The sequence below is a fragment of the Triticum aestivum genome, chromosome 5B, assembly GCF_018294505.1.
Source record: "Triticum aestivum cultivar Chinese Spring chromosome 5B, IWGSC CS RefSeq v2.1, whole genome shotgun sequence".
NCBI classification, from domain to species: domain Eukaryota; kingdom Viridiplantae; phylum Streptophyta; class Magnoliopsida; order Poales; family Poaceae; genus Triticum; species Triticum aestivum.
The window spans coordinates 141,138,209-141,282,387 of record NC_057807.1 but is presented as its reverse complement, the minus strand read 5'-3'; positions in this window follow the sequence as shown (position 1 = coordinate 141,282,387).

Here is a 144,179-nt window from a genome sequence, read left to right as displayed (position 1 = left end):
CAAGGGATCCTATTCCTCCGCCTCATCGCGCCGAGGGTGGGACAGACTTCGACCTCTCCGTGCTCAGCTCCGACGAGGAAGAAGACGAGTAAGAAACCTTGTAGTACTCGTTGTTCTTCAATTTTTGCTGTTTCTGTCTTGTATCTGATCTGCTTTACTCTGAACCTTGTTCCCTTTCAGGACCCTGTCCCAGAGAGCGGCGAAGAGAGCCAAGGTTCCGGTGGTTATCATCGAGGATGAGCCCACCGTGACGGCTGGGGGTGCGCCCGAGACCACCTTGCTGGACCCGGCAACTACTCCCCGAGGCAGCCCCCAGCGCAGCCCCCAGCGTAAGTATACAACTTATTTCTCGCTGTTGGGCGCGTATGGGTGTTCTTTTCTTTGCTGAGATCCGACGGTTGGTTTGCTTGTGTAGGAGCAGAACAGCTTCACCAGGAGGGCTCGGAAACCGCCTCCGACGTGCCATCTGCTTCCACAACACCGCCAAGGGAGGATTCCCCGGCAAGGGAGCAATCTCCGGCAAGGGAGAAATCTCCGGCAAGGGAGGAGTCTCCGGCATGGGGCAGCACCAGCGACCCCCCGGTGTTGGAGCCCATGACCATGGATCCCAGCACAGGTAACCCCTTGCTTGAACTTCCCTTGTGTTCTTCTTCTGACTTTTCTTTTTGAATATTTGCTTGACTTCTCCTCCTTCTCCGGTCGTCAGATCCACCTTCCACGGAGTCGATGGAAACCGAGGCGGGCGGCGAGGAGAACGTGCGCGGCGATACTGATGATGCCGTGGCCACCGAAGAAGGAACCGGTGCTGACGAGCCCGCCGACGAAGAGGCTGCCAAGGCTGCCGCCGCAGAAGCTGGCGAGGGATCCGGCGATCACACTGACGGCCCTGAGGCCGCAGGAGCGCCAGGCGCTACATCGACCGCCGATCCCTCTGCCGCTGCTGCAGCGCCAGGCTCCGAGGAGCCCCAGCCCGGCGCCTATCTGAAGGCCGGCGACGGTGTCTTCATCAAGCTCCCCTGGGCTTCAAGCTCCAGGGCGCCGGTTGAAGGAGAAGCTTTTGACAGGGAGGTGCTCGCCTCCGCTGGGCTGACGCTGGTTCACGCGCCAAGCAGCAGCAGCGGCGAGTCTGAGGAGGAGCAGCTGCTCCAGAAGCTGGTGTCGCTCTACCGTGCTCGACAAGCCAAGGTGGAGTCCCGGGAACCGCTTGTCGCGCAGGCGGGAGCAGACATTGAGAAGCGCGCGGAGGAGCTCCGGGAGCGCAATGAGGAAGCTCTCCGGTCCATTGCAGAGGAGCGGGCGCAGCTCGTCGAGGCACGGAAGGCAGTAATTCTTGAGAAGGCCGAAGCCGAAGAGAAACAGCGGCTTGCCGCCGAGGAGCTGTTTGCGCGGGAGGGTGAGCTGGCGTAGCGGAAAGTCAACCTTGACAGCCACGAGGAGGAGCTCGTCGCGCGCGAGCAAGCACTTGGCAGGGCTCTCAAGGAAGCAAAGGACGCGGCCGCAGCTGCCGAGGCCGCCAAGAAGGAATTGGAGACAAAGGTGGCGCAGCTGGAGGCCGCTCTCAAGGCGAGCGGCGAGGAGCTTGCCGCGCTCAAGTGTGAGCGCGAGAAGGACGCCCTCGCCCATGGTGAGCTGCAGGGTCAACTCGTCGAGAAGGGCAAGGAGCTGAGCACCGCCAAGGACTCCAACGCTGATCTTGAGCTGAAGCTGGCCACTTTGACTCAGACGCTGGACGGTGCCAAGGAGCGGGAGGTGGCCTTGAAGGAGGAGATCAAGGGCAACGAAGCGCTGCTGACGAGGGTCGCCAAAACCCAGAACACCTTCAAGGAGACGGTGGAGCTCTGGACGGAGGGCCTCGTGAACATCGCTGCAGTCATTGACGGGGAGGTGGCGCAGCTGGGAGTGGAGGACTTTGGGTACTCCTCCGATGAGAACCTCCAACCCAGCGCCAAGCTCACCCTGTTCTTTAAAGGCGTGGCGACAGCCCTCCAGCAGCTCCGAGAGAAGATCCGAAAGCAGCTGGCCGACGAGTCGCGCACGATCTGCGCCAGAGTTCTGGAGAAGGTGTTGGTCAAAGTGGCCTTCCGCAATCCAGGCCTCAACTTCACCAACGACCTCAAGAAGCTGCCGGCAAATGCTGATCTGGAAGCGCTCAAAGCCCTTGTCGCACCCATTGTGGACAAGGTGAATGAGGTCAAGAGGGTCGATGGTGGCCGCGTGGATTAGGCCGCCCGTTTTCTTCTTTTCTTGCCGCTGCTAGTCATGTTACGATAACAACCCGTTAGAGCTGCGGCAAGCTATCTTGTAATATAACTTTATTTTGGGTATTGACTGCTATGTTATTTCCTTTAATTGATTCCTTCCTTTGTATGTTTTTACCCTACGCTTTTTAGGGAACTTGCCGGCGCAGGCACCCTTGCCGCGAGCGCTGAGTGCGGGACGTCAGCAGCTTGCTGGCGGTGCCGCTACCGACAAGCAACCTTGTCGCAACTAGTTGCAGCTCACTTAAGTTGTTGAGCGGACTCGAAACAAAGTAAGGGCGCAACTAGCTACGAGTTGGTTCCTCCGCGCACAGGTTTTCCATACAAAGTACGGTCGTTCGAGGAAGATAACTTAAAAATTTAAAATTTGATTGCTCAAACTTTGGCAACTTAGCTTTTCTGTCGTACGCCTGGTCCACACCATTATCTTCTCCTTTTCCCCCGGCAAACTTGTGTGCGTGGGAACCTTTCCTTCTTTTAAGAAAGAGAAAGAAGAGAAAATAACGATATGGAGCCTTACGGCTCGTTATTGCTTACCGGAGGCAGGTGCTGCACAAAGTGTCAGATAATACATGCAAAAAGGAAGAAAGCATGAAATTGACAAGATGTGCGTAGCACATGAACTTTATTTATGCACGGGGTCTGCGACCGGCTTTGTACGAAGGATTACATGCAACAGCGGCAAGACTTGTACAAAAGGTGGTTGCCGGAACAGCTTCCGGCAACCGCGCCCTATGGGTAAAACTTACGAAGATGTTCAATGTTCCAGGAGTTGCTCACCGGAATGCCATCTTCGGTCTCAAGGTGGACAGCGCCAGGCCTAGTGACTCGTTTCACCCGATAAGGGCCTTCTAACTTTGGCGTCAGCTTGTTGAAATTCTTGGCGGACTGAACGCGCCGAAGAACAAGGTCACCTTCCTCGAAACTTCTGGCACTAACTTTGTGGCTATGGTAGTGGCGCAAAGCTTGCTGATATCGAGCAGCTTGTACAGCGGCCTGAAGATGGTCCTCCTCAAGGAGCAGCGCATCATCTTGTCGCAGCTGCTCTTGCTCAAGCTCATCATAAGCGAGCACTCGAGGCGACCCGTATATGAGTTCCGTGGGGAGAACTGCCTCTGCTCCATAGACTAGAGCGAAAGGTGTTGTCAGGACCCCGACTCGATGTCACATCGATCTAGCTGGTAACACCTCATATCACTTTGCGGCCTCACGCACGGTATCCCCACGGGTGTCGTCTTACCTTTTCCCGGGACCGTTTGCGCCTTTTGGCTCACGTATATGATAGTGTCGCTAGCATCCATATGATAAAGAGCCCGGGCTGACATGACTAGTCGTAAACCCAAAGTGGCACAGACTTACAGGGACAGGCATCCATGACCCAGCTTCGAACGTGTCGGTCATCAGCAAGTGGGTCCGGGCTGTAGCACTGGGCTAGCAGGACTCCGGTAAACCGGGCTGTAGCGGGCTAACAGGACTCCGGTACTCAAAGCGTGACATTTCCCCGAAGGGACAGACACAGGAACGAAGAAGGACACATGCCGGCCAGCCTAAGTGTTCCAGAGCAGTAGCAAGCTACCATGGCTCAGCGGTAACACTAGGAGACATTTCCCGGTAAGAGAGGCTACTAAAGATAAACAACTAGATAGTCAGATCCCACACATACCAAGCATTTCAATCATACACACAATATGCTCGATATGTGCAAATACAACGAAGCATCACAACATGACTCTATGACACAAGTACTTTATTTAAGGCTCAGGGAGCCATACATATCATACACACAGGTACGGGTCTCACGACCCAACATACAAATCATACAGTCATACAAGCCAACAGCGGAAGTACTTTGTCTGGGTACAGACAACTAGTAAAATAAAAGAGGCTTGGAAAGCCTAGCTATACTACGTGGTCCATCACAAGCTCAGGGTCACCACCTGGGTCTTTAGCCTACTCGTTGATGTCAACGTCTACATAGAACCCATCAGAAGGGGTTGCAGCGTCTTCTGTAAAAATGTAGATCATAGCAACATGAGTACAAAGGTACTCAGCAAGACTTACATCAGATCCTACATACATGCATAGTATCAAGAAGGGTTGGTGGAGTTATTGCAGCAAGCCAGCTTTGACTCTTGGCTAGGCTATCCTACGATACTCCAACTTGAAATAGTTTTGCGCACACGAGTCCACTACTCACCACTTCAATACACTACCGAGGATCCACCTCCGTCTTCCTACGGAAGAGCCATCCTCGCCACTCACACTTATCTTGAGGCTTTTAGTAGTTTCCATTTACTTGTCTATGAACTGTATAGGCAACCAAGTAGTCCTTTACCGCGGACGCGGCTATTCGAATAGATCATGTTAACCCTGCAGGGGTGTACTTCTTCATACATGTTTCCACCACTTAGCGTCTGCACACGACATGTGCTCGGCAGACTTCAAGCGAAAGCCGACGTGGGTGTAGACCACGACCTACCTAAACACTTAAGCCTCTAGTCCAGGTTTATTGCCTATTCAGGTTCCATCCGCAGGGAGTCCGGCCGAGGTTTCCCATACGGCCCCGAACGATGTGAACAGGGTTCCCGAGATACCTAACGGGTATTCGGTACACCGTGCCACGTACCTACCGCATCACAGCCCACCCCTACGGTCAGCGCTGTCCACGGCCTCCAGTAGGCTACAAACACCAGAAACTACTTGCAACTCCTGGACAGAGAGCTAGGGTGAATAAGAAGTCGAGCGGGGTCATATTTCAGGGCCCAATGTATGGTAGTAGCTGATTCTTAAATCACACATACAGATCTCAGTGCTTAAGGTCGGCTTCAATGAAACAACCCACCATGTACTCCTACATGGCCTCTCATCGATACCTTTACCAAATCGTGTTCACCACACCACTCTCATTACCGACATAATCATTTCACTCTAGCCCATCACCCAGATGAACCAGACCTGACACGACTCTAAGCATAGCAGGCATAGCAAGGTAGGAACAACACATACATATGGCTCAATCAACTCCTACACATGCTAGTGGGTTTCATCTAGTTACTGTGGCAATGACAGGTCATGCAGAGGAAATGGGTTCAACTACTGTAGCACACAGCAGTTTGAATCGCGTTGTCTTAATGCAGTAAAAGAGAGCAGGAGCGAGAACATGGGATTGTATTGATATGATCAAATGGTTGGTTGCTTGCCTGATGGTTCGTTGCACGGATACGGTTCTTCGTTAGGGTAATCACGGTACTCCTCGGGGACAGATCCTGTCGCAAAGGACATCGATACACAAACATCACCAAACAATATGCAACAATATGATGCATGCATGAAACATGGCAATATGAGTGTGTTGGGCTAATGCAACTAAAACCAGAAGGGTTTGAACAAATTTGAATCAAAGATTCAGATTTCAAATTCAAATATGGCCTTTTAAAGTGCCTTTTCTTGTTCTGATTAAAACATCAAGTTAACTTGTTTGATCATGCATGAAAATAGTACAGATGGATAGATTGGATTTTTCTGATCATTTTTCATATATAATTTGTCCAATTTGGAGTTACAGAATAAAAGTTATGAATTTTTGAAGTTTAAATAATATTCTGGAATTTCCTGATTTAATTTAAATCCAGAAATTCAATTACTGCGTCAGCCTGACGTCAGTGTGACGTCAGCAGGTCAACGGAACTGGTCCAGGTCAAACCTGACAGTGGGTCCCGCATGTCAGGGTGATTATTTTAATTAAAACTTAATTAAAACTAATCCTGTTTAATTAACAGGGCTGGGCCCCACCTGTCATTGACTCAGGGGAGTCAACCAGGGCCCACCCGTGGTCAAAGTCAGTGTCGGCTGCCGGCGTTTAGTCGCCGGCGAGCCCGACGCGGCGGCGGAAGTGATTTTGGTCGTTTCGGCCACCAAATGGATCGCGGAGGCCACCGGAGTGGAGCTGAGGACAACCCGCAGCTCTTGGCGGAGCCCGTTGGGGTCGGGGTGGCCGGAGTCGACGGCGGCGAGCTCGGCTGCGGCCGCCGGGGTTCGGTCGTGCACGGGAACGGTGCTGGAGCTCGAAGTCGAGCAAGGCGAGGCGCTAGGGATGCTCTACGGGGTTCTGTGAACCCGTTGGACTCGCCGGGGTGACCAAATGGTCACCGGAGCTGCGTCGACGGCGAGCTCGGCGACGGCGGAGGTTCGGCCGTGGTGGGGAGGAAGCTACGGTGAGGGAACGAGGGGAAGGAGAGGGGGAAACGGTGGCGTAGCTCACCGCGGTTGCAGTGGGCGTCGAAGCGGGCTCGGGGACGCGCTGGAGACGGCGAATTCGACGGCGGCGGTGGTCGGAGCCCGAAGAGGGGAACGGCGACGTGGCGGCGATGCAGGGCTTCCGGGGAGCTGTGGAGCGGTGGGGAGGAAGAGGGAGTTGTGGCGGAGCTTCTGAGCTAGTCGGGAGCGAGGGGTGGTCGGAGACGGTGGCTATGGCGAACGGCGGCGACGGTGGTGTTCGGTCGGGCGGGGGAGAGAGCGAGGGAGAGCCGGGGGAGAGTGAATGGGGTGTCGGCGAGGTCGGGGCGACGACCAGAAGACGATCCACGCGGCGCAACGGCGACCAAGGCGATGCAGAGAGGCTGGGTGGTGTGTGGCGAGCTCGGGCGCGCCATGCTCACCTCCCTGCCTGCTCTGGCAAGGGGAAGCAGCTGGCTGGCATGGGCCAGCACAGTGCTGGGCCGGCTGGGCTGGGCAGGTAGGTCCAGGTAAGTCTACTCCTTTTATTTATTTTTCTGTTTTCTGTTTTTATTTAATATATCTGCAACTTTGTTGAATTAAATAAAATACCTAGGCAACTCCAAAAATCACCAAACTACTCCTGGTCCATAGTTGGATTATTTCCAACATGAAACATTTTAGTTTGGAGATATTTGAGCATTTAAATATTTTATATAATTTTAAATGCCCAAATTCAAATACTTATGACTTAATTCAAAAACCCTAGGATGGCCTAGGAAAATGTGCACCACTTTTGGCAGAGGTTCTGAACCAAGGCAAAAATGATGGGCATTTTAGAAGGGCATTTCAGGTTCATTGAAAAATTATTTTAGTAACCCTAGTTGGTTTCAGAGGGGACTGGGGGTTCTGTCATCCCCATTTCAAGTTTCTGATGAAAGAGTAAACATGATGCAACACTCTAATGCATGACTAGCTAGGGTGTGACAACTCACCCCCACTCAAAAGAATCTCGTCCCGAGATTTGGGTTCCTTCGAGAAGAAGGCGGGATACTCGAGTCGAAGACGATCCTCCCTTTCCCAAGTTGCTTCATCCTCAGAATGGTGCGACCATTGAACCTTGAGAAACTTGATATTATGACGTCGCGTGGTACGTTCGGCTTGATCGAGGATACGAATGGGGTACTCTCGATATGTAAGATTATCTTGGAGATCAAGCGTTTCGTGGTCCACTTCACGGATAGGATCCGAGAAGCAACGCCTGAGTTGAGAAACGTGGAAGACATCGTGAACTCTGGAGAGATGCGGAGGTAGTTCCAACTGGTAGGCAACTTCTCCTCGTTTGGCAAGAATGCGAAAAGGTCCAATGTAACGAGGAGCCAATTTGCCTTTGATACCGAAACGATGGGTTCCCTTCAGAGGGGTGACCCGAAGATAAGCCTTCTCGTCAACCTCGAAAGTCATAGCCTTATGTTTTCGGTCATATTGACTCTTTTGACGAGATTGGGCTGTTTTCAACTTTTCACGAACGATACGAACTTGTTCTTCTGCTTCCTGAATCATATCCGGGCCAAAGAATTGTCTTCCCCGGTCTCTGACCAGTTAAGGGGTGTTCGACATCGTCGTCCATAGAGAACTTCAAAAGGGGCTTTACCCAAGCTAGATTGATAGCTGTTGTTGTAAGCGAATTCGGCAAATGGAAGGCACTTCTCCCAGTCCATTCCGAAAGAGATAACGGAGGCTCGAAGCATGTCTTCTAGAATCTGATTGACGCGTTCCACTTGACCACTCGACTGAGGGTGGAAAGCGGTGCTAAAGGAGAGACGGGTTCCCATAGCATTTTGGAAACTTTCCCAAAATCGAGAGGTGAAAAGACTTCCTCGATCCGAGTTAATTTCCAAAGGAACACCATGGAGAGACACTATTCGGGAGATGTATAAGTCTGCCAGCTGACTAGCGGTTATACTCTCACGAACAGGTAAGAAATGAGCTACTTTGGAAAGACGATCGACCACGACGAAGATAGCATTATTCCCTCTCTTGGTCCTGGGAAAACCGGTAATGAAATCCATACTAATTTTATCCCATTTCCATTCAGGGATAGCTAAGGGTTGAAGGGTGCCAGCAGGCCGTTGATGCTCTACTTTTACACGACGACAGACGTTGCAATTTGCAATAAACTGAGCAATTTCTCTCTTCATCCTAGTCCACCAGAACCTCTGGCGTAGGTCCTGATACATCTTAGTACTACCGGGATGAATGGTGAGAGGAGATTCATGAGCCTCCTTAAGGATCAACTGCCGTAGATGCTGGTTCTTGGGAACCACTAGACGGTTCTCAAAGTACACAACACCATGATCATTTGTGGAGAAGCAACTAGCACCTCCGCTAGCAATGTTCTCTTTGATTTCAGATATTCCCTTATCTCGCTTTTGGGCAGCGATAATTTGATCCGTAAGAGTAGGTTTTGCTACCAAGGTGGAGAGAAAACCTTGGGGTACAATGTGAAGGTTAAGCTTCCGAAATTCATCATGGAGAAGCGGTTGACTTTGTTGTAACATCAGGTTGCTACAATAAGATTTACGACTTAACGCATCAGCCATGACGTTGGCTTTCCCTGGGGTATAGGTTATTCCTAAGTCGAAGTCTGTGATCAATTCAACCCAACGTCTTTGCCTGAGATTCAGATCCGGTTGGGTGAAGATGTACTTCAGGCTTTGGTGATCAGTGAATATTTCGCAACGATTACCGAGGAGGTAATGTCGCCAGGTCTTAAGTGCATAGACTACGGCTGCAAGCTCTAGATCATGAGTAGGATAATTTTCCTCATGTGGGTGCAATTGCCGTGAAGCGTAAGCAATTACGTGTCGATCTTGCATGAGAATGCAACCTAGTCCTTGTCGCGAGGCGTCGCAGTAGATAACGAAGTCCTTGGAGAAGTCTGGCGGTACCAGTACGGGAGCAGAAGTCAGGCGTCTTTTCAGTTCCTGAAAGCTGTGCTCACATTGTGGAGTCCATTCGAACTTCTTATCTTTCTTGAGGAGTTCGGTTAGAGGTTTAGCAACTTTGGAGAAGTTCTCGACAAAGCGACGGCAATAGCTCGCTAAGCCTAGAAAACTCCGAACTTGCTTGACCGATTCGGGTGGAGTCCAATCAAGGATGGCTTGAACTCGCTCAGGGTTAACAGCAATACCTTTACCAGATATTACATGACCCAGATAGGTCACTTCTGATAACCAGAATTCACATTTAGAAAATTTGGCATAAAGGCGATGCTCTCGAAGTTTCTTCAACACTAGCCTTAAATGTTCGGCATGTTCTTCCTCGTTCTTGGAGTAGATGAGTATATCATCGAGATAAACTACGACAAATTTGTCCAAATACTCCATGAAGATTGAGTTCATTAACCGAGAAAAGGTGGCTGGAGCGTTGGTTAAACCGAAGGACATGACGGTGTACTCGTATTGGCCATAACGAGTAACAAAGGCCGTTTTAGGAATGTCCCCGTTTCTGATTTTGATTTGATGGTATCCCAACCTCAAATCCATCTTGGAGAAGACTGAGGATCCAGCGAGCTGATCATACAGATCGTTGATCCTGGGAAGCGGGTATTTGTTCTTGATTGTGACCAAGTTGACAGGTCGGTAATCTACAACCATTCGGTCCGTACCATCCTTCTTCTTGACGAATAGGACGGGGCAAGCCCACGGAGATGAACTAGGGCGGATGAAACCCTTTTTCAAGGATTCATCGAGTTGTTTCTTAAGCTCGGCTAGTTCTAGGGGTGCCATCTTATAAGGTCTTCTAGCAATCGGAACGGTTCCGGGGATGAGGTCGATTACGAACTCAACATCCCTGTCAGGTGGAACACCTGGCAATTCCTCTGGAAAGACATCCGGGAAGTCACGGACTACCGGAACGTCCTCAAGGTCTGGCAAGGGGCTGGCGTTAAGAGAATATAATTGTCGCTTGGCTATTCGGGTCAAGACATTGACTATCTTCCCCGCAGGATGGGTGAGTTGAACAGTCCTAGAGAAGCAATCAATTTTGGCTTGATGAGCTGACATCCAGTCCATACCCAAAATGATATTAATATCTGAAGATTTAAGGGCTATCAAAGATGCGAGAAAAACAAGTCTGTCGACTTGGATTTCATTTCCATGGCTTACTCTAGAAGTTTGCCATTTGGATCCCGGAGTTTGAATTACCATAGAGGATGGCAAGTCACAGAATGCAACGTTATGCAAACGAGCATAATTTTCAGATATAAAAGAATGAGAGGCTCCTGTATCGAAAAGAACAGATGCCGGGTGGCAATTAACAAGAAGCGTACCGAGAACGACGTTGGGGTCCTCTTGAGCTTCTTCGGCAGAGATACAGTTGACATGGCCATGTGAAGCGGTGACCGGTTTAGCATGAAACACCTTCCCTGTCGGCTTGCCACGGCCAACAGCTTTAGCAGATTGATTGGGGTTGGTCTGGGGACACTCACGCATATAATGACCAGATTCCCCACACTTGAAACAAGTCACGGAACTGGTACGTGGAGGAACATTATTGGTTGGACCCCCATAAGGCTTGGCTGGGGCAGACTGTTGAACGGGGCGAGGCGCCTGGAAAGATGGCCTCGGTGTGAACCTGGGTGGCAGGGCGGTGTTGGGTACCCACACGCGGCGCTTCTGAGGACCAGCACCGGACGAGGAACCCATGTCACGACCATGCTTGCGTGTTGCGTCATAGTCAGTCTGACCAGTTTCAGCACTGATGGCTTTGTTGACAAGTTTCGAAAAGGATGTGCACTCATGCAGACGGAGGTCGCGGCAAAGCTCAGGACTAAGGCCCTTACGGAACCTTGCTTGCTTCTTGGCGTCAGTAGACACTTCCTCGGTTGCATATCGGGCGAGATTACCAAACTCCCTGCTATAGACATCCACAGAAAGTCGGCCTTGGGTGAAACTGCAAAATTCTTCACGCTTACGGTCCATGAGACCCTCCGGAATGTGATGTTCACGGAAAGCCTCGCTGAACTCAGCCCAAGTAGTGACATGGCCCGCTGGGCGCATAGCTCCATAATTTTCCCACCATAGACTGGCGGGGCCTTCAAGATGATATGCAGCAAAGGTGACCTTGTCAGCCTCCGCTACCAGCGCGGAACGCAGCTTGTGAGAGATACTGCGAAGCCAGTCATCAGCGTCGAGAGGCTCGACGGAGTGGTGGAACGTGGGTGGATGCAATTTGATAAAATCACTGAGTGACACCACGTTAGCCCTCTGATGGTGTGCTGTATTCTGTTCAATACGCTCCAACAAACGGTTTGTCTCCCGCTTGTTTCTCTCAGCTTCCATCATAACTTCGGCTAGTGAAGGAGGATGAGGCAGATTTTCATTCCTGGCTTCACTGCCTTCGGCCTGCTCTTGAGAAGCAGGGTTAGCGCGCGTGTTGACCATCCTAGGTAGACAAGACAATGATTTAGTCAGAATGATGAAATTCCGACATGGGATACATAATGTAAGAAATAACTCGGAATGCAAGATGATCATCCGTATGACATGGTAGATACAGAAACTGCTTCTTTATTCCATCGTCATACACACCATACAGGGTTTAGTACAAGACCAAACAAGTACTATTACGGTGAAAAGAGGATTACATCTCATCGGAGGCATTCCAAGCTCCTATACATTATTTTTCTACATCTCCGGAAAGAGTACAAACTAGGTCATATCCCACGAGTCACGCAGGACGATAGACGACACGGCTAGTGCGAACTAGTGATACTACCTACTACTCAGACCGATCCGTAGTAGTCCTCATAGAAGTCACCTCCATAGCCTGGAAGCTCAACATGTTCATCCGGAAACAGACGATCTCGCGGAGCTTGTGGACCATAGGGGCTAGGATGAGGTCTTGGACCAACAAACGGTGGCCTGCGGGGACCGCGAGGTGGGGTGATGCCTCCTACATCACGCCAAACCATCACGTCTGGCAGAGCAGATCTCACAGGATAGAGATCGCGCATATCTGAGAATCCAGCTTGCACCGCCGGTGCGAACCGAGTCAAAGTGGCCCAGTGGTCAGCACGGGTATTGAAGAGCTCTAACCTTAAGGCCCGATTTTCACGGTCCTTATCCTCGAGCATCTCAGCAGTGGTGCGAGTCCGTGAATCCTCCTGAGTGGAGTCAGCATAGATAGCCTGGAGATATCCTTGTGCTCCCGGAAGTGATCCTGGCATATACCGGAAATCAGAGTCCCGAAATAACCCAGATCTGACTCGCATAATGGTCATCATGGAGTAGGCGGCGTCCTGCACAGCCATCTCAATAGTAACCCCGAGTCCATAGGAACAGTGAAGAGGCTCGGTGGATCCAGGATAAGATGGAAATATCCTGACAGTGCAGAGATACTGGCTTTGATTGAAGTCTCGGAATTGCTCTTCGACCGTGTACTCAGGATACCAGCGGTATCCAGCCTCAGTCATTACCCTGACCAACTTAGCAGTATGGCCGGGTACATCTAGGCATCGAGTCAGGCGAACCACTTGATTAAGGTCGCGAGTGGCCATCTGAAAGCACAATCATAATGCAAAGGCATTAGAATTTCTAGCAAAATTTCGGCAGCATAACAGCTGTAAATGCTCAAAAAGGATTTTGAGACATTTGACAAAGGATTTCGTACACACTCAGCATCATCATATCAAAGTTCTGAAACCATTCTAGCAACATAATGTGGTAGTAGAACTGAACTAGGCTTGTATCCATCAAACTTATAAGGTACTACTGATTAGAAACACGTGATCCTGATAGAGAGAATAGATCCTAATTCCTTAACCCCCGGTGGAAGAATGGACTGACTCAGATCAGAATGTCATAAGATATAAGGAGTAAAAAGAGCCTTACGTTCCATCCCACAAACAATTCCCCTACATATAACTAAAGAATTTCTAGACTCAACATCGACCAGTTTGGCTTGGAGAACCTACAGGCAGTCCGGCTCTGATGCCAACGCTGTCAGGACCCCGACTCGATGTCACATCGATCTAGCTGGTAACACCTCATATCACTTTGCGGCCTCACGCACGGTATCCCCACGGGTGTCGTCTTACCTTTTCCCGGGACCGTTTGCGCCTTTTGGCTCACGTATATGATAGTGTCGCTAGCATCCATATGATAAAGAGCCCGGGCTGACATGACTAGTCGTAAACCCAAAGTGGCACAGACTTACAGGGACAGGCATCCATGACCCAGCTTCGAACGTGTCGGTCATCAGCAAGTGGGTCCGGGCTGTAGCACTGGGCTAGCAGGACTCCGGTAAACCGGGCTGTAGCGGGCTAACAGGACTCCGGTACTCAAAGCGTGACATTTCCCCGAAGGGACAGACACAGGAACGAAGAAGGACACATGCCGGCCAGCCTAAGTGTTCCAGAGCAGTAGCAAGCTACCATGGCTCAGCGGTAACACTAGGAGACATTTCCCGGTAAGAGAGGCTACTAAAGATAAACAACTAGATAGTCAGATCCCACACATACCAAGCATTTCAATCATACACACAATATGCTCGATATGTGCAAATACAACGAAGCATCACAACATGACTCTATGACACAAGTACTTTATTTAAGGCTCAGGGAGCCATACATATCATACACACAGGTACGGGTCTCACGACCCAACATACAAATCATACAGTCATACAAGCCAACAGCGGAAGTACTTTGTCTGGGTACAGACAACTAGTAAAATAAAAGAGGCTTGGAAAGCCTAGCTATACTACGTGGTCCATCACAAGCTCAGGGTCACCACCTGGGTCTTTAGCCTACTCGTTGATGTCAACGTCTACATAGAACCCATCAGAAGGGGTTGCAGCGTCTTCTGTAAAAATGTAGATCATAGCAACATGAGTACAAAGGTACTCAGCAAGACTTACATCAGATCCTACATACATGCATAGTATCAAGAAGGGTTGGTGGAGTTATTGCAGCAAGCCAGCTTTGACTCTTGGCTAGGCTATCCTACGATACTCCAACTTGAAATAGTTTTGCGCACACGAGTCCACTACTCACCACTTCAATACACTACCGAGGATCCACCTCCGTCTTCCTACGGAAGAGCCATCCTCGGCACTCACACTTATCTTGAGGCTTTTAGTAGTTTCCATTTACTTGTCTATGAACTGTATAGGCAACCAAGTAGTCCTTTACCGCGGACGCGGCTATTCGAATAGATCATGTTAACCCTGCAGGGGTGTACTTCTTCATACATGTTTCCACCACTTAGCGTCTGCACACGACATGTGCTCGGCAGACTTCAAGCAAAAGCCGACGTGGGTGTAGACCATGACCTACCTAAACACTTAAGCCTCTAGTCCAGGTTTATCGCCTATTCAGGTTCCATCCGCAGGGAGTCCGGCCGAGGTTTCCCATACGGCCCCGAACGATGTGAACAGGGTTCCCGAGATACCTAACGGGTATTCGGTACACCGTGCCACGTACCTACCGCATCACAGCCCACCCCTACGGTCAGCGCTGTCCACGGCCTCCAGTAGGCTACAAACACCAGAAACTACTTGCAACTCCTGGACAGAGAGCTAGGGTGAATAAGAAGTCGAGCGGGGTCATATTTCAGGGCCCAATGTATGGTAGTAGCTGATTCTTAAATCACACATACAGATCTCAGTGCTTAAGGTCGGCTTCAATGAAACAACCCACCATGTACTCCTACATGGCCTCTCATCGATACCTTTACCAAATCGTGTTCACCACACCACTCTCATTACCGACATAATCATTTCACTCTAGCCCATCACCCAGATGAACCAGACCTGACACGACTCTAAGCATAGCAGGCATAGCAAGGTAGGAACAACACATACATATGGCTCAATCAACTCCTACACATGCTAGTGGGTTTCATCTAGTTACTGTGGCAATGACAGGTCATGCAGAGGAAATGGGTTCAACTACCGTAGCACACAGCAGTTTGAATCGCGTTGTCTTAATGCAGTAAAAGAGAGCAGGAGCGAGAACATGGGATTGTATTGATATGTTCAAATGGTTGGTTGCTTGCCTGATGGTTCGTTGCACGGATACGGTTCTTCGTTAGGGTAATCACGGTACTCCTCGGGGACAGATCCTGTCGCAAAGGACATCGATACACAAACATCACCAAACAATATGCAACAATATGATGCATGCATGAAACATGGCAATATGAGTGTGTTGGGCTAATGCAACTAAAACCAGAAGGGTTTGAACAAATTTGAATCAAAGATTCAGATTTCAAATTCAAACATGGCCTTTTAAAGTGCCTTTTCTTGTTCTGATTAAAACATCAAGTTAACTTGTTTGATCATGCATGAAAATAGTACAGATGGATAGATTGGATTTTTCTGATCATTTTTCATATATAATTTGTCCAATTTGGAGTTACAGAATAAAAGTTATGAATTTTTGAAGTTTAAATAATATTCTGGAATTTCCTGATTTAATTTAAATCCAGAAATTCAATTACTGCGTCAGCCTGACGTCAGTGTGACGTCAGCAGGTCAACGGAACTGGTCCAGGTCAAACCTGACAGTGGGTCCCGCATGTCAGGGTGATTATTTTAATTAAAACTTAATTAAAACTAATCCTGTTTAATTAACAGGGCTGGGCCCCACCTGTCATTGACTCAGGGGAGTCAACCAGGGCCCACCCGTGGTCAAAGTCAGTGTCGGCTGCCGGCGTTTAGTCGCCGGCGAGCCCGACGCGGCGGCGGAAGTGATTTTGGTCGTTTCGGCCACCAAATGGATCGCGGAGGCCACCGGAGTGGAGCTGAGGACAACCCGCAGCTCTTGGCGGAGCCCGTTGGGGTCGGGGTGGCCGGAGTCGACGGCGGCGAGCTCGGCTGCGGCCGCCGGGGTTCGGTCGTGCACGGGAACGGTGCTGGAGCTCGAAGTCGAGCAAGGCGAGGCGCTAGGGATGCTCTACGGGGTTCTGTGAACCCGTTGGACTCGCCGGGGTGACCAAATGGTCACCGGAGCTGCGTCGACGGCGAGCTCGGCGACGGCGGAGGTTCGGCCGTGGTGGGGAGGAAGCTACGGTGAGGGAACGAGGGGAAGGAGAGGGGGAAACGGTGGCGTAGCTCACCGCGGTTGCAGTGGGCGTCGAAGCGGGCTTGGGGACGCGCTGGAGACGGCGAATTCGACGGCGGCGGTGGTCGGAGCCCGAAGAGGGGAACGGCGACGTGGCGGCGATGCAGGGCTTCCGGGGAGCTGTGGAGCGGTGGGGAGGAAGAGGGAGTTGTGGCGGAGCTTCTGAGCTAGTCGGGAGCGAGGGGTGGTCGGAGACGGTGGCTATGGCGAACGGCGGCGACGGTGGTGTTCGGTCGGGCGGGGGAGAGAGCGAGGGAGAGCCGGGGGAGAGTGAATGGGGTGTCGGCGAGGTCGGGGCGACGACCAGAAGACGATCCACGCGGCGCAACGGCGACCAAGGCGATGCAGAGAGGCTGGGTGGTGCGTGGCGAGCTCGGGCGCGCCATGCTCACCTCCCTGCCTGCTCTGGCAAGGGGAAGCAGCTGGCTGGCACGGGCCAGCACAATGCTGGGCCGGCTGGGCTGGGCAGGTAGGTCCAGGTAAGTCTACTCCTTTTATTTATTTTTCTGTTTTCTGTTTTTATTTAATATATCTGTAACTTTGTTGAATTAAATAAAATACCTAGGCAACTCCAAAAATCACCAAACTACTCCTGGTCCATAGTTGGATTATTTCCAACATGAAACATTTTAGTTTGGAGATATTTGAGCATTTAAATATTTTATATAATTTTAAATGCCCAAATTCAAATACTTATGACTTAATTCAAAAACCCTAGGATGGCCTAGGAAAATGTGCACCACTTTTGGCAGAGGTTCTGAACCAAGGCAAAAATGATGGGCATTTTAGAAGGGCATTTTAGGTTCATTGAAAAATTATTTTAGTAACCCTAGTTGGTTTCAGAGGGGACTGGGGGTTCTGTCATCCCCATTTCAAGTTTCTGATGAAAGAGTAAACATGATGCAACACTCTAATGCATGACTAGCTAGGGTGTGACAGGTGTCTGGCCAGTGGCTCCATTTGGCGTCGTCCTGATCGACCAAAGAACCACCGGAAGCTCCTCGATCCAGTTTCTTCCGCACTAGCGCAGCCTGTCGAAAGTTCTGGTCTTGAGTCCTCACAGCACTTCAGCATTTGCCCTCTCCGCTTGACCGGTGCTTCTCGGATGAGCAACAGAAGCGAAGCAGACCTTGGCGCCAAGATCTTGGACGTACTGCATGAAGGTGCGGCCCGTGAATTGCGTGCCGTTGTCGGTGATGATCCTGTTAGGGATCCCGAAACGGCAAACAATCAACCTGAGGAACTTGACTGCTGACTGTGCTGTCAACTTCCTCACTGGTTCCACTTCCGGCCACTTTGTGAACTTGTCGATTGCAACATACAAGTACTCAAAGCCCCCGACAGCTCGGGAGAAGGGGCCGAGGATGTCGAGCCCCCAGACCGAAAATGGCCAGGATAAAGGGATCGTCTGGAGAGCTTGAGCTAGCTGGTGTATCTGCTTGGAATGGAACTGGCACGCTTCACACTTGGTTACTTGTGCAGTTGCATCCTGGAGGGCTGTCGGCCAAAAGAAACCTTGCCGGAATGCTTTGCCGGCAAGTGCTCTTGCGCCAATGTGGTGACCACATATGCCTCCATGTATCTCTACCAACAGCTGTTGTCCATCTTCCCGGCGAATACACTTCAATTTCACACCGTTGAGTCTTATTCTGTACAGTGTGTTGTCAACAAACTTGTACATACTTGACTGCTGGGCTACTCTTTCCGCTTCTTCTTGCTCTTCGGGAAGTTCTCCTGTTTGAAGGAAATGGACAATCTGCTGCGCCCATGCTGGAGCTTGCGGCTCGACAACAAGGACTAAAGGCACATCTGCTGCTGCGGGAACATCCGCTTCGACGGCAAGGGCCTGCAGCCCAGCCGGAGCTTGATGTTCCCCGGCAAGCTTGCCGGAGCAAAACTTGTCGGGAGCGTCTGCTTGGAACAAACCCTAATGTTTGTCGGAGCAGACTGCTCCTCAGCACCGTTGGCGTTGATCTTGGGGATCTTCTTGGCGGCGGCTTCGGGGAGCTCTGCCGGAAAGTAGTCACCAGAAACCAACTTCCTCTTCTTGCTCTGTCCAGTTGATGGTATCACAGATGGTTGAGTCAGCTTGAGCACAAAGATCCCTGGTTCCACAGGTAACTTTAGTGCGGCGCACTTTGACAGGCCATCAGCAATGTCGTTCTGAGCTCTTGGAACATGTTCCATCTGTAGGCCGTCAAAGTGCTCTTCTAGCTTTCTCACTTCATCAACGTAAGCTTCCATCAATGGACTCTGATAGTTCTTGTTCACTTGGCGGACAACAAGCTGTGAGTCACCCCTGACAATGAGCTTCTTGATCCCAAGGTCTGCTGCGATTCTGAGGCCAGCAAGCAAACCTTCATACTCTGCAGTATTGTTTGTTGCTTGCTCCTTGGGGAAGTGCATCTGGATTGCGTACTTGAGGTGCTCTCCGGTGGGTGCGACAAGTAGCACGCCCGCACCGGCACCTTGCAGTGAGAAGGCACCATCAAAGTACATCAGCCACTCTTTGCTTGCCTCCTTGACGGGGATGCTCGTTTCTGGAATTTCTTCATCTGGTGTTGGCGTCCACTCTGCTATGAACTCTGCCAATGCTCTGCTTTGGATAGTTGAAGTGCTCTCAAACTTGAGGCCAAAGCTTGACAGTTCCAGTGCCCACTCGACGATCCTGCCTGTTGCTTCTGGATTCTGCAGTATCCTCTTCAGCGGAAAATGAGTGACAACTGTGATCTCATGTGCCTGAAAGTAATGGCGCAGCTTTCTCGAGGCCATGAGAAGGCTGAAAAGCAACTTCTGCACACCAGAGTACCTTGACCTAGCCCCCTACAGAAGGGAGCTGACAAAGTAAACTGGGCGCTGCACCATTTTCTTCTGCACCTCCTCGCGCACCTGCGCAGATCCATCCTTGTCGGGACCAGAGTTTGTCAGCGAAGCCCCCTGCTTGTCGCTGGATGCGTCTGCCGTGGTTGCCGGCTCATCATCCGCCTCCCTCTCCGCCACTAACGCAGCACTAACCACTCGATTGGTTGCCGCTAAATACAGCAGCAACTTCTCTTGTGGCTTAGGTGCGACAAGTATTGGAGTGGAGGACAGGTACCTCTTCAAGTCCTGCAGCGCAGCCTCCGCTTCCGGAGTCCATTTCATTGGACCTGCCTTTTTCAATATTTTGAAAAACAGCAGGGCGCGCTCAGCAGACTTAGAGATAAACCTGCTGAGAGCAGCCACGCAACCGGCAAGCCTTCGTACATCCTTGACGCGCTTTGGTGCTTCAATCTGCTCGATGGCCTTGATCTTGTCGGGATTGGCTTCAATTCCCCGCTGAGACACGAAGAACCCGAGAAGCTTGCTGGAAGGGACTCCAAGCACGCACTTCTCGGGGTTAAGCTTGAGGTTGATCTTGCGCATATTTGCAAAGGTTTCGTCTAAATCTTGAATCAGAGTAGCGTTGTCCTTGCTCTTGACCACTATATCATCCATGTAGGCTTCCACATTTCTATGTATCTGGGGCTCAAAAGCGACCTGGACTACTCTTGCAAATGTTGAACCAGCATTCTTTAAACCAAAAGGCATCCGTACAAAACAGTATGTGCCACATGGGGTGATGAATGCAGTTTTCTCCTCATCCTCTTCTGCCATGAAGATCTGATGGTATCCTGAGTATGCATCAAGAAATGAAAGCAAATCACATCCAGGCGTGGAGTCAACAATCTGGTCTATGCGCGGCAAGGGAAATGGGTCCTTGGGACAAGCTTTATTGACATCGGTAAATTCTATACAAAGCCTCCATTTTCCGTTGGCCTTGCGCACGACTACAGGATTGGCCAACCACGTGGGATGGAGCACTCCTCTGACAAGGCCTGCTACTTCCAACTTCTTGATTTCTTCTGCGATGAATTCTTGGCGCTCCACTGCTTGCTTCCTGACTTTCAGCTTGACGGGCCGCGCATGAGGACAAACAGCTAGGTGGTGCTCAATTACCTTCCTGGGAACACCGGGGATGTCAGATGGTTGCCGCGCAAACACGTCGACAATCGCCCGCAGGAAAGCAACAAGCGCGCTTTCCTATTTAGGGTCGAGAGTGGCACTGATGGTGAAGGTACCACCAGTGCCGTCCTCCTTGGCGGACACCTTCTTGGTCTCTGGTGGAGCTGCCATCGTCTTCTTACACTTGCCGGTGGAGCTCGATGGTGCGTCCTCGACGGTAGCGCAGCACTCCGAAGAGGTGCGCTTGCCGGAGTGGGCATCAGAGCTCTTGTTGGACTTGGTCTTCTTCTTCCCCCCGGGAGCTTCAGCGGCAAGTGACTTGCGATCAGCTGCGGCTGCTGCTTCCCGGTAGATCTTGTCGGCGCAAATGAGGGCATCCTTCTTGTTGCCAGGGACAGAGATGACACTTATCGGGCCTGGCATCTTGAGCATGTTGTATGCATAGTGAGAGGCTGCCATGAACTTGGCGAGTGCTAGACGGCCGAGAATCCCATTGTAGGGCAATGGAAAGTCGGCAACGTCAAAAGTGACCCTCTCAGTTCTGAAGTTCAGCTCGCTGCCAAATGTCACCGACAGCGTGATCTTTCCCTTCGGCTTGCTCCTTCCCGGGTTGATTCCTTGGAACGTGCCGGTCTCTTCGAGCTCGCTGTCAGGGATCTGGAGTTTCTGGAGGACCGCGGAGGAGATCAGGTTCAAGCCGGCCCCGCCGTCAACTAGCATCTTTGTGACCTTGAGGTTGCGGATAGTTGGTGAAACCAACATCAGCAAGCACCCGACCGCAGTTATGCGATCAGGGTGGTCCTCAATATCAAAGATGATAGGCGTGCTGGACCATTTCAGAGGCCTGCGTGACTCCATGGATGGTTCTGCTGCATTGACTTCTCGCATCCATTGCTTGAGTTGACGGTGTGAAGTATGCAGGGAAGCACCACCGTCAACGCACAGGACCTCTGTGGCTTTCGGGAACTCCTGCTCATCAGTCTCATCATCGTCCATATCTTCATTGTCGTCTTCATCTTCATCCTTCTCGCGGCCGCGAGGAGGTCTGTCTCCTTGCCGCTGCTTGGCCTTGCCGCGGCGTCCTCCCCGGCCGGGGCGTTTCTTGCTAGCTCCTCCAGCACCTTCCTGGGCCTTCTCCTTGTCGCGTCGCTCGTACTCAGCTTTCTGCTGCTCGACAAGCTGCTTGACTTTCTTGCAGCTCTGAAGATCATGGCCCTTGGTGCGGTGGATCTTGCAGTACTGCTTGCCGGAGCCGTCCTGCTTGTCGGCGGCCGCCACAGCCTGGATCTCCTTGCCGGAGTTACAGCTTTAGCTTTCTTGGCGCCACCTCCGTTGCTGGACTGCTCAACAACTAGCACTTATTTGCCCTTTTTCTTCCTGTTGTTCCGTCGCCGGCCTTTCTTTGCCAAGGCAGCATCCTCACTGTCAGACCCTCCTGCTCATGTATTCTCTCCGGGGAGTTTCCTCCCCTCTTCAGCACGTGCACACTTGTCGGCCAGGGCATATAGCTCACCGACGTCTCTGATCTTGCACATCGCCATCTCCTCCCGCATCCTGCGGTTTCGCACATTCTGATGGAACGCGCTGATTACCGCGGCAGGGTGGACATCTGGGATGTTGTGCTGCACGCGGCTGAATCCCTGAATATACTTGCGCAGGGGCTCTCCTTCCTTCTGGGCGAGCAGATGAAGGTCACTCTCTTGGCCATGGGGCTTGTGGCCACCTGTAAAGGCGCCGACAAACTGATGGCATAGATCTGCCCAGGAAGATATGGAGTTGTCCGGCAAGTGCATGAGCCAGGATCTGACGTTAGGCTTGAGCACCAGCTAGAAGTAGTTGGCAAGGATCTTGTCGTCTCGTCCCCCGGCAGCTTGCACCGCGATGGTGTAGATGCTGAGGAACTCCGACAGATGCGACTTGCCGTCGTACTTCTCTGGTACGTCTAGTTTGAAATTCTTCTTGCTAGGCCACTGGACTTGCCGCAGCTCACGAGTGAACGCAGGGCAACCTACCGCGTACGGCAAGTCTCCTGGTTCCCCTGGCGCATGCACGTCAATAGAGGGCCCAGCGCGCTGGTCTGATTGACGCCGCGCTTCTCTTCGGCACTTGATACGAGTGCGAGCGTCTTCTTGTTGTCGTTCGTGAAGAACTTGGCGCTGATCGCGACGAGCTCGTGGATCTGATGACGCGATGGAGTCGCTGTCGGGGTGGATCTGGCGAGTCGGCGATCTTGGCCTTTGGGGTGGAGAGTGCATGGTGGTTGCACCTCCATTGCTCTTGTCGCCATCGGTTCGCGTCCGGCAGTCTTGCCGCGGCAGCGAGGTCCTTGGTTGTCGCGCAGTGTCACCATTGGCGAAGCCGATGAGACTCTCAATAGTGGCCCTCCATTCGTCGGTCTTGTCCGCCGTTGGAGGGTAATCTAGGAGCAGTTGAGCTCGCGCCAAGGCTTCTGCTGGAGTGGTGGGCGGCAGAGGTGAACGGTGCAAGGAGCGGGATATGCTCAGACTCCTAACCACGTTAGAAGGAGAAGTATCCCGTCCAGGCGACCGTACCTCGCTCGGGCCAGCATGTTGGCGTGCATGCTGGTCTTGGGCATCCCGAGATCCACTAGCTTGATCTTGGCCCAACGAGCGCATGGTACTGCGAATACCATGACGCTGTTGGTCTCGCGCCTCCTGAGATGGGCGCGGTGCGCGTACGGACGCCGAGGTCTACGCGGCCTTGTCCTTGGACTTGGCAGCACTGTGAGCACCCTCGTCTGCGCCCGTTCTTCCGCCAGCGTCTACCCCACCGCCCGTTTGCTCCGGTGGTGGTGGGATCGACGCGGACGGAACTGCTGCCTCCGAAGCCTTCTTCTTCGATGGCATGTTGATGAAGAAAATGGAGATCTAGCTCGTGTGAACGCCGGATCAGGTTCACACAATCTCGACGCCCCCTACCTGGCGCGCCAAAGATGTCGGGGAAACTGATCCACGAACACCTATGGGACCGCCGGACCGAGCCCCTTTCGGTTTGGCGGGGGGCGGAGGTCGCACGAAGAGCAGATCGAGGCGAAGCACACGAGCAGTTTACCCAGCTTCGGAGCTCTCCGGAGAGATAATACTCCTACTGCTGCATCTATGTGTATATTGAGTTCTTGCTCATGAGCGATCAGCGCTACGAAACCGAGCGTGAGAGTGTTCCTAGCTTCGAATGGGTCGAACCCCCTCTACGTTGCGCATGGGCCTCCTTTTATATGCTCAAGGGGTCACCGACAGGTGGCAACGCAGAAAAAGGGCAAAAACGGAAAAAGAGATGCGGTAGGTACAACTACCTATACTGTAGATACAGTGTATCACACCTAACTCTGACGGCAGGGGACAAAGGCATTAAATGCCCGTCTGTGTCGCCCAAACAGTGCAGAAAGAGACTGTCAGGGACGCCACCGATCGCCATGATGGCCATCTTGTCAGCGCCGCTTGCCACCGTGCACCCCTGGCTGCACAGCCTCTCGCCACGCGCGCTTGGAAGGGTCCCAGGGCGACACGTGGGTGGATGTGCTGGAGCATGGGTGCGGAGTGGCCGCTTGCCGCTGCAAGTGCCTTGCCGCGGTCGTTGTCTTGTCGGGCTCGGGAGCTTGTCGTTCACCGAGCCTTGCCGGGACGCATGGCGCGTCGCGGCAAGCTTTCTTGAGACGCCTTGGCTGGCCTTCCCGGCAAGCTCCTCTTGCCAGGGCCTTGTCTTCTTGGCTTGAATACTTTGTTCTTGAATGGCTTCCCGGCAAGCTCCTCTTGCCGGGGTCTTGTCTCCTAAGGAGCCACAGAGGATCTTGGCGGTCGCCTGGCAAGCCTTGCCGCGGGGTGCTGCGACTGCCCGTGCACGAGTTTGGGATACTAGGGTACCCCTACTCTAGTACACCGACAATTTTCATGCCAATATTGTTCTAACGGATCAGTATGAGGTACCGCAATAGAAGCAAGACTAATAATTTCATCTTTACTAGGCAATTCTTCATCATGAGATTGTCTACAAAACTTAGAGAAATTAAACTCATGAGATATATCACCAAAGTTAACACTGACAGGTTCTTTAGCACAATCAATCTTAGAATTGACAGTGTTCAAGGAAGGTCTACCAAATATAATGGGACAGCAATCATCTTATGGAGAACCGAGAACTAGAAAATCAGTATGGTATTTTATCCTTCCACACAAGACTTCAACATATCTAACAACCCCAAGCGGTGAAATAGTACCTCTATTCCCAAGCTTAATAGTAACATCAATATCTTCTATTTGAGCAGGTGCAATATCATTCATAATTTCTTGATATAAGGTAAACGGAATAGCACTCACACTAGCACCCAAATCACATAAGCCATGATAACAATGATCTCCTATTTTAACACAGACAACAAGCATGCCAACAATGGGCTTATTCATATCTTTAGTATCGGGTTTGGCAATTATAGCAGCTTCATCACAGAAATAAATAACAAGCCCATCTATATTATCGACCAAAGATCTTTAACCATAGCAATATTAGGTTCAACTTTAATTTGTTCAGAGGGTCTAGGTGTTATAATATTACTTTTGTTAACCATGTTTGAAACCTTAGCATGTTCCTTTATCCTAACAGGGAAAGGTGGTTTCTCAACATAAGCAGTACGCACAACTGCATCCACATTGTAAATGATAGTTTCATCTTGAACTATAACGGGCTACTCAATCTTTTCTTTAATAGGGGGTGATATTTAAACCACTTCTCCTTAGGTAGATCAACATGAGTAGCAAACGATTCACAAAAAGAGGCTACTATCTCAGAGTCAAGTCCATATTTAGTGCTAAACTTGAAAAGCATTGATATCCATAAAAGATTTAACACAATCGAACTCAAGTATTATACCTAACTCATAATATTTCTCAAGTTCCCAATCTTCGGAGTTGCGTTTAATTCTTTCTAGAAGATCACATCTGAATTCAATAGTTTTCTTCATAAAGGAGCCAGACAAAGAAGAATCGAGCATGGTTTCATCATCATGAGAAAGTCGAGCATAATTTTTTTGTAAGTTAATTTCTTTTGAGAGCTCATGATTGGGGCATGTGTACATCATGTAATTAAGCCTCCCCCAAGCTTGAGCGATGTTTTCTCCTTCATGAGGCCAAAAATTATATATATAATTCCGATCACGATGAACCAGATGAATAGGATAAAACTTTTGATTAAATTCCAATTTCAATAGATTGCAATCCCATGTTCCAATATCATCACATAGCCTATACCATGTCAATGCCTTTCCCTTCAAATATAAATGGAAACCCTTCTTCTTAACTTCATCTATGGGTAAACCTGCTATCTTAAATAATCCACAAACCTCATCCACATAGATTAGGGGCAAACCAGGACACTAGTGTTCCATCTCCTACATAAGGATTAGCTAGCAGTTTCTCTATCATAGCCAAAGGAATCTCATAATAAATATTTTTAGTAGGCGCAGTGGGTTGAGGAGTGTCGGCATGGAAGCATCATCACCTATGGGGCAGGGGTGCCCCTTTGTGGTTCGGTGAGGGTACAGTCACATTGCACAAAGAGCAGAAGCAGCAGGGGCAGCACGGCGATGAGCTCTCTTTTACCCAGGTTCAGGCCGCTTTGCAGCATAAAACCCTACTCCTGCTGTGGTGGATTGATCTGGAGGAACACGATGGCACAACGTGCTCTAGCCTGGTAGGGTTCCTGATGTCACTTGAACTACGTCAGTATTTCCCCAAAGAGAAAGGGGTGATGCAGTACAGCTACGGTAGGTATTTCCCTCAGTTATGAAACCACGGTATCAATCTAGTAGGAGAACCAAGCAACACTATGTAAATGGTACCCGCACACAAAGAACAAATACTTGCAACCCGACGCGTAAGAGGGGTTGTCAATCCCTCTCGGGTAAGCGATTGGTAAATAGATAGATTCATAGATGCAAATAGAATAACGACAAATAAAATTTGGTGAGATATTTTTGGGTTTTTGATGATATAGATTTGAAAATAAAATATGCAAATAAAAAAGGCAAATAGCAACGTAGATCTAAAAGTATATGATGGGAAAATAGACCTGGGGGTTGTAGATTTCACTAGTGGCTTCTCTGAAGAAATAGCACATGGCGGGTAAACAAATTACTGTTGGGCAATTGATAGAAGATCAAATAATCATGACGATATCCAAGGCAATGATCATTATGTAGGTATCACATTGAAGATTAGTAGACCGACTCCTGCCTGCATCTACTACTATTACTCCACACATCGACTGCTATTGAGTATGCATCTAGTGTATTAAGTTCATGGAGAAATAGACTAATACAATAAGAATGATGAAATGATGTAGACAAGAACTATTCATGTAGTAATAGCCCCCATCTTGTTATCCTTAATAGCAACGATACATGCATGTCTTTCTGCCCCTTCTGTCATTGGGAAAGAACATCGAAGATCGAACCCATCACAAAGCACCTCTTCCCATGGCAAGAAAAAATGATCTAGTTGGCCTAACTAAACCAAAGATTCAAATAAGAAATACGAGGCTATACGCAATCATGCATATAAGATATCAAAAGAAGACTCAGACAATATTCATGGATAGAAACTGATCATTAACTCGATCTTCACTGGATCCCAACAAACCCACCGCAAAAAGAGTTACATCAAATAGATCTCTCCAAGAGACCATTCTACTGAGAATCAAAAAGAGAGAAGAAGCCATCTAGCTACTAACTACGGACCCGTAGATCTATGGTGAACTACTCACGCATCATCGGAGAGGCAACAATGAGGATGATGAACCCCTCCGCTATGGTGTCTAGATTGGATCTCGTGGTTCTGGAACTTGCGGCGGTTGGAATTGTGTTTTGTCGACTCCCCTAGGGTTTCTGTGATATTTGGGAATTTATGGGGCGAAGAGGTAGTCTAGGGGATCTCCAAGGTGGGCACAAGCCACCTGGGCGCACCTGGGCTCCTAGGCGCGCCCTGGTGGGTTGTGCTCCCCTCGGGCCTCCCCTCTGCCTATCATGTTCATCACATATTCTTTTCTTTTGTGGCATGGACATTTGGACTTTTATATGGTTCAAAGCAATAGTCTTGTTTTGACATGAATATTTCAATACTCAAGCATATTAACAAGCAACCATGTCTTTCAAAATATCAACACTAAAGAAAGTTATCCCTAGCCCATCATGCTCAATCATTGATCCATTCATGAAATACACTCGCATATTAGCTACATCCAGTGCTCAAGTACGATCATAGTGCCCCTTGATGACCCACAAGTGTAGGGGATCTATCGTAGTCCTTTTGATAAGTAAGAGTGTCGAACCCAACGAGGAGCAGAAGGAAATGACAAGCGGTTTTCAGTAAGGTATTCTCTGCAAGCACTGAAATTATCGGTAACAAATAGTTTTGTGATAAGGAAATTTGTAACGAGCAACAAGCAATGAAAGTAAATAAGGTGCAGCAAGGTGGCCCAATCCTTTTTGTAGCAAAGAACATGCCTGGACAAATTCTTTTATGGAGAAAAATGCTCCCGAGGACACATGGGAATTATCGTCAAGCTAGTTATCATCACGCTCATATGATTCGCGTTCGTTACTTTGATAATTTGATACATGGGTGGACCGGTGCTTGGGTACTTCCCTTTCTTGGACAAGAATCCCACTTATGATTAATCCCTATTGCAAGCATCCGCAACTACAAAAGAAGTATTAAGGTAAACCTAAACATAGCATGAAACATATGGATCCAAATCAGCCCCTTATGAAGCAACACATAAACTAGGGTTTAAGCTCCTGTCACTCTAGCAACCCATCATCTACTTATTACTTCCCAATGCCTTCCTCTAGGCCCAAATAATGGTGAAGTGTCATGTAGTCTACATTCACATAACACCACTAGAGGAGAGACAACATACATCTCATCAAAATATCAAACGAATACAAAATTCACATGACTACTAATAGCAATTCTTCTCCCATGTCCTCAGGAACAAATGTAACTACTCACAAAAGCATATTCATGTTCATAATCAGAGGGGTATTAATATGCATTAAGGATCTGAACATATGATCTTCCACCAAATAAACCAACTAGCATCAACTACAAGGAGTAATCAACACTACTAGCAACCCACAGGTACCAATTTGATGTTTTGGTACAAAGATTTGATACAAGAGATGAACTAGGGTTTGAGAGGAGATGGTGCTGGTGAAGATGTTGATGGAGATTGACCCCCTTCTGATGAGAGGATCGATGGTGACGATGATGGTGATGATTTCCCCCTCCCAGAGGGAAGTTTTGCCCGGCAGAACAGCTCCGCCGGAGCGCTAGATTGGTTCCGCCAAGGTTCCGCCTCGTGGCGGCGGTGTTTCATCCCAAAATCTTGCTTATGATTTTTTTCAGGGTAAAAGACTTCATATAGCAGAAGCTGGTCACCGAAAGGCTGCCAGGGGGCCCACGAGGCAGGGGGCGCGCCCAGGGGGGTAGGGCGTGCCCCCACCCTCGTGGCCAGGGTGTGGGCCCCCTCTGGTACTTTCTTCACTCAATATTTTTTAATAAATCCAAAAATAACTTTCGTGGAGTTTCAGGACTTTTGGAGTTGTGCAGAATAGATCTCTAATATTTGCTCCTTTTCCAGCCCAGAATCCCAGCTGCCGGCATTCTCCCTCTTCATGTAAACCTTGTAAAATAAGAGAGAATAGGCATAAGTATTGGGCATAACGTGTAATAACAGCCCTTAATGCAATAAATATCAATATAAAAGCATGATGCAAAATGGACGTATCAACTCCCCCAAGCTTAGACCTCGCTTGTCCTCAAGCGGAAGCCGATATCAAAAAATATGTCCACATGTTTAGAGATAGAGGTGTCGATAAAACAAAATATGGACATGAGGGCATCATGATCATTATTATAATAGCAACATATATATATATATATTGTCATATGATTTCTTATGCTAAAGTAACAATCTATTCACAATGTCAAGTATGAATCAGAAACTTCATTAAAAACTAACAAACTATAATCTCGGTCATTGAAGCAATTGCAATTTATCATAACATCAGAAAGAGTCAATATAAGAGCTTTTCAGCAAGTCCGCATACTCAACTATCATTTAGTCTTTCACAATTGCTAACACTCACACAATACTTATGTGTATGGAGTTTTAATCGGACACGGAGAAAGATAGGGGCTTATAGTGTTGCCTCCCAACCTTTTACCACAAGGGTAATGTCAACAATAATAGTTAATGCTAACTTACATCCAATTGGATATATATATATCAGGATCTTTCCAACACGACGTGCTTGCCAAAGGATAAAGTGTAAAAAGGAAAGGTGAAGATCACCATGACTCTTGCATAATGTATAAGACGAAAGTAAAAGATAGGCCCTTCGCAGAGGGAAGCAGAGGTTGTCATGTGCTTTTATGGTTGGATGCACGAAATCTTAATGCAAAAGAATGTCACTTTATATTTCCACTTGTGATACGGACCTTTATTATGCAGTGTGTCGCTTTTATTGCTTTCATATGACAAGATCGTATAAAGCTTATTTTCTCCACACTAATAAGTCATACATATTTAGAGAGCATTTTTTATTGCATGCAACATGATAACTTACTTGAAGGATCTTACATAATCCATAGGTAGATATGGTGGACTCTCATGGCAAAACTGGGTTTAAGGGTATTTGGAAGCACAAGTAGTATCTCTACTTGGTGCAAAGAATTTGGCTAGCATGAGGGGGAAAGGCAAGCTCAACATGTTGGACGATCCATGACAATATACTTTATTTCGAATATAAGAAAACATAACCCATTACGTTGTCTTCCTTGTCCAACATCAACTCTTTAGCATGTCATATTTTAATGAGTGCTCACAATCATAAAAGATGTCCAAGATAGTATATTTATATGTGAGAACCTCTCTTTCTTTATTACTTCCTATTAATTGCAACGATGACCAAAACTATGTTTGCCAACTCTCAACAACCTTTATTCATCATACTCTCAATATGTGAAGTCATTACTCTCCATAAGATCAATATGATATCTTTTATTTCTTTTTATTCCCTCAAGATCATAGCCAGATAGCAAAGCCCTTGACTCAACACTAATCTTTACTATATATAGCTCACGGACTCGATTACATAGAAGGATCATAAAGCAAAACTCAAAACTAAATCGTACCAAAGCTTTATTCTACTAGATCAAGATATTACTAAAAGGAGCAAACTAACAAAAACGGTAAAGATAGGAGTGTGATGGTGATACAATACCGGGGCACCTCCCCCAAGCTTGGCAGTTGCCAAGGGGAGTGCCCATACCAATGTGTTTATGTCTCCTTCTTCAGAGGTGGTGATGTGATCTTCTTGGCGATGATGCCCCTTAGGATACGATTCTCCTCCTCGAGTTTATTGACTTGCTGCTTGAGGTCCATATTTTCCTTGCGGAGCTTACGGTGACGGCTAAAGCTCCTTTCACCCATGGATGTTGCATAACTGCTGGAGAACAAGTGACACTCTTTTTCATATTTTCATAAGAAAGAAATCTAACATTGGAAGGGATGACCGAGTTTGGGATAGCTGAGCTCTATAGTTCCCCCATCGTAAATCCGGCTTGGAAATGAGAGGTAACTTCTTGATCTTCCTCCATGGCATCTATCCTTTTCAAGTCGGCCACCATCTCCTCCTCCGTTGATGGCCCAAAGTGATAAGCATCGCTGTTTGCTCCTGTTCCCGGTGTCGGATGAGACACCCGACTCTCCCCGACTGACTCTTGAGAAGACATCTTGCTCTAAATCTGTTGCAGAAACGGTTTGAAACAAAGACAGAGGATATTTGCGTGATACGGTGGTCAAAACCTTTGGGAGATTATATAATGAATTTTTACCGACCAAAAGAAGTATCGTGCAAGAAAACAGAGTCCGGAGAGCACACGAGGTGCCCACGAGGCAGGGGGCGCGCCCAGGGGGGTAGGGCGCGCCCTCCACCCTCGTGGACACCTCGTGTCCTTCCAGACTACTTCTTATTTTCCTGTTTGTAACATCCCAAATTTTCAATTTGGAATGTTATACATTAGATCATCATTGCATATCATATTTTATTGCATTTTGTCTTGATCCTAGAAATTATACGCAACTCAAGGACCCACGGAGAGAGTTGGGGATTTCATTATTTTCATATTTGAGTTTTTCTCAAATTTTGAAAATGGGATTAATTGGTTTAGTATTTTTTCTTTCCTAATATTTCAAAAATAAAAACATATGAGAGGAGATAAAATGACTTCTCCCAAATAAATGAAATATTAGAGGAAACATATTAAAATCAATTTAATTATTTTATTTGGTTTTTGTTGCAATTTTATTTGAATTAGAAAAATTGCACGTTTTCAAAACTGCATTTTAGGGCCAAGAAAATGTTCATCTTGTTCTACATATTTTATTTAGACGGTGAAAATTTATTTTGGCATTTTTAGATTTTTATTTATTTTTCTAGGATTTATTTAAGTTTCGGCGGAATTATTTATATAAAAAAAAGTTTCCCCGCGGACCGAACTGGGCCGAAGGCCCAGCCGGCCCACCTGCCCGCGCCGCCTCGCCTGAGCATGGCCGAGCCGGACTCCGGCCAGAGTTCGGGCCAGCACCGCCGCCGCCGCCCGGGGGTGCCCCCTCCCCAAGTCGGACGCCCCCTGTCCCTTTTAAGTAACCCGCCCCGCCGCCACTTCCGCCCCACCCGAGCCGCAGCCGCCGCCGCCCGCGCCACCGCCTCCCTTCGCCGCGCCGCCTCCGCCCCACCCCACCGACGCCCCACCGGAGCCCCGCTGCCCTCCGGACCACCGCCGGAGGTACCCGCCGCCGCCGTCCCGCCGTTCGTCTTTTTTTTAATAAAAACCTAGTCAGTTTTTTTTTGAAAAACATAGTTTTGTCTTTTTTCGTTTAGATCGGTCGGTTTTTCTGGTTTATTTATTTAGCGAGCATCCGCTCGTTCGTTCGTTCTAACGAACGCTGTACACTGTTTAGCCACAGACAGCGAACGTCGGTTCATTAGCCTGTTCATCAGTTTTCTTTTTCCAGGGTTTATCCTGTTGGAAATATGCCCTAGAAGCAATAATAAAAGGATTATTATTATATTTCCTTGTTCATGATAATTGTCTTTATTCATGCTATAACTATATTATCCGGAAATCGTAATACACGTGTGAATACATAGACCATAATGTGTCCCTAGTAAGCCTCTAGTTGACTAGCTTGTTGATCAACATATAGTCATGGTTTCCTGACTATGGACATCAGATGTCGTTGATAACAGGATCACATCATTAGGAGAATGATGTGATGGACAAGACCCAATCCTAAGCATAGCACAAGATCGTGTAGTTCGTTTGCTAAAGCTTTTCCAATGTCAAGTATCTTTTCCTTAGACCATGAGATCGTGTAACTCCCGGATACCGTAAGAGTGCTTTGGGTGTACCAAACGTCACAACGTAACTGGGTGACTATAAAGGTGCACTACAGGTATATCTGAAAGTGTCTGTTGGGCTGACACGGATCGAGACTGGGATTTGTCACTCCGCATGACGGAGAGGTATCTCTGGGCCCACTCGGTAATGCATCATCATAATGAGCTCAAACTGACCAAGTGTTTGGTCACGGGATCATGCATTACGGTACGAGTAAAGTGACTTGCCGGTAACGAGACTAAACGAGGTATTGGGATACCGACGATCGAGTCTCGGGCAAGTAACATACCGATTGACAAAGGGAATTGTATATGGGGTTGATCGAATCCTCGACATCGTGGTTCATCCGATGAAATCATCGTGGAACATATGGGAGCCAACATGGGTATCCAGATCCCGCTGTTGGTAATTGGCTAGAGAGCTGTCTCGGTCATGTCTGCATGATTCCCGAACCCGTAGGGTCTACACACTTAAGGTTCGGTGATGCTAGGGTTATTAGGATGTAACACCCACGATGCGGCTATATCTCCCACGTGTCGAAGCATGACTTAGAGGCATAACCGCATTGTGGTTTTGTCGCAAGAAGGGTCATCTTCACACAATCCCATGTAATGAACAAGAATGGGATAAAGAGTTGGCTTACAATCGCCACTTCACACAAGTACTTAAATAAATCATACATCATTCAGAGTACACACATAGTCCGACTACGGACGAAGCCAAAAGAAAAGAAGATAACCCAACTGCTAGATCCCCGATCGTCCCAACTAGGCTCAACTACTGATCAACATGAAGCGATACATAGCAACGACCAAGGTCTTCATTGAGATCCCATCTGAGCTTGGTTGCATCACCTGCACTGGTAGCATCGGCACCTGCAACTGTTGGTAGTATCTGGTGAGTCACGAGGACTTAGCAATCTCACAAACCGCGAGATCAAGACTATTTAAGCTTATGGGTAGGAAGTGGTAATGAGGTGGAGTTGCAGCAAGCACTAAGCAAATATGGTGGCTAACATACGCAAATAAGAGCGAGAAGAGAGCAAAAGGAACAGTCGTGAACTAGCAATGATCAAGAAGTGATCCTGAACTCCTACTTACGTCAAACATAACCCAAAACCGTGTTCACTTCCCGGACTCCGCGGAAAAGAGACCATCACGGCTACACACGCGGTTGATGCGTTTTAATTTGGATCTGGTGTCAAGTTATTTACAACCGGACATTAACAAATTCCCATCTGCCTATAACCGCAGGCACGGCTTTCGAAAGATTATACCCTGCAGGGGTATCCCAACTTAGCCCATGATAAGCTCTCGTGATCAACGAAGGATATACCTTCTCCCAGGAAGACCCGATCAGACTCGGAATCCCGGTTTATAAGACATTTCGACAATGGTAAAACAAGACCAGCAAAGCTGCCCGATGCGCTGACAATCCCGATAGGAGCTGCACATATCTCGTTCTCAGGGCAACACCGGATGAGACTAGCTACGAGTAAAACCAACCCTCAAGTTGCCCCGAGGTGGCCCCACAGGCAGCTCAGTTCGGACCAACACTCGAAGGAGCATTGGCCCGGGGGGTTAAAATAAAGATGACCCTTGAGTCTGCAGAACCCAAGGGAAAAAAAGGCTTAGGTGGCAAATGGTAAAACCAAGGTTGGGCCTCGCTGGAGGAGTTTTATTCAAAGCGAACTGTCAAGGGGGTCCCATAAATCACCCAACTACGTAAGGAACGCAAAAATCCGGGAACATAACACCGGTATAGCGGAAACTAGGGCGGCAAGAGTGGAACAAAACACCAGGCATAAGGCCGAGTCTTCCACCCTTTACCAAATATATAGATGCATTAATAATGTAAGAGATATTGTGATATCCCAACATAATCCTGTCCATCATGGAGCAATCTTCAACTTCACCTGCAACTAACAATGCTATAAGAGGGGCTGAGCAAAGTGGTAACATAGCCAAGCAACGGTTTGCTAGGAAGGGCGAAAGGTTAGAGGCTGACATGGCAATATGGGAGGCATGATAAACAAGTGATAGGTAGCGCGGCATAGCGATAGAACGAAGCAACTAGCAAGCAAAGATAGAAGTGATATCAAGGGTAAAGGTCATCTTGCCTGAAATCCCGATAGGAAGAAGAACGAGTCCATGAAGAAGACAAACAGACGTAGTCGAACGAATCCTCACAACTCCGGAACTGAACCGAAGCTAACGAGAGAAGCAAACCGGAAAGAAGCATACAACATGGTAAACACACAAGCATAAACATGGCATGATGCATAAACAAGTATGATGCATGTCCGGTTTAATGAGGCATGACATGGCAAAGTGCAACAAACAATACTACAAATTAAGTGGAGCTCAATATGCAACGAGTTGCATATTGACGGAACACCACATCAATTATTTAGTTCTCTCTCCGTTAGGTACCCAACAATATTAAATGTTATTAAACATGGCAAGGGGTGAAGCATAATTAAACTAACAATTTAAGCAAGTTTAAATAAGGCCGGAACAACAAACAACAATTCCGGAAAATCCCCATATCATTTAGCAATTTAAAGCAGACACAATTTAAAACATTTTAAATGTTGTTAACATGATGCGGATGACATAATCAAGGTTTATGCAATTTTTAAGAAAATGTTGACATGAGCATGATACGAGGCATTTGGTCACCATGGCGGAACAAAAGGGGTGCCACGGCAACGATAACGAAAATGGTGCCACGGCAATATATCGTTTCCGGTAGCTCATGGGGATACCGGTGCAAAAGAAGTGGGCGTGAGCGTGTCATGCAAGGATGGTGGGGTGCTCCTGGATTCCGGGTTCCCACGGGACGGCGGCATGGCAAACGAGGAACGAGCAAAGACAACTCGGACATGGTGCAAACATATGGTACTTCTCATACATGCAAGGGCATCTCATCACGGTCGTCTCGAGTTATACCTTTGAAGCGTGCGTTTTCGGGGCGGGTCGAGTTTCGTAGAGGGAAGTAGACGTTCTCGCGATGTAGTGGAAGTAGTTGTTCTCGCGACGGTAGTGGAAGTAGTCGTACACGGCGACGGTAGTTGTACACGGTTCGTAGATGTTCGGGTCGACAGTAGTGGTACACGTTTCGGAGAGGAAGTTGATGCCCATGGGGTCGACGGTAGAGGTACTTGACGCATCACCGTGTAGTCGAACTTGGCGGTCTTGAGGAACGGTAGTGGTACTTGGTGAGATACACGGTCACGGTAGTCTTCAGACTTGGTTTTCTCGTGCATGACTCCACGGGTCCTGGGGTAACTCGGCGATGGCCTTGGCAAAGAGGTAACGACTTGGCACGGTTCCGGTGGTCGAACAAGGCAGGGGCAGCTCGGTCACGCGCGCTGCGGGCGGCAGAGGATGAAGCAGAGGAGCAGCAGCGCGAGGGAAGGCAGCGACGCAGGCGAGGAGCAGCCCCAACGGCGGAGCTCCATGGGAGGCAACAGGCGAAGCAGCAAGGAGGAGGAGCTCGGGGACGGCTTGGGCAGGGGGCGATGCTGGCGAAGTCAACACGGGGCGGAGCGACGCGAGTAGGAGGAGAGGTGAGCCGCAGAGGGAGGGGAAGCGACCATGGGTAGGTCCATCGGCCTCCATGGAAGGCTTCTGCTTGTTCCTGTGAAGAAGAGAGGGAGGCCCATCGCGAGGCACGCATGTGGTGGAGACGAGCGACGGCGTCCATGGGAATCGGGCACGGTGCGCGGGAGAAGGCGAGGCAGAGGAGGGATAGGACCGGATGGCGAGGCGGCAAGGTCCGGCGACCCGGTGATGGGGCGCGCTGGAGATGAAGGGGAACAGGCGAGGGACGCTGGAAGAGGGGTCGAAGGAGAGAAGTGGGATCGGGCAGGGAGGTGGGAGCATCGAGCGCTGGCGGCGCTGGAGGGAGGACGAGGGAGAGATGGAGATCGATGAGAGAGCGCTGGGTGCGGCTAGGGTTAACAGCATTACGCGGCTGGGCCTTGGGCTAGTTGCACTAATGGGCCGGCCTAGATGGTCAGACCCAAGAGGCCGGCTGGGCTGGCTCTCTTCTCTCTCCCTCTAATTTTCTAGCAGAAAAATATTAGAGAGAATAAAAAGGAGAGAGGGTTCGGGAAAGAATTTGCGCATGGGGATAATTTTCCCGGACTCACAAAAAATGAGTTTGACCCAAGAAAATAGGAATGGCCAAGATTGCAAGATGTAAATTCAAACTCATTTGAATTAAATTCAAATGATTTGAATAGGAAGTGAGGTTTGGGAAGGTCCAAAAATGTTGAGGATTTCGGTGGGGCTCCAGAAAATGACGAAATAATTTATGGACAAGGTTGGAGACCAAGAAGTGAGATAAAAAAGGCATGGTGGGTTATGGGTGATTCTGAATTAGTGGAATATTTAATAATATCTCCCTAAATATCGGGAGGGTATGTTATAAAGAGAAGTCACCCTTCCCTCGATTTAAATGGACCGAAGATCCATGCAATTTATTTGGAAGAGTTTTAAATATTAAATGACATGATGGCATGATGACATGATGCAAAGCAAAAAATAAAAGAGCAAGCACAAATGAAACAGACGGCGAAACTCAGAATAGCTGGAAGTCTTCTGGAGCTCCGGTCTCGGGGCGTTACAACTCTCCACCACTACAAGAAGATCTCGTCCCGAGATCTAGGATGCCACCGGAGAGAAACGGAAGAGGAAGAGAAGAGGTAAAACTAAGTTGCTTCTTCGACCAATGAGTGAAACCAAAGAACCTTGAGAGGTTGAAAAGTTGAAAGAAAGAACACAACGGAGTTGAACACAGTTGAGAGCACTGCGGTAGAAAATAGAAACAAGGAACACCATGTGAACCTTGGAGGTTGCAAAGCTATGAATGACGAGTACAATGGACAAGAAGGAATTGGAACCACTCTGGTTGAAACGAGAGGCAAAACTTGATAAGATGAAAGAACTTGAAGAGATGACACAACACTCCGGTTAGATGGATAAGCACGAAAAGAACACGATCCTCAATACGAGAAGATGAGTGAAGAGAGCAACATCACAATGTCTCCGGGAGAAAGAATAGAAGATAGATCATTGGAATAATAGAATGGAGAAGAAAAAGACAACTTTTGCAAAAAAAATGAACTTGGAAAGCACCCTTCCAAGAAGGTTAAAACGGGGTTGTTGGAAAACCAACAACAAAATGAATAAGCTTGTAGTGGGCTCATGGAAAACATCTCAAAATTGAGGCAAAATTCTGCCACTACGGAAACAAATAATATAATTGATAACACCGACGAGATGAAAAATTTCTTCCACCAAGATGATAGAGAGATAACTTGGATCATTGATAAGCACCACAAAAGCAACACTCCTTAGGGAAGGCTGTAGGTGAAATATAACCCAAGATAACTCCAACAAAGAGATTAATGGATTTAAAATACCTCAAGCTTGACAACTTGAATCACCAAGGTTAATTGTCAAGAGTGACATAACACCACCTCAAAAGATAAGGTAGAAAGAATTGCACTTCGGGATGCACGATGAAGAATGCTTGAAATCCTCAAAACAAAACATGTGTTGGGCACCATGTTTATTTTAGAGTATAGCTTGGCGGGTCATAACTTCGAGAGAAATCTTGAAGAACAATTGAAGAATGAAAAGAATCCTTGACGAACCACCATGTAGAGCCTCCATGAAGAACTCCGGTAATAAAAGGATGATAAAAAGAAAGAGAAGTTGAAAACACAAGGTGAAGCCTTGCGATGATTTAGATGGAGCTTCGTCACGAGATAATGCGGAAAACTTGGAACTCCAGAAAAGATAAGATGAAGCATCTCAAACCGAGAAATGTGACATGATGAACAACTCTGGAAAGAAGACTAGATCACTTGGATGAAACAATAATAAGAATTACGTTATGCGTATCCTTCACCAATTTAAATTGATGACAAGCAATGGATTTGGCATACTACTTATTCCCGTAGAAAGGATTAAGAGAGATATAGCGTAAACTTGAGAAGGTATAGATGGAACCATCGGTGGGATTGAAACAGCAAAAGAATGAATGAATTGATACGATAATGAAGGAAGAGAAATCTTGAACGAACCACCGTAAGAATTGAAAATGAAAGTAGCAAGGCACAAATCACCGAGAAGAATTGGAAAATGAACGAAGATACTTGAGGGGATTTGGATACATGAGAACAAAGAGGCCATGAACTGATGAGAGGATATTTGAATGATGCACGGGTAAGATTTGGAGAACAAGAGATGAAAGTTGGAATGAATAATTCTGAGAAGATGGGCTCCGGAGAATCAAACTGAAGAGACTCCTGAATTGCTCTGGATGGGTGAAAAGAACTCTCACAATCAAAAACAATTATGAAAGTTTGGCATCAAGCTAGAACCATGAATCTTGAAGAGAATGGAGCAAGATTTAAGAGAAATCCTTCTTCGGCCTTCAAATGTTGAGAATGATGACAAGAACCACCAAAATTGTTGAGGCACTTCAGAACAAAGAAGAATAGAAATGATGAACCAACGCTAAAAATATTTTGAAAGCAATCTTGGAGAAAGAATATGACTGATGAAAATTCATTCTTACGTTAAACTTGGAAATGAATTTGAGAATATCTCCGGGAAAATTAGGAGAGTCATGTAAGATCCTGGAAAAAAGACCTGTGGGTTAGGGCCCACTCAAAAGGAAACACCATTGAACGATTTTTAATAGAGATTGCACTGGTTGAATTAAATGGCTTGAATGAGATAATAATCTCCAAATAGCTTGAACGGATCTTGAATGAAAAGACGAGCCTCCTGAGATATATTCAACACTTGAGAACGAAGGAATATCGAGAAGTGAATGATTAAGAGGTGCACCGGCATGAGAAAGCATTTGAAACGAGGAAAGGGATATGATCAACACCGAAAGCTTGAATTGGATCCACCGGAGAAGAAACAACAACGAAGGATGATGAACTTGAAACTGTTGAGCATCTTCATGGAAAATCACCGGATAAGAACATTGAAAGAAATGAATGAAGAGACTCCTCACAAATAAAAGGATACATGATTAAGAAATCTGAGTCCTTGAAGAAAAAGGGTGGGAGGGCGGGAAAATAAAGACAACTTGGGACGGATGAAACAAACACCGTTGAGAAAACTTAGAATTGATCTCGCAAATGTTGAAACGATCGGATCCACTTGAAGAGAAGCACGCCGGTTGGAAAGAATTAACATGACAACCTCGATGATCAAGAAGGATTAGTATTCACATACCAATATGAGAACACCGTTTAGGAAAGGTATGGATTCAACATTTGACTTTGAAGCAACTTGAATACCACAAATAAAACAAAAAAAAAGGATTTGGCTTGTAGAATAAGCCGGAACAAACATATGATAGAGATTCCGTCCGAAGTTTTCATGGTGGGGCCCACACGGACTCGAGTGTACAGCACCATCATGTACAAGGTAGTGCACATGACATATGAAGTGTCCCCGAACCAGCATAGCCAAGGGTTCTTTAAGACACAACGAGACCACTGTAAAAACGACCGTGGAAAGGCAGACCACTAGACGTCGAACCCCAATCTCATATCATGCATCTGTCGGAAAGAAAACAAAACTAGAGCTACTTTTATTCCCACCTATAAAACTCCCGAAACTTTCTGGTTATGCAATCAGGTGTTGGGGATACAGGGGAAGCAATATATATCTCACCCAAAACTAACAATCCCTACATCCAAGCTGTATCCATCCGTCAACACATAACCAAGAAACCTTCGTAAATCGTGTACCTCAACCTTCGAAAAGCATCCGTTATACGAGCTATGGCAATACTCCCGAACTCCCCAGTACTGGATGACGTCGAGGTTATCTCACCAACAACTTCATAAAAGAGATTTTCGATGTCGGCAAAACTCAGGTATTCCAGAACTGTAACGATAAAATTATGACGACAACACCTCGGAGCTCAACTCCCCGGGACACTGCCACAACCCCCAAATGTCAGGAGGCACTAAGAACAATGTTCTCGTCATAAGAATATCGAAACGATCCCAAGATACCCGCGTGATCCTAAAATTTTTTTAGTGAAATTTCAGGAGAGAAAAGTCAAAACATCTATGTCAGGAGACCTCACCAGAGCGACGAAGGGACTGATGAGTAAAAAGAATCCTACTCTCCGATATATATAATCCTAAGACTGAAAACATTTTTTTCTAGACTCAACAACGCCAGCAAACAATCAAGCAGGGGGCTCCTAAGTCGGGGATGGCTCTGATTACCAACTTGTAACACCCACGATGCGGCTATATCTCCCACGTGTCAAAGCACGACTTAGAGGCATAACCGCATTGTGGTTTTGTCGCAAGAAGGGTCATCTTCACACAATCCCATGTAATGGACAAGAATGGGATAAAGAGTTGGCTTACAATCGCCACTTCACACAAGTACTTAAATAAATCATACATCATTCAGAGTACACACATAGTCCGACTACGGACGAAGCCAAAAGAAAAGAAGATAACCCAACTGCTAGATCCCCGATCGTCCTAACTGGGCTCCACTACTGATCAACATGAAACGATACATAGCAACGACCAAGGTCTTTGTTGAGATCCCATCTGAGCTCGGTTGCATCATCTGCACTGGTAGCATCGGCACCTGCAACTGTTGGTAGTATCTGGTGAGTCACGAGGACTCAGCAATCTCACAACCTGCAAGATCAAGACTATTTAAGCTTATGCGTAGGAAGTGGTAATGAGGTGGAGTTGCAGCAAGCACTAAGCAAATATGGTGGCTAACATACGCAAATAAGAGCGAGAAGAGAGCAAAAGGAACGGTCATGAACTAGCAATGATCAAGAAGTGATCCTGAATTCCTACTTACGTCAAACATAACCCAAAACCGTGTTCACTTCCCGGACTCCGCCGAAAAGAGACCATCACGGCTACACACGCGGTTGATGCATTTTAATTCGGATCTGGTGTCAAGTTATCTACAACCGGACATTAACAAATTCCCATCTGCCTATAACCGCAGGCACGGCTTTCGAAAGATTATACCCTGCAGGGGTGTCCCAACTTAGCCCATGATAAGCTCTCGCGACCAACGAAGGATATACCTTCTCCCAGGAAGACCCGATCAGGCTCAGAATCCCGGTTTACAAGACATTTCGACAATGGTAAAACAAGACCAGCAAAGCCACCCGATGCGCCGACAATCCCGATAGGAGCTGCACATATCTTGTTCTCAGGGCAACACCGGATGAGACTAGCTACGAGTAAAACCAACCCTCAAGTTGCCCCGAGGTGGCCCCGCAGGAAGCTCAGTTCGGACCAACACTCGAAGGAGCACTGGCCCGGGGGGGTTAAAATAAAGATGACCCTTGAGTCTGCAGAACCCAAGGGAAAAAGGCTTAGGTGGCAAATGGTAAAACCAAGGCTGGGCCTCGCTGGAGGAGTTTTATTCAAAGCGAACTGTCAACGGGGTCCCATAAATCACCCAACCGCGTAAGGAACACAAAAATCCGGGAACATAACACCGGTATAACGGAAACTAGGGCGGCAAGAGTGGAACAAAACACCAGGCATAAGGCCGAGTCTTCCACCCTTTACCAAATATAGATGCATTAATAATATAAGAGATATTGTGATATCCCAACATAATCCTGTCCATCATGGAGCAATCTTCAACTTCACCTACAACTAACAATGCTATAAGAGGGGTTGAGCAAAGCGGTAACATAGCCAAGCAACGGTTTGCTAGGAAGGGCGAAAGCTTAGACGCTGACATGGCAATATGGGAGGCATGATAAACAAGTGATAGGTAACGCGGCATAGCGATAGAACGAAGCAACTAGCAAGCAAAGATAGAAGTGATATCAAGGGTAAAGTTCATCTTGCCTGAAATCCCGATAGGAAGAAGAACGAGTCCATGAAGAAGACAAACAGACATAGTCGAACGAATCCTCACAACTCCGGAACGGAACCGAAGCTAACGAGAGAAGCAAACCGGAAAGAAGCATACAACATGGTAAACACACAAGCATAAACATGGCATGATGCACAAACAAGTATGATGCATGTCCGGTTTAATGAGGCATGACATGGCAAAGTGCAACAAACAATACTACAAATTAAGTGGAGCTCAATATGCAACGAGTTGCATATTGACGGAACACCACATCAATTATTTAGTTCTCTCTCGGTTAGGTACCCAACAATATTAAATGTTATTAAACATGGCAAGGGGTGAAGCATAATTAAACTAACAATTTAAGCAAGTTTAAATGAGGCCGGAACAACAAACAACAATTCCGGAAAATCCCCATATCATTTAGCAATTTAAAGCAAACACAGTTTAAAACATTTTAAATGTTGTTAACATGATGCAGTTGACATAATCAAGGTTTATGAAATTTTTAAGAAAATGTTGACATGAGCATGATACAAGGCATTTGGTCACCATGGCGGAACAAAAGGGGTGCCACGACAACGATAACGAAAATGGTGCCACGGCAACATATCGTTTCCGGTAGCTCATGGAGATACCGGTGAAAAAGAAGTGGGCGTGAGCGTGTCATGCAAGGATGGTGGGGTGCTCCCGGATTCCGGGTTCCCACGGGACGGCGGCATGGCAAACAAGGAACGAGCAAAGACAACTCGGACATGGTGCAAACATATGGTACATCTCATACATGCAAGGGCATCTCATCACGGTCGTCTCGGGTTATACCTTTGAAGCGTGCGTTTTCGGGGCGGGTCGAGTTTCGTAGAGGGAAGTAGACGTTCTCGCGATGTAGTGGAAGTAGTTGTTCTCGCGACGGTAGTGGAAGTAGTCATACACGGCGACGGTAGTTGTACACGGTTCGTAGATGTTCGGGTCGACAGTAGTGGTACACGTTTCGGAGAGGAACTTGATGCCCACGGGGTCGACGGTAGAGGTACTTGACGCATCACCGTGTAGTCGAACTTGGCGGTCTTGAGGAATGGTAGTGGTACTTGGCGAGATACACGGTCACGGTAGTCTTCAGACTTGGTTTTCCCGTGCATGACTCCACGGGTCCTGGGGTAACTCGGCGATGGCCTTGGCAAAGAGGCAACGTCTTGGCACGGTTCTGGTGGTCAAACAAAGCAGGGGCAGCTCGGTCACGTGCGCTGCGGGCGGCAGAGGATGAAGCAGAGGAGCAGCAGTGCGAGGGAAGGCAGCGACGCAGGCGAGGAGCAGCCCTAGCGGTGGAGCTCCATGGGAGGCAACAGGCGAAGCAGCAATGAGGAGGAGCTCGGGGACGGCTTGGGCAGGGGGCGATGCCGGCGAAGTCAACACAGGGCGGAGCGACGCGAGTTGGAGGAGAGGTGAGCCGCAGAGGGAGGGGAAGCGACCATGGCTAGGTCCATCGGCCGCCATGGAAGGCTTCTTCTTGTTCCTGTGAAGAAGAGAGGGAGGCCCAGCGCGAGGCACACGTATGGTGGAGACGAGCGACGGCGTCCATGGGAATCGAGCATGGTGCGCGGGAGGAGGCGAGGCAGAGGAGGGACAGGACCGGATGGCGAGGCGGCAAGGTCCGGCGACCCGGTGATGGGGCGCGCTGGAGATGAAGGGGAACAGGCGAGGGACGCTGGAGGAGGGGTCGAAGAAGAGAAGTGGGATCGGGCAGGGAGGTGGGAGCATCGAGCGCTGGCGGCGCTGGAGGGAGGACGAGGGAGAGATGGAGATCGATGGGAGAGCGCTGGGTGCGGCTAGGGTTAACAGCACGACAGGAGCCATAGGAGTTGTCTTTATTTTTTGTATGACCTGTGTGTCATTGAAGAACGCCATGTAAATTACTTTACTTTATTGCTAAACGCGTTAGCCATAGAAGTAGAAGTAGTCGTTGGCGTGACAACTTCATGAAGACACGATGATGGAGATCATGATGATGGAGATCATGGTGTCATGCCGGTGACAAAGATGATCATGGAGCCCCAAAGATGGAGATCAAAGGAGCTATATGATATTGGCCATATCATGTCACTACTATATAATTGCATGTGATGTTTATTATGTTTATGCATCTTGTTTACTTAGAATGACGGTAGTAAATAAGATGATCCCTTATAACAATTTCAAGAAAGTGTTCTCCCCTAACTGTGCGCCATTGCTAAAGTTTGTCGTTTCGAAGCACCACGTGATGATTGGGTGTGATAGATTCTTACGTTCACATACAACGGGTGTAAGACAACTTTACACATGCAAAGACACTTGGGGTTAACTTGACGAGCCTAGCATGTACAGACATGGCCTCGAAACACAGAGACCGAAAGGTCGAACATGAGTTGTACGGAAGATACGATCAATATGGAGATGTCACCGATGATGACTAGTCCGTCTCACGTGATGATCGGACACGGCCTAGTCGACTCGGATCGTGTAACACTTAGATGACTAGAGGGATGTCTAATCTGAGTGGGAGTTCATTGAAATAGTTTGATTAGATGAACTTAATTATCATGAACTTAGTCTAAAACCTTTGCAAATATGTCTTGTAGATCAAATGGCCAACGCTCATGTCAACATGAACTTCAACGCGTTCCTAGAGAAAACCAAGCTGAAAGATGATGGCAGCAACTATATGGACTGGGTCCGGAACCTAAGGATCATCCTCATAGCTGCCAACAAAGCATATGTCCTAGATGGACCGCTAGGTGAAGCACCCATCCTAGAGAACCAAGATGTTATGAACGCTTGGCAGTCACGTGCTGATGATTACTATCTCGTTCAGTGCGGCATGCTTTACAGCCTAGAACCGGGGCTCCAAAACTGTTTTGAGCAACACGGAGCATATGAAATGTTCGAGGAGCTGAAAATGGTTTTCCAAGCTCATGCCCGGGTCGAGAGATATGAAGTCTCCGACAAGTTCTATAGTTGTAAGATGGAGGAAAGTAGTTCTGTCAGTGAGCACATACTCAAAATGTCTGGGTTGCACAACCGCCTGTCCCAGCTGGACATTAACCTCCCGGACGAGGCGGTCATTGAAAGAATCCTTCAGTCGCTGCCACTGAGCTACAAGAGCTTTGTGATGAACTACAATATGCAGGGGATGGTGAAAACTATTCCTGAAGTATTTTCAGTGCTGAAGTCAGCAGAGGTAGAAATCAAGAAAGAACATCAAGTGTTGATGGTCAATAAAACCACCAAGTTCAAGAAGGGCAAGGGAAAGAAGAACTTCAAGAAGGACGGCAAAGATGTTGCCGCGCCTGGTAAGCCAGTTGCCAGGAAGAAGTTAAGCAATGGACCCAAGCCTGAGACTGAGTGCTTTTATTGCAAAGGGAAGGGTCACTGGAAGCGGAACTGCCCCAAATACTTAGCGGACAAGAAGGCCGACAACACTAAAGGTATATATGATATACATGTAATTGATGTGTACCTTACCATTACTTGTAGTAACTCCTGGGTATTTGATACCGGTGCCGTTGCTCACATTTGTAACTCACAGCAGGAGCTGCGGAATAAGGGGAGACTGGCAAAGGACGAGGTGACGATGCGCGTCGGGAATGGTTCCAAGGTCGATGTGATCGCCGTCGGCATGCTACCTCTACATTTACCTACGAGATTAGTTTTAAACCTCAATAATTGTTATTTAGTGCCAAGTTTGAGCATGAACATTGTATCTAGATCTCGTTTGATACGAGATGGCTACTCATTTAAATCCGAGAATAATGGTTGTTCTATTTATATGAGAGATATGTTTTATGGTCATGCCCTGATGGTTAATGGTTTATTCTTAATGAATCTCGAGCGTAATGTTACACATATTCATAGTGTGAATACCAAAAGATGTAAAGTTGATAACGATAGTCCCACATACTTGTGGCACTGCCGCCTTGGTCACATTGGTGTCAAGCGCATGAAGAAGCTCCATGCTGATGGACTTTTGGAGTCTCTCGATTATGAATCATTTGACACATGCGAACCATGCCTCATGGGCAAAATGACCAAGACTCGTGACGCTGGAGGAGGGGTCGAAGAAGAGAAGTGGGATCGGGCAGGGAGGTGGGAGCATCGAGCGCTGGCGGCGCTGGAGGGAGGACGAGGGAGAGATGGAGATCGATGGGAGAGCGCTGGGTGCGGCTAGGGTTAACAGCACGGCGCGGCTGGGCCTTGGGCTAGTTGCACGAATGGGCCGGCCTAGATGGTCAGACCCAAGAGGCCGGCTGGGCTGTCTCTCTTCTCTCTCCCTCTAATTTTCTAGCAGAAAAATATTAGAGAGAAGAAAAAGGAGAGAGGGTTCGGGAAAGAATTTGCGCATGGGGATAATTTTCCCGGACTCACAAAAAATGAGTTTGACCCAAGAAAATAGGAATGGCCAAGATTGCAAGATGTAAATTCAAACTCGTTTGAATTAAATTCAAATGATTTGAATAGGAAGTGAGGTTTGGGAAGGTCCAGAAATGTTGAGGATTTCGGTGGGGCTCCGGAAAATGACGAAATAATTTATGGGCAAGGTTGGAGACCAAGAAGTGAGATAACAAAGGCATGGAGAATTATTTTGCAAGTGGGTTATGGGTGATTCCGAATTAGTGGAATATTTAATAATATCTCCCTAAATATCGGGAGGGTATGTTATAAAGAGAAGTCACCCTTACCTCGATTTAAATGGACCGAAGATCCATGCAATTTATTTGGAAGAGTTTTAAAAATTAAATGACATGATGACATGATGCAAAGCAAAAAATAAAAGAGCAAGCACAAATGAAACAGACGGCGAAACTCGGAATAGCTGGAAGTCTTCTGGAGCTCCGGTCTCGGGGCGTTACAACACTCCACTACTACAAGAGGATCTTGTCCCGAGATCTAGGATGGCACCGGAGAGAAACGGAAGAGGAAGAGAAGAGGTAAAACTAAGTTGCTTCTTCGACCAATGAGTGAAACCAAAGAACCTTGAGAGGTTGAAAAGTTGAAAGAAAGAACACAACGGAGTTGAACACAGTTGAGAGCACTGCGGTAGAAAATAGAAACAAGGAACACCATGTGAACCTTGGAGGTTGCAAAGCTATGAATGACGAGTACAATGGACAAGAAGGAATTGGAACCACTCTGGTTGAAACGAGAGGCAAAACTTGATAAGATGAAAGAACTTGAAGAGATGACACAACACTCTAGTTAGATGGATAAGCACGAAAAGAACACGATCCTCAATACGAGAAGATGAGTGAAGAGAGCAACATCACAATGTCTCCGGGAGAAAGAATAGAAGATAGATCATTGGAATAATAGAATGGAGAAGAAAAAGACAACTTTTGCAAAAAAAATGAACTTGGAAAGCACCCTTCCAAGAAGGTTAAAAGGGGGTTGTTGGAAAACCAACAACAAAATGAATAAGCTTGTAGTGGGCTCATGGAAAACATCTCAAAATTGAGGTGAAATTCTACCACTACGGAAACAAATAATATAATTGATAACACCGACGAGATGAAAAATTTCTTCCACCAAGATGATAGAGAGATAACTTGGATCATTGATAAGCACCACAAAAGCAACACTCCTTAGGGAAGGCTGTAGGTGAAATATAACCCAAGATAACTCCAACGAAGAGATTAATGGATTTAAAATACCTCAATCTTAACAACTTGAATCACCAAGGTTAATTGTCAAGAGTGACATAACACCACCTCAAAAGATAAGGTAGAAAGAATTGCACTTCGGGATGCACGATGAAGAATGCTTGAACTCCTCAAAACAAAACATGTGTTGGGCACCATGTTTATTTTAGAGTATAGCTTGGCGGGTCATAACTTCGAGAGAAATCTTGAAGAACAATTGAAGAATGAAAAGAATCCTTGACGAACCACCATGTAGAACCTCCATGAAGAACTCCGGTAATAAAAGGATGATAAAAAGAAAGAGAAGTTGAAAACACAAGATGAAGCCTTGCGATGATTTAGATGGAGCTTCGTGACGAGATAATGCGGAAAACTTGGAACTCACGAAAAGAAAAGATGAAGCATCTCAAACCGAGAAATGTGACATGATGAACAACTCTGGAAAGAAGAAACTAGATCACTTGGATGAAACAATAATAAGAATTACGTTATGCATATCCTTCACCAATTTAAATTGATGACAAGCAATGGTTTTGGCATACTACTTATTCCCGTAGAAAGGATTAAGAGAGATATAGCGTAAACTTGAGAAGGTATAGATGGAACCATCGGTGGGATTGAAAGAGCAAAAGAACGAATGAATTGATACGATAACGAAGGAAGAGAAATCTTGAACGAACCACCGTAAGAATTGAAAATGAAAGTAGCAAGGCACAAATCACCGAGAAGAATTGGAAAATGAACGAAGATACTTGAGGGGATTTGGATACATGAGAACGAAGAGGCCATGAACTGATTAGAGGATATTTGAACGATGCACGGGTAAGATTTGGAGAACAAGAGATGAAAGCTGGAATGAATAATTCTGAGAAGATGGGCTCCGGAGAATCAAACTGAAGAGACTCTTGAATTGCTCTGGATGGGTGAAAAGAACTCTCACAATCAAAAACAATTATGAAAGTTTGGCATCAAGCTAGAACCATGAACCTTGAAGAGAATGGAGCAAGATTTAAGAGAAATCCTTCTTCGGTCTTCAAATGTTGAGAATGATGACAAGAACCACCAAAATTGTTGAGGCACTTCGGAACAAAGAAGAATAGAAATGATGAACCAACGCTGAAAATATTTTGAAAGCAATCTTGGAGAAAGAATATGACTGATGAAAATTCATTCTTACGTCAAACTTGGAAATGAATTTGAGAATAGCTCCGGGAAAATTAGGAGAGTCATGTAAGATCCTAGAAAAAAGACCTATGGGTTAGGGCCCACTCAAAAGGAAACACCATTGAACGATTTTGAATAGAGATTGCACTGGTTGAATTAAATGGCTTGAATGAGATAATAATCTCCAAATAGCTTGAACGGATCTTGAATGAAAAGACGAGCCTCCTGAGATATATTCAACACTTGAGAACGAAGGAATATCGAGAAGTGAATGATTAAGAGGTGCACCGGCATGAGAAAGCATTTGAAATGAGGAAAGGGATATGATCAACACCGAAAGCTTGAATTGGATCCACCAGAGAAGAAACAACAACGAAGGTTGATGAACTTGAAATTGTTGAGCATCTTCATGGAAAATCACCGGATAAGAACATTGAAAGAAATGAATGAAGAGACTCCTCACAAATAAAAGGATACATGATTAAGAAATCTGAGTCCTTGAAGAAAAAGGGTGGGAGGGCGGGAAAATAAAGACAACTTGGGACGGATGAAACAAACACCGTTGAGAAAACTTAGAATTGATCTCGCAAATGTTGAAACGATCGGATCCACTTGAAGAGAAGCACGCCGGTTGGAAAGAATTAACATGACGACCTCGATGATCAAGAAGGATTAGTATTCACATACCAATATGAGAACACCGTTTAGGAAAGGTATGGATTCAACATTTGACGTCGAAGCAACTTGAATACCACAAATAAAACAAAACAAAGGATTTGGCTTGCAGAATAAGCCGGAACAAACATATGATAGAGATTCCGTCCGAAGTTTTCATGGTGGGGCCCACACGGACTCGAGTGTACAGCACCATCATGTACAAGGCAGTGCACATGACATATGAAGTCTCCCCGAACCAGCATAGCCAAGGGTTCTTTAAGACACAACGAGACCACTGTAAAAATGACCTTGGAAAGGCGGACCACTAGACGTCGAACCCCAATCTCATATCATGCATCTATCATAAAGAAAACAAAACTAGAGCTACTTGAATTCCCACCTATAAAACTCCCGAAACTTTCTGGTTATGCAATCAGGTGTTGGGGATACAGGGGAAGCAATATATATCTCACCCAAAACTAACAATCCCTACATCCAAGCTGTATCCATCCGTCAACACATAACCAAGAAACCTTCGGAAATCGTGTACCTCAACCTTCGAAAAGCATCCGTTATACGAGCTATGGCAATACTCCCGAACTCCCCAGTACTGGATGACGTCGAGGTTATCTCACCAAAAACTGCATAAAAGAGATTTTCGATGTCGGCAAAACTCAGGTATTCCAGAACTGCAACGATAAAATTATGACAACAACACCTCGAAGCTCAACTCCCCGGGACACTGCCACAACCCCTAAATGTCAAGAGGCACCAAGAACAATGTTCTCGTCATAAGAATATCGAAACGATCCCAAGATACCTGCGTGATCCTAAATTTTTTTTAGTGAAATTTGAGGAGAGAAAAGTCAAAACATCTATGTCAGGAGACCTCACCAGAGCGACGAAGGGACTGATGAGTAAAAAGAATCCTACTCTCCGATATATATAATCCTAAGACTCAAAACATTTTTTTCTAGACTCAACAACGCCAGCAAACAATCAAGCAGGGGGCTCCTAAGTCGGGGATGGCTCTGATTACCAACTTGTAACACCCACGATGCAGCTATATCTCCCACGTGTCAAAGCACGACTTAGAGGCATAACCGCATTGTGGTTTTGTCGCAAGAAGGGTCATCTTCACACAATCCCATGTAATGAACAAGAATGGGATAAAGAGTTGGCTTACAATCGCCACTTCACACAAGTACTTAAATAAATCATACATCATTCAGAGTACACACATAGTCCGACTACGGACGAAGCCAAAAGAAAAGAAGATAACCCAACTGCTAGATCCCCGATCGTCCCAACTGGGCTCCACTACTGATCAACATGAAACGATACATAGCAATGACCAAGGTCTTCGTTGAGATCCCATCTGAGCTCGGTTGCATCATCTGCACTGGTAGCATCGGCACCTGCAACTGTTGGTAGTATCTGGTGAGTCACGAGGACTCAGCAATCTCACAACCTGCGAGATCAAGACTATTTAAGCTTACGGGTAGGAAGTGGTAATGAGGTGGAGTTGCAGCAAGCACTAAGCAAATATGGTGGCTAACATACGCAAATAAGAGAGAGAAGAGAGCAAAAGGAATGGTCGTGAACTAGCAATGATCAAGAAGTGATCCTGAACTCCTACTTACGTCAAACATAACCCAAAACTGTGTTCACTTCCCGGACTCCGCCGAAAAGAGACCATCACGGCTACACATGCGGTTGATGCGTTTTAATTCGGATCTGGTGTCAAGTTATCTACAACCGGACATTAACAAATTCCCATCTGCCTATAACCGTAGGCACGGCTTTCGAAAGATTATACCCTGCAGGGGTGTCCCAACTTAGCCCATGATAAGCTCTCGCGATCAACGAAGGATATACCTTCTCCCAGGAAGACCCGATCAGACTCGGAATCCCGGTTTACAAGACATTTCGACAATGGTAAAACAAGACCAGCAAAGCCGCCCGATGCGCCGACAATCCCGATAGGAGCTGCACATATCTCGTTCTCAGGGCAACACCAGATGAGACTAGCTACGAGTAAAACCAACCCTCAAGTTGCCCCGAGGTGGCCCCGCAGGAAGCTCAGTTCGGACCAACACTCGAAGGAGCACTGGCCCGGGGGGGTTAAAATAAAGATGACCCTTGAGTCTGCAGAACCCAAGGGAAAAAAGGCTTAGGTGGCAAATGGTAAAACCAAGGCTGGGCCTCGCTGGAGGAGTTTTATTCAAAGCAAACTGTCAAGGGGGTCCCATAAATCACCCAACCGCGTAAGGAGCGCAAAAATCCGGGAACATAACACCGGTATAACGGAAACTAGGGCGGCAAGAGTGGAACAAAACACCAGGCATAAGGCCGAGTCTTCCACCCTTTACCAAATATATAGATGCATTAATAATATAAGAGATATTATGATATCCCAACATAATCATGTCCATCATGGAGCAATCTTCAACTTCACCTACAACTAACAATGCTATAAGAGGGGCTGAGCAAAGCGGTAACATAGCCAAGCATCGGTTTGCTAGGAAGGGCGAAAGGTTAGAGGCTGACATGGCAATATGGGAGGCATGATAAACAAGTGATAGGTAACGCAGCATAGCGATAGAACGAAGCAACTAGCAAGAAAAGATAGAAGTGATATCAAGGGTAAAGGTCATCTTGCCTGAAATCCCGATAGGAAGAAGAACGAGTCCATGAAGAAGACAAACAGACGTAGTCGAACGAATCCTCACAACTCCGGAACGGAACCGAAGCTAACGAGAGAAGCAAACCGGAAAGAAGCATACAACATGGTAAACACACAAGCATAAACATGGCATGATGCACAAACAAGTATGATGCATGTCCGGTTTAATGAGGCATGACATGGCAAAGTGCAACAAACAATACTACAAATTAAGTGGAGCTCAATATGCAACGAGTTGCATATTGACGGAACACCACATCAATTATTTAGTTCTCTCTCGGTTAGGTACCCAACAATATTAAATGTTATTAAACATGGCAAGGGGTGAAGCATAATTAAACTAACAATTTAAGCAAGTTTAAATGAGGCCGGAACAACAAACAACAATTCCAGAAAATCCCCATATCATTTAGCAATTTAAAGCAAACACAGTTTAAAACATTTTAAATGTTGTTAACATGATGCGGATGACATAATCAAGGTTTATGCAATTTTTAAGAAAATGTTGACATGAGCATGATACGAGGCATTTGGTCACCATGGCGGAACAAAAGGGGTGCCACGGCAACGATAACGAAAATGGTGCCATGGCAACATATCGTTTCCTGTTGCTCATGGAGATACCAGTGCAAAAGTAGTGGGCGTGAGCGTGTCATGCAAGGATGGTGGGGTGCTCCCAGATTCCGGGTTCCCACGGGACGGCGGCATGGCAAACGAGAAACGAGCAAAGATAACTCGGACATGGTGCAAACATATGGTACATCTCATACATGCAAGGGCATCTCATCACGGTCGTCTCGGGTTATACCTTTGAAGCGTGCGTTTTCGGGGCGGGTCGAGTTTCGTAGAGGGAAGTAGACGTTCTCGTGATGTAGTGGAAGTAGTTGTTCTCGCGACGATAGTGGAAGTAGTCGTACACGGCGATGGTAGTTGTACACGGTTCGTAGATGTTCGGGTCGACAGTAGTGGTACACGTTTCGGAGAGGAACTTGACGCCCACGGGGTCGACGGTAGAGGTACTTGACGCATCACTGTGTAGTCGAACTTGGCGGTCTTGAGGAACGGTAGTGGTACTTGGCGAGATACACGGTCACGGTAGTCTTCAGACTTGGTTTTTCTGTGCATGACTCCACGGGTCCTGGGGTAACTCGGCAATGGCCTTGGCATAGAGGCAACGACTTGGCGCGGTTCCGGTGGTCGAACAAGGCAGGGGCAGCTCGGTCACGCGCGCTGCGGGCGGCAGAGGATGAAGCAGAGGAGCAGCAGCGCGAGGGAAGGTAGCAACGCAGGCAAGGAGCAGCCCTAGCGGCGGAGCTCCATGGGAGGCAACAGGCGAAGCAGCAAGGAGGAGGAGCTCGGGGACGGCTTGGGCAGGGGGCGATGCCGGCGAAGTCAACACGGGGCGGAGCGACGCGAGTTGGAGGAGAGGTGAGCCGCAGAGGGAGGGGAAGCGACCATGGCTAGGTCCATCGGCCGCCATGGAAGGCTTCTGCTTGTTCCTGTGAAGAAGAGAGGGAGGCCCAGCGCGAGGCACGCGTGTGGTGGAGACGAGCGACGACGTCCATGGGAATCGGGCACGGTGCGCGGGAGGAGGCGAGGCAGAGGAGGGACAGGACTGGATGGCGAGGCGGCAAGGTCCGGCGACCCGGTGATGGGGCGCGCTGGAGATGAAGGGGAACAGGCGAGGGACACTGGAGGAGGGGTCGAATAAGAGAAGTGGGATCGGGCAGGGAGGTGGGAGCAGCGAGCGCTGGCGGCGCTGGAGGGAGGACGAGGGAGAGATGGAGATCGATGGGAGAGCGTTGGGTGCAGCTAGGGTTAACAGCACGGCGCGGCTGGGCCTTGGGCTAGTTGCACGAATGGGCCGGCCTAGATGGTCAGACCCAAGAGGCCGGCTGGGTTGTCTCTCTTCTCTCTCCCTCTAATTTTCTAGCAGAAAAATATTAGAGAGAAGAAAAAGGAGAGAGGGTTCGGGAAAGAATTTGCGCATGGGGATAATTTTCCCGGACTCACGAAAAATGAGTTTGACCCAAGAAAATAGGAATGGCCAGGATTGCAAGATGGAAATTCAAACTCATTTGAATTAAATTCAAATGATTTGAATAGGAAGTGAGGTTTGGGAAGGTCCAAAAATGTTGAGGATTTCGGTGGGGCTCTGGAAAATGACGAAATAATTTATGGGCAAGGTTGGAGACCAAGAAGTGAGATAACAAAGGCATGGAGAATTATTTTGCAAGTGGGTTATGGGTGATTCCGAATTAGTGGAATATTTAATAATATCTCCCTAAATATCGGGAGGGTATGTTATAAAGAGAAGTCACCCTTCCCTCGATTTAAATGGACCGAAGATCCATGCAATTTATTTGGAAGAGTTTTAAAAATTAAATGACATGATGGCATGATGAGATGATGCAAAGCAAAAAATAAAAGAGCAAGCACAAATGAAACAGACGGCGAAACTCGAAATAGCTAGAAGTCTTCTGGAGCTCCGGTCTCGGGGCGTTGCATAGGAAGACTTGTATGTGGTTACCAAATGTTGTTCGGAGTCCCGGATGAGATCTCGGACGTCACGAGGAGTTCCGGAATAGTCCGGAGGTGAAGATTTATATATAGGAAGTGCTGTTTCGGCCATCGGGAAAGTTTCGGGGTCACCTTGTATTGTATCGGGACCACCGGAAGGGTCCCGGGGGTCTACCGGGTGGGGCCACCCATCCCGGAGGGCCCCGTGGGCTGAAGTGGGGAGGGGACCAGCCCCTGGTGGGCTGGTGCGCCCCTCCTGGGCCCCCCTCTGCGCCTAGGGTTGGGAACCCTACGGGAGGGGGCGCCTCCACTTGCCTTGGGGGGCACTCCACCCCCCTTGGCCGCCGCCCCCCTAGAGATACCATCTCTAGGTCCGGCTACCCCACCTGGGGGCCTATATAAAGGAGGGGGGAGGGAGGGCAGCCGCACCCCTGAGTCTTGGCGCCTCCCTCCCCCTGCTACACCTCTTCCTCCTCCCGCGGTTGCTTGGCGAAGCCCTGCCGGAGTACTGCTTCTCCACCACCACCACGCCGTCATGCTGCTGCTGGAGTCTTCTTCCTCAACCTCTCCTTCCCCCTTGCTGGATCAAGAAGGAGGATACGTCATCCGCTCCGTACGTGTGTTGAACGCGGAGGTGTTGTCCGTTCAGCACTTGGTCATCGGTGATTTGGATCACGGCGAGTACGACTCCATCATCCCCGTTCTCTTGAATGCTTCCGCTCACGATCTACAAGGGTATGTAGATGCACTCCTATCGCTCGTTGCTTAGATGAACTCATAGATGGATCTTGGTGAAACTGTAGGAAAATTTTTAATTTTCTGCAACATTCCCCAACAGTGGCATCATGAGCTAGGTCTATGAGTAGTTCTCTATTGGACGAGTAGAACACAATTTTGTTGTGGGCGTAGATGTTGTCAACTCTCTTGATGCTACTAGTCTTATTTTGCTTCAGTGGTACTGTGGGATGAAGCGGCCCGGACCGACCTTACACGTACGCTTACGTGAGACAGGTTCCACTGACTGACATGCACTAGTTGCATAAGGTGGCTAGCGGGTGTCTCTCTCCCACTTTAGTTGGAGCGGATTCGACGAAAAGGGTCCTTATGAAGGGTAAATAGAAGTTGACAAATCACGTTGTGGCTTTAACGTAAGTAAGAAAACGTTCTTGCTAGATCACCTATAGAAGCCACGTAAAAACTTGCAACAACAATTAGAGGACGTCTAACTTGTTTTTGCAGCAAGTGTCTTGTGATGTGATATGGCCAAAAGTTGTGATGAATGATGGATGATATATTGTGATGTATGAGATCATGTTCTTGTAATAGGAATCACGACTTGCATGTCGATGAGTATGACAACCGGCAGGAGCCATAGGAGTTGTCTTTATTTTTTGTATGACCTGTGTGTCATTGAAGAACGCCATGTAAATTACTTTACTTTATTGCTAAACGCGTTAGCCATAGAAGTAGAAGTAGTCGTTGGCGTGACAACTTCATGAAGACACGATGATGGAGATCATGGTGTCATGCCGGTGACAAAGATGATCATGGAGCCCCAAAGATGGAGATCAAAGGAGCTATATGATATTGGCCATATCATGTCACTACTATATAATTGCATGTGATGTTTATCATGTTTATGCATCTTGTTTACTTAGAATGACGGTAGTAAATAAGATGATCCCTTATAACAATTTCAAGAAAGTGTTCTCCCCTAACTGTGCGCCGTTGCTAAAGTTTGTCGTTTCGAAGCACCACGTGATGATCGGGTGTGATAGATTCTTATGTTCACATACAACGGGTGTAAGACAACTTTACACATGCAAAGACACTTGGGGTTAACTTGACGAGCCTAGCATGTACAGACATGGCCTCGAAACACAGAGACCGAAAGGTCGAACATGAGTTGTACGGAAGATACGATCAATATGGAGATGTTCACCGATGATGACTAGTCCGTCTCACGTGATGATCGGACACGGCCTAGTCGACTCGGATCGTGTAACACTTAGATGACTAGAGGGATGTCTAATCTGAGTGGGAGTTCATTGAAATAGTTTGATTAGATGAACTTAATTATCATGAACTTAGTCTAAAACCTTTGCAAATATGTCTTGTAGATCAAATGGCCAACGCTCATGTCAACATGAACTTCAACGCGTTCCTAGAGAAAACCAAGCTGAAAGATGATGGCAGCAACTATACGGACTGGGTCCGGAACCTAAGGATCATCCTCATAGCTGCCAAGAAAGCATATGTCCTAGATGGACCGCTAGGTGAAGCACCCATCCTAGAGAACCAAGATGTTATGAACGCTTGGCAGTCACGTGCTGATGATTACTATCTCGTTCAGTGCGGCATGCTTTACAGCCTAGAACCGGGGCTCCAAAACTGTTTTGAGCAACACGGAGCATATGAAATGTTCGAGGAGCTGAAAATGGTTTTCCAAGCTCATGCCCGGGTCGACAGATATGAAGTCTCCGACAAGTTCTATAGTTGTAAGATGGAGGAAAGTAGTTCTGTCAGTGAGCACATACTCAAAATGTCTGGGTTGCACAACCGCCTGTCCCAGCTGGACATTAACCTCCCGGACGAGGCGGTCATTGACAGAATCCTTCAGTCGCTCCCACTGAGCTACAAGAGCTTTGTGATGAACTACAATATGCACGGGATGGTGAAAACTATTCCTGAAGTATTTTCAGTGCTGAAGTCAGCAGAGGTAGAAATCAAGAAAGAACATCAAGTGTTGATGGTCAATAAAACCACCAAGTTCAAGAAGGGCAAGGGAAAGAAGAACTTCAAGAAGGACGGCAAAGATGTTGCCGCGCCTGGTAAGCCAGTTGCCAGGAAGAAGTTAAGCAATGGACCCAAGCCTGAGACTGAGTGCTTTTATTGCAAAGGGAAGGGTCACTGGAAGCGGAACTGCCCCAAATACTTAGCGGACAAGAAGGCCGACAACACTAAAGGTATATATGATATACATGTAATTGATGTGTACCTTACCATTACTTGTAGTAACTCCTGGGTATTTGATACCGGTGCCGTTTCTCACATTTGTAACTCACAGCAGGAGCTGCGGAATAAGGGGAGACTGGCGAAGGACGAGGTGACGATGCGCGTCGGGAATGGTTCCAAGGTCGATGTGATCGCCGTCGGCATGCTACCTCTACATTTACCTACGAGATTAGTTTTAAACCTCAATAATTGTTATTTAGTGCCAAGTTTGAGCATGAACATTGTATCTAGATCTCGTTTGATACGAGATGGCTACTCATTTAAATCCGAGAATAATGGTTGTTCTATTTATATGAGAGATATGTTTTATGGTCATGCCCTGATGGTTAATGGTTTATTCTTAATGAATCTCGAGCGTAATGTTACACATATTCATAGTGTGAATACCAAAAGATGTAAAGTTGATAACGATAGTCCCACATACTTGTGGCACTGCCGCCTTGGTCACATTGGTGTCAAGCGCATGAAGAAGCTCCATGCTGATGGACTTTTGGAGTCTCTCGATTATGAATCATTTGACACATGCGAACCATGCCTCATGGGCAAAATGACCAAGACTCCGTTCTCTGGAACAATGGAGCGAGCAACCAACTTATTGGAAATCATACATACCGATGTGTGCGGTCCAAGGAGCGTTGAGGCTCGCGGAGGATATCATTATGTTCTCACTCTCACTGATGACTTTAGTAGATATGGGTATGTCTACTTAATGAAACACAAGTCTGAGACCTTTGAAAAGTTCAAGGAATTTCAGAATGAGGTAGAGAATCAACGTGACCGAAAGATAAAATTCCTACGATCAGATCATGGAGGAGAATATTTAAGTCACGAATTTGGTACGCACTTAAGGAAATGTGGAATCGTTTCACAACTCACGCCGCCTGAACACCTCAGCGTAACAGTGTGTCCGAACATCGTAATCGCACTCTATTGGATATGGTGCGGTCTATGATGTCTCTTACTGATTTACCGCTATCATTTTGGGGATACGCTCTAGAGACAGCTACATTCACTTTAAATAGGGCACCGTCTAAATTCGTTGAGACGACACCGTATGAATTATGGTTTGGGAAGAAACCTAAGCTGTCGTTTCTAAAAGTTTGGGGATGCGATGCTTATGTCAAGAAACTTCAACCTGGAAAGCTCGAACCCAAGTCGGAAAAATGCGTCTTCATAGGATACCCTAAGGAAACCATTGGGTATACCTTCTACTTAAGATCCGAGGGCAAGATCTTTGTTGCCAAGAACGGATCCTTTCTGGAAAAAGAGTTTCTCTCGAAAGAAGTAAGTGGGAGGAAAGTAGAACTCGATGAAGTACTACCTCTTGAACAGGAAAGTAGTGCAGCTCAGGAAAATGTTCCTGTGATGCCTACACCAACTGGAGAGGAAAATAATGATGATGATCAAGGTACTTCGGATCAAGTTGGTACTGAACTTCGTAGGTCCACAAGGACACGTTCCGCACCAGAGTGGTACGGCAACCCTATCCTGGAAATCATGTTGTTAGACAATGGTGAACCTTCGAACTATGAAGAAGCGATGGCGGGCCCAGATTCCAACAAATGGCTTGAAGCCATGCGATCCGAGATAGAATCCATGTATGAAAACAAAGTATGGACTTTGACAGACTTGCCCGATGATCGGTGAGCGATAGAAAACAAATGGATCTTTAAGAAGAAGACGGACGCGGATGGTAATGTTACCATCTATAAAGCTCGACTTGTCGCTAAGGGTTATCGACAAGTTCAAGGGGTTGACTACGATGAGACATTCTCTCCCGTAGCAAAGCTGAAGTCCGCCCGAATCATGTTAGCAATTGCCGCATACTATGATTATGAGATATGGAAGATGGACGTCAAAACGGCATTCCTTAACGGACATCTTAAGGAAGAACTGTATATGATGCAGCCGGAAGGTTTAGTCGATCCTAAGAATGCTAACAAAGTATGCAAGCTCCAGCGATCCATTTATGGGCTGGTGCAAGCATCTCGGAGTTGGAACATTCTCTTTGATGAGATGATCAAAGCGTTTGGGTTTATGCAGACTTATGGAGAAGCCTGCGTTTACAAGAAAGTGAGTGGGAGCTCTGTAGCATTTCTCATATTATATGTAGATGACATACTCTTGATGGGAAATGATATAGAACTTTTGGACAGCATTAAGGCCTACTTGAATAAGTGTTTTTCAATGAAGGACCTTGGAGAAGCTGCTTACATATTAGGCATCAAGATCTATAGGGATAGATCAAGACGCCTCATAGGTCTTTCACAAAGCACATACCTTGATAAGATTTTGAAGAAGTTCAAAATGGATCAGTCCAAGAAAGGGTTCTTACCTGTATTGCAAGGTGTGAGATTGAGCTCGGCTCAATGCCCGACCACGGCAAAAGATAAAGAAGAGATGAGTGTCATCCCCTATGCTTCAGCCATAGGATCTATTATGTATGCCATGCTGTGTACCAGACCCGATGTAAACCTTGCCGTAAGTTTGGTAGGAAGGTACCAAAGTAATCCCGGCAAGGAACACTGGACAGCAGTCAAGAATATCCTGAAGTACCTAAAAAGGACAAAGGACATGTTTCTCGTTTATGGAGGTGACGAAGAGCTCGTCGTAAAGGGTTACGTCGACGCTAGCTTCGACACAAATCTGGATGACTCTAAGTCACAAACCGGATACGTGTATATGTTGAATGGTGGAGCAGTAAGCTGGTGCAGCAGCAAGCAGAGCGTCGTGGCGGGATCTACATGTGAAACGGAGTACATGGCAGCCTCGAAGGCAGCGCATGAAGCAATTTGGGTGAAGGAGTTCATCACTGACCTAGGAGTCATAGCCAATGCGTCGGGGCCGATCAAACTCTTGTGTGACAACACTGGAGCTATTGCCCTTGCCAAGGAGCCCAGGTTTCACAAGAAGACCAGGCACATCAAGCGTCGTTTGAACTCCATCCGTGAAAATGTTCAAGATGGAGACATAGATATTTGCAAAGTACATACGGATCTAAATGTCGCAGATCCGTTGACTAAACCTCTTTCGCGAGCAAAACATGATCAACACCAGAACTCTATGGGTGTTCGATTCATCACAATGTAACTAGATTATTGACTCTAGTGCAAGTGGGAGACTGTTGGAAATATTCCCTAGAGGAAATAATAAAATGATTATTATTATATTTCCTTGTTCATGATAATTGTCTTTATTCATGCTATAACTGTATTATCCGGAAATCGTAATACACGTGTGAATACATAGACCATAATATGTCCCTAGTAAGCCTCCAGTTGACTAGCTTGTTGATCAACAGATAGTTATGGTTTCCTGACTATGGACATCAGATGTCGTTGATAACAGGATCACATCATTAGGAGAATGATGTGATGGACAAGACCCAATCCTAAGCATAGCACAAGATCGTGTAGTTCGTTTGCTAAAGCTTTTCCAATGTCAAGTATCTTTTCCTTAGACCATGAGATCATGTAACTCCCAGATACTGTAAGAGTGCTTTGGGTGTACCAAACGTCACAACGTAACTGGGTGACTATAAAGGTGCACTACAGGTATCTCCGAAAGTGTCTGTTGGGTTGACACGGATCGAGACTGGGATTTGTCACTCCGTATGACGGAGAGGTATCTCTGGGCCCACTCGGTAATGCATCATCATAATGAGCTCAAAGTGACCAAGTGTTTTGTCACGGGATCATGCATTACGGTACGAGTAAAGTGACTTGCCGGTAACGAGACTAAACGAGGTATTGGGATACCGACGATCAAGTCTCGGGCAAGTAACGTACCGATTGACAAAGGGAATTGTATATGGGGTTGATCGAATCCTCGACATCGTGGTTCATCCGATGAAATCATCGTGGAACATGTGGGAGCCAACATGGGTATCCAGATCCCGTTGTTGGTTATTGGCCGGAGAGCTGTCTCGGTCATGTCTGCATGATTCCCGAACCCGTAGGGTCTACACACTTAAGGTTCGGTGACGCTAGGGTTATTAGGAAGACTTGTATGTGGTTACCGAATGTTGTTCGGAGTCCCGGATGAGATCCCGGACGTCACGAGGAGTTCCAGAATAGTCCGGAGGTGAAGATATATATATAGGAAGTGCTGTTTCGGCCATCGGGAAAGTTTCGGGGTCACCCGGTATTGTACCGGGACCACTGGAAGGGTCCCGGGGGTCCACCGGGTGGGGCCACCCATCCCGGAGGGCCCCGTGGGCTGAAGTGGGGAGGGGACCAGCCCCTGGTGGGCTGGTGCGCCTCGCCCTGGGCCCCCCTCTACGCCTAGGGTTGGGAAACCTAGGGGAGGGGGCGCCTCCACTTGCCTTGGGGGGCACTCCACCCCCCTTGGCCTCCGCCCCCTACAGATCCCATCTCTAGGGCTGGCTACCCCCCTGGGGGCCTATATAAAGGAGGGGGAGGGAGGGCAGCCGCACCCCTGAGTCTTGGCGCCTCCCTCCCCCTGCTACACCTCTTCCTTCTCCCGCGGTTGCTTGGCGAAGCCCTGCCGGAGTACTGCTTCTCCACCACCACCACGCCGTCGTGCTGCTGCTGGAGTCTTCTTCCTCAACCTCTCCTTCCCCCTTGCTGGATCAAGAAGGAGGAGACGTCATCCGCTCCGTACGTGTGTTGAACGCGGAGGTGCTGTCCGTTCAGCACTTGGTCATCGGTTATTTGGATCACGGCGAGTACGACTCCATCATCCCCGTTCTCTTGAATGCTTCCGCTCATGATCTACAAGGGTATGTAGATGCACTCCTATCACTCGTCGCTTAGATGAACTCATAGATGGATCTTGGTGAAACCGTAGGAAAATTTTTAATTTTCTGCAACGTTCCCCAACATATCCGCGATTATTTTCGATCGCGATTTCTGCCCTAATTTCGTTTTAGTTTATCTTTTCTCTCGCTTATCGGAATCAGGCGATTCAAGCGCCTCGAGTTTTCGTATCGAAACCCTCTTTCTGTTTGACGAGCTTGAACAAGTTTTTGCAACTTTAAAATTTGACTTAAGTCCAGATTAGTAAACGAAGCCTGTTTCTTTCGCAGTTTGAGTTTCGTTGCTTCGTTTGATTTGATTCTTTTTGCAAACCGGAGTTCTTAAGTTCAACTTTCTGGTTAGATCTCTTATTTTAGTTTTCCCCGTGCTTGTAGTTGAGTGCTTATTGTATGCTTGTTTGTTTGCGATAGAGTACCCGGAGTGCAAAGCGTGCTACTACGAGTCTCTAGGTTTCACAGATCATCAGCAAGGCAAGTAACACTTTGATCATACCTCTTTACTACCCAGTTTTATTGCATTAGATCAATCCTGAAACTATTGCATGACTAGGGTCTATTTAACATGTGGGTTTTGGGAAGTAGATGAGGTAGTACCTAATGTCCTATTTATTATCAAACCTTTGGGAGTTACTTCTACGTTGCTATTACTGCTATAAAATGCTTGTAGATGTGGATTGGGTTATGAGTGTATCCATGACAGATGTGAGTGTTTAATTAATGGTTAACTTAAGGTGGCTAATTTAATACACATCTGGGTGGATTGAGGCACTTGGGGAACCCAGTGTTTCCTGTATTTTTGGAAATCCCGGGGTACCGTGTGATTCTCCTATGGACCGCCACCCAGGCTCAAAGGGATCATAAGGTTATTCATGCTAGAAACTTCCGTGTGCAGCCACAAGCTATTATGGGCTCTAGCATAGTTGAGTAAGTTGTAAGACCTCTTTCAGTGGTGGGCTAGCAGATGTAGGGGAAAGGTAGCTGTAACTGTCCACCCGTAGTAAAAAGTTATTGTTTCAGAAAGACTGTGTCTTGTTTCTCCGATCATGGATGTATTCGAGTCTTGTGGGGAAAAGTGCACAAACCTCTGCAGAGTGTACAAACTAATCATGGTTAGCCGTGTTCCCGGTTATGGACGTTTTGAGTATCTAGTTCTTGTATTATCATGTGGATCTCATCAGTCTTAATATATTTTGATTGGGTTAATGATGATGCTTAATTGGGATTGAGAGGGGGATTACCTTCTCAATGTTTAACAACCACCATGATAGTTAAATAAAATTCATTTGTTTGTTGTAGGAAAAAATTGGCTTTATGCAAAACGGTAACTATCGATGTCAAAACCGGCGGATCTCGGGTAGGGGGTCCCGAACTGTGCGTCTAGGCGGATGGTAACAGGAGACAAGGGACACAATGTTTTTACCCAGGTTCGGGCCCTCTCGGTGGAGGTAAAACCCTACTCCTGCTTGATTAATATTGATGATATGGGTAGTACAAGAGTAGATCTACCACGAAATCAGAGAGGCTAAACCCTAGAAGCTAGCCTATGGTATGATTGTTCTTCGTCCTACGGACTAAACCCTCCGGTTTATATAGACACCGGAGAGGGCTAGGGTTACATAGAGTCGGTTACAATGGTAGGAGATCTACATATCTGTATCGCCAAGCTTGCCTTCCACGCCAAGGAAAGCCCCATCCGGACACGAGACGAAGTCTTCAATCATGTATCTTCATAGTTTAGGAGTCCGGCCAAAGATGATAGTTCGGCTATCCGGACACCCCCTAATCCCGGACTCCCTCAGTAGCCCCTGAACCAGGCTTCAATGACGACGTGTCCGGCGCGCATATTGTCTTCGGCATTGCAAGGCGGGTTCCTCCTCCGAATTCTTCATAGAAGATTTTGAACACAAGGATAGTGTCCGTCTCTGCAAAATAAGCTCCACATACCACCGTAGAGGGAATAGCATTTACACAAGTTCAATCTACTGACGTATTCCGTGGAGTGACATCACACCACAACCAGGCTTTTATTCCAATCATTTTTATTGTTCCGCCTCAGCGCGTTTAGCGAAGCGGTTTCCTTGGCACGTCTTGTCAAAGTAGAGATTGTGTCCCCTTATTTCGGGATTCTCATTAATACGGGCGTGGGTAACCCAACCGCGCCCGTTGGCATGCCCCCTCTATCGAGGGCGGGTCCCAAACGGCCACGGGGAGGGCTCTTGCTATCCAACCTCTTTATAACGAGACCAAGACCTGCTCCTTTCTTTCAATCTCAATGGAATCCGCCCCTCGCCTCGAGTTCGAACACCCAAAGATCCAGATTCAGGCGCTTCAGACCTTCGACAATGTCCGGCTCTGACCTGCAAGGCCGGTGGATGCCTTCTTCCGTCACGAAAGAAGACGTGCTAAAGCTGAGAGACACCAGGTATCTAAACGACGAAATTTCGCATAGGCTGCCTGCCCAAGGGCAGGTTATTCCTACTCCCGAGCCTGGTGAGAGCATGGTGTTCGTGTCTCACTTCCTTCGGGGTTTAGGCTTCCCGACGGACCCCTTCGTGAGAGGGCTCATGTTTTATTATGGGCTGGAATTCCACGACTTGGATTCGGAGTCCATCCTCCACATCTCATCATTCGTTGTCGTATGTGAAGCCTTCCTCCGCATTACCCCTCACTTCGGATTGTGGCTTAAGACCTTCAAAGTGGAGCCGAAGATGATCAAGGGGCAGCAAACAGAGTGCGGAGGGGCCGTTATAAGCAAAAATGCTGACGCTCCATGGCCCGAGGGCTCTTTTCAAGAGGTGCTTGGTTTATGGCAACAGGAGAGGTTTTACATCACCGCTCCCAGGGGCACCAAATGGGTGGTGCCACCTGCCTTCCGCCCGAGTCCTCCACAGTGGCTGGCATCTGGGGGCCGTCCAAGGACGTTCCTCTGTTGCAAGACCGTATTCGAGACCTCCAAGAGAGAGAGATCAATCTGGTCGTAGTGGTGCAGGTCATGCTGATTTGGCGCCTTCTGCCCTGCAAACGTCGCCCCCTCCGCCTGTGGGAATTTAATCCGGAGGGACCACGAGCTCTCCAACACTTCATGGGTGCGACGCCCGTGGAGATGTATAAACTATTCTTCGGATCACAAGAGATGTGTCCGGACTTGACCGAGGACGCAGGTCTGAGCTGCAATCGCCCAGATACTCAAGTAAGTAGTACTGTGCCCGGACACGCTATCCATACATTTATCATAAACTTGCCCTTTAAAGAGCTGTCCCTTGAATAGGAGTGGGTAGCGAAAGCAAAACTAATAAGGTGTCCGGCCCCCCTCCCTGAGACCATGCCGGATCCTGTGTTAACCAAGATGCTGGAGGCTGCGCCTTTGGAAGAGGGCAAAGGGGGGAACAAGGAAACTACTGCCTCCGCGAAGGAGGCTTGCAAAGAAGGGGGGACCGAGAATCCCTCCCTCCAGGGGGAGAAGAGGACCGCTTCTGAAGATTCGGAGGCCAAGGCCTCAAAGCGGGGGAAGAAATCTTCACCAGAGGGTCCTGCGCCAGGAGAAGCCCCGGCCGCACTATTTCCCCAAGGGAATCAGCCCTCCAGCAAGCCGTAAGTAGAAAGGGGAGTTAAGGAACATCCCTGTTTTTATTTCTGAAGATAACCGAAGTTTTACCTTGTAGTTCGGATCTCAGCCCTTCTCAGCAGAGCTCATCTTCGGGGGATCTTCGTCCGGAGATGATGGAGACCGAAACGCCTCCATCTGCCGCACCGTCAGGCGGGGTGGACGACCCTGAGGTGTCATTGCGGTGGGTTTCCCCGAGTCCGGTGGGGCCGGAAGGTTCGGTACCAACTGGTGTACGGTCGGCGGAGCTGAAGGATCTGCTCGGGCGAGCGTCTATCTCAGAAGATCACCGTGCGTTAATGGGTATGGTGATTGAAAGGATTTCATCCACTGAGAGCGGATTGCATGAAGCCGTCAGAAGTTTACTGACGGGGTTTGAGGTACGCGAAAATGATATACCTTCTGACAGTTTTGCATATAGAATGCGCCCTGTATAGATAGTAGCCCCTGAGACTCGGTACGTTGTCGAAAGTGATAGCGCGTCGAGGATCATAATCTTAGTTTTAAGATGTCTCCTGTCCTATATAGGTGGCGGAGCGTCTGGTGGCCAGCCGGACTGATCAATTTGCCGAACTGAAGCGGCAACTTGACGTGGCGGATGCAGACATCACGCTTGTCAATAAGCGGCTTGACGAGTCACAAGGTATGCGACTTCTCCGCAGACACCTGGTAAGGGAGCTTGACGCCCATGCCTTACAACATGTATGCTTTATGCAGATGGTGCCGCTGGTATGGAGAACCTTCGGGTGGAGCTAGCCCGAATCAAGGAGCAAGCCAGAAAAAAATGATGCGGCTGCCTTGAGGGCGTCCGAGGAGCTAAAAGCCGAACAGGCTGCTCACTGCCGAAGCTGGGAGGAAATGGCCGAGATGGCCGGGAAGTTGAAGAATGCTACCGACCGCTGCGAGTTTCTTGAAAAAGAATGCCGAGCGGAGCAAGAGGACCTGAAGAAGGCCACCGCCGAAGCCAAGTATGCCCGCTCCGCGATGAGAGCTATAAGGGAGGAGCTACGTCAAGCCAGGGATATCGCGGCTGGAAAGCCCTTTCTGCTGCGGAGGAAGTTCACGGATCCGAAGTATGCTCAATTGGGCCAACTGTGGGGTGCGGAGGATGCTTTTCTAGATTTGGCGGCGAGTGCCGCAGATGCGGTCGCACACTTCCGAGGCCAAAAGGATCACGGAATGGAAGAGCTTTTTTGGTCGCAGTTCCATAGTCCAGAGCGTCCACTTCCATTAACCGATCGATTAGCCGAATGGGCTAAGCTGAATAGGTTGTCCGGACTTGCCATGAAGGACGTCGTAACTCATTTGTGGCCAAAAAGGCCTGAGCCGAAGAGTTATTTTGGCTTGGTGCAGCAGTTGCTTGATGCGGTGCCGCATATCGATGCAATGAAGCGGTCGGCATGCATAGAGGGTGCGCGGATGGCTCTTGCCCATGTCAAAACATATTGGGCAGAGATGAAGGCCACCGACGTTGCATCCCAGGATTCGAACAGAAGTCGAGTACCTGCCGAGCACTATTTTGAGGAAGTCCTGCAGGGCGCTCGTTTAATAGAGACGCAGTGCTCGAAGGGTATTATGTTCAAATGACATGTATGATTTGTGAAACCATGTTTCAATATAATGTAAGGGCTTTTTATACTTGTGCGTTCAAGCACCTCCTGTGCGGCCGTTAATGTATATGTGTATATAACCTGAAAGATGGCGGTCTTCGGCTTCAGCCCCCACGCACATAGTGCGGGGGTGTTTGCAAAAAAAAGCGCATTTTCACACTTAATCCAACGTCTTGGTCCCGTGAAGGAGGTGATAGCGTAGCAAACTAGGCAACTGGACTATAATGCTTTATCACTTTCACTTAGCCATAGGATTTCGATGGTGGGGCTACTATATAGCCCCTAGGGGCACCGCGCTCTCTGAATTCGGGGCGCGTATGTGCTTGACCGGGAAACGGTCCTTCATTAAAGCGGTGGAATTCTAAACATTCCGGTGGGTCATCGAGTGGTTGACCAGTCTCACGCTATATCATGACAGCAAGTTTTCGGCTTTCTCTACCGAGGTGCTCACCAGGCCGAACCGGGGCACAATCGCGGTAGTTCTCCTGGTGCCGTGTTAGCCGATAGAGCAGAACGTAAGGTAGCAAAACACAGGAGCCGGGCAAACCCAACATTTGACCAAAGACATGATTCGGAGCTGATGCATATAAGGCCTAACTCGAGACGCCGAACACTCCCTAAGGTATTCGGTCTTTATGAAAACGGGCAGAACAATGCCCTAAGCCCCTAGTGTCCAGGTACGCGCAAAAATTTCTGACGCGGACGATGCCAAAACGACAGCCTCCTCCTCGGTTATAGCAAGAAACCGGGGGATGTGTATCAACAAGAGACAGTAAAAAAGGTATACGCAGGGTCTTAATCTGAAGAGAATCCTTGCAACAGGTCCCTGCTGCACGTCTGCGCCTGTGTCTCCGTTGTGCCGTATCCTGGACGGGTATAGCACGGCGTTCATCTGTAAAAGAGAGGAACTTAGTTGGAAAAAAGATCGTGCGAAAAATGTATTTTAAAATAAACAGAGTATGATTCAAAAAATGAATAAAATTGAGCTTTATTGTCTCTTGTTGTACATGTGTGGAGCCCCTTGTAAGGGGGTACGCGGCTAGTAAGCCCCTTGTTTATTTATACCGGACTCGCCTAACCGTGTCCGGGGTCTGAAATGACCTGTTTAGGTGCTTTGATCAGCAAAGCTGGATTAGTGTGTGGCTGTCAAGGCAGTCTCATGTTCTTCCGTATTCGAGGAACACTCGAAGTTTCCCTTTAATGAGATGATGCCGCGTGGACCGGGCATTTTAAGTGTAAGAGATGCGTAATGCGGTATTGCGTTAAAGCGGGCGAAAGCTTCGCGTCCCAATAGTGCTTGATAGCTACTTTTAAATGGGGCGATGTGGAAGACTAACTTTTTGCGACGGAAGTTGTCGGATGAGCCAAACACAACTTCTAGTAGTAGAGAGCCCGTACAATGGGCATATGGGCCTAGCATCACTCCTTTAAAGGAAGTGTTGCTATGGCGAATTTTGGTTGGGTCTATCCCCATTCTGCGGATTGTGTCCTGATATAGCAGGTTTAGATCACTGCCGCCGTCCATTAGGACTTGTGTAAATTCAAGTCCGTCGATTATAGGATCTAATATCAAGGCAGTCCATCCTGTGTTCCGGATACTTCCGGAGTAGTCCCGATGGTCGAAGGTGATTGGTTTTGACAAACAGTGTTGGGACTCCGCTGGGGTAGACCGTGCGGCGCGTATATCAATGGGCGCCGCTCTATTTTTCCCTGTTGTCACTTGAAGTGAGTTTACTGTTTTGACCTCTTGTGGGAAATTCTTTTGTTTTCCGGTGCTCTGCTTGTGGGGTTCGTCATCGTCCTCACTTGGTGTGTCGAGCCCCTTGTGTTCGGCGTTAAGTCGGACGGACTGTTTGAAGACCCAACAATCTCTGTGGGTATGGTTTGCAGGCTTCCCGGGGGTACTGTGGATTTGTCATATCTTGTCCAAGATTTTGTTTAGGTTGGATAGCTCGTCGCTGTTGTCCTTAAGGGGCAGTTTTTTATTGTCCTGCCGAGAGCTTTTGAATCCGGCATTGACTGTCGTGCTCTTCGGGCTGTTTCCCTTGGTCCGGCATTGGTCCTTGTTGCGTCGTGGTTTCCCATTTCCATCCCTGACCTCGGATGTACTTGGGTCGCTGGCGCTGCATCTTGCCAGCCAGCTATCCTCTCCTGCGCAAAAGCGGGTCATGAGGCTTGTTAGTGCAGCCATTGTTCTCGGCTTTTCTTGGCCCAGGTGTCGGGCGAGCCATTCGTCTAAGACGTTGTGTTTGAAAGCTACTAAGGCTTCGGCGTCCGGACAGTCGACTATTTGGTTCTTTTTGGTAAGGAACTTGTTCCAGAATTTGCGGGCTGACTCTCTGGGCTATTGAGTTATGTGACTTAAATCGTCTGCATCCGGAGGGCGGACATAAGTCCCCTGAAAATTTGCACGAAACGCATCCTCGAGCTCTTCCCAACTTCCAATAGTGTTTTGGGGAGGCTTTTAAGCCAATGCCGGGCTGGCCCTTTGAGCTTGAGGGGTAAGTACTTTACGGCGTGGATGTCATCTCCTCTAGCCATATGTATGTGAAGGATGTAATCCTCAATCCAGACTCCGGGGTCTGTTGTTCCGTCGTACGCCTCTATGCTTACAGGCTTGAATCCCGCTAGAAATTTATGATCTAGCACCTCATCGGTGAAACATAGGGTGTGTGCGGCGCCCCTGTATTTGGGTGTGCCGTGATGTTCGAATACTTGATGTGTTGCATTTCTTTCTAGAGCTTGCTTTCTGGGCCCATAGATAGACCTGACTGGGCCATCCTTTTGGTGCGGATCCTTATGCGGATCGCGTGTCGGCTTGTGTGCAGCGCCACTTGCCGCTATATGTTTGCCATGTGGTCGTCTATCCGACCAGGGGGCCTCTTTGTTCTTTGATTGTGGGGGCTCTACGGCCTCCTCGTCGAATTTGGGCAGTAGTTGGCCCTTCGGGTAGCTCTTTGTTTGGTGACTATCGCCGTATTTGTCCGCGGTGTTGAGTACTTTGCTCCATCTCATTCTGAGTGCATCTTCCGCTGTTTTGAGCTTCCGCTTCTGCTTTTTCAGGCTACGCGGAGTGGCGACGAGCCTTTTGTGGAGGTTCTTCTGCTCCAACAACGTGTCCGGCATGTGATCATCCGGACTGTTATCTTCGCCGGGGACGGATTGTTTATCCAAATTATCCTGTTTGGATGGTTGCTCAAGGGCATGTTCGTCGTCCACCAGTTCGCCCTGCTCAATGGCTGGGTCTGTATGGGTGCTGTCTTTGTCGAGGCGGGACTTTGAGCGGCGCTTACGTCGCCGTTTTGACTGCTTTTCGAGGGAATTATCCTTCGTATCGTCCTGTTGTTCCTCGTTGTCAGTTCCTTTAGGTGTATCCACCATATATACATCGTTAGTTGAGGTGTCCTTCCAGTGCCCTGTAGGCGCTGGTTCTTGGTCGTCTCTGGCATCGTCGTCCATACCGTCGGTGTCTTCGGAGTCAAAGTCAAGCATGTCGGTTAAATCATCGACGGTGGCTACAAAGTGGCTGGTGCATGGGTGTTGAATTTCTTCGATGTCTGCATCCTAGCCTTCCTGACCATAGTCCGGCCAGGGCTCTCCTGATAAAGAGATAGACTTTAGTGAATTCAGGATGTCGCCAAAGAGCGAGTGCTGAAAGATGTCTGCGGCAGTGAACTCCATAGCCGGCGCTCGATCGGATTTGATTGGCGGGGGCGCGGGAGGTTCGGAGTCCGAAGAGGAGTCCGGCACCTCGGAGTCACGGGCTTTGCGATGGACAGGGATGGTATTTGGCTCTATCGCCGTAGAGGTAGCAGCCCCCGAGGCGGTGTCCAGCCACCCATCCTCGATCGGCGCAGTCAGCTCCGAGCTAAGGGTCGGAGCAGACACTTGTGTGGCCTCCAGGGCACTGTCCGGCAGCACACCTAAATCATGCACATCGTGACAGTGCGGCGCGCTTGGCTGTGGCTCGAACCCGTCGAAGATCAAGTCTCCGCGGACGTCAGCCGTATAGTTCAAACTTCCAAATCTGACCTGATGGCCAGGGGCGTAGCTTTCGATCTGCTCCATATGGCCAAGTGAATTGGCCCGTAGTGCAAAGCCGCCGAATACGAAGATCTGTCCGAGGAGAAAAGTCTCACCCTGGATCGCATTGTTGTTGATGATCAAAGGAGCCATCGGGCCTATAGGTGAAGACACAGAGGAACTCTCAATGAAAGCACCAATGTCAGTGTCAAAACCGGCAGATCTCGGGTAGGGGGTCCCGAACTGTGCGTCTAGGCGGATGGTAATAGGAGACAAGGGACACGATGTTTTTACCCAGGTTCAGGCCCTCTCGGTGGAGGTAAAACCCTACTCCTGCTTGATTAATATTCATGATATGGGTAGTACAAGAGTAGATCTACCACGAGATCAAAGAGGATAAACCCTAGAAGCTAGCCTATGGTATGATTGTTCTTCGTCCTACGGACTAAAACCCTCCGGTTTATATAGACATCGGAGAGGGCTAGGGTTACATAAAGTCGGTTACAATGGTAGGAGATCTACATATCTGCATCGCCAAGCTTCCCTTCCACGCCAAGGAAAGCCCCATCCGGACACGGGACGAAGTCTTCAATCTTGTATCTTCATAGTTTAGGAGTCCGGCCAAAGATGATAGTTCGGCTATCCGGACACCCCCTAATCCAGGACTCCCTCAGTAACCATAGAGCTTTCCACCAGCCATATATGCATGTAGTGATAGCATTATTCTGTTCATTACTCTCTATGTGTTACATTGCTAGCATATTCCATGTGCTGACCCATTTTCGGGCTGCAACGTTCATGTTGCAGACTTTTCAGACGACGAGTAAGGTTCCTTAGGTCGTGATCTTTCACTCAGTGATGTCGTTGGAGTTGATGGACTCACTTTATCTTCCAAGCCTTCCGTTGTTATCGTTTTTAGATGGCCATAAGCCATATTTATTGTAATAAGTTCTCTCTTGAGACATTCGATGTAATAAGTGTGTGATTGCTACTCTGTTATAAATCCTTCAAGTACTGTGCATGTCAGCATTACTGATCCAGGAATGACACTGATGCACAGAGATCAGACTGTTTGAGGTCTGGTTGCTACAAGATGGTATCAGAGCACATGCTGACTGTAGGACACGACCACTAAGCTAAAACCCTAGATCACTACTCTCTTCTCATTTCTGACCTCTCTCCTTTTCTACTCTTTAGGATGGCAGATGCAAGGAACAAGTCCACACAACCGGATGAAGATACACCTTTCGGACGCCACTTGAAGGAATTACTAGATATCTGAACATTGGAGTACCAAGCTTCACCAGGACCTACATTGCCACTTTACCAGAAGAGGAGCGTTGGATGATTCGAGTTCAAGTTCTAGGAAGGACGTTCATGCCCGTCACTGAGCCCATAGAGGTTTCCTTTGATGCACCAACCTAGAGTCTGGGAAAGAGCATGGCAGCCCACATCACCATGGGACGCATTGGAGAAGTTTACCACAAGGATCTCAAGGATACTATGTACTAGATTTGTGGGCGCTGAGATGAGCAATGGGAGATGATCAGCACCAGGAAGGATAGATCTATTGCAGCTTTCATCCAGGAGTTAAACCAGCACATTCGATGCCAGGAGAACCAGATGTGCGCAGGCATGATAGATCTGAAGAAGGCAATGACTAGGATCACGGAGCTGGAAGAAGAACTCAAGACGACACACAATGGATATGAGGAGGAAATCATAACACTATTGGAGAAGAATGACGACCTGATAAAGAAGATCGGAGTGTTCATGGGTGACCCCGTGCCAGGAGGAGAAGACGACGATACAACCTGTCCAGAGAACTACATCATCATCGACAACACCGACTCGGACCCTAACGGTAGCAATGATGACTTTGTTGATGAAGCTGGAGCAGATATCATGGAGTCTTCGACCGATCAATTTTTCTAGTCGACCACTATAACATTAGTAGTATTCCCCCATGTATATAGTATAGTCCGAGCACTTTTGTAACGATAGTTAGACCATTGTATGCCCTTGTTTGAATTGAATTGAAGTGATATGATTGTGTTTGTCTCATGTGCATATGGGTAGTGTTTTCCGTCTAGACCTCCTTCTATTCTATAATCTCATCTTTTCTAAACCCGTCAGATGACTCCGAGACGCGACAATGGATTTGCTTTCCCACCGGAGCTCACTCAGTTGATCCATCAGTAGGAGGCACTTATGCAGATACTAGTCCAGAATCAGAATCAGGGGAACAACAACAACAACCCACCACCACCACCACCTTTTGATCACTTAGCCCATTTCTTGAGGCTCAAACCGCCGGTGTTCTCTAGTAGCATCGAGCCGATAGTTGCAGATGATTGGCTCCACAAGATTGGAAGGGAGTTGACCACTGCAAGATGCACAGATGCAGAGAGAGTGCGGTTTGCCGCACATCAGCTTGATGGACCCGCATCATCATGGTGGGAGAATTTCACAGACACTTACCCCATCGACACTGTCACATGGGACCAGTTTCAGCAGGCTTTCCGTACTGCCCATGTTTCAGCAAGAGCTATGACCATGAAGAAGCGTGTGTTTTGCAACTTGTGCCAAGGAGGACGTACAGTTGGCCAGTATGTGGATGATTTTAGTAAGCTAGCACGTTATGCCCCAGATGACGTTGCTACGGATGCAGCTAAGCAGGAGAAGTTTCTGGAAGGACTGGATGATGAGCTGAGCATGCAATTGATGGTGGCAACCTTCAACAACTACCAAGAGTTGGTAGATAGAGCTCTCATGATTGAAGGGAAGCAGCAGCAGATTGACAACCGCAAAAGGAAGTATGGACAAGGGAAGTACAATTCTGGAGCTCAGCAAAAGCCTCGTTTTACCCCGAACTCGGGAGGACCATTTCAGCATAACCATGGAGGTCACAACCACAATGGAGGAAGTTCGCACAACCATAGTGGCCCCAGAAATGGAAATGGTAATGGAGGAAGCAATGGACAGAACCGTTCCAACCCAACAACACCAGCTAAGAAGGATCTGAGCCACATTACTTGCTACAAGTGCCAGAAGACTGGACATTATGCCAATGAATGTCCTGAAGCTAAGAATGGAAATGGCAATGGAAGCTATGGGAAGAAGCCTAACCCTTTCAACAGGGGACAGGTGAACCACGTTAACGTGGAGGAGGTTGAAGCCCAACCAGATGCCGTAATAGGTAAGTTTTTGGTTAAGTCATTTACTGCAATCGTTCTTTTTGATACCGGTGCATCGCATTCATACATATCAATGGGATTTGTGGATAAGTATAAACTGCCCACCAAAGTTCTGAGAACACCTATGTTAGTAAGCTCGCTAGGAGCGGAGTATTTGGCAAATCAAGGATGTTTTCAGGTGCCATTGACCATAGGTAGGCATGTTTTCCCCTCAGACCTGATAATTTTGGAGTCGCAAGGTTTGATGTGATTTTGGGTATGGATTGGCTATCGATGTATGGAGGAAACATCAATTGCGCCAGTAAGTCGATTTTGCTCACCACCCTAGAAGGAAGAAGGATTAAGTATGTATCCCGGCATGAGCCGAAGAGGACTCAAGTGAATTCCTTATCAGGAGTTGTACACGAGGAAGTACCAGTGATGAAGGATTCCCCTGATGTATTTCCAGAGGAGTTGCCAGGCATGCCACCAAATAGAGACATTGAGTTTTTGATTGAGCTTTTTCCAGGCACATGGCCAATATCTAAGAGACCGTACAAGATGCCCACAAAGGATTTGGAGGAAATTAAGAAGCAGATTAAAGAGTTACTGGATAAAGGCTATATTCGCCCAAGTTCGTCACCTTGGGGATCACTAGTACTTCTAGTGGAGAAGAAGGATGGATCGTTGAGGATGGTTGTTGATTATCGATGGTTGAATGAAGTGACAATCAAGAACAAGTACCCATTACCGATGATCAATGATTTGTTTGACCAGTTGCAAGGAGCTAAAGTATTTTCCAAGATCGATTTGTGATCAGGATACCACCAGTTGAAGATTTGAGAGCAGGATATACCTAAGACAGCTTTTACCACAAGGTACGGGCTATATGTGTTGGGGAACGTAGTAATTTCAAAAAAAAATCCTACGCACACACAAGGATCATGGTGATGCATAGCAACGAGAGGGGAGAGTTTTGTCCATGTACCCTCGTAGACCGAAAGCGGAAGCGTTAGAACAACGCGTTTGATGTAGTCGTACGTCTTCACGATCCGACCGATCCAAGTACCGTACGTACGGCACCTCCGAGTTCAGCACACATTCAGCTCGATGACGACCCCCGGACTCCGATCCAGCAGGGTGTCGGGGATGAGTTCCGTCAGCACGACGACATGGTGACGGTGATGATGTTCTACCGACGCAGGCTTCGCCTAAGCACCGCTACGATATGATCGAGGTGGAATATGGTGGAGGGGGCACCGCACACAGCTAAGGAACGATCACGAAGATCAACTTGTGTGTCATGAGGTGCCCCCTGCCTCCGTATATAAAGGAGCCAAGGGGGAGGGGGCGGCTGGCCAAGGAGGGTGCGCCAAGGGGGAGTCCTACTCCCACCGGGAGTAGGACTCCCTTCTTTCCTAGTTGGAGACGGAGAAGGGGGGAAGGAGGAGGGAGAGAGGAAGGAAAGGGGGGGGGGCCCCTCTCCTTGTTCTATTCGGACTAGGGGGGGAGGGGGCGCTGCCAGCCCTTGCCTCCTCTCTTCCTCTCCACTAGGGCCCATGTAGGCCCATTAAGCCCCCCGGGGGGTTCAGCTAACCTCCCGGTACTCCGGTAAAATCCTGATTTCACCCGGAACGATTCCGATATCCAAATATAGGCTTCCAATATATCATTCTTTATGTCTCGACCATTTAGAGACTCCTCGTTATGTCCGTGATCACATCCGAGACTCCGAACAACCTTCGGTACATCAAAACTTATAAACTCATAATAAATCTATCATCGTAACGTTAAGCGTGCGGACCCTATGGGTTCGAGAACTATGTAGACATGACCTAGAACTATTTCCGGTCAATAACCAATAGCGGAACCTGGATGCTCATATTGGCTCCTCCATATTCTACGAAGATCTTTATCGGTCAAACCGCATAACAACATACGTTGTTCCCTTTGTCATCGGTATGTTACTTGCCCGAGATTCGATCGTCGGTATCCAATACCTAGTTCAATCTCGTTACTGGCAAGTCTCTTTACTCGTTATGTAATGCATCATCCCATAACCAACTCATTGGTCACATTGCTTGCAAGGCTTATAGTGATGTGCATTACCGAGAGGGCCCAGAGATACCTCTCCGACAATCGGAGTGACAAAACCTAATCTCGAAATACGCCAACTCAACATGTACCATTGGAGACACCTGTAGAGCTCCTTTATAATCACCCAGTTACGTTGTGACCTTTGGTAGCACACAAATTGTTCCTCCAGTAAACGAGAGTTGCATAATCTCATAGTTGTAGGAACTTTGTATAAGTCATGAAGAAAGCAATAGCAACATACTAAACGATCAAATGCTAAGCTAACGGAATGGGTCAAGTCAATCACATCATTCTTCTAATGATGTGATCCCGTTAATCAAATGACAACACATGTCTATGGTTAGGAAACATAACCATCTTTGATTAATGAGCTAGTCAAGTAGAAGCATACTAGTACGTTAACTTTGTCTATGTATTCACACATGTATTATGTTTCCGGTTAATACAATTCTAGCATGAATAATAAACATTTATCATGATATGAGGAAATAAATAATAACTTTATTATTGCCTCTAGGGCATATTTCCTTCAGTCTCCCACTTGCACTAGAGTCAATAATCTAGATTACACGGTAATGATTCTAACACCCATGGAGTCTTGGTGATGATCATGTTTTGCTCATGGAAGAGGCTTAGTCAACGGGTCTGCAACATTCAGATCCGTATGTATCTTGAAAATTTCTATGTCTCCCACCTGGACTTGGCCCTGGATGGAATTGAAGCGTCTCTTGATGTGCTTGGTCCTCTTGTGAAATCTGGATTCCTTTGCCAAGGCAATTGCACCTGTATTGTCACAGAAGATCTTCATTGGTCCCGATGCACTAGGTATGACACCTAGATCGGAAATGAACTCCTTCATCTAGACTCCTTCATTTGCTTCTTCCGAAGCAGCTATGTACTCCGCTTCGCATGTAGATCCCGCCACGATGCTTTGTTTAGAACTGCACCAACTTACAGCTCCACCGTTTAATAAAAACACGTATCTGGTTTGCGATTTAGAATCGTCCGGATCAGTGTCAAAGCTTGCATCGACGTAACCATTCACGACTATCTCTTTGTCACCTCCATAAACGAGAAACATATCCTTAGTCCTTTTCAGGTATTTCAGGATATTCTTGACCGCTGTCTAGTGATCCACTCCTGGATTACTTTGGTACCTACCTGCCAAGCTTATTACTAAGCATACGTCAGGTCTGGTACACAACATTGCATACATGATAGAGCCTATGCCTGAAGCATAGGGAACATCTTTCATTTTCTCTCTATCTTCTGTTGTGGTCAGGCATTGAGTCTGACTCAACTTCACACCTTGTAATACAGGCAAGAACCCTTTCTTTGCCTGATCCATTTTGATCTTTTTCAAAACTTTATCAAGGTATGTGCTTTGTGAAAGTCCAATTAAGCGTCTTGATCTATCTCTATAGATCTTGATGCCCAATATGTAAGCAGCTTCACCGAGGTCTTTCATTGAAAAACTTTTATTCAAGTATCCCTTTATGCTATCCAGAAATTCTATATCATTTCCAATTAACAATATGTCATCTACATATAATATCAGAAATACTACAGAGCTCCCACTCACTTTCTTGTAAATACAGGCTTCTCCAAAAGTCTGTATAAAACCATATGCTTTGATCACACTATCAAAGCGTTTATTCCAACTCCGAGATGCTTGCACCAGTCCATAAATTGAAAGCTGGAGCTTGCACACTTTGTTAGCACCTTTTGGATCGACAAAACCTTCCGGTTGCATCATATACAACTCTTCTTCCAGAAATCCATTCGGGAATGCAATTTTGACATCCATTTGCCAAAGTTCATAATCATAAAATGCGGCAATTGCTAACATGATTCGGATAGACATAAGCATCGCTACGGGTGAGAAAGTCTCATCGTAGTCAACTCCTTGAACTTGTCAAAAACCTTTCGCAACAAGTCGAGCTTTGTAGACAGTTACATTACCATCAGTGTCAGTCTTCTTCTTGAAGATCCATTTATTCTCGATGGCTTGCCGATCGTCGAGCAAGTCAACCAAAGTCCATACTTTGTTCTCATACATGGATCCCATCTCAGATTTCATGGCCTCAAGCCATTTTGCGGAATCTGGGCTCATCATCGCTTCCTCATAGTTCATAGGTTCGCCATGGTCAAGTAACATGACATCTAGAATAGGATTACCGTACCACTCTGGTGCGGATCTTACTCTGGTAGACCTACGAGGTTCAGCGGTAACTTGATCAGAAGATTCATGATCAATATCGTTAGCTTCCTCACTGATTGGTGTAGTTGTCACAGGAACCGGTTCTTGTGATGAACTACTTTCCAACAAGGGAGCAGGTACAGTTACCTCATCAAGTTCTACTTTCCTCCCACTCACTTCTTTCGAGAGAAACTCCTTTTCTAGAAAGGATCCGAGCTTAGCAACGAAAATCTTGCCCTCAGATCTGTGATAGAAGGTGTACCCAATAGTCTCTTTTGGGTATCCTATGAAGACACATTTCTCTGATTTGGGTTCGAGCTTATCTGGTTGAAGTTCCTTCACATAAGCATCGTAGCCCCAAACTTTAAGAAATGACAACTCTGGTTTCTTGCCAAACCACAGTTCATAAGGCGTCATCTCAACGGATTTTGATGGTGCCCTATTTAACGTGAATGCGACCGTCTCTAAAGCATAACCCCAAAACGATAGCGGTAAATCAATAAGAGACATCATAGATCGCACCATATCTAATAAAGTACGATTATGACGTTCGGACACACCATTTCGTTGTGGTGTTCCGGGTGGCGTGAGTTGCGAAACTATTACGCATTGTTTCAAATGTAGACCAAACTCGTAACTCAAATATTCTCCTCCACGATCAGATAGTAGAAATTTTATTTTCTTGTTACGATGATTTTCCACTTCACTCTGAAATTCTTTGAACTTTTCAAATGTTTCAGACTTGTGTTTCATCAAGTAGATATACCCATATCTGCTCAAATCATCTGTGAAGGTGAGAAAATAACGATACCCGCCGCGAGCTTCAATATTCATTGTCCACATACATCAGTATGTATGATTTCCAATAAATCAGTTGCTCGCTCCATAGTTCCGGAGAACAGTGTTTTAGTCATCTTTCCCATGAGGCACGGTTCGCAAGTACCAAGTGATTCATAATCAAGTGATTCCAGAAGTCCATCAGTATGGAGTTTCTTCATGCGCTTTACACCGATATGACCTAAACGGCAGTGCCACAAATAAGTTGCACTATCATTATCAACTCTGCATCTTTTGGCTTCAACATTATGAATATGTGTATCACTGCTATCGAGATTCAATAAAAATAGACCACTCTTCAAGGGTGCATGACCATAAAAGATATTACTCATATAAATAGAACAACCATTATTCTCTGATTTAAATGAATAACTTTCTCACATCAAACAAGATCCAGATATAATGTTCATGCTCAACGCTGGCACCAAATAACAATTATTTAGGTCTAAAACTAATCCCGATGGTAGATGTAGAGGTAGCGTGCCGACCGCGATCACATTGACTTTGGAACCATTTCCCACGCGCATCGTCACCTCATCCTTAGCCAATCTTCGCTTAATCCGTAGTCCCTATTTCGAGTTGCAAATATTAGTAACAGAACCAGTATCAAATACCCAGGTGCTACTGCGAGCATTAGTAAGGTACACATCAATAACATGTCTATCACATATACCTTTGTTCACTTTGCCATCCTTCTTATCCACCAATACTTGGGGCTATTCTGCTTCCAGTGTCCTGTCTGCTTGCAGTAGAAGCACTCTGTCTCAGGCTTAGGTCCAAACCTGGGTTTCTTCTCTTGAGCAGCAACTTGTTTGCTATTCTTCTTGAAGTTCCCCTTCTTCTTCCCTTTGCCCTTTTTCTTGAAACTGGTGGTCTTACTGACCATCAACACTTGATGCTCCTTCTTGATTTCTACCTCCGCAGCCTTTAGCATTGCGAAGAGCTCGGGAACAGTCTTGTCCATCCCTTGCATATTATAGTTCATCACGAAGCTCTTGTAGCTTGGTGGCAGTGGTTGAAGAATTCTGTCAATGACACTATCATCAGGAAGATTAACTCCCAGTTGAATCAAGTGATTATTATACCCAGACATTTTGAGTATGTGTTCACTGGCAGAACTATTCTCCTCCATCTTACAACTATAGAACTTATTGGAGACTTCATATCTCTCAATCCGGGCATTTGCTTGAAATATTAACTTCAACTCCTGGAACATCTCATATGCTCCATGACGTTCAAAACATCGTTGAAGACCCGGTTCCAAGCCATAAAGCATGGCACACTGAACTATCGAGTAGTCATCAGCTTTGCTCTGCCAGATGTTCTTAACGTCGTCAGTTGCATCTGCAGTAGGCCTGGCACCCAGCGGTGCTTCCAGGACGTAATTCTTCTGTGCAGCAATGAGGATATTCCTAAGGTTACGGACCCAGTCCGTGTAATTGCTACCATCATCTTTCAACTTAGCTTTCTCAAGGAACGCATTAAAATTCAACGGAACAACAACACGAGCCATCTATCTACAACAAACATAGACAAGCAAAATACTATTAGGTACTAAGTTCATGATAAATTTAAGTTCAATTAATCATATTACTTATGAACTCCCACTTAGACAGACATCTCTCTAGTCATCTAAGTGATCACGTGATCCAAATCAACTAAACCATGTCCGATCATCACGTGAGATGGAGTAGTTTCAATGGTGAACATCACTATGTTGACCATATCTACTATATGATTCACGTTCGACCTTTCGGTCTCCGTGTTCCGAGGCCATATCTGTATATGCTAGGCTCGTCAAGTTTAACCTGAGTATTCCGCGTGTGCAACTGTTTTCCACCCGTTGTATTTGAACGTAGAGACTATCACACCTGATCATCACGTGGTGTCTCAGCACGAAGAACTTTCGCACCGGTGTATACTCAGGGAGAACACCTCTTGATAATTTAGTGAGAGATCATCTTAAAATGCTATCGTCAATCAAAGCAAGATAAGATGCATAAAGGATAAACATCACATGCAATCAATATAAGTGATATGATATGGCCATCATCATCTTGTGCTTGTGATCTCCATCTCCGAAGCACCGTCGTGATCACCATCGTCACCGGCGCGACACCTTGATCTCCATCGTAGCGTCATTGTCGTTTATGCCATCTATTGCTTCTACGACTATCGCTACCGCTTAGTGATAAAGTAAAGCAATTACAGGGCGTTTGCATTTCATACAATAAAGCGACAACCATATGGCTCCTGCCAGTTGCCGATAACTTCGGTTACAAAACATGATCATCTCATACAATAAAATATAGCATCACGTCTTGACCATATCACATCACAATATGCCCTGCAAAAACAAGTTAGACGTCCTCTACTTTGTTGTTGCAAATTTTACGTGGCTACTACGGGCTGAGCAAGAACCGTTCTTACCTACGCATCAAAACCACAATGATAGTTCGTCAAGTTAGTGTTGTACCTTCGCAAGGACCGGGCGTAGCCACACTCGGTTCAACTAAAGTGAGAGAGACAGACACCCGCCAGTCATCTTTAAGCACGAGTGCTCGTAATGGTGAAACCAGTCTCGCGTAAGCATACACGTAATGTCGGTTCGGGCCGCTTCATCTCACAATACCGCTGAACCAAAGTATGACATGCTTGTAAGCAGTATGACTTGTATCACCCACAACTCACTTGTGTTCTACTCGTGCATATGACATCTAGCATAAAACCAGGCTCTGATACCACTGTTGGGGAACGTAGTAATTTCAAAAAATTTCCTACGCACACGCATGGACCATGGTGATGCATAGAAACGAGAGGGGAGACTGTTGTCCACGTACCCTCGTAGACCGAAAGCGGAAGCGTTAGAACAACGCGGTTGATGTAGTCGTACGTCTTCACGATCCGACCGATCCAAGTACCGAACGTACGGCACCTCTGAGTTCAGCACACGTTCAGCTCGATGACGATCCCCGGACTCCGATCCAGCAGGGTGTCAGGGATGAGTTCCGTCAGCATGATGATGTGGTGACGGTGATGATGTTCTACCGACGCAGGGCTTCGCCTAAGCACCGCTACGATATGACCGAGGTGGAATATGGTGGAGGGGGGCACCGCACACGGCTAAGGATCGATCACGAAGATCAACTTTTGTGTCATGAGGTGCACCCCAGCCCCCATATATAAAGGAGCCAAGGGGGAGGGGGTGGCCGGCCAAGGAGGGCGCGCCAAGGGGGAGTCCTACTCCCACCGGGAGTAGGACTCCCTTCTTTCCTAGTTGGAGAAGGAGAAGGGGGGAAGGAGGAGGGAGAGAGGAAGGAAAGGGGGGCGCCGCCCCCCTCTTCTTGTCCTATTAGGACTAGGGGGGAGGGGGCGCGGCCAGCCCTTGCCTCCTCTCTTCCTCTCCAATAGGGCCCATGTCGGCCCATTAAGCCCCCCGGGGGGTTCCGGTAACCTCCCGGTACTCTGGTAAAATCCCGATTTCACCCGGAACGATTTTGATATCCAAATATAGGGTTCCAATATATCAATATTTATGTCTCGACCATTTTGAGACTCCTCGTCATGTCCGTGATCACATCCGGGACTCCGAACAACCTTCGGTACATCAAAACTTATAAACTCATAATAAAACTGTCATCGTAACGTTAAGCGTGCGGACCCTACGGGTTCAAGAACTATGTAGACATGACCTAGAACTGTTTCCGGTCAATAACCAATAGCGGAACCTAGATGCTCATATTGGCTCCTACATATTCTACGAAGATCCGGTCAAACCGCATTACAACATACGTTGTTCCCTTTGTCATCGGTATGTTACTTGCCCGAGATTCGATCGTCGGTATCCAATACCTAGTTCATTCTCGTTACCGGCAAGTCTCTTTACTCATTACGTAATGCATCATCCTGTAACCAACTCATTGGTCACATTGCTTGCAAGGCTTATAGTGATGTGCATTACCGAGAGGGCCCAGAGATACCTCTCCGACAATCGGAGTGACAAAACCTAATCTCGAAATACGCCAACTCAACATGCACCATTGGAGACACCTGTAGAGCTCCTTTATAATCACCTAGTTACATTGTGACGTTTGGTAGCACAGAAAGTGTTCCTCGGTAAACGGGAGTTGCATAATCTCATAGTTGTAGGAACTTTGTATAAGTCATGAAGAAAGCAATAGCAACATACTAAACGATCAAATGCTAAGCTAACGGAATGGGTCAAGTCAATCACATCATTCTTCTAATGATGTGATCCCGTTAATCAAATGACAACACATGTCTATGGTTAGGAAACATAACCATCTTTGATTAATGAGCTAGTCAAGTAGAGGCATACAAGTGACGATAAGTTTGTCTATGTATTCACACATGTATTATGTTTCCGGTTAATACAATTCTAGCATGAATGATAAACATTTATCAAGATATGAGAAAATAAATAATAACTTTATTATTGCCTCTAGGGCATATTTCCTTCAATATGAGTATACCGTTATGTCATTTGGTCTGACTAACGCACCTGCCTATTTTATGAACATGATGAACAAGGTGTTTATGGAGTTCTTGGATAAGTTCGTCGTGGTGTTCATTGATGATATTCTAGTCTACTTGAAGAATGAAGAGGAGCATAAGGAGCATTTGCGTTTGGTACTTGGGAAGCTCAGAGAACATCAGTGATATGCCAAGTTCAGCAAGTGTGAGTTCTTGTTGAAGGAAGTTGGATTCCTCGGACATGTTATATCCGGAGAAGGAATAGCAGTAGACCCCACCAAAGTTGTCACTGTGACAAATTGGGAAGCACCCACGTCAGTTGGAGAGATCCGGAGTTTTCTAGGACTCGCAGGATACTATCGGAGGTTCATTGGAAATTTCTCGAAGATTGCAAAACCCATGACAGAGTTGTTGAAGAAGGACACCAAATTTAAATGGACTGAGGAATGTGAGGCCAGTTTCCAAGAGTTGAAGAAGCGTTTGGGTACATCGCCAGTGTTGATTCTTCCAGCTCAGCGCAAGGATTATGAAGTATATTGCAACGCTTCATGACGAGGACTTGGAGCAGTGCTTATGCAGGAGGGAAGAGTTGTTTCTTATGCCTCATGACAGCTTAAACCTCATGAGTTGAACTATGCTACACATGATTTGGAGTTAGCAGCCGTAGTGCATGCATTGAAGACATGGAGACACTTTCTCATCGGAAACCATTGTGAGGTGTACACGGATCACAAGAGTTTGAAGTATATTTTCACGCAGAAAGAGTTGAATCTTAGGAAAAGGAGATGGTTGGAGCTCATTAAGGATTATGATATGAGATTACACTATCATCCTGGAAAGGCTAACGTATTAGCTGATGCGTTGAGCCGCAATATCCATGTCAACACCCTCATGACCGGAGAGTTACCCAAGGAGTTAGCCGAGGATCTTTGCGAGCTATGTTTGGAGATAGTTCCGAGAGGCTATATAGCAGCATTGGAGATTCAGTCTACTTTGATGGATAAGATCAGAGAAGCTCAAAAGACTGACAAGGAGATTGCCGAGATAAAGGAAAGGATGAGTAAAGGAAAAGCTAAGGGATTTCGTGAGGATGAGCACGATACCTTATGGTTTGAAGACCGTGTTTATGTGCCTAATGATCCAGAGATCATGAAGTTGATTCTGCAAGAGGCCCATGATTCGCCGTATTCGATTCACCTAGGAAATACCAAGATGTATCTAGATTTGAAGGACAGTTTCTGGTGGACCGGAATGAAGAAGGATATTGCAGAGTATGTAGCAGTTTGTGATGTATGTTAGAGAGTAAAGGCAGAACATCAGAAGCCAGCAGGTTTGTTACAGCCATTGCCAATACCCGTAAGGAAGTGGGATAAGCTAGGCATGGATTTTATCACGGGATTTCCCAGGACTCGTTCGGGCTATGACTCTATATAGGTTGTAGTCGATCGTTTGATGAAGGTAGGTCATTTCATCCCAGTGAAGACCACTTATACCAGTGCTAAGTTGGATAAGATATGCATGGAGTTCCGAGGACCATTGTATCAGACAAAGGAACCTAGTTTACCTCAAAGTTCTGGAATCAGCTGCATGTAACTTTGGGAACCAGGCTGGAGTTCCGTACAGCCTTTCATTCGCAGATAGATGGACAGACCGAGAGAGTCAATCAGATTCTGGAGACATGTTGAGAGCTTGTGCGCTAGATTATGGATCTAGTTGGGACGACAATTTGCCTTATGTAGAGCTCTCTTACAACAACAGTTATCAATCCAGTTTGAAGATGGCCCCTTTCGAAGCTTTGTACGGAAGGAGGTGCAAGACACCGTTGTTGTGGGATGAAGTTGGAGACCGTCAGTTGTTTGGGCCAGATTTGATCAAACAGTCTGAGGAGAAGGTCAAGTTGATTCATGATAGACTCAAAGCAGCCCAATCCAGGCAGAAGAGTTATGCGGATTCTAAACACAAGGAGAAAATTTATGAAGTCGGAGACAGAGTTTACCTTCGAGTGTCCCCACTTCGAGGAGTTAAGCGTTTTGGAGTTAAGGGAAACTTAGCACCACGTTTTGTGGGACCATATAAAGTTTTGGAACGTATGGGAGAAGTTGCTTACAAGTTGGAATTGCCCGAAGGATTGTCAGGAGTTCACGATGTGTTCCACGTTTCCCAGCTGAAGAAGTGCCACGCAGAGATGGCTCATATTCCACTGAGAGATACAGTGCCACTGGAAGCGATTCAGTTGGATAGCGATCTGACCTATGAGGAGAAACCAGTCAAGATTCTCGAGTTTGCCAGTCGAGTTACACGCAGCAAGGTTATCAAGTTCTGCAAGGTTCAGTGGAGCCACCATACCGAAGATGAAGCCACTTGGGAGCGAGAGGAAGACCTACGGAAGGATCACCCTCACCTATTTTCTAGCCAACCCAAATCTCGAGGGCGAACTTCATCTTAAGGGGGGTAGGTTTGTAACATCCCAAATTTTCAATTTGAAATGTTATACATTAGATCATCATTGCATATCATATTTTATTGCATTTTTTCTTGATCCTAGAAATTCTACGCAACTCAAGGACCCACGGAGAGAGTTGGGGATTTCGTTATTTTCATATTTGAGTTTTTCTCAAATTTTGAAAAGGGGATTAATTGGTTTAGTATTTTTCTTATTTCCTAATATTTCAAAAAGAAAAACATATGAGAGGAGATAAAATGAGTTCTCCAAAATAAATAAAATATTAGAGGAAAATATTAAAATCAATTTAATTATTTTATTTGGTTTTTATTGCAATTTTATTTGAATTAGAAAAATTGCATGTTTTTTCAAAATTGAATTTTAGGGGCAAGAAAATGTTCATATTGTTCTAAATCTTTTATTTAGACCGTGAAAATTTGTTTTGGAATTTTTAGATTTTTATTTATTTTTCTAGGATTTATTTAAGTTTCGCCGGAATTATTTATAAAAAAAAAGTTTCCCCGCGGACCGAACTGGGCCGAAGGCCCAGCCGGCCCACCTGCCCGCGCCGCCTCGCCCGTGCGTGGCCGAGCCGGACTCCGGCCAGAGTCCGGGCCAGAGCCGCCGCCGCCGCCCGGGGGTGCCCCCTCCTCCAAGTCAGACGCCCCTCTGTCCCCTTTAAGTACCCTGCCTCGCTGCCACTTCCGCCCCACCCGAGCCGCAGCCACCGCCTCTCGTCGCTGTGCCGCCTCCGCCCCACCCCACCGACACCCCACACCGGAGCCCCGCCGCCCACCGGACCACCGCCGGAGGTAGCCGCTGCCGTCATCCCGCCGTTCATCATTTTTTTTAGAAAAACCGATTCGGTTCTTTTGAAAACCCTAGTTTTGTTTTTTTTTTGTTTAGATCGGTCGGTTTTTCTGGTTTATTTATTTAGCGAGCGTCCGCTCGTTCGTTCGTTTTAGCGAACGTTGTTCACCATTTAGCCGCCGACAGTGAACGTTCGTTCGTTAGCCTGTTCATCAGTTTTCTTTTTCCAGGGTTTATCCGCGATTATTTTCGATCGCGATTTCTGCCCTAATTTTTGTTTTAGTTTATCTTTCCGCTCGCTTATCGGAATCAAGCGATTCAAGCGCCTAGAGTTTTCGTCTCGAAACCCTCTTTCTGTTTAACCAGCTTGAACAAGTTTTTGCTACTGTAAAATTTGACTTAAGTCCAGATTAGTAAATGAAGCATGTTTCTTTCGCAGTTTGAGTTTCGTTGCTTCGTTTGATTCGATTCTTTTTGCAAACCGGAGTTCTTAAGTTGAACTTTCTGGTTAGATCTCTTATTTTAGTTTTACCCGTGCTTGTAGTTGAGTGCTTATTGTATACTTGTTTGTTTGCGATAGAGTACCCGGAGTGTGAAGCGTGCTACTACGAGTCTCTAGGTTTCACGGATCATCAGCAAGGCAAGTAACACGTTGATCATACCTCTTTACTATCCAGTTTTATTGCATTAGATCAATCCTCAAACTATTGCATGACTAGGATCTGTTTAACATGTGGGTTTTGGGAAGTTGATGAGGTAGTACCTAATGTCTTGTTTATTATCAAACCTTTGGGAGTTACTTCTACGTTGCTATTACTGTTATGCTATGCTTTTAGATGTGCATTGGGTTATGAGTGTATCCATGACCGATGTGAGTGTTTAATTAATGGTTAACTTAAGGTGGCTACTTTAATACACATCCGAGTGGACTGAGGCACCTGAGGAACCCAATGTTGCCTGTATTTTTGGAAATCCCGGGGTGCCGTGTGATTCTCCTATGGACCGCCACCCAAGCTCAAAGGGATCGTAAGGTTATTCATGCTAGAAACTTCCGTGTGCAGCCACAGGCAATTATGGGCTCTAGCATAGTACAGTAAGTTGTAAGACCTCTTTCAGTGGTGGGCTAGCAGATCTAGGGGAAAAGTAGGTGTAACTGTCCACCCGGAGTAAAGAGGTATTGTTTCAGAAAGACTGTGTCTCGTTTCTCCGATCATTGATGTATTCGAGTCTTGTGGGGAAAAGTGCCCAAACCTCTGCAGAGTGTACAAACTAATCATGGTTAGCCGTGTCCCCGGTTATGGACGTTTTGAGCATCTAGTTCTTGGATTATCATGTGGATCTCATCACTCTTAATATATTTTGATTGGGTTAATGATGATGCTTAATTGGGATTGAGAGGGGAATTACCTTCTCAATGTTTAACAACCACCATGATAGTTAAATAAAATTCATTTCTTTGTTGTAGGGAAAAATTGGCTTTATGCAAAACTATAACCATAGAGCTTTCCACTAGCCATATATACATGTAGTGATAGCATTATTATGTTCATTACTCTCTATGTGTTACATTGCCAGCATATTCCATGTGCTGACCCGTTTTCGGGCTGCAACATTCATGTTGCAGACTTTTCAAACGACGCGTAAGGTTCCTTAGGTCATGATCTATCACTCAGTGATGCCGTTGGAGTTGATGGACTCACTTTATCTTCCAAGCCTTCCGCCGTTATCGTTTTTAGATGGCCTTAAGCCATATTTATTGTAATAAGTTCTCTTTTGAGACATTCGATGTAATAAGTGTGTGATTGCTACTCTATTATAAATCCTTCAAGTACTGTGCGTCTCAGCATTACCGATCCAGAGATGACGCTGATGCACAGAAATCAGACTGTTTGATGTCTGGTTGCTATACTATTTTCCTAAATATTCCAAAACGGAGAAAATGTCAGGACCCCGACTCAATGCCACATCGATCTAGCATGTAACACCTCATATCACTTTGCGGCCTCACGCACGGTATCCCCACGGGTGTCGCCTTACCTTGGCCCGGGACCGTTTGCGCCTTTTGGCACACGTATATGATGGTGTCGCTAGCATCCATATGATAAAGAGCCCGGGCTGACATGGCTAGTCGTAAACCCAAAGTGGCACTAACTTACAGGGACAGGCATCCATGACCCAGCATCGAACGTGTCGGTCATCAGCGAGTGAATCCAGGCTGTAGCACTGGGCTAACAGGACTCCGGTGAACCGGGCTGTAGCGGGCTAGCAGGACTCCGGTATTCATCGCGTGACATTTCCCCGAAGGGACAGACACAGGAACGAAGAAGGACACATGCCGGCCAGCCTAAGTGTTCCGGAGCAGTAGCAAGCTACCAGGGCTCAATGGAAGCACTAGGAGACATTTCCCGGTAAGAGAGGCTACTAAGAATAAACAACTAGATAGTCAGATCCCACACATAGCAATACACATTACACGTACGCATAACATGCAAGTATGTGCTGTACAACATGGCATCACAGCATAACTCAACAATCATATAGATAAAGGCTCAGAAGAGCCATCATAGCATTATTACAAATAGGGGTCACATGACCCAACAGTCAGAGCAATCAAGCAACAAACGGAAGCATTACATGTCTGAGTACAGACATCTATAAATGAAAAAGGCTGAAAGCCTGACTATCTACAACGTCCGATCAAGATCGTAGATGAGGTACTAGCTACTAGTCAAACTCCACGAGAGCACTAATAAGACCGAAGTCTCCGCTGCAAAAACATAAATAAAGCAACATGAGTAAAATGTACTCAGCAAGACTTACATTAGATCCTATCATACATGCATTTGTATCAAGAGGGTAATGTGGGGTTTAGTTGCAGCAAGCCAGCTTTGACTCTGTGGCTATCCTGTTCTACGACTACCAGAAAATCTTGAGGTGAGACAACGTACATGAGTCCACTAATCACCACACAATACACTACTATGGATTCATCCCCGTCTCCCTACGAGAAGGCCATCCATAGCACTCACACTTGTCTTGAGCATTTTAGGGTATCCACTTCAAGTTGTCTATGTACCATGTAAGCATCCAAGAAGTCCATAACCGCGGACCCGGCTATTCGAATAGATCATGTTAACCCTGCAGGGGTGTACTTCTTCACACACGCTGTCGCCACTTACCTCCATGTACACGTCATGTATCTCGGCAACCTTCAAGCGGAAGCCTGGCGAGGGTGTCGGCCACGACCTGACTAACCACACAAGACTCTATCCAGGTTTATCGCCTATTCGGGTTCCATCCGCAAGGAGATCCGGCCGGGGTTTCACTCGCGGCCCCAAACGATGTGTGCAGGGTTCCCAAGCCCACCTCCCCGGATGGATCTACGCTTGGTACACCGTGCCACTTGTGCCTAGTCTGTCCCAAGCCCACCTGGCCGGGTGCCACTTGGTAGACTACTAACACGACCTACAAACACCAGAAACTAGTTGCGACTCCTGGACAGAGATCAAGTTGGTTAATAAGTCGAGAGAGTCAATTAAGGATCCCAATGTGTGGTAGTATCGAGTCATTGGACAGCATACATAGAACTCAGTGCTTAAGGACGGTTCCAGTGAGACAACCCACCATGTACTCCTACATGGCCTCTCACCGCTACCTTTACCAAATCGTGTTCACACACTTAACTCTCAGCACCAGAACATATCATAACACTCCAATTCATTCCCAATGAATCAGACCTGACACAACTCTAAGCAATAGCAGGCATAGCATGGTAGGAACACAACAATGGCTTCAATCAACTCCTACACATGCTAGTGGGTTTCAACTATTTACTGTGACAATGACAGGTCATGCAGAGGAATGGGTTCAACTACCGCAGCACAAAGTAGCAGAAGAATCGTTGTTGTCCTAATGCAATAACTGAGAGCAGGAGCGAGAGAGTAGGATTTTATCGGAATGAACAAAGGGGTTTGCTTGCCTGGTAGATCAACAAGGGAGGCACTGCTTCATAGACAGGCACTCTGGAACGGACTCCGGAGCAGGACCTATCGAGAAGGAACAGTGTCGGCAATCAATACACAAACATATGCAACAATATGATGCATGAACATGGCATGAAGATGTGATGTTGTTTGAGCTAATGCAACTGGTATCCATTTGGTTTGAAGTCCATTTGAACCAAAGGTTCAAATGCATCTCCAAATTAAGCTCCTATATATGCCATAATGTGTTTTCACCTATACAGCAAGTATAAGTTGGTTTGTCATGCATGAAACTAGTACAGATGGAAAGATTGCATTTTTCTGATAATTTTTCATATATAAATTATTTTAATCTGAGCTACGGTTGAATTGATATGAATTTTTGAAGTTTAAATCAATTTCTGGAATTTCCTGATTTAATTTAAATCCAGAAATCATATTATTGCGTCAGCATTGAGTAAGCATGACGTCAGCAGGTCAACTGCGGCTGGCTAGGGTCAAACCTGACGTGTGGGGTCCACACGTCAGTGTCAGGGGGTTAAACAGGGTTAGATTAACTTAATTAAAAAGGTTAGTGGCGCTGGGGCCCACTGTCAGTGTCAGGGGGGTTAGTTAACGGTGATTAGCACTAAGCTAATCACCTAGCCGACGGGGCCCACGCGTCAGTGACCCTGGGGGGGGGGGGGGGTCAAACCCCAGGTCGAACAAGTCAAACCCGCCGGCGGTTAGTCGCCGGCGAGGTCCGCGGCGTACTTGTGCCCCGGGTTTCCTCTGTGGTGCTCCAAATGGCGCGCGGCTAGGTGCGTTGGAAAGCCAGCTCGATGGCGCGTCGGCCGGTGGCCGTGTCTGGGCCTGGGATAGCCGGAGTCGACGGCGGCGAGCTCGGCTACGGCTGCCGGAGTTCGGTCTATGCGGGTTAGGCGCTGCAGGGCACTAGGGAGGCTGCGAGCGGGTCCGCGCGACTCGCCAGAGTGCACTGAGTGCAACGGCGAGCTCGGCTGCGGCCTGCAGCGGCTGTGGCCACGACGGCGAGGAGCTGCGGCGGCGATGGCTTCGGCCATGGTGGGGAACGGAGCTACGGCGCGGAGACGAGGGGGAGAAGAGAGGGGAACGGTGGCGATGCTCACGGTGGATCCAGCGAAGGCGTCAGTGGGCTCGGGGAAGCACTGGTGCGGCCGGAGCGTCGTCGGTGATCTTGGCAGCCGGCGATGAAGACGACGAGGGTGGCGATGATGGAGGCCGTCCGGAGGTGCGTGGCTCGACAAGGAGGTGGACGGGGTCGTGGCGGAGCTCGTGGACTCTACGGAGGGGCGAGGGGACGGCGGGGAGCGCGTCGGTGGTGAGCTGCGGCGGCGGCGGTGCTTCGGGTGAGAGAGAGGGAGAAGGGGAAAAGCACGGGAGAGAGGGGGTGAGGCCAGGGGATCGGGGAGGCACCGAGAAGAAGCATCGCGGCATCGCGCTGGTAGGGTAGGCAGGCAGGCGAGCTGGTGGCGTGGCGCTCCGCCCGTGCGTGCGCGTCGGCCACACGCCTGGCCGACTGGCGCCAGGAGGACGACGGTGGTGGTGGGCTGGGCTGGCTTGCTGGCCCAGAGGCGCCAGGTAAGAAGCCCAGGTAAGGTTTTTTTCTGTTTTTCTGTTTTCTAATTTCTCTGACATTTGTTTTGATTTAGTAATAATACTAAATCAATTTATTACCCTATGCCAATTTTTGCAGGAGCTAATTATATTATTCCAGAGCTCCTTAATAAATGGCATAGTTTTTGGACCATATTATATATATATAACAATATATATCCAAGGCAAATAATTATCGGATTAATCCAAATGGCCAAAATTAAATATCCATAAGCTCCTAAAAATATTGGTTTGATTTTTATCTCTGTCCAATATTTTCAGAGAGCAACATGAGCATTTTCTTGGACCCTTTTGGAGAAATTTTTATTTGGGTCATTTTCAAAATGATTCTGAGGGTTCCACCAATCCTCATTTCAAATTTAAATGAAATTTAAACATGATGCACAAATGACTAGCTAGTCTAGGTCATACCAGAACTAGGGATGTGACAACTCGCCCCCACTTGAAAGAATCTCGTCCCGAGATTCAGGGGTCGACGGAAAGAAAGCGGGGTACTCCAGTCGAAGACGATCTTCTCGCTCCCAAGTAGCTTCTCTCTCGGAATGATGAGACCACTGAACTTTGAGAAACTTGATGTTCTGACGTCGGGTAACACGCTCTGCTTGATCAAGAATGCGAACCGGGTACTCTCGGTATGTGAGGTTATCTTGGAGATCAAGCGTTTCGTGGTCCACTCCGCGGATGGGATCCGAGAAGCAACGCCTGAGTTGAGAGACGTGGAAGACATCATGAACTCGAGAAAGATGTGGGGGTAGTTCCAATTGGTAGGCAACCTCTCCTCGTTTAGCGAGAATGCGAAAAGGACCAATGTAACGAGGAGCCAACTTGCCCTTGATACCGAAACGATGGGTACCCTTCATGGGAGTAACCCGAAGGTAAGCCTTTTCGCCAACTTCATAAGTCATATCCTTATGATGACGATCATACTGACTCTTTTGACGAGATTGGGCTGTTTTCAAATTCTCACGAATGATGCGAACTTGCTCTTCTGCCTCCTGGATCATGTCCGGTCCAAAGAATTTTCTTTCACCGGTTTCTGACCAGTTCAAAGGTGTTCGACATCTTCGTCCATAGAGAACCTCAAAAGGAGCTTTCTTGAGGCTGGATTGATAGCTATTGTTATAAGCAAACTCGGCAAAAGGAAGACATTTCTCCCAATCCATACCGAATGAGATAACGCAAGCTCTAAGCATGTCTTCGAGAATTTGATTGACCCATTCCACCTGACCACTCGACTGAGGGTGGAAAGCAGTACTGAAGGAAAGATGGGTTCCCATGGCAGTTTGGAAACTCTCCCAGAAATGAGAAGTGAAAAGAGTGCCACGGTCTGAATTGATCTCTAGTGGAACACCATGGAGTGATACTATTCGAGAAATGTATAAGTCAGCAAGCTGACTAGCAGTGATACTCTCTCGAACAGGAAGGAAGTGAGCCACTTTGGAAAGACGATCAACGACTACGAAGATAGCGTTATTCCCTCTCTTGGTCCTGGGAAAGCCGGTGATGAAGTCCATACCAACTTTATCCCATTTCCATTCAGGAATAGCTAAAGGCTGAAGAGTGCCAGCAGGTCTTTGATGCTCTGCCTTAACACGACGACAAACGTCACATTTAGCAATGAACTCAGCGATTTCTCTCTTCATCCTAGTCCACCAGAACCTCTGGCGTAGGTCCTGATACATCTTAGAACTACCGGGATGAATCGTGAGAGGAGATTCATGCGCCTCCTTAAGAATCAATTGTCGCAGATGTTGATTCTTGGGAACCACCAAGCGATTCTCAAAGAAAACAACACCATGATCATCCATAGAGAACCATCCACCAACTCCCTTCTTAATGTTATCCTTGATACGAGAAATACCCGTATCATATTGATGGCTAGTTATGATCTGATCCTCAAGAGTAGGTTTCGCCACCAAGGTAGAAAGAAATCCGCGAGGAGCTATGTGAAGATTAAGCTTACAGAATTCCTCATGGAGAAGTGGTTGGCCTTGCTGCAACATGAGATTGTTGCAATAGGATTTACGGCTTAGAGCATCAGCCATGACATTGGCTTTGCCTGGGGTGTAGGTAATACCTAGATCATAATCTGTGATCAACTCCAACCAACGTCTTTGCCTAAGGTTCAGATCCAGTTGGGTGAAGATATACTTGAGACTCTGGTGATCGGTGTAGATCTCGCAACATTTACCGAGGAGGTAATGTCGCCAGGTCTTGAGTGCATAGACTACGGCTGCAAGCTCTAGATCATGTGTAGGATAATTATCCTCATGTGGATGCAACTGTCGAGACGCATAGGCAATCACATGACGATCCTGCATAAGAATGCAACCTAGTCCCTGTCGTGAGGCGTCGCAGTAGATAATAAAGTCCTTTAGTGAAATCCGGTGGCACAAGTATGGGAGCAGAGGTCAGGCGCCTTTTCAGTTCCTGAAAACTATGTTCACACTGTGGGGACCACTCAAACTTTTTATCTTTCTTGAGAAGTTCCGTGAGAGGTTTGGCTACTTTGGAGAAGTTTTCAACAAAGCGGCGACAATAGCTGGCTAGACCAAGGAAACTCCTAACTTGTTTAACGGTCTCAGGTGGAGTCCAATCGAGAACAGCCTGAACTCTCTCGGGATTGACAGCAATGCCCTTACCAGAGATTACGTGGCCTAGGTAGGTCACTTCTGGCAACCAAAATTCACACTTGGAGAACTTGGCATAAAGGCGGTGCTCTCTGAGTTTTTCTAACACAAGTCTAAGATGTTCGGCATGCTCTTCCTCGTTCTTCGAGTAAATAAGAATATCATCGAGGTAAACCACGACGAACTTATCTAAGTACTCCATGAAGATCGAGTTCATCAAACGGGAGAATGTGGCTGGGGCGTTGGTTAGGCCAAAGGACATGACGGTGTACTCGTACTGGCCATAACGAGTGACAAAAGCTGTCTTGGGAATGTCCCCGTTTCTGATCTTAATTTGGTGGTATCCTAACCTCAAATCCATCTTGGAGAAGACTGAGGATCCAGCGAGCTGATCATACAGATCGTTGATCCTGGGGAGCGGATATTTGTTCTTTATCGTGACCAAATTAACGGGACGATAATCTACAACCATCCGGTCCGTACCATCCTTCTTCTTGACGAAGAGGACGGGGCAAGCCCAAGGAGAAGAACTGGGACGGATGAAACCCTTTTGCAAGGACTCATCAAGTTGTTTCTTAAGCTTGGCTAGTTCTAAGGGTGCCATCTTGTAGGGTCTTCTGGAGATTGGAGCAGTTCCTGGGATAAGATCTATGACGAACTCTACATCTCTGTCAGGTGGAACACCTGGCAGTTCCTCTGGAAAGACATCCGGAAAGTCACGGACTACCGGGATATCTTCAAGGTCTGGAAGAGGGCTGGCATTAAGGGAATAGAGCTGACGCTTTGCAACTCTAGTGGAGACAGTGACTATCTTGCCAGATGGGTGTGTGAGCTGAACAGACCTGGTGAAACAATCAATCTTGGCATGATGAGCTGTCATCCAGTCCATACCCAAGATGATGTTAATATCCGAAGACTTGAGAGATATCAAGGAAGCAAGGAATACAAGTCTGTCAACAAGGATTTCATTGCCATAACTTATCCTAGAAGTTTGCCATTTGGATCCAGGAGTTTGAATAAGTAGTGGGGAGGGCATATCACAAAATGACATGTCGTGCAAGCGGGCATAGCTTTCAGAAATGAAGGAATGAGACGCTCCAGTATCGAACAAAACCGATGCCGGATGACAGTTGACAAGGAGTGTACCAAGAACGACATCTGGATCATCATGAGCGGCTGTAGCTGAGACGTGATGCACACGTCCATGTTCAGTGGGAGCTGTCTTGGCACTGATCATCTTGCGTGATGGCTTACCATGGCCAATAGACTTCTCGGGCTGGGGTGGAGCAACTCTGGTCTGAGTGCAAATACGGGCAATGTGGCCTGGCTCTCCGCACTTGTAACAAATCTTGGAGGTAGGATGTGGACCTGCATTGGAAGGCGGTCCACCAATAGGCCTGGGTGGAGCATACTGCTGAACTTGATGAGGTGCCACATAAGATGGCCTCGGTACATATTTGGGTGGAAGAGCGGAGTTTGGAACCCAAATCCGGCGCTTTTGAGAGCTAGAACCGGAGGAAGATCCCAAATCACGAGTGTGCTTACGAGACTCCTCGTAAGTGAGCTGAGCTGTCTCTGCATTAATGGCCTTGTTCACAAGAGCTTGGAATGTATCACAATGATGCAGGTGGAGATCACGACGCAACTTGGGGTTGAGACCCTTCCGGAACCTAGCCTGCCTCTTGGCGTCCGTGGACACCTCTTCTGTGGCATAACGGGCGAGGTTCTCAAACTCTCTACTATAGGCATCAACAGCCATCTTACCCTGGGTGAAACTACAGAACTCTTCTCTCTTGCGATCGATGAGGGCTTCAGGAATGTGATGCTCGCGAAAAGCCTCAACGAAATCCCTCCAGGTGGGAGTCTGGCCAGCTGGAAGCATAGCCTCATAGTTCTGCCACCAAAGACTAGCAGGACCTTCCAGGTGATATGTGGCATAAGTGACCTTGTCATCTTCAGCTACGTTCGCGGAACGCAGCTTATGGGTGATGCTACGGAGCCAGTCATCTGCATCGAGTGGCTCAATGGAATGATGAAAGGTGGGTGGGTGCAAGCGGATAAAGTCATGAATGGTCACAGATCCTTTGAACTGATGTGCGGTGTTCTCCTCGATACGTGCCAACAAACGGTTAGACTCACGCTTGTTCCTCTCCATCTCTAACATGAACTCTGTCAACGAAGGCTGGTCGGGAGGATCCTCATCCCTACCATCTCCGTGGTTCTGGCTACGAGCAACGGAACTTCGCTTAGCTGATGACATCCTGAGAAACGAACCAAGGACGGAATCAGCAACAACTATGGACTGTAGAATGTAGGACAAGGAATTAGTATCTCTCGAACTCCTAAGGAAATTCCGGCAGCATAACGGCAGTAAAATGCTCAGAATGAGACAACCTACTAACAAAAAATGGGGTGGTAACATACTCATCAACATTACTCAAGGTTCTGAGATCATACTAAACAGACTACACCGGAAATACTCAAAACTGGGGTATGACTCTGATCAACCAATCCTATGGGACTACGGAGTAGTAACACGTGATCCTGATAGACGGAAGAGAAAACCTAGTTCCTTAACCCCGTAGGAAAGATAGGATGACTCAGATCAGAAGGCCATGGGGTATAAGGAGTAAAAGGAGCCTTACGTTCCTTCCCACAATCAATCCCCTTACATAACTAAAGAATTTCTAGACTCAACTTCGACCGGTTTGGCTTGGTAATCCTACAGGCAGTCAGGCTCTGATACCAACGCTGTCAGGACCCCGACTCAATGCCACATCGATCTAGCATGTAACACCTCATATCACTTTGCGGCCTCACGCACGGTATCCCCACGGGTGTCGCCTTACCTTTGCCCGGGACCGTTTGCGCCTTTTGGCACACGTATATGATGGTGTCGCTAGCATCCATATGATAAAGAGCCCGGGCTGACATGGCTAGTCGTAAACCCAAAGTGGCACTAACTTACAGGGACAGGCATCCATGACCCAGCATCGAACGTGTCGGTCATCAGCGAGTGAATCCAGGCTGTAGCACTGGGCTAACAGGACTCTGGTGAACCGGGCTGTAGCGGGCTACAGGACTCCGGTATTCATCGCGTGACATTTCCCCGAAGGGACAGACACAGGAACGAAGAAGGACACATGCCGGCCAGCCTAAGTGTTCCGGAGCAGTAGCAAGCTACCAGGGCTCAGTGGAAGCACTAGGAGACATTTCCCGGTAAGAGAGACTACTAAGGATAAACAACTAGATAGTCAGATCCCACACATAGCAATACACATTACACGTACGCATAACATGCAAGTATGTGCTGTACAACATGGCATCACAGCATAACTCAACAACTCATATAGATAAAGGCTCAGAAGAGCCATCATAGCATTATTACAAACAGGGGTCACATGACCCAACAGTCAGAGCAATCAAGCAACAAACGGAAGCATTACATGTCTGAGTACAGACATCTATAAATGAAAAAGGCTGAAAGCCTGACTATCTACAACGTCCAATCAAGATCGTAGCTGAGGTACTAGCTACTAGTCGAAGTCCACGAGAGCACTAATAAGACCGAAGTCTCCGCTGCAAAAACATAAATAAAGCAACATGAGTACAAAGGTACTCAGCAAGACTTACATCAGATCCTATCATACATGCATTTGTATCAAGAGGGTAATGTGGGGTTTAGTTGCAGCAAGCCAGCTTTGACTCTGTGGCTATCCTGTTCTACGACTACCAGAAAATCTTGAGGTGAGACAACGTACACGAGTCCACTAATCACCACACAATACACTACTATGGATTCATCCCCGTCTCCCTACGAGAAGGCCATCCATAGCACTCACACTTGTCTTGAGCATTTTAGGGTATCCACTTCAAGTTGTCTATGTACCATGTAAGCATCCAAGAAGTCCATAACCGCGGACCCGGCTATTCGAATAGATCATGTTAACCCTGCAGGGGTGTACTTCTTCACACACGCTCTCGCCACTTACCGCCATGTACACGTCATGTATCTCGGCAACCTTCAAGCGGAAGCCTGGCGAGGGTGTCGGCCACGACCTGACTAACCACACAAGACTCTATCCAGGTTTATCGCCTATTCGGGTTCCATCCGCAAGGAGATCCGGCCGGGGTTTCACTCACGGCCCCAAACGATGTGTGCAGGGTTCCCAAGCCCACCTCGCCGGATGGATCTACGCTTGGTACACCGTGCCACTTGTGCCTAGTCTGTCCCAAGCCCACCTGGCCGGGTGCCACTTGGTAGACTACTAACACTACCTACAAACACCAGAAACTAGTTGCGACTCCTGGACAGAGATCAAGTTGGTTAATAAGTCGAGAGAGTCAATTAAGGATCCCAATGTGTGGTAGTATCGAGTCATTGGACACATACATAGAACTCAGTGCTTAAGGACGGTTCCAGTGAGACAACCCACCATGTACTCCTACATGGCCTCTCACCGCTACCTTTACCAAATCGTGTTCACACACTTAACTCTCAGCACCAGAACATATCGTAACACTCCAATTCATTCCCAATGAATCAGACCTGACACAACTCTAAGCAATAGCAGGCATAGCATGGTAGGAACACAACAATGGCTTCAATCAACTCCTACACATGCTAGTGGGTTTCAACTATTTACTGTGACAATGACAGGTCATGCAGAGGAATGGGTTCAACTACCGCAGCACAAAGTAGCAGAAGAATCGTTGTTGTCCTAATGCAATAACTGAGAGCAGGAGCGAGAGAGTAGGATTTTATCGGAATGAACAAAGGGGTTTGCTTGCCTGGTAGATCAACAAGGGAGGCACTGCTTCATAGACAGGCACTCTGGAACGGACTCCGGAGCAGGACCTATCGAGAAGGAACAGTGTCGGCAATCAATACACAAACATATGCAACAATATGATGCATGAACATGGCATGAAGATGTGATGTTGTTTGAGCTAATGCAACTGGTATCCATTTGGTTTGAAGTCCATTTGAACCAAAGGTTCAAATGCATCTCCAAATTAAGCTCCTATATATGCCATAATGTGTTTTCACCTATACAGCAAGTATAAGTTGGTTTGTCATGCATGAAACTAGTACAGATGGAAAGATTGCATTTTTCTGATAATTTTTCATATATAAATTATTTTAATCTGAGCTACGGTTGAATTGATATGAATTTTTGAAGTTTAAATCAATTTCTGGAATTTCCTGATTTAATTTAAATCCAGAAATCATATTATTGCGTCAGCATTGAGTAAGCATGACGTCAGCAGGTCAACTGCGGCTGGCTAGGGTCAAACCTGACGTGTGGGGTCCACACGTCAGTGTCAGGGGGTTAAACAGGGTTAGATTAACTTAATTAAAAAGGTTAGTGGCGCTGGGGCCCACTGTCAGTGTCAGGGGGTTAGTTAACGGTGATTAGCACTAAGCTAATCACCTGGCCGACGGGGCCCACGCGTCAGTGACCCTGGGGGGGTCAAACCCCAGGTCGAACAAGTCAAACCCGCCGGCGGTTAGTCGCCGGCGAGGTCCGCGGCGTACTTGTGCCCCGGGTTTCCTCTGTGGTGCTCCAAATGGCGCGCGGCTAGGTGCGTTGGAAAGCCAGCTCGATGGCGCGTCGGCCGGTGGCCGTGGCTGGGCCTGGGATGGCCGGAGTCGACGGCGGCGAGCTCGGCTACGGCTGCCGGAGTTCGGTCTATGCGGGTTAGGCGCTGCAGGGCACTAGGGAGGCTGCGAGCGGGTCCACGCGACTCGCCAGAGTGCACTGAGTGCAACGGCGAGCTCGGCTGCGGCCTGCAGCGGCTGTGGCCACGACGGCGAGGAGCTGCGGCGGTGATGGCTTCAGCCATGGTGGGGAACGGAGCTACGGCGCGGAGACGAGGGGGAGAAGAGAGGGGAACGGTGGCGATGCTCACGGTGGATCCAGCGAAGGCGTCAGTGGGCTCGGGGAAGCACTGGTGCGGCCGGAGCGTCGTCGGCGATCTCGGGAGCCGGTGATGAAGACGACGAGGGTGGCGATGATGGAGGCCGTCCGGAGGTGCGTGGCTCGACGAGGAGGTGGACGGGGTCGTGGCGGAGCTCGTGGACTCTACGGAGGGGCGAGGGGACGGCGGGGAGCGCGTCGGTGGTGAGCTGCGGCGGCGGCGGTGCTTCGGGTGAGAGAGAGGGAGAAGGGGAAAAGCAAGGGAGAGAGGGGGGTGAGGCCAGGGGATCGGGGCGGCACCGAGAAGAAGCATCGCGGTGTCGCGCTGGCAGGGTAGGCAGGCAGGCGAGCTGGTGGCGGGGCGCTCCGCCCGTGCGCGCGCATCGGCCACACGCCTGGCCGACTGGCGCCAGGAGGACGACGGCGGTGGTGGGCTGGGCTGGCTTGCTGGCCCAGAGGCGCCAGGTAAGAAGCCCAGGTAAGGTTTTTTTTTCTGTTTTTCTGTTTTCTAATTTCTCTGACATTTTGTTTTGATTTAGTAATAATACTAAATCAATTTATTACCCTATGCCAATTTTTGCAGGAGCTAATTATATTATTCTAGAGCTCCTTAATAAATGGCATAGTTTTTGGACCATATTTTATATATAACAATATATATCCAAGGCAAATAATTATCGGATTAATCCAAATGGCCAAAATTAAATATCCATAAGCTCCTAAAAATATTGGTTTGATTTTTATCTCTGTCCAATATTTTCAGAGAGCAACATGAGCATTTTCTTGGACCCTTTTGGAGAAATTTTTATTTGGGTCATTTTCAAAATGATTCTGAGGGTTCCACCAATCCTCATTTCAAATTTAAATGAAATTTAAACATGATGCACAAATGACTAGCTAGTCTAGGTCATACCAGAACTAGGGATGTGACAGAAAAATTGCTATTATAACTGTTTTGGCGTCTGTTTACTTACCGTACCACATACCTATTCCTTTTTGGAGTCTAAAACATTCTGGAAAGTGTCCCTTATTTATTCCTCCGGGGTTACGGTTTCAATAACATTAGTTTCAACATTTATAGGATTACGTGAGATATAATGTTTGATTCTTTGACCATTCACCACCTTCGGATTTGTGCCTTTGAAGTTATTGATTTTTATGGCACCAGAACGATAGACCTCCTCAATAACGTAAGGCCCCTCCCATTTAGAGAGAAATTTTCCTGCAAAAAAATCTTAAATGAGAGTTGAAGAGGAACACATAATCACCTACATTAAACTCATGCTTTTGTATCCTTTTGTCATGCCATCTTTTAACTTTTTCTTTAAATAGTTTGGCATTCTCATAGGCTTGAGTTCTCCATTCATCTAGTGAGCTAATGTCAAATAACCTCTTCTCACCGGCAAGTTTGAAATCATAATTGAGCTCTTTGATGGCCCAATATGCCTTATGTTCTAGTTCGAGAGGTAAGTGACATGCTTTTCCATACACCATTTTATATGGAGACATACCCATTGGATTTTTATATGCAGTTCTATAAGCCCATAATGCATCATCAAGTTTCTTGGACCAATTCTTTCTAGATTTATTAACAGTCTTTTGCCAAATTAATTTCAGCTCTCTATTACTCAGTTCTACTTGACCACTAGACTGTGGGTGATATGGGGATGCAATTCTATGTCACATCCCCAGTTCAGGCCTTGCTTGTCTTTGCTTTATCATCCATGTATCATGTCTAAATTTATTGGAACTTGAAATGGGGATTGTTTAAACCCTAGCACCAAATGAATGCAAATAGGCTCAAATAAAATCATTTTCAATGAACCCAAAATGCATTTGAAAATGTTCATGATTTCTGATAAAGGTGAAAACCTCTGCCAAAAATTATGAACATATTTCTAGGTTATTCCTGGATTCTTGAATTAAATCATAAAGTATTTTCATTTGGGCATTTAAATGCTAATAAATAGTTTAAATGCTCAAATAATCATAAACTAAAATGTTTGCTGTTGGTTATATTTCAAACAGTGGCATTGATCAGTTTCATGATTTTTGGGTTTGGTCTAGTATTTTTAATAAAGTCACAAAGTTGCAGAATAATAGAAAACAGAAATTAAAATAGAGAAACCAGAGAGAGAGAGAGAGAACATACCTGGCGCTCACCTGGTAGCCCAGCCGGCCCAGCTCCTGTTCCGGGCTAGCCCACCACCGCCTGGTTCCCTGTCGCCTTCCTCCTCGTGCCAGTAGGCAGAGGAGGGCCACCCGATGCCGCCGAGCTCGCCACGCCACCACCCTGCCTGCCTGCCACTCCCCCTCGATGCCCGGACGCTCTGGACGGCTCCACGCACTCCTCCTCGACCCCCTGCACCTCTCCCCTCTCTCCCTGGATCTCTCCCTCGTCCTCCCCCACTATGGCCGATGCGCTCGTCGCCGCCGTTCGTTGCCGTCGTGGCCACCGGCCACCCCACGCCTTTCCAACGCGCCCAGAAGCTCCGCCACTTCGTCCTCAACCGCCTCACCGAGCCACGCCCTGCCGGATGCCCTCGAACGCCAGCCACGCCGTCTTCTTCAACCTCGGTCCGCCGAGATCGCCATCGCCGCCCCGACCACTCCGGTTCTCCCTCGAGCTTGCCGTTCGCTTCCCTGCACTCGCCGTGAGCCACTGATCCTCTTCCCCCTCACCGTTCTCGCTCTCGTGCACCGTAGCCACCGCACCTTGCTCACCCGCACGCGCTACCGCCTGTGCTCGCTGCCGACGTATCTCCGGCCATCTAACGATCCGGCCGTCGTGCTCAGCTTCCTCTCCGCGCTGCGTAGAGCACGTAGGTGTCCCGCACGAGCTGCCCCGACTGCTGTAGCATCGACCCCGAGCTCACCCGAGCTCCGGCGACCGCCAAGGTCGACGCCAGTGATGACTCCGGCCATATTAGGCCCAGCCGCTGCCACTACTCGACGCAGACGAGTGCCCGTGTCAAGTAGACGCCCTCCCCGGCCATTTGGTCGCCGGAGGAGGAAACCCGCACCCCTCCACCATCCCTGGCCTCGTCGACGTCAAGCCACCGGTGGGTTTGACCCCGCTGACCTGGGGTTGACCTTGTTTGACCCCCCCCCAGGGTCACTGACGCGTGGGCCATGCCCCTATTTAGTTTAGGTGTGAGTTTAATTAGCACTAATTAACTTAGTTAATTAGTTGACTCACTGACAAGTGGGCCCAGGCTCTAATTAACCTAGGTTAGTGCTAACCTAGCGCTAACTAACTCTGTTAGTCAGGTGTTACACTGACATGTGGGTCCCAGCCGTCAGGTTTGACCTGGGCTGGCGCCTTTGACCTGCTGACGTCACCCTGACGCAATGCTGACGCATTAATTCAATTACTGGAATTATTCTTATACAGGAAATTCCAGAAAATAGTACAAACTTCTAAAATTCATAGAAAATCAACCGTAACTCCAAATGAAATAAATTATATATGAGAAATGATCAGAAAAATCCAATCTATCCATCTGTACCATTTTCATGCATGTTGGAACAACATAAGGTTGCTGTATATGGCAATTTGCATAATTGGCATCTAAATAAGCACATATGGAGTTTGAATTTGAACCCTTGGTTCAAACCAACTTCATTCAATCTATTCTAGCTTGCATTAGCCCAAACCACATTCATATTGCCATGTCATAGCATGCATCATATTGTGCATTGCATTGATCGTGTTTCTTTTGTGTTTGCCGGTCTTGTTCCCCCTCGGTAGACGTTGTACCGACGTTGTGATTGTTGACACTGATGAAGACTCAATGCTATCTTCAGAAGTGCCAGGCAAGCAAAACCCCCTTGTTCATTCCGATATAATCCCACTCTCTCGCTCCTGCTCTCTTTTAATGCATTAGGACAACAACGATTCATCTGTTACTTGCTGCGGTTGTTGAACCCCTTATCCTCTGCATGACCTGTCATTGCCACAGTAAATAGATGAAACCCACTAGCATGAGTAGGAGTTGTTTGAGCCCTGTTGTTCCTACTCATTCATGTGTTGTTTGTCATGCCTGCTATTGCTTAGAGTTGAGTCAGGTCTGATTCATCGGGGATGAATCAGAGGTGTGTGAACATGTCCTACTGTGTGTGAGCTAAGTGTGTGAACACGATTTGGTAAAGGTAGCGGTGAGAGGCCATGTAGGAGTACATGGTGGGTTGTCTCATTGCAGCCGTCCTCAGGAACTGAGTTCTGTGTTTGTGATCCATGATACAGTTACTACCATGCATTGGGCCCGAAACCAATGGACCCTCTCGGCTTCTTATTCACCCTAGTCCTCTGTCCAGGAGTTGCAAGTAGTTTCTGGTGTTTGTAGCCTACTAGAGGCCATGGACAACGCTGACCGTGGGGTGGGCTGTGATGCGGTAGGTACGTGGCTGGGTACACCGGGCACCCGTTAGGTGTCTCGGTACCCTGTTCACATCGTTTGGGGCTGTGAGCGAAACCCCGGCCGGATCTCCTCACGGATGGAACCCGAATAGGTGATAAACCTGGACTAGAGACTTGAGTGTTTAGGTAGGCCGTGGCCGACACCCACGTTGGGCTTCCGCTTGAAGGTTGTCGAGTACATGTCGTGTAAACGGCGGTAAGTGGTGAGAGCGTGTGTGAAGAAGTACACCTCTGCAGGGTTAACATCATCTATTCGAATAGCCGTGTCCATGGAAAAGGACTTTTGGGTTGCCTATAACAGTTCATAGACAAGTGAAAGTGGATACTCTAAAATACGCAAGATAAGCATGAGTGCTATGGATGGCGTTCTCGTAGGGAGACGGGAGCGGATCCATAGTGGTGTATTGATATGGTGAATATGTGGACTCGTGTGCGCCACCTCAAAAGAGTTACTTGCAGTCGTAGTTCAGGATAGCCACCGAGTCAAAGCTGGCTTGCTGCAGTTAAACCCCACCATCCCTTTGTTGATAATGATGTAAGTCTTGCTGGGTACATTTGTACTCACGTTCGCCTATTTTATGTTTTTGCAGAGAGACGTCAGTCTTGCTAGTAGTTCCGCGTGGTCTTTGACGTTTAGCTTGTTACCTCAGCTACGATCTTGTGCCCTCGGCAGGATCTGGTAGACAGTCAGGCTTCTCAGCCTTTTTCATTTGTAGATGTCTGTACTCAGACATGTTAGCTTCCGCTTGTGCTTTGACTTGTATGCTCTGAATGTTGGGTCGTGAGACCCATGTTTGTAATATCTCGCTCCTCGGAGCCTAATGAATAAATACTTGAGTCGTAGGGTCATGTTGTGATGCCATGTTGTATTTGCACATATCGAGCATATTGTGTGTATGTTATTGGAATGCTTGGTATGTGTGGGATCTGACTATCTAGTTGTTTATCTTTAGTAGCCTCTCTTACCGGGAAATGTCTCCTAGTGCTTCCACTGAGCCATGGTAGCTTGCTACTGCTCCGGAACACTTAGGCTGGCCGGCATGTGTCCTTCTTCGTTCCTGTGTCTGTCCCTTCGGGGAAATGTCACGCGATGAATACCGGAGTCCTGTTAGCCCGCTACAGCCCGGTTCACCGGAGTCTTGCTAGCCTAGTGCTACAGACTGGATTCACTCGCTGATGACCGACACGTTCGATGCTGGGTCATGGATGCCTGTCCCTGTAAGTTTGTGCCACTTTGGGTTTACAACTAGCCATGTCAGCCCGGGCTCCTTATCATATGGATGCTAGCGACACTATCATATACGTGTGCCAAAAGGCGCATACGGTCCCGGGAAAAGGTAAGGCGACACCCGTGGGAATACCGTGCATGAGGCCGCAAAGTGATATGAGGTGTTACATGCTAGATTGATGTGGCATTGAGTCGGGGTCCTGACAGCTTTGGTATCAGAGCCTGACTGCCTGTAGGATTACCAAGCCAAACTGGTCGAAGTTGAGTCTAGAAATTCTTTAGTTATATAAGGGAATTGATTGTGGGATGGAACATAAGGCTCCTTTTACTCCTTATACCTCATGGCCTTCTGATCTGAGTCATCCTCTTCTCTTCTACGGGGTTTAAGAACTAGGCCTTCTCATCTATCTATCAGGATGACGTGTTACTAATCCATAGACTTATAGGATTGCTGGTTTCAAGCCTCAATTCAGTTTCTACTACTCTTAGTATGTTCTCAGTTGAACCAGAACCTTGATATGATGTTTGTAAGTGACTATGCAAATCCTTGTGAATGTCTCAAATCTTTTCTGACCATTTATAGCTGTTGTGCTGTCCGAGTCATCCCAGGTTTCTAAATAGTCTGATGCACTTGCAAATCCTTTTCCTCTGGCTTTTATGTTCCTTTGGGCCAGGTTAATCACACTAATTGCTAAGTTGAGGTATTCTATTTCCTCGACATTTATGTTGGAGTTCTTATTATGACCCTAGGTGTCTTAGGGGATCATCTAGTAATCTAGCCATAATTTGTGTCCCAGTGTGATGATTCTGGCCTTTCTTCTCGAAAGCATCCCGTGATGCCACTTAGTAGTAGGTATTCTACTTCTGGGTTTCTGAACCCGAGATTCACCCTACTTACCTCATGTTGATAGTGTTTGCTAGTTCCTTTAGGTTATTAGTAACCTTTGCATTAGTCCTCGAGGTCCGTGGTATTTCCTTCTTCCAAATACTATGAACTACTTATGGCAGAAGTTCCTCGCAGATCCGAAAGATCACAACCATAGTGCTCTTGATGAGTTATCTATTCTATATTGTGACTCTGTCAGTTCTACCTTCTCCGCATGGGTTATCCGGAAGAAACCTGTTGAACTTGGTTCGACATACTAATCCATGCATCCACAACTCAGAAAAAAAACATATGTTCCTTTGAGTTGTCCCTCTTTAGTTGTCTTTTGACCTTCGTCTATCAATTGATAGTCAAGAGTATGCGTGCGTTTGTTTATCGATGCCTATTACTCTTGTGGTCCGTCAAGCCATTCTATTCTGGAATGACTAGGAGAAACAAACTCCAGAACATGATCCATATCCAGGATTGGGTCAAAGAAGTTGTGCTCCGTAGATCAAATTGCTAATATAGCTTTTGTTCTGCTCTACCTTGGAGTATTATTATCTTTATATTAAGAATATCATGGGAATTGCACACCATCCTATGAACTCTTGATATAGTGATACTTCTTATCATCATTATTCATTCCTCAGTTTCGTGTTATTGTAACCGGAACGCCAACAAGTGAATCATGATGTGTGAAATCAATACTCCTGGCAGCTTTGTTGCTGGGTAGTTAAAGGACAATAACCTCATTCTTAGTGTGTTGGTTATTGAATCATCACCCTAAGGATGATCGTGCTTCCTAGTCCTTAGTTCCGGTGCACTCTCCGATCGATGAGTAGGATAGTGCCAATCCTTGCTTATTTGATCATATCCTCTTGCCTGAAAAGCAAGATTGTTCCTGAGCTTAGTAACATATCGGTGGTTCGTGATTTTTCGAATATCTTCTCGAAAGTATCACCGGGTCGTCACCCGACTGTTATGTTGAGCTCGTGATCAAGTTGGTTTATTCCTGTAAACCACCCCTTCTCCAAGAATCTGTGTTGCATACCCCTGAGCTCTTTGGTCAAGCTAAACAACAACTTGGAGAGTTGGAAGATGGAAGCTTGTCCGATTTAGTTCATCTTAAGGGATATCTTGTATGTGTGTTAAAGAAAGATGATATCTTCATCGATTGATCCTCGAGACCAGTTGTTGGACCTATTGTCTTACCAAAGCTTTGATTTGAGAGTGGGCTATCCTCGAATAAAATCAGAACCAACGATTTTCTTAATATTGTCTTACTCGTGGTTGATCCCTCGAGCATACCCCATTATTTCCTTAGGTCTGACCAATGCTATCACTTGTTCACCTGATTATGGAATTCCATTTTTGTGGAAACCTGGATGAATTGTTGTTGATTGAGCCCATCGACAACATCCTTGCCTTCTCCATAATTTTGTTGAACATTAAGCTAGTGTTGGAAAATTTTGAAAGCATTTGCTCATGCTAGCTCATGAAGCATATGTTCGGATGTAAGAAGTGACTTCCTCCAGTTCATGTGCATTTGATGTAAGTTGCCGTCGTGAATTCGAGAAGGACAATATTGCTTCCTTTGGAATCATCCCAAATCGGTCATACATACGTGCGAAGTATTCTGTGGTTCAGAGACTTGCACCCTTCATTCTATATGTATCCCTAGCACACCAAGCCACTGATTGATTTGTTCAAGGAGAAGAAGTTCCTTCTTAAGAGTATACCTTATGCAAGGACTTTGTTATCCTCGATGATGGTTCCCCTCCTGAACTCGGTAGTGTTTTATTATAAGACTACTTTGTGGGCATGCTTGTCTTGGACAACATGTTCACATGTTGTAGTAGAACCGGCTCGTGTTTTGGAGCTTACTACTGTAGTCCATTTCCCGAGAATCTCGTAACGTCATCCCGTCGATTTGTGTTACAAACTTTCATTTTTCTTTCTAGACTCGATTAGTCTAAATTATTCTGACACCAACCAGATCTGAATCTCAGGCAGATGTGATGGTTGGAACATTTCCCAAGAACTATAATATTGGTCTCGCGATAACCGGTAAAGTGGATGTCATGGCCAACACACCCAGCCGGAAGACCTATGCTCGTAGTATCTTGATTGAGGAAGTTGGCCACCTCCCCTAAGGACTTCGTAGGATTTACTCCCTAGTTGTGCCTTATGGATTTTTGTGTTTCCGAAGTCCGACCTTTTACTTGATGTTCTAGATACTAAACCATTTCAATGAATGGGTTATGCTAGCACATCAAGGAGAACATTAGAAGCGGAGTGCTAAATGTCTCTCAGTCGATCATCCAGATTTCGTCCCCTTGGCTTCGCTAAGGTGAAATCCAAGAAGGTGTTATCTTCCTTTGCTTCTGCATCATCCATCACCATTCATCATGGTAGTATGTTGTGTTACTAGGATCCTTGACACGGATATTGGTAAAACCTTGATGAATATGGAAATGCTCAAGTTCTTAAGAGCACGCACAAGCTCTAGGTGTTATCACTGGCACTAACTGGGATTGCTCCCAGTTTTCCTCGGTTATGCTATAACTTCTCAAACAGTGGACTCACTCTCTACTATTGAGCTTCTCCCCAGTTACTAAAATCATCCCTTGCGTTGATTTCAACAAGGTAATCCACATCATCCATGCTAATCCGGTTATGCCATTCTACCGAACCCCCTCCAAACAATCGCTCGAGAATTGCCTTAGGCTGGTATAAAGAGTTTCAATGATCTCTGAATCAAAGGTAATTTTTTTTGCCACTTAAGGGATGATCCTATGATTTGCCTCCTCTAAGATGTCTCGTTATGGTATCATGGCAACTTAACTCCTTGCTGCACTGACAACTATTCACCACCTTCTTAAGTGTGAAATTGTTGTCTACCTAGTGAACCTCCATCGTCTGTTCCACTCCATTCCTCTAGATGCGTGCTTCATGTCTCAGCTCGAGAGATATTTTTATGACTCACCCCGTGAGTTGATCCTAAGTTGTTTGGTCTTTGAGAAGATCGAGCCTTCTAGAGTTTCATTTCCCTCTTGTCGTCATGTTGGTAGGAGTTCCTGGAGCAAGACATCGAGACAATGATGGTGATCGAATCAACGTTCATTTGGAGTGCAACCTGGATCGTGAAGATTGTGTTAGTTTGCGCTCCCCTTTCATCTTATCCTACGCTTGAATCTCGGGACGAGATTCTTGTTTAGTGCAGGTGAGTTGTCACATCCCCAGTTCAGGCCTTGCTTGTCTTTGCTTTATCATCCATGCATCATGTCTAAATTTATTGGAACTTGAAATGGGGATTGTTTAAACCCTAGCACCAAATGAATGCAAATAGGCTCAAATAAAATCATTTTCAATGAACCCAAAATGCCTTTAAAAATGTTCATGATTTCTAATAAAGGTGAAAACCTCTGCCATAAATTATGAACATATTTCTAGGTTATTCCTGGATTCTTGAATTAAATCATAAAGTATTTGCATTTGGGCATTTCAATGCTAATAAATAGTTTAAATGCTCAAATAATCATAAACTAAAATGTTTGCTGTTGGTTATATTTCAAACAGTGGCATTGATCAGTTTCATGATTTTTGGGTTTGGTCTAGTATTTTTAATAAAGTCACAAAGTTGCAGAATAATAGAAAACAGAAATTAAAATAGAGAAACCAGAGAGAGAGAGAGAGAACTTACCTGGCGCTCACCTGGCAGCCCAGCCGGCCTTGCTCCTGTTCCGGCCTAGCCCACCACTGCCTGGCTCCCTGTCGCCTTCCTCCTCGTGCCAGTAGGCAGAGGAGGGACACCGCGCCGCCGACGAGCTCGCCACGCCACCACCCTGCCTTCCTGCCACTCCCCCTCGACGCTCGGACGCTCTGGACGTCTCCACACACTCCTCCTCGACCCCCCTGCACCTCTCCCCTCTCTCCCTGGATCTCTCCCTCGTCCTCCCCCACTATGGCCGACGCGCTCGTCGCCGCCGTTCGTTGCCGCCGTGGCCACCGGCCACCCCACGCCTTTCCGACGCGCCCAGAAGCTCCGCCACTTCGTCCTCAACCTCCTCACCGAGCCACGCCCCGCCGGATGCCCTCGAACGCCGGCCACGCCGTCTTCTTCAACCTCGGTCCGCCGAGATCGCCATCGCCGCCCCGACCGCTCCGGTTCTCCCCCGAGCTTGCCGTTCGCTTCCCTGCACTCGCCGTGAGCCACTGATCCTCTTCCCCCTCACCGTTCTCGCTCTCGTGCACCGTAGCCACCGCACCTTGCTCACCCGCACACGCCGCCGCCTGTGCTCGCCACCGACGTATCTCTGGCCATCTAACGGTCCGGCCGTCGTCCTCAGCTTCCTCTCCGCGCCGCGTAGAGCACGTAGGTGCCCCGCAGGAGCTGCCCCGACTGCCGTAGCGTCGACCCCGAGCTCACCCGAGTAGTAGCATAATTTCTCTGGGCATTGTCCAGAGTTTTACTAGCATATTGAATAACCTTTCGTTTCTTATCAACTCTTTGTCCTAGAACAACACCTATGGCATAATCACTAGCATCGCCCATAATTTCAAAGGGTAAATTCCAATCAGGTGGCTGAACAATAGGTGCAGAAATCAAAGCTTTCTTAAGTATTTCAAATGCTTCTACACAATCATGATCGAAGAAAAAAGGAATATCTTTTTGTAAGAGATTAGTTAGAGGCCTAGAAATTTTAGAGAAGTCCTTAATGAACCTCCTATAAAAACCGGCATGACCAAGGAAACTTATTATACATTTAATGTCCTTGGGACATGGCAGCTTTTCAATAGCATCAACTTTAGCTTTATAAACTTCAATACCTCTTTCAGAAATTTTATGCCCCAAGACAATGCCTTCATTAACCATAAAGTGGCACTTTTTCCAATTCAAGACAAGACTAGTATCTTCGCATTTCTGCAAAACTCGATCAAGGTTGCTCAAGCAATCATCAAAAGAGGATCCATAAACAGAGATATCATCCATGAAAAGCTCAACAATCTTTTCAAAAAAGTCAGAGAATATAGCCATCATGCATCTTTGAAAGGTAGCAGGTGCATTACATAAACCAAAATGCATACGTCTATAAGCAAAAGTATCGAAAGGGCAAGTAAAAGTGGTCTTCTATTGATCCTCTGCTGACACAGGTATTTGAGAGAAATCAGAGTAACCATATAGAAAGCACAAATGTGTATGTTTGGATAATATTTCTAGCATTTGATCTATAAAAGGCAAAGGGTAATGATCCTTTTTAGGAGCTTTATTTAATTTGCGGAAATCAATTACCACCCTATAACCTGTAACAATTCTTTGTGGGATCAATTAATCTTTATCATTAGGAATGACAGTAATACCTCCCTTCTTAGGGACACAATGCACAGGACTTACCCACTGACTATCAGCAACGGGATAAATTATACCTGCCTCCGGGAGCTTTAGTATTTCCTTTCTTACCACTTCTTTCATCTTAGGATTTAACCATCATTGGTAATCAATAACTAGTTTGGTGTCCTTCTCCAATTTTATTTTGTGTTGGCATAGAGTGGGACTAATGCCCTTAAGATCATCAAGAGTATATCCAATAGCAGCACGATGCTTCTTCAAAGTTTTCAATAATCTTTCCTCTTCCTGCTCTGAAAGGTTAGCACTAATAATAACAGGATATATCTTCTTTTCATCAAGATAAGCGTATTTAAGAGTATCAGGTAATCATTTAAGCTCAAACACGGGATCACCCTTGGGTGGAGGAGGATCCCCTAGGATTTCAACAGGCAAGTTGTGTTTCAAAATAGGTCCCTATTTAAAGAATACTTCATCTATCTCCCTTCTTTCATTCATAAACATATCATTTTCGTGGTCTAGGAAATATTGTTCTAAAGGATCATTAGGAGGCACGGCAATAGAAGCAAGACAAATAATTTCATTCTTACTAGCTAATTCTTTATCATGGGGTTGTCTATGAAATTTAGAAAAATTAAAATCATGAGACATATCTCCCAAACCAATAGTAACAACATCCTTTTTGCAGTCTATCTTAGCATTAACAGTATTCAAGAAGGGTCTACCAAATATAATGGGATCTTTGTATATGAATTCATAAGGCTTATGGTGTCATGAAGTACTTATAATTATTATTTTTCTCGAATACACATAGCAAGCATATCATGTATTAAAGGGGGAAAAGGGGGTAAAAGAGCCCTCTATCGAGGGCATTACAACGCACACCGTCTTCATTGTACCAAAAGTCATCTTGTGGGGAACCAAGGACAAGAAAGTCAGTAGGATATTTAACTTTCCCAGACAAGACTTCAACATCTCTAACAATCCCAACTGGTGAAATAGTATCTCTATTGGCAAGCTTAATTGTAACATCAATTTCTTCTATCTCAGCAGGTGCAATATCATACATAATTTCTTTGTATAAGGAATGAGTTATTGCACTAGCACTAGCATCCATATCACATAAGCCATGATAACAATGATCCCCTATTTTAATAGAGATAACAGGCATGCCTACAATAGGTCAATGTTTATTCTTAGTATCAGGTCTAGCAATTCTAGCAGCTTCATCATAGAAGTAAATCACATGCCCATCAATATTATCAGCCAAGAGATCTTTAACCATAGCAATACTAGGTTCAACTTTAATTTGCTCAGGTGGTGTAGGTGTTTTAGTATTACTCTTACGAACCATAGTTGAAGCTTTAGCATGATCATTTATCCTAATAGGGAAAGGTGGTTTCTCAACATAAGTAGTGGGAACAATAGGGTCATTATAAGTGATAGTCTTTTCTTCAACTTTAATAGGTGCAACTACTTTTACTTCAATAGGAGGATTATATTTAAACCACTTCTCCTTAGGGAGGTCAACATGTCGGTGTACTAGAGTAGGGGTACCCTAGTATCCCGAACTTGTGCGCGGGCAGTCGCAGCACCCCGCGGCAGGGCTTACCAGGTGACCGCCAAGATCTTCCGTGGCTCCTTAAGAGACAAGACCCCGGCAAAAGGAGCTTGCCGGGAAGCCATTCAAGAACAAAGTATTCAAGCCAAGAAGACAAGGCCCCGGCAAGAGGAGCTTGCCGGGAAGGCCAGCCAAGGCATCCTAAGAAAGCTTGCCGCGACGCGCCACGCGTCCCGGCAAGGCACGGTGAGCGACAAGCTCCCGGGCCCGACAAGACGACGACCGCGGCAAGGCACTTGCCACGACAAGAGGCCGCTCCGCGCCCAAGCTCCAGCACATCCACCAACGTGTCGTCCTGGGACCCTTCCAGGCGCGCGTGGCGAGAGGCTGTGCAGCCAGCGGTGCGCGGTGGCAGGCGGCACTGACAAGAAGGCCATCGTGGCGATCGGTGGCGTCCCTGACGGTCTCTTCTTGCACTGTTTAGGCGACATAGACAGGCATTTAATGCCCTTTTCCCCTACCGTTAGGGTTAGGTATGATACATTGTATCTACAGTATAGGTAGTTGTACCTACCACATTCTTTTTCCGTTTTTGCCCTTTGTCTACGTTGCCACCTGTTGGTGACCCCTTGAGCGTATAAAAGGAGGCCCATGCGCAACCTAGAAGGGGTTCGACTGATTCGAAGCTAGAAACACTCTCACACTCGGTTTCGTAGCGCTGATCGCTCCTGAGCAAGAACTCAATATACACTTAGATGCAGCAGTAGGAGTATTATCTCTCCGGAGAGCTCCAAAGCTGGGTAAACTGCTCGTGTGCACTGCCTCAATTTGCTCTTCGTGCGACCTCCGCCCTCTGCCGAACCGAAAGGGGCTCGGTCCGCCGGTCCCATAGGTGTCCGTGGATCAGTTTCCCCGACATCTTTGGCGCGCCAGGTAGGGGGAGCGTCGAGATTGTCTGAACCTGATCCGGCGTGCACACGAGCTAGATCTTCATCATCTTCATCGACATGCCACCGAAGAAGAAGGCTTCGGAGGCAGCGATTTCGTCCGCGTCGATCCCGCCACCACCGGAGCAAGCGGGCGGTGGGGTTGACGCTGGCGGAAGAATGGGCGTCGACGAGGGTGCTCACAGCGCTGCCAAGTCCAAAGACAAGGCCGCGCAGACCTCGGCGTCCGTACGCGCACCGCGCACATCTCAGGAGGCGCGGGACCAATAGCGTCATGGTATTCGCAGTGCCATACGCTCGTTGGGCCAAGATCAAGCTGGTGGATCTCGCGGAGTTCAAGACCAGCATGCACGCCAGCATGCTGGCCCGAGGGAGGCCCGGTCGCCTGGGCGGGATACTGCTCCTTCTAACATAGTTAGAAGTCCGAGCATATCCCGCTCCTCCCACCGCTCGCCTCTGCCTCCCACCACTCCAGCAGAAGCTTTGGCGTGAGCTCAACTGCTCCTGGATTACCCTCCGACGGCATACAAGACCGACGAGTGGAGGGCCACTATTCAGAGTCTCATTGGCTTTGCCAACGGCGACACTGCGCGGCAACCAAGCACTTCGCTGCCGCGGCAAGACTGCCAGACGCGAACCAATGGTGACAAGACAGATGGAGGTGCAACCACTATGCATTCTCCTCCCCGAAGGCCAAGATCGCCGACTCGTCGGATCCACCCTGACAGCGACTCCACCACGTCATCGGATCCACGAGCTCGTCGCGATAAGCGCCAAGTTCTTCACGAACGACAGCAAGAGGATGCTCATACTCGCATCGAGCGCCAAAGAGAAGCGCGGCGTCAATCTGACCAGTGCGCTGGGCCCTCTGTCGACATGCATGCGCCAGGGGAACCAGGTGACTTGCCGTACGCGGTAGGTTGCCCTGCGTTCACTCGTGAGCTGCGGCAAGTCTAGTGGCCCAGCAAGAAGAACTTCAAACCATACGTAACAGAGAAGTACGATGGCAAGTCGCATCCGTCGGAGTTCCTCAGCATCTACACCATCACGGTGCAGGCTGCCAGGGGACGAGACGACAAGATCCTTGCCAACTACTTCCCGCTGGTGCTCAAGCCGAACGTCAGATCCTGGCTCATGCACTTGCCGGACAACTCCATCTCCTCTTGCGCAGATCTATGCCATCAGTTTGTCGGCGCCTTTACAGGCGGCCACAAGCCTCATGGCCAAGAAAGCGATCTTCATCTGCTCGCCCGGAAGGAAGGAGAGCCCCTGCGAAAGTATATTCAGAGATTTAGCCGTGTACAGCACAACATCCCAGACGTCCACCCTGCCGCGGTCATCAGCGCGTTCCATCAGAACATGCGAAACCGCAGGATGCGGGAGGAGATGGCGATGTGCAAGATCAGAGACGTCAGCGAGCTATATGCCCTGGCCGACAAGTGCGCACGTGCTGAAGAGGGGAGGAGGTTCCCTGGAGAGAATACAGGAGCAGGAGGATCTGACAGTGAGGATGCTGCCCCGGCAAAGAAAGGCCGGCGGCGGAACAACAGGAAGAAAAAGGGCAGAGAAGTGCTAGCTGTTGAGCAGTCCGGCAACGGAGGTGCCGCCAAGAAAGCTAAAGCTGGTGGATCCGGCAAGGAGACTCAGGCTGTGGCGGCCGCCGACAAGCAGGACGGCTCCGGCAAGCATTACTGCAAGATCCACCGCACCAAGGGTCATGACCTCCAGAGCTGCAAGAAGGTCGAGCAGCTTGTTGAGCAGCAGAAAGCTCAGTACGAGCGGCGCGACAAGGAGAAGGCCCAGGAAGGTGCTGGAGGAGCCGGCAAGAAACGTCCCGGCCGAGGAGGACGCCGCGGCAAGGCCAAGCAGCGGTAAGCAGATAGACCTCCTCGCGGCCGCGACAAGGATGAAGATGAAGACGAGATGAAGACTTGGATGATGATGAGGCCGATGAGCAGGAGTTTCAGAAAGCCACAGAGGTCCTGTGCGTTGACGGCGGTGCTTCTCTGCATACTTCACACCGCCAGCTCAAGCAGTGGATGCGGGAAGTTAATGCAGCAGAACCGTCCGTAGAGTCACGCAAGCCTCTGAAATGGTCCAGCACACCTATCATCTTTGATATTGAGGACCACCCTGATCGCATAACTGCGGTTGGGTGCTTGCCGATGTTGGTTTCACCAACTATCCGCAACCTCAAGGTCACAAAGATGCTAGTTGAAGGCGGAGCCGGCTTGAACCTGATCTCCTCCGCGGTACTCCAGAAACTTCAGATCCCTGACAGCGAGCTTGAAGAAACCGGCACATTCCAAGGAATCAACCCGGGAAGGAGCAAGCCGAAGGGAAAGATCATGTTGCCGGTCACATTTGGCAGCGAGTTGAACTTCAGAACTGAGAGGGTTACTTTTGACGTTGCTGATTTTCCATTGCCCTACAATGGGATACTCGGCCGCCCAGCACTCGCCAAGTTCATGGCAGCCTCTCACTATGCATACAACATGCTGAAGATGCCAGGCCCGATAAGTGTCATCTCTGTTCCTAGAGACAAGAAGGATGCTCTTATCTGCGCCGACAAGATCTACCGGGAAGCAGCAGCCACAACAGATTGCAGATCACTTGCCGCTGAAGCTCCCGGGGGGAAGAAGAAGACCAAGTCCGGCAAGAGATCTGATGCCCACTCCGGCAAACGCACCTCTTCGGAGTGCTGTGCTACCATCGAGGACGCACCATCGAGCTCCACCGGCAAGTGTAAGAAGACGATGGCAGCTCCACCAGAGACCAAGAAGGTGTCCGCCAAGGAGGACGGTACTGGTGGTACTTTTACCATCAGTGCCACTCTTGACCCTAAATAGGAAAGCGCGCTCATTGCTTTCCTGCGGGCGAATGTCGACGTGTTTGCATGGAAACCGTCTGATATCCCTGGTGTTCCCAGGAAAGTAATTGAGCATCACCTAGCCGTTTGTCCTCATGCGTGGCCCGTCAAGCAGAAAGTCAGGAAGCAAGCAGTGGAGCGCCAAGAGTTCATTGCAGAAGAAATCAAGAAGTTGGAAGCAGCAGGCCTTGTCAGAGGAGTGCTCCATCCTACGTGGTTGGCCAATCCTGTAGTCGTGCGCAAGGCCAACGGGAAATGGAGGCTTCGTATAGACTTTACCGATGTCAATAAAGCTTGTCCCAAAGATCCATTTCCCTTGCCGCGCATTGACGAGATTGTTGACTCCACAGCCGGATGTGATTTGCTTTCATTTCTTGATGCATACTCAGGATACCATCAGATCTTCATGGCAGAAGAGGATGAGGAGAAAACCGCATTCATCACCCCATGTGGCACATACTGTTTCGTACGGATGCCCTTCGGGTTAAAGACTGCTGGTTCAACATTTGCAAGAGTAGTCCATGTCGCTTTTGAGCCACAGATACACAGAAATGTGGAAGCCTACATGGATGATATAGTGGTCAAGAGAAAAGACAAGGCGACCCTGATTCAAGATTTAGACGAAACCTTTGCAAATTTGCGCAAGATCAACCTCAAGCTTAATCCCGAGAAGTGCGTTTTTGGAGTTCCTTTCGGCAAGCTTCTCGGGTTCTTCGTGTCTCAGCGGGGAATTGAAGCCAATCCCGACAAGATCAAGGCCATCGAGCAGATTGAAGCACCGAAGCGCGTCAAGGATGTACGAAGGCTTGCCGGTTGCGTGGCTGCTCTCAGCAGGTTTATCTCTAAGTCTGCTGAGCGCGCCCTGCCGTTTTTCAAAATATTGAAAAAGGCAGGTCCAATGAAATGGACTCCAGAAGCGGAGGCTGCGCTGCAGGACTTGAAGAGGTACCTGTCTTCCACTCCAATACTTGTCGCACCTAGGCCACAAGAGAAGTTGCTGCTGTATCTGGCGGCAACCAATCAAGTGGTTAGTGCTGCGTTAGTGGCGGGGAGGGAGGCGGATGATGAGCCAGCAACCACGGCAGATGCATCCAGCGACAAGCAGATGGCTTCGCCGACAAGCTCTGGTCCTGACAAAGATGGATCTGCGCATGCATGCAAGGAGGTGCAGAAGAAAATGGTGCAGCGCCCAGTTTACTTTGTCAGTTCCCTTCTGCAGGGGGCTAGGTCAAGGTACTCTGGCGTGCAGAAATTGCTTTTCGGCCTTCTCATGGCCTCGAGAAAGCTGCGCCATTACTTCCAAGCACATGAGATCACAGTTGTCACTCGGTTTCCGCTGAAGAGGATACTGCAGAATCCAGAAGCAACAGGCAGGATTGTCGAGTGGGCACTGGAACTGTCAAGCTTTGGCCTCAAGTTTGAGAGCACTTCAACTATCCAAAGCAGAGCATTGGCAGAGTTCATAGCAGAGTGGACGCCAACACCAGATGAAGAAATTCCAGAAACGAGCATCCCCGTCAAGGAGGCAAGCAAAGAGTGGCTGATGTACTTTGATGGCGCCTTCTCGCTGCAAGGCGCCGGTGCTGGCGTGCTGCTTGTCGCACCCACCGGAGAGCACCTCAAGTATGTAGTCCAGATGCACTTTCCCAAGTAGCAAGCAACAAACAATACTGCAGAGTATGAAGGATTGCTTGCCGGCCTCAGAATCACAGCAGACCTTGGGATCAAGAAGCTCATTGTCAGGGGTGACTCGCAGCTTGTCGTCCGCCAAGTGAACAAGAGTTATCAGAGTCTGTTGATGGAAGCTTACGTTGATGAAGTGAGAAAGCTAGAAGAGCACTTTGACGGCCTACAGATGGAACATGTTCCAAGAGCTCAAAACGACATTGCTGATGGCTTGTCAAAGTGCGCCGCACTAAAGTTACCTGTGGAACCAGGGATCTTCGTGCTCAAGCTGACTCAACCATCTGTTACACCATCAACTGGACAGAGCAAGAAAAGGAAGTTGATTTCTGGCGACTACTTTCCGGCAGAGCTCCCCGAAGCCGCCGCCAAGAAGGCCCCCAAGATCAACGTCCAGAGTGCTGAGGAGCAGTCTGCTCCGGCGAGCCCTAGGGTTTGTTCCGTTGAAGCAGACGCTCCCGACAAGTTCTGCCCAGGCAAGCTTGCCGGGGAACGTCAAGCTCCGGCTGGGCCGCCCGCCCTTGCCGTGGAAGCGGATGTTCCCGCAGCAGCAGATGTGCCTTTAGTCGTTGTTGTCGAGCCGCAAGCTCCGGCATGGGCACGGCAAATTGTCCGTTTCCTTCAAACAGGAGAACTTCCCGAAGAGCAAGAAGAAGCGGAAAGAGTAGCCTGGCAGTCAAGTATGTACAAGTTTGTCGGCAACACACTATACAGAATAAGACTCAACGGTGTGAAATTGAAGTGTATTCGCCGGGAAGATGGACAACAGCTGTTGGCATAGATTCATGGAGGCATATGTGGTCACCACATTGGCGCAAGAGCACTTGCCGGCAAAGCATTCCGGCAAGGTTTCTTTTGGCCGATAGCCCTCCAGGATGCAACTGCACAAGTAACCAAGTGAAGCGTGCCAGTTCCATTCCAAGCAGACACACCAGCCAGCTCAAGCTCTCCAGACGATCCCTTTATCATGGCCATTTTCGATCTGGGGGCTCGACATCCTCGGCCCCTTCCCCCGAGCTGTCGGCGGCTTTGAGTTCTTGTATGTTGCAATCGACAAGTTCACAAAGTGGCCGGAAGTGGAACCAGTGAGGAAGGTGACAGCGCAGTCAGCAGTCAAGTTCTTCAGGTCGATTGTTTGCCATTTTGGGATCCCTAACAGGATCATCACCGACAACGGCACGCAATTTACGAGCCGCACCTTCATGCAGTACGTCCAAGATCTTGGCGCCAAGGTCTGCTTCGCTTCTGTTGCTCACCCGAGAAGCAACGGTCAAGTGGAGAGGGCAAATGCTGAAGTGCTGCGAGGACTTAAGACCAGAACTTTCGACAGGCTGCGCAAGTGCGGAAGGAACTGGATCGAGGAGCTGCCGGTGGTTCTTTGGTCGATCAGGACGACGCCAAATCGAGCCACTGGCCAGACACCTTTTGCTCTAGTCTATGGAGTAGAAGTAGTTCTCCCCACGGAACTCGTATACGGGTCACCTCGAGTGCTCGCTTATGATGAGCTTGAGCAAGAGCAGCTGCGACAACATGACGCGCTGCTCCTTGAGGAGGATCGTCTTCAGGCCGCTGTATGAGCTGCTCGATATCAGCAAGCTTTGCGCCGCTACCATAGCCGCAAAGTTAGGGCCAGAAGTTTCGAGGAAGGCGACCTTGTTCTTCGGCGCGTTCAGTCCGCCAAGAATTCCAACAAGTTGACGCCGAAGTGGGAAGGCCCTTATCGGGTAAAACGAGTCACTAGGCCTGGCGCTGTCTGCCTTGAGACCGAAGATTACATTCCAGTGAGCAACTCCTGGAACATTGAACATCTTCGTAAGTTTTACCCATAGGGCACGGTTGCCGGAAGATGTTCCGGCAACCACCTTTTGTACAAGTCTTGCCGCTGTTGCATATAATCCTTCGTACAAAGCCGGGCGCAGACCCCGTGCATAAATAAAGCTCATGTGCTCCGCACGTCTTGTCAATTTCATGCATTCTTTCTTTTTTGCATGTGTTATCTGACATTTTGTGCAGCACCTGCCTCCGGTAAGCAATAACGAGCCATAAGGCTCCATATCTTTATTTTCAGGGAGAGAAGATAACGGTGTGGACCAGGCGCCATTCAAGGAAGTTTTGCTTTACCGGGAAGCAAACAACAGAAAAGCTAAGTTGCCAAAGTTTGAGCAATCAGTTTTTAAATTTTAAGTTATCTTCCTTGAGCGACCGTGCTTTGTATGGAAAACCTGTGCACGGAGGAACCAACTCGTAGCTAGTTGCGCCCTTACTTTGTTTCGAGTCTGCTCAACAACTTAAGTGAGCTGCAACTAGTTGCGACAAGGTTGCTTGTCGGTGGCGGCACTGCTAGCAGGCTGCTGACGTTCTGCACTCAGCGCTCGCGGCAATGGTGCCTGCACCGGCAAGTTCCCTAAAAGCGTAGGGCAGAAACTTACAAAGCCAAGAGTCAAGCAAAGGAAATAACATAGCAATCAATACCCAAAAAATAAAGTTATATTACAAAATAACTTGTCGCGGCTCTAATAAAGTGTTCTCATGACATGACTAGCAGCGGCAAGCAAAGAAGAAAATGGGCGGCCTAATCTACGCGGCCACCATCAACCCTCTTGACCTCATTCACCTTGTCCACAATGGGTGCGACAAGGGCTTTGAGCGCTTCCAGATCAGCATCTGCCGGCAGCTTCTTGAGGACGTTGGCGAGATTGAGGCTTGGGTTGCGGAAGGCCACCTTCACCAACACCTTCTCCAGGACTCTGGCGCAGATCGTGCGCGACTCGTCGGCCAGCTGCTTTGGGATCCTCTCTCGGAGTTGCTGGAGAGCTGTCGCCATGCCTTTAAAGAACAGGGTGAGCTTGGCGCTGGGTGGGAGGTTCTCGTCTGAGGAGTACCCGAAGTCCTCCACTCCCAGCTGCGCCAGCTCCCCGTCAATGACTGCAGCAATGTTCACGAGGCCCTCCGTCTAGAGCTCCACAGTATCCTTGAAGGTGTTCTGGGTTTCGGCGGCCCTCGCCAGCAGCGCTTCGTTGCCTTTGATCTCCTCCTTCAAAGTCACCTCCCGCTTCTTGGCGTCGTCCAGCATCTGGGTCAAGGTGGCCAGCTTCAACTCAAGATCGGCGTTGGAATCCTTGGTGGCGCTCAGCTCCTTGCCCTTCTCGGCGAGTTGGCCCTGCAGCTCACCATGGGCGAGGGCATCCTTCTCGCGCTCAAGCTTGAGCGCGGCAAGCTCCTCACCGCTCGCCTTCAGATCAGCCTCCAGCTGCGCCACCTTCGCCTCCAGTTCCTTCTTGGCGGCCTCGGCAGCTGCGGCAACATCCTTGGCTTCCTTTAGGGCCCCGCCAACTGTTTGCTCCCGCGCAACAAGATCCTCCTCCTGGCTGTCGAGGTTAACTTTCCGCTGCGCTAGCTCACCTTCCCGCGCAAACAGCTCCTCGGCGGCAAGCCGCTGCTGTTCTTCGGCTTCGGCTTTCTCAAGGATGAATGCTTTCCGCGCCTCGATGAGCTGCGCACGCTCCTCTGCAATGGACCGGAGAGCTTCCTGATTGCGCTCCCGGAGCTCCTCCACACGCTTCTCAATGTCTGCCCCCGCCTGCGCGACAAGCGCTTCCCGGGACTCCACTTTGGCTTGTCGGGCGCGGTAGAGCGACACCAGCTTCCAGAGTAGCTGCTCCTCCTCAGGCTCGCTGCTGCTACTGCTTGGCGCGTCAACTAGTGTCAGCCCGGCGGAGGCGAGCACCTCCCCGTCAAAAGCTTCTCCTTCAACTGGCGCCCTGGAGCTCGACGCCCAGGGAAGCTTGATGAAGACACCCTCGCCGGCCTTCAGATAGGCGCCGGGCTGGGGCTCATCGGAGCCTGGCGCTGCGGCAGCGGCAGAGGGATCGGCAGTCAGCGTAGCGCCCGGCGCTCCTGCGGCCTCAGGGCCGTCAGTGCGACCGCCGGACCCCTCGCCAGCTCCCACACCAGCAGCCTTGGCAGCCTCCTCGCCGGCGGGATCATCAGCGCCGGCTTCTTCTTCGGCAGCGGCGTCATCGTCAGCCTCGCCGCGCACGTTCTCCTCGCCACCCGCCTCGGTCTCCATTGGCTCCGTGGAAGGTGGGTCTGACGACCGGAGAAGAAGGAGAAGTCAAGCAAATATTCAAAAAGAAAAATCAGAAGAACACAAGGAAAATTTCAAGCAAGGGAGTACCTGTACTAGGATCCATGGTCATGGGCTCCACCACCGGGGGGTCACTAGTGCTGCCCCTTGCCGGAGACTCCTCCCTTGTCGGAGATTGCTCCCTTGCCGGAGAGTGCTCCCTTGCCGGGGAATCCTCCCTTGGCGGTGTAGTGGAAGCAAATGGCACATCGGAGGCGGTTTCCGAGCCCTCCTGGTGAGGCTATTCTGCTCCTGCACAAACAAACCAACATTCGGATGTCAGCAAAGGAAAGAGCACCCGTGTGCGCCCAAAAGCAGAAAGTAAACCATGCACTTACGCTGGGGGCTGCGCTGGGGGCTGCTTCGCGGAGTAGTTACCGGGTCCGGCAAGGTGGTCTCGGGCGCACCCCCTGCCGTCGCAGTGGGCTCGTCCTCGATGATAACCACCGGCACCTTGGCTCTCTTCGCTGCTCTTTGAGCCAACGTCTTGAAAAGGAACAAGTTCAGATCGAAACAAGTCAGATACAAGGCAAAGCAACGAAATCAAAGAACTACAAGCACAGCAGAAAAGTCTTACTCTTCTTCCTCCTCGTCGGAGCTGAGCGCGGAGAGGTCGAAGTCCGGCCCACCTACAGCGCGACGAGGCGGAGGAGTAGGATCGATTGTCCGCTTGGCGGGCGCAGTGGCGGTGGCACGGGAAGACCCCGCTCCAGTTACCGAAGTGGTGCGAGGTGCTCCCGCGGCAACATCACTTGTCGTGGTTGAGCGTGTCGCACGGCGTGACAGCTGCTGGCCCCTTTGCCGCCCCGCTGCGTCCCCGCCCCTGCGAAGACGCCTTCTTGGTGGAGCTGGGGGCTGCGCTGTGGGCTCCGCCTGCGGCGAGCGGCCTGGAGATGGCGGGCCACTCGCACCCTCGGAGGGCTCGCTCGACTCGGTGTCAGGCGCTGCAAGCTCCTCCTTGCCGTCGAGCCACTCTCGCTCGGCAAGGCTTGCCGCCGCCTCCGCCTCTGCCTCCTCCACAGTGAACCCGAACTCGCTCGCGGCCGCGGCTGCCGCCGCCTCTTCCACCCTGGTGGTGATGCGTAGCATCTCCTCCTCAGTGGTGTCGCGGGTGAGGCTCCTCTGCTCATCGGCGCGGACCGCCACCTCCACCAGTCCGTCGAAGAACTGCTGCACAACGTTTTCTGCTGGTTCTTGCCACGTTGGGACAAGACCATGCAAGTCGCACAGCGACATCATCGCGCGGATGCGGTCGAGCAAATAATTGTTGCATAGCGGGACGACCCCCGCCGGCAGCCTGAACCACTCTGGATGTTGGGAGTCGTGCTTGAACAGCTCCTTGAGCATCGCATCCAGCTCCAGCACGGTGAAGTTAAAATTGAGGCCCGGGCGCAGCCTCATGATATCCGCTGGACCGCCAAACTCCCAAGCTGGCCTCCTCCTCTCTTGCAAGGGGGCGATGCAGCGGCGGAGAAAGTCTGCACCTACGGCGCCCACAGTCTGCCCGGCAAGCCTAAGACGCAGGATTCTGGTGACAGCAATCTTCAGCCTAGCGTCCTCCGGGGCCAAGCTGCTCCAGTCGTTGCCGCGCACTACTGGGACTTGGCGCAGGGCGGTGAACGGCTGCGGGTTCTCCTCCATGATCCAACACCAATCAGCTCTCCACTCCTCCCATTTGCTGCGAAGCTCCCCCTCCAGATACGCCTCCTTCTTGCCAGCCCTCGAGATGCAGGCGATCCCACCGGAAAGTGGCTCTCCTCTCTCGACCCGAGGCATGAAATAATGGCGGAAAAGGGCTACATTTGGGTGGACGCTGACAAAGTTTTCGCAGAGATGCGCGAAAACGGACATGGTCAGAATGGCGTTGGGGGTGAAGTCAAGAAGAAGAAACCCGTAGGTGTTCATGATGTCACAGAAAAACTCCGAGAAGGGCGGGCAGAGGCCTCAGTAGAAGAACAACGGGAAGAAGGGATACCCGTATGGAGCCAGTTTCGAAGCGGCGGCGGAGAGTACCTTCGTGCGCGGATGCGCACGCGTCTCCGTCGACCAGAAGAGATAGAACCACTCCCTCAGCCCCGCCGCGTCGAGCTCAGAAGGGAAAGTGGCCCACTCCTTTCGCAGCGCCTCGAGCCGCAGCACCTCAGCCGACTTCGCGACCTTCCCGGTCTTCGGAGCCATGGCGAAGGTGGTGGAGGAGGTCGACGGCGCTGGTGGCGACGGCGGAGATGGGGGGTGAAGCGCTTCTCTCTCTCAGAGGGGAGGGGAGCGGCGGAGATTTCGGAGTAGTAACCAGCGAGGTGGGCAACTACCTCTGTTTCCTCTGCTTATAAAGAGGGAGGGGGCGAACGTTACGCTTTTCTGATTAAAGAAACCACCCACGATCTCTCCCGCGATGCCGCATTCAACGCGCGCTGTTCGGGAGGGCGCGGTGTATGCGGAGTAGGAAACGGCACGACCCAGGTCGCGCGTGCCCGTGCCCTGTTTTGGGCCTGGCCCAACAGCGCTCGGCACTGTGTGTGGCCCAGGCCCGGGGGCTCCTGTCGGTGTACTAGAGTAGGGGTACCCTAGTATCCCGAACTTGTGCACGGGCAGTCGCAGCACCCCGCGGCAGGGCTTACCAGGTGACCGCCAAGATCTTCCGTGGCTCCTTAAGAGACAAGACCCCGGCAAAAGGAGCTTGCCGGGAAGCCATTCAAGAACAAAGTATTCAAGCCAAGAAGACAAGGCCCCGGCAAGAGGAGCTTGCCGGGAAGGCCAGACAAGGCATCCCAAGAAAGCTTGCCGCGACGCGCCACGCGTCCCAGCAAGGCACGGTGAGCGACAAGCTCCCGGGCCCGACAAGACGACAACCGCGGCAAGACACTTGCCGCGGCAAGAGGCCGCTCCGCGCCCAAGCTCCAGCACATCCACCAACGTGTCGTCCTGGGACCCTTCCAGGCGCGCGTGGCGAGAGGCTGTGCAGCCAGCGGTGCACGGTGGCAAGCGGCACTGACAAGAAGGCCATCGTGGCGACCGGTGGCATCCCTGACGGTCTCTTCTTGCACTATTTAGGCGACACAGACGGGCATTTAATGCCCTTGTCCCCTGCCATCAGGGTTAGGTATGATACACTGTATCTACAGTATAGGTAGTTGTACCTACCACATTCTTTTTCCGTTTTTTGCCCTTTGTCTATGTTGCCACCTGTCGGTGACCCCTTCAGCGTATAAAAGGAGGCCCATGCGCAACGTAGAAGGGGTTCGACTGATTCGAAGCTAGAAACACTCTCACGCTTGGTTTCGTAGCGCTGATCGCTCCTGAGCAAGAACTCAATATACACTTAGATGCAGCAGTAGGAGTATTATCTCTCCGGAGAGCTCCGAAGCTGGGTAAACTGCTCGTGTGCACTGCCTCGATCTGCTCTTCGTGCGACCTCCGCCCTCCGCCGAACCGAAAGGGGCTCGGTCCGCCGGTCCCATAGGTGTCCGTGGATCAGTTTCCCCGACACAACATGAGTAGCAAATGATTCACAGAAAGAAGCTACTATCTCAGAGTCAAGTCCATATTTAGTGCTAAATTCACGGAAAACATCGGTATCCATAAAAGATTTAACACAATCACACTTAGGTATTATACCTGACTCCTTACCTTCATCGAGATCCCAATCTTTAGAGTTAGGTTTAATACTTTCCAATAAATCCAATCTAAATTCGATAGTCTTCATCATAAAAGAACCAGTACAAGAAGTATCGAGCATGGAGCGATTGTTGAGAGAAAGCCGAGCATAAATTTTTTGAATAATCATTTCTCTTGTGAGCTCATGATTGGGGCATGAATATAACATTGACTTAAGCCTCCCCCAAGCTTGAGCGATGCTTTCTCCTTTGCGAGGCCAAAAATTATATATATAATTACGATCATGATGAACAAGATGCATAGGATAAAACTTCTGATGAAATTCCAATTTCAATAGTTTGTAGTTCCATGATTCCATATCATCACATAGTCTAAACCATTTCAATGCCTCTCCCTTCGAAGATAAAGGGAAGACCTTCTTCTTGACAACATCATCGGGCATACCTGCAAGCTTAAATAATCCACAAACTTCATCCACATAGATTAGGTGCAAATCGGGATGCAATGTTCCATCTCCTGTAAAAGGATTAGCTAGCAGTTTCTCTATCATACCCGAAGGAATTTCAAACATTTTCAGTAGGTTCAGTAGGTTGAGGAGCAACTCTTTGCTCTACTGGTCGGGGTGAATATACCCTGAACAAGCCCCTCAACGGATTATGTTCCATAGTAACAAGTGACAGTAAATTTCAGCACACTATATAAATCTTCCCTTACCAAGTTCCACTTACCAAAGGAGCTTCACTCCCCGGCAACAGTGCCAGAAAAGAGTCTTGATGACCCACAAGTATAGGGGATCTATCGTAGTCCTTTCAATAAGTAAGAGTGTCGAACCCAATGAGGAGCAGAAGGAAATGACAAGCGGTTTTCAATAAGGTATTCTCTGCAAGCACTGAAATTATCGGTAACAGATAGTTTTGTGATAAGGTAATTTGTAACGAGCAACGAGCAATAAAAGTAAATAAGGTGCAGCAAGGTGGCCCAATCCTTTTTGTAGCAAAGGTCAAGCCTGGACAAATTCTTATATGGATAAAAACGCTCCCGAGGACACATGGGAATTATCGTCAAGCTAGTTTTCATCACGCTCATATGATTCACGTTCGTTACTTTGATAATTTGATATGTGGGTGGACCGGTGCTTGGGTACTGCCCTTACTTGGACAAGCATCCCACTTATGATTAACCCCTATTGCAAGCATCTGCAACTACAAAATAAGTATTAATATAAACCTAACCATAGCATGAAACATATGGATCCAAATCAGCCCCTTACGAAGCAACGCATAAACTAGAGTTTAAGCTTCTGTCACTCTAACAACCCATCATCTACTTATTACTTCCCAATGCCTTCCTCTAGGCCCAAATAATGGTGAAGTGTCATGTAGTTGACGTTCACATAACACCACTAGAGAAGAGACAACATACATCTCATCAAAATATCAAACAAATATAAAATTCACATGACTACTAATAGCAAAACTTCTCCCATGTCCTCAGGAACAAACGTAACTACTCACAAAGCATATTCATGTTCATAATCAGAGGGGTATTAATATGCAATAAGGATCTGAACTTATGATCTTCCACCAAATAAACAAACTAGCATCAACTACAAGGAGTAATCAACACTACTAGCAACCCATAGGTACCAATCTGAGGTTTTGGTACAAAGATTGGATACAAGAGATGAACTAGGGTTTGAGAGGAGATGGTGCTGGTGAAGATGTTGATGGAGATGACCCCTCCCGATGAGAGGATCGATGGTGATGATGATGGTGATGATGATGGTGATGATTTCCCTCTCCCGGAGGGAAGTTTCCCTGGCAGAACAGCTCCGCCGGAGCCCTAGATTGGTTCCACCAAGGTTCCTCCTCGTGGAGGCGGTGTTTCGTCCCAAAAGCTTGCTTATGTTTTTTCTAGGGTAAAAGACTTCATATAGCAGAAGATGCTCATCGGAAGGCTTCCAGGGGGCCCACGAGGCAGGGGGCGCGCCCAGGGGGGTAGGGCGTGCCCCCCACCCTCGTGGCCAGTGTGTGGGCCCCCTCTGGTACTTTCTTCACTCAATATTTTTTATGAAATCCAAAAATAACTTCATGGAGTTTCAGGACTTTTGGAGTTGTGCGGAATAGGTCTCTAATATTTTCTCCTTCTCCAGCCTAGAATCCCAGCTGCCAGCATTCTCCCTCTTAATGTAAACCTTGTAAAATAAGAGAGAATAGGCATAAGTATTGTAACATAACGTGTAATAACAGCCCATAATGCAATAAATATTGATATAAAAGCATGATGCAAAATGGACGTATCACCCCTCAATTGGTGCTTTATAAGAGAAGATGGAGGCTCAAATAAAAAATAAAAAATTCATAAACTAAAAAAGATAGGCCCTTCGCAGAGGGAAGTGGGGATTTGTAGAGGTGCTAGAGCTCAAAGCTTAAATTGAGAGATAATGTTTTTGAGAGGCATGCTTTTCCCGTCAACAAAAATGACCGAGTAATTCCCAACACTTTCCATGCTAGATATATCATAGGTGGTTCCCAAATAGAAAATAAAGTTTATTATTTTTCCACCTTTCTTTCACAATCCATGGCTAGTCGTATCCACGGGTGCCTTCCATACCAACACTTTCCAAGGAATTTATTATTTGACAACATAAAATGAATTTCTTTTTTTATTTCGGGACTGGGAATCCCTATTACCACTATACTCTAGTGTAATGACAAGTGAATAAACACTCATCTTGAGAATAACACATCTAGCATGGAAAATATTCGCCACCCCTGCCGCTTCATGAGCGGTACGAGCACACAAAAAGAAAATTTATTTTGGAATAGGTGGCACATACAAATTTGCTTAGGAAGGCATGGAAATACCGCGTATAGGTAGGTATGGTGGACTCGTATGGCAAAACTGGGTTTAAGGATTTTGGATGCACAAGTAGTATTTCTACTTAGAACAAGTGGAGGCTAGCAAAAAGATTGAGAAGTGGTACGTCCATTTTGCATCATGGTTTCCTACTGTTATTTATGATGTTTTTATGCATAATAATGCTTTTTGGAGTAGTTCTAATGCCTTTCTCTCATAATATGCAAGGTTCACACAAAGAGGGAGAATACCGGCAGCTGGAATTCTGGACCTACAAAAGCTACGCCAGGCTACCTATTCTGCACAACTCCAAATGAGCTGAAACTGCATGAGGAATTTTTATGGAATAAATAAGAATTATTGCTGAAAATAAGTACCAAAGGGGGCCCACCAGCTGGGCACAACCCACCTGGGTGCGCTAGGGAGCCCAGGCGTGCCCTAGTGGGTTGTGCCCTCCTCGGCCCACCTCTGGTGCCCATCTTCTGGTATATAAGTCATTTGACCTAGAAAAAATTAGGAGAGGACTTTCGGGACGAAGCGTCGCCATCTCGAGGCGGAACTTCGGCAGGAGCACTTTTGCCCTCCGGCGAAGCAATTCCGCAGGGGGAACTTCCCTACCGGATGGGAAAATCATCCTCATCATCATCACCAATAACTCTCCCATCTTGGGGAGGGCAATCTCCATCAACATCTTCAATGTCATCAACTCCTATCAAACCCTAGTTCATCTCTTGTGTTCAATCTTTGTACCAGAACTATAGATTGGTGCTTGTGGGTGACTAGTAGTGTTGATTACATCTTGTAGTTGATTACTATATGGTTTATTTGGTGGAACATTATATGTTCAGATCCATTATGCTATTACCCCTCTGATCTTGAGCATGATTATTATGTTTGAGTAGTTACTTTTGTTCTTGAGGTCACGGGAGAAATCTTGTTGCAAGTGATCATGTGAACTTGATATGTGTTTGATATTTTGATGGTATGTATGTTGTGATTCCCTTAGTGGTGTCATGTGAACGTCGACTACATGACACTTCACCATACTTGGTCCTAAGGGAATGCATTGTGGAGTAGTTATTAGATGATGGGTTGTGAGAGTGACAGAAGCTTAAACCCTAGTTTATGCGCTATTCCGTAAGGGGCTGATTTGGATCCAAAAGTTTAGTGCTATAGTTAGATTTATTCTTAATACTTTTCTAGTAGTTGCGGATGCTTGAGGGGGTTAATCATAATTAGGAGGTTTTTTCAAGTAAGAACAACACCTAAGCACTGGTCCATTCACATATAAAATTATCGCGAACACAAATCAAACGAACATGATGATAGTGACTAGATAAAATTCCCGTGTACCCTCAAGAACACTTTGCTTACCATAAGAGACTGTTTTGGCCTGTCCTTTTACCTCAAAAGGATTAGGCTACCTTGCTGCACTTTCGTTACCATTACTGTTACTTGCTCGTTACAAATTCCCTTGCTATCAAACTACTCGTTACTTATAATCTCAGTGCTTGCAGACATTACCTTGCTGAAAACCACTTGTCATTTCCTTTTGCTCCTCGTTGGGTTTGACACTCTTACTTATCAAAAGGACTACGATTAATCCCCTATACCTGTGAGTCATCAAGGCTCTTTTCTGGTGCCGTTGCTGGGGAGTGAAGCGCTCTTGGGAAGTGGAAATCGGTAAGGAAAAATTATTACTACGTGCTGAAATTTATTGTCACTTGTTACTATGGAGAACAATCCTTTGAGGGGCTTGTTCGGGGTATCTTCACCTCGACCGGAACCACAATTAGTTACCCCTCAACCTACGGCACCTACTGAAAATATTGGTTATGAAATTCCTTCGGGTATGATAGAACAACTGCTAGCTAATCCTTATGCAGGAGATGGAACCGAACATCCTGATATGCACTTGATATATGTGGAAAAAATTTGTGGATTATTTAAGCTTGGAGGTTTATCTCAAGATGAAGCTAAGAAGAAGGTTTTCCCTTTATCTTTTAAGGGAAAAAGCATTGGCATGGTATAGGCTATGCAATGATATTGGATCCTAGAATTGGAATCGAATGAAATTGGAATTTTACCAAAAAAATTATCCTATGCATCTAGTTCATCGTGATCGGAATTATATATATAATTTTTGGCCTCGTGAAGGATAAGGTATCGCTCTAGCTTGGGGGAGTCTTAATTCAATGTTATATTCATACCCCAATCATGTGATCTCAAGAGAAATTATTATTCAGAATTTTTATGCTCGGCTTTCTCATGATGATCGATCCATGCTTGATACTTCTTGAATTGATTCTTTTATGAAGAAGACTATTCACTTCTGGTGGGATCGTTTAGAAAGAATTAAATGCAACTCTGAATATTGGGAACTCGAGAAGGTAAAGAGTCATGTATAAAGCTTAAGTATGATTGCGTTAAATCTTTTATGAATACTGATGCTTTTCAAAAGTTTAGCACTAAATATGGACTTGACTCTGAGATAGTAGCCTCCTTTTTTGAATCATTTGCTACTCATGTTGACCTCCCTAAGGAGAAGTGGTTTAAATATCACCCACCTATTAAAGAATAAATTAAAGAACCGGAAATAGCTAAAGATGAAACTACTATCTACAATGTTGATCCAGTTGTTCCTACTGCTTATATTGAAAAACCACCTTTCCCGGTTAGGATAAAGGAACATGCTAAAGTTTCAACTGTGGTCAACAAAACTTATATTATAACTTCCAAACCTGCTGAACAAATCAAGGTAGAACCTAGTGTTGCTATGGTTAAAGATCTCTTGGTAAAAAAATATAGATGGGCATGTTATTTACTTCCGTGATGAAGCTCCAAGAATTTTCAAACCCGATGAAAAAGATAAACATAGACTTGTCGTTGGCATGCATGTTGTCTCAGTTAAAATAGGAGATCATTGTTATCATGGTTTACGCGACATAGGTGCTAGCGTGAGTGCTATTCCTTTTACCTTATATCAACAAATTATGAATGATATAGCTCTCGCTGAAATAGAAGACATAGATGTTACTATTAAACTTGCTAATAGAGACACCATCACACCACTTGGGATTGTTAGAGATGTTGAAGTCTTGTGTGGGAAAATAAAATGCCCTACTGATTTTCTTGTCCTTGGTTCCCCACAAGATGACTTTTGTCCCATTATCTTTGGTAGACCTTTCTTGAACACCGTTAATGCTAAAATAGATTATGAGAAACAAATTGTTGGTCTTAGTTTTGGTGATGAGCCTCATGAGTTTAATTTTTCCAAGTTTAGTAGAAAACATCATTAGAAAGAATTGTCTAGTAAGGATGAAACAATTGGTCTTTCTCCTATTGTCGTGCCTCCTACTGATCCTCTAGAACAATATTTGCTAGACCATGAAAATGATATGCATCTGCATGAAAGAAATGAAATAGATAAAATTTTCTTTGAACAACATCCTCTGGTTAAACACATTTTGCCTATTGAAACTCTAGGAGGTTCTCCTCTACCTAAAGGTGATCCTGTGTTTGAATTAAAACAATTACCAAACACTTTGAAATATGCTTATCTTGATGAGAAAAAGATATATCTTGTTATTATCAGTGCTAAGCTTTCAGAACATGAAGAAGAAAGATTATTAAAGGTTCTGAAGAAGCACCGGGCTACCATTGGTTATACTCCTGATGATTTAAAGGGAATTATTCCCACTCTCTGTCAGCACAAGATTAATATGGAACCTGATGCTAAACCCGTTGTTGATCACCAACGACATTTAAATCCCAAAATGAAAGAAGTGGTAAGAACTAAAATATTGAAGCTTCTGGAGGCAGGTATAATCTATCCTATAGCTGATAGTAGATGGGTAAGTCTCATTCATTGTGTCCCTAAGAAGGGAGGTATTACTGTTGTTCCTAATAAAAATGAACTTATTCTACAAAGAATTGTCACCGGTTATAGAATGGTAATCGATTTCAGAAAATTAAATAAAGCAACTAGAAAAGATCATTACCCTTTACTTTTTATCGATCAAATGCTAGAAAGATTGTCAAAGCACACACACTTTTGTTTCCTTGATGGATAATCTAGGTTTTCCCAAGTACCTGTCTCACAACCTGATCAAGATAAAACCACCTTTACTAGTCCTTTCGGAACTTATGCTTATAGACGTATGCCTTTCGGTTTATGCAATGCACCTGCTACCTTTCAAAGATGTATGACTGCTATATTCTCTGACTTTTGTGAAAAGATTGTTGAGGTTTTCATGGACGATTTATCCATTTACGGAACTTCTTTTGATGATTGCTTAAGCAACCTTGATCGAGTTTTGTAGAGATATGAGCAAACTAATCTTGTCCTGAATTGGGAGAAATGCCACTTTATGGTTAATGAAGGTATTGTCTTGGGACATAAAATTTCTGAATGAGGTATTGAAGTGGATAAAGGTAAAGTTGATGCAATTGAGAAAATTCCAAGTCCTAAAGATATCAAACGTAGTCGTAGTTTCCTCGGTCATGTTGGTTTCTATAGGAGGTTTATTAAAGACTTCTACAAAATTTCTAGGCCTCTTACATATCTTTTACAAAAGGATGTTCCATTTGTTTCTGATGATGATTGTGTAGAAGCCTTTGAAAAACTTAAGAAAGCCCTAATTTCTACACCTATTGTTCAACCACCTGATTGGAACTTGCCTTTTGAAATCATGTGTGATGCTAGTGATTATGTTGTTGGTGCTGTTCTTGTTGGGGAACGTAGTAATTTCAAAAAAATTCCTACGCACACGCAAGATCATGGTGATGGCATAGCAACGAGAGGGGAGAGTATTCGTCCACGTACCCTCGTAGACCGTAAGCGGAAGTGTTATGACAACGCGGTTGATGTAGTCGTACGTCTTCACGATCCGACCGATCCAAGTACCGAACGTACGGCACCTCCGAGTTTAGCACACGTTCAGCTCGATGACGATCCCCGGGCTCCGATCCAGCAAAGCTTCGGGGATGAGTTCCGTCAGCACGACGGCGTGGTGACGATGATGATATTCTACCGGCGCAGGGCTTCGCCTAAACTCCGCGATGATATGACCGAGGTGGAATATGGTGGAGGGGGGCACCGCACACGGCTAAGGAATGATCCATAGATCAACTTGTGTTATTGTGGGGTGCCCCCCTGGCCCCGTATATAAAGGAGCAAGGGGAGGAGGGCCGGCCAAGGAGGAGGAGGCGCGCCCAAGGGGGGCAATCCTACTCCAAGTAGGATCCCCCTCATTCCAAGTCCTACTAGGAGAAGGGAAGGAAGGGGAGCAGAAGGAGAAGGAAGGAGAGGGAGGAAAAGGAGGAAAGGGGGGCCGTCCCCCTAGTCCAATTCGGTTTGGGCTAGGGGGGCCGCGCGCCCTGCCTCCTCTCTTCCACCACTTGGCCCATGAGGCCCATTGCTTCTTCCTCGTATTCCCGTAACTCCCCGGTACCCCCCAAAAATACCCGGATCACTCGGAACCTTTCCGAACTCCGAATATAGTCATCCAATATATCGATCTTTACATCTTGACCATTTCGAGACTCCTCGTCATGTCCCCGATCTCATCCGGGACTCCGAACTCCTTCGGTACATCAAAACTCATAAACTCATAATATAACTGTCATCGAAACCTTAAGCGTGCGGACCCTACGGGTTCGAGAACTATGTAGACATGACCTAGAACTATTCTCGGTCAATAAACAATAGCGGAACCTGGATGCTCATATTGGCTCCCACATATTCTACGAAGATCTTCATCGGTCAAACCGCATAAGAACATATGTTGTTCCCTTTGTCATCGGTATGTTACTTGCCCGAGATTCGATCGTCGGTATCCAATACCTAGTTCAATATCGTTACCGGCAAGTCTCTTTACTTATTACGTAATACATCATCTTGCAACTAACTCATTAGTTGCAATGCTTGCAAGGCTTATAGTGATGTGCATTACCGAGAGGGCCCAGAGATACCTCTCCGACAATCGGAGTGACAAAACCTAATCTCGAAATACGCCAACCCAACATGTACCTTTGGAGACACCTGTAGTACTCCTTTATAATCACCCAGTTACGTTGTGACGTTTGGTAGCACCCAAAGTGTTCCTCCGGTAAACGGGAGTTGCATAATCTCATAGTTACAAGAACATGTATAAGTCATGAAGAAAGCAATAGCAACATACTAAACGATCAAGTGCTAGGCTAACGGAATGGGTCATGTCAATCACATCATTCTCCTAATGATGTGATCCCGTTAATCAAATGACAACTCTTTTTTCCATGGCTAGGAAACATAACCATCTTTGATAAATGAGCTAGTCAAGTAGAGGCATACTAGTGACTATATGTTTGTCTATGTATTCACACATGTATCATGTTTCCGGTTAATACAATTCTAGCATGAATAATAAACATTTATCATGAAATAAGGAAATAAATAATAACTTTATTATTGCCTCTAGGTCATATTTCCTTCAGTCTCCCACTTGCACTAGAGTCAATAATCTAGTTCACATCACCATGTGATTTAACACCAATATTCATATCTGTATATGATTAACAGCCATAGTTCACATCGTCATGTGACCAACACCCAAAGGGTTTACTAGAGTCAATAATCTAGTTCACATCGCTATGTGATTAACACCCAAAGAGTACTAAGGTATGATCATGTTTTGCTTGTTAGAGAAGCTTAATCAACGGGTCTGTCATATTCAGAGCCGTATGTATTTTGCAAATATTCTATGTCTTCAATGCTCTGCATGGAGCTACTCTAGCTTAATTGCTCCCACTTTCAATATGTATCCAGATTGAGACTTAGAGTCATCTGGATCAGTGTAAAAGTTTGCACCGATGTAACTTTTACAACAAACTCTTTTATCACCTCCATAATCGAGAAACATCTCCTTAGTCCTGACTAAGGATATTCTTGACCGCTGTCCAGTGATCTACTATTAGATCAAAATTGTATTCCTTTGCCAAACTCAGAGAAAGGTATACAATAGGTCTGGTTCACAGCATAGCATACTTTATAGAACCTATGACTGAGGCACGGGGAATGACTTTTCATTCTATTTCTATTTTCTGCCATGGTCGGGTCTTGAGTCTTACTCAACTTCATACCTTTGCATCACAGGCAAGAACTCCTTCTTTGACTGTTCCATTTTGAACTATTTCAAAAAAAATATCAAGGTATGTACTCATTGAAAAATCTTATCAAGCGTCTTGATCTATCTATATAGATCTTGATGCTCAATGTGTAAGTAGCTTTACTGAGGTCTTTCTTTTTAAAGAACTCCTTTCAAACACTCCTTTATGCTTTGCAGAATAATTCTACATTATTTCCGATCAACAATATGTCATTCACATATACTTATCAGAAATGTTGTAGTGCTCCCACTCACTTTCTTGTAAATACAGGCTTCACTCAAAAGTCTGTATAAAACCATATGCTTTGATCAACTAATCAAAGCGTATATTCCAACTCCGAGATGCTTGCACCAGTCCATAGATGGATCACTGGAGCTTGCACACTTTGTTAGCATCTTTAGGATTGACAAAAATTTTCTGGTTGCATCATATACAACTCTTCTTTAATAAATCCATTAAGGAATGCAGTTTTGACATCCATTTGCCAGATTTCATAAAATGTGGCAATTTCTAACATGATTCAGACAGACTTAAGCTTCGATACGAGTGAGAAAATCTCATCGTATTCAACACTTTGAACTTGTTGAAAACCTTTCGCAACAAGTCGAGCTTAGTAGATAGAAACACTACTATCAGTGTCCGTCTTCCTCTTGAAGATCCATTTATTTAACATGGCTTGCTGATCATTGAGCAAGTCAATCAAAGTCCATACTTTGTTCTCATACATGGATCATATCTCAGATTTTATGGCCTCAAGCCATTTCGTGGAATCTGGGCTCATCATCGCTTCCTCATAGTTAGTAGGTTCATCATGGTCTAGTAATATGACTTTCAGAACAGGATTACCGTACCACTCTGGTGCGGACCTTACTCTGGAAGACCTACGAAATTCTGTAGTAACTTGATCTGAAGCTTTATGATCATCATCATTAGCTTCCTCACTAATTGGTGTAGGAATCACTAGAACTTATTTCTGTGATGAACTACTTTCCAATTCGGGAGAAGGTACAATTACCTTATCAAGTTCTACTTTCCTCCCACTCACTTCTTTCGAGAGAAACTCCTTCTCTAGAAATGATCCATTCTTAGCAACGAATGAGTTGCCTTCGGATCTATGATAGAAGGTGTACCCAACATTTTCCTTTGGGTATTCTATGAAGATGCACTTCTCCGATTTGGGTTCGAGCTTATCAGGTTGAAAACCTTTTTCATATAAGCATCGCAACTCCAAACTTTATGAAACGACAGCTTAGGTTTACTGCTAAACCATAGTTCATACGGTGTCGGCTCAACGGATTTAGATGGTGCCCTATTAAACGTGAATGCAGCTGTCTCTAATGCATAATCACAAAATGATAGTGGTAAACTGATAAGAGATATCATAGATCGCACCATATCTAGTAAAGTACGATTACAATGTTTGGACACACCATTACATTGTGGTGTTCCAGGTGGCATGAGTTTGTGAAACTATTCTACATTGTTTTAATTGAAGACCAAACTCGTAACTCAAATATTCGTCTCTGCGATCAAATCACAGATACTTCATTTTTATTGTTACGATGATTTTCCACTTCACTCTGAAATTCTTTGAACCTTTCAGCTATTTCAGACTTATGTTTCATCAAGTAGATATACCCATATCTGCTCAAATCATCTTGTGAAGGTCACAAAATAGCGATACTTGCCACGAGCATCAACACTCATTGGATCGCATACATCGGTATGTATTATTTCCAATAAGTCAGTAGCTTGTTCCATTGTTCTGGAGAACGGAGTTTTAGTCATCTTGCCCAAAAGGCACGGTTCGCAAGCATCAAATGATTCATAACCAAGTGATTCCAAAAATCCATCTTTATGGAGTTTCTTCATGCGCTTTACACCGATATGACCCAAACGGCAGTGCCACAAATAAGTTGCACTATCATTATTAACTTTGCATCTTTTGGCATCAATATTATGAATATGTGTATCACTACGATCGAGATCCAACAAACTATTTTCATTGGTTGTATAACCATCAATGGTCTTATTCATGTAAACAGAATAACAATTATTCTTTAACTTCAAATGAATAACCGTATCGCAATAAACATGATCAAATCATATTCATGCTCAACACAAACGCTAAATAACATTTATTTAGGTTTAACACTAATCTCGAAAATATAGGGAGTGTGCGATGATGATCATATCAATCTTGGAACTACTTCCAACACTCATCGTCACTTCCCCTTCAACTAGTCTCTGTTTATTCTATAACTCCTGTTTCGAGTTACTAATCTTAGCAACCGAACAAGTATCAAAATACTCAGGGGCTACTATAAACACTAGTAAGTCACACATCAAACACCTGTATATCAAATATACCTTTGTTCACTTTGCCATCCTTCTTATCCACCAAATATTTAGGGCATTTCCGCTTCCGGTGACCATTTCCTTTGCAGTGTAAGCACTCAGTTTCAGGCTATGGTCCAGCTTTAGGCTTCTTCGCAGGAGTGAAAACTTGATTGTCTTTCCACTTGAAGTTCCCTTTCTTTCCCTTTGCCCTTCTCTTGAAACTAGCGGTCTTGTTAATCATCAACACTTGATGCACTCTCTTGATTTCTACCTTCGTCGATTTCAACATCACGAAGATCTCGGGAATTGTTTTCGTCATCCCTTGCATACTATAGTTCATCACAAAGTTCTACTAACTTGGTGATGGTGACTAGAGAATTCTATCAATCACTATCTTATCTGGAAGATTAACTCCCAATTGATTCAAGCGATTGTAGTACCCAGACAATCTGAGCACATGCTCACTAGTTGAGCGATTCTCCTCCATCTTTTAGCCATAGAACTTGTTGGAGACTTCATATCTCTCAACTCGGGTATTTGCTTGAAATATTAACTTCAACTCCTGGAACATCTCATATGGTCCATGACGTTCAAAATGTTTTTGAAGTCCCGATTCTAAGCCATAAAGCATGGTGCACAAAATTATCAAGTAGTCATCATATTGAGCTAGCCAAACATTCGTAACGTCTGCATCAGCTCCTGCAATAGGTCTGTCACCTAGCGGTGCATTAAGGACATAATTCTTCTGTGCAGTAATGAGGATAAACCTCAGATCACGGATCCAATCCGCATCATTGCTACTAACATCTTTCAACACAATTTTCTCTAGGAACATATCAAAATAAACATATGAAAGCAACAACGTGAGCTATTGATCTACAACATAATTTGCAAAATACTACCAGGTACTAAGTTCATGATAAATTTAAGTTCAATTAATCATATTACTTAAGACTCCCACTTAGATAGACATCCCTCTAATCTTCTAAGTGATCACGTGATCCAAATCAACTAAAACATGTCCGATCATCACGTGAGATGGAGTAGTTTTCAATGGTGAACATCACTATGTTGATCATATCTACTATATGATTCACGCTCGACCTTTCGGTCTCCGTGTTCCGAGGCCATATCTGTATATGCTAGGCTCGTCAAGTATGACCTGAGTATTCCGCGTGTGCAACTGTTTTGCACCCGTTGTATTTGAACGTAGAGCCTATCACACCTGATCATCACGTGGTGCCTCAGCACGAAGAACTTTCGCAACGGTGCATACTCAGGGAGAACACTTCTTGATAATTAGTGAGAGATCATCTTATAATGCTACCGTCAAACAAAACAGAATAAGATGTATAACAGATAAACATCATATGCAATCAAAATATGTGACATGATATGGCCATGATCATCTTGCGCCTTTGATCTCCATCTCCAAAGTACTGTCATGATCTCTATCGTCACCGGCACGACAGCATGATCTTCATCATCTTGATCTATATCAATGTGTCGTCACATGGTCATCTCGCCAACTATTGCTCTTGCAACTATTGCTATCGCATAGCGATAAAGTAAAGCAATTATTTGACACTTGCATCTTATGCAACAAAGAGACAACCATAGGGCTTCTGCCAGTTGCCGATAACTTCAACAAAACATGATCATCTCATACAACAGCTTATATCTCATCACGTCTTGACCATATCACATCACAACATGCCCTGCAAAAACAAGTTAGACGTCCTCTACTTTGTTGTTGCAAGTTTTACGTGGCTGCTACGGGCTGAGCAAGAACCGTTCTTACCTACGCATCAAAACCACAACGATAGTTCGTCAAGTTAGTGCTGTTTTAACCTTCGCAAGGACCGGGCGTAGCCACACTCGGTTCAACTAAAGTTGGAGAAACAGACACCCGCTAGTCACCTATGTGCAAAGCACGGCAGTAAAACCAGTCTCGCGTAAGCGTAAGCGTAATGTCGGTCCGGGCCGCTTCATCCAACAATACCGCCGAACCAAAGTATGACATGCTGGTAAGCAGTATGACTTGTATCGCCCACAACTCACTTGTGTTTTACTCATGCATATAACATCAACGCATAAAACCTAGGCTCGGATGCCACTGTTGGGGACCGTAGTAATTTCAAAAAATTTCCTACGCACACGCAAGATCATGGTGATGGCATAGCAACGAGAGGGGAGAGTGTTCGTTCACGTACCCTCATAGACCGTAAGCGGAATCGTTAGACA